At 41.4% G+C, this 144,179-nt stretch overlaps 1 protein-coding gene across 1 annotated transcript; it reads left to right on the top strand.

Moving 5' to 3' along the window:
* The first annotated feature begins 7,472 nt into the window (after nt 1-7,472).
* SH3BGRL2 (SH3 domain binding glutamate rich protein like 2) lies at nt 7,473-79,633 on the top strand. The gene is made up of 4 exons (XM_027550992.1): nt 7,473-7,990; nt 54,382-54,567; nt 72,535-72,615; nt 76,612-79,633. Exons 1-4 carry the CDS (start codon nt 7,946-7,948, stop codon nt 76,621-76,623), a joined length of 324 nt encoding a protein of 107 aa, XP_027406793.1. The 5' UTR covers nt 7,473-7,945; the 3' UTR covers nt 76,624-79,633.
* The last annotated feature ends 64,546 nt before the right edge of the window (nt 79,634-144,179 follow it).

A 144,179-nucleotide genomic window follows, 5' to 3' on the forward strand; every position in this document is an offset into this window, starting at 1 on the left:
TCACAGATATCAAAAACAAACTTACCAAAGGGGAATAAAGGTGGGGGGGGAATAAATCAGGAGCTTGAGATTGACATATACACACTATTATATATAAAATAGATAATAAGGACCTACTGTATATGACAAGGGCCTCTACTCAATATTAATAACCTATATGGAAAAGAAATCTTGAAAAAAATGAATATATGTATATGTATAACTGAATCACTTTGCTGTATACCTGAAACTAACACAACATTGTAAATCAATTATACCCCAATAAAATTTTTTTTAATAAAAAAATAAAAAGCTACATGCTCTGGGAAGTGTAAATTTGGTTCAAGTAAAATCAGGCATTTCTACCACACTGTTCTCAGGGCAAGAAGAATTTAATGGATTTTTCAAATAAGTTTGGCTTATAACCAGAAAGCAATTAACACTACAAAGACTACAGCTTCATTACATTATTAAGTGCTTCATTTTGTCATAAAGTTAGTGATACCTGGACCAGATCACAGCTCCCCAGTACAGTGAGTGCATTCACAGGGAAGTCTAGTTCCCTGACCTCGTTGTTAAATGGAATTCCACTTAATGCAAAAAAATGCCTTCCCTCTCAAAGATGCTATTTAAATCCAACGGCTCTCATTGCAGTGGAGACCAAGGTAGAGTGATGCCTGCAACTTAAATTGCTTCTAAATAAACTAACTTGAGAAGGATGCAAAGAACTGAGGAAAAGAAATGGTAACCTAATAAAGTACTCTATATTTTTTGTTGCTCTTTAATTTTACTTTCAGGAAAGAGTTGCAAAATTTAAAGGTAAAGACCTCATCATTCTTTTTAAAATCATTATGGCTCAAGGTATTTAAAAGTACTATAAACAAATGTTAATCATTTCCATTCAGTAGACCCTTCAGAACCCTAGGGAAAGTAATAATAAAAAATAACAATTGCTACAATACCACTTTATATTTGTTTAAGCTGACTTTTTCATTTTCTCTAATTATAGCTATATATAAACATTTTCTTATACTTGCTCCGTTGCAATTACTCTAAATGGCCTTTATGCCTAGCATAATGAGAAATTATAATGAACTGAAAACTCATTAGCAATGTATTCATAAGGAATCAAAATAATTTCAGAATTCAACAACAACCTACAGGTAAATTTTTGTTTATTACCATATGGTATTCATTTATAAAGTATCGAGCTAATAATCAAAACATTAGTGTATTGGGAGTTCCTCTAATAGTGCTACCTAGAATTACTCAAGCAATATCAACTTGAACCTTTATTTTGTTATGGTGATATTGTCTCCTGATCTGGAATGTAATCTTGAGGGGTGGGGTGGGGTTGGGGTGTGTGTATATCTATCTATCTATCTATATGAAAGTGAAAGTGTTAATCACACAGTGGTATCCGACTCTTTGTGACTCCATGGACTACAGCCCGCCAGACTCCTCTATCCATGGAATTCTCCAGGCAAGAATACTGGAGTGAGTAGCCATTCCCTTCTCCAGGGGATCTTCCCAGCCCAGGAATCTAACCCAAGTCTCCTGCATCGCTGGTAGATTTTTTCCCATCTGAGCCACCAAGGAAGCCATATCATTTTAAAAAGTTGATTAGGAGAGTCTTATAAGATTATAAAACAAAACAACACAATGAAAAGATTCTTTTCATCAAGTACCTAGCACACTCTTGTTCACTTTTCATCTTCCTGTGGTTACCAGCAGACCTAAAACTTCCTTGGTATAGTTTCAACAGTGCTCCAAGATGCTCACTTGTGCCATTCACCTCTCTTCTAACTTTTTTCAGATTCTAGTGGGAATAAGGTATTGGGGAAATGAAAGTGTTTTCTCCTGTTAGAGAGGCTGGGGAACCCTATTGATTTGGTTGAATATTAACTGATTCAAGAATAATTCCTGGTGTGGAGGAAAGGGAATACTCTAATACTGTTGGTGGGAAAGTGAATTAGAATAGCCACCATGAAGAACAGTATGGAGGTTCCTTAAAAAACTAAAACTAGAATTACTATATGACCTAGCACTACAGCTCCTGGGCATATACCTGGAGAAAACTATGATTCAAAAAGATACATGCACCCTAATTTTTATAGCAGCACTACTTATAACAGCCAGGACATGGAAGCAAACTAAATGTCCATTGATAGATGAGTGGATAAAGAAGATACGTTGCACACACGCACACACACACATATATATAAATATAATATATGGGATGGAATATTACTCAGTCATAAAAAAGAATGAAATAATGCCATTTGCAGCAACATGGATGGACCCAGAGATTATCACACTAAGTGAAGTAAGCCAGAAGAGACAGACAAATATCATATGATATCATTTATATGTGGAATCTAAAAAAAAAAAACCAAAACATACAAACTTATTCACAAAACAGAAAGAAACTCATAGACATAGTAAACAAACTTATGGTTACCAAAGGGGAAAGAGGTGGGGGAGGGATAAATTAGGAGTTTGGGATCAACATATACCCACTATTACATATATGTATAAAACAGATAAACCTACAAGGACCTACTGTATAGCACAGGGAACTATACTCAATATTTTGTAATAGCCTCTATCAGAAGAGAATCTGAAAAAGAATATATGTGCATATGTATATATATATAGGTATAAAAGTTATATATATATATAAAAATAACAGAATCACTGTGCTGTACACCTGAAACTAGCACATTGTAAATCAACTGTACTTTAATTAAAAAAAAAAAAAAAGAATATGTCCTAAATGTTGGTTTCAAGCCTAATTCCTTGCTTTGTGATTTACCTCCAGTTCCTAAACATGAGGGCTGAAACTTTCATCCAATTCAGGGATTGCTCAGTATGACTCTGTTAATTAAGATTTTATTTTATTAAGAATAGGCAGAATGGGCCTGATGAAGCCACATAAAAGCACCGGATGAATTCTCTCATGAAATCCAAGCTGCCTGATTTGACTTTATGCCTGCTTCATTTCTCTAATATTCCTTTTATCTTAAGCATGGCCTCTAAACTTCATTAACATCAAAAAGATTTTGTTAAGCACTTTAATGGAACATGGCACTGTACAAAGAGTCTTATAAGAACCAGATTCTTGTTATTTAGCAAGTTCAAATCACAGACTTAAGACAGAAATATTTATAGGACTCACACGCTTTATGCAAATACAGGCCATTCCTTGATTTACTTTGCATGATTCATAACAGCTGAGTCCTAACTATGTCCCAGGCATTGTGTGAAAAGCACTTTCCTTAATCTTCTCCATGAAGTCCCCTAAAAACAATGAAGAAGGGGAGACACTGGCAAGTTACATAAACCTTCCTCAGTTAGTTATTAGTCACTCGGTCATGTCTGACTCTTTGCAACCCTATGGACTGTAGCCCCCAGGCTTCCCTGTCCATGGAATTCTCCAGGCAAGGATCCAACCCAGGTCTCCTGCATTAGGAAGGTCCTTAGGAAGGTCATTTAGCTGTGACACCAATCCAGGTAGGACTCAGAGGCCAGGCCGGTTCTTTAACCACTCTGACCTGCTCCTGCCCTTTGGCTTATAACCTCCTCTTCACAAATCTATTGCCTACTAACAGCCAAATACGCTCACTCAGCATTCACGGCAGCTGCTGCCTGCAGCCGGGGCACAGATTGTGGTAGGCATGGTGTGGTGACCGACATTCCTTGAAAAGTGAAATTCTTGGGTAGCCAGATAGTATTGGATTAAGTGCTGTTAAAAATAGGGCAATCCTCGACTTCCCTGGCGATCCAGTGGTTAAAATTCTGTGCTTCTAATGCAGAGGACGTGGATTTGATCCTTGGTCAGGGAACTAAGATCCCACATGCCTGCCACATGGTGTGCCAAAAAAAAAGAGAAAAGAACAGGGCAGCCCTGACAACACAGAATTATCAATCAGACGCAATTCTACTCTAAAAATAAAATCTGGACAGTTGGGACTCCAGACTGTTTCAAAGAGCTCTTCATTTAATCTGTAAGGAAACCTTAATGAAGAGTGTTTCTGCTCCCTGGCTCCCCTGCAAGCTTCTGTCCTCACTCATCCCCTATTACTCTTCATCCTCCAATTAGGATAGACTAGATCGCTGCCTCTACTGCCTCATTAACCATCAGGGCTCCGGGCTCTGCCATTTGATTTCTGCTTCCACCCTTCTGCTGGAAGTGCTCTCCCAAAGGTCAGCAATGATAACAGACCACCATTATAATAATACCCAGTGGTTCCCGTGGATTTACTGGGCTCCAAACCCCACGGTTGGAGCTTTCTTTACACTGGAAAAACCAGGAGAACCTTAGGGTTGTACTGGATTTGCAGATGGTTTTGGCTTGGTTGGCTCGATTTTTAAAAATCAAGTCAGTATTAAAAGATCAGAATATCTTAGACAAAAGTCTGTATTTTGAGCGGTGCTGCCCAGTTTGCTATGGTCCTCACGGTGAATATATGTACATGTGGATCTATCCGACCTCTCTCATTTATGTCACCTGCCTGACTCCCTACACAAGCAGTATTTACTCTCAGTGCTTTGCATGGATATTCTGGTCGGGACTGTGTAGCTGCCAGGAAAAGAGATATTACACACCTTAAACTTAGAAAATGTTATATGTCAATCATGTCAATAAAACTAAGGAAAAACCCACATTCGCCAGATGGTCTATCATGACTTGTAAAAACCATCAAGTCCTAGACAATGCATGAGCACCTTCTGTGATGTCCAGTGGCCTACTCCATTTTCTGAGCTGCCTTTAAGTTTCAGCCACCTGCTCTATTTGCAGACCTGCCTTGTCAGATCAGCAGTGTATCCTCTCTGTGCTATGATATCCTGGGGCTGATCTTGGACACTTAAATTATATCCCAGATTGCTTTTTACTCTCTCTGTCACTCTCTGGGCCTCAGCTCCATCCTGGCTACTGTGGGTTGCTGGACTGCTGACACTTTGTCCTGCATACAAGCTCTGGAGACAATCTTCTTCACCGAGGGTATTTAAAAACAGAGCGAGCCGGGACCAGAATAATCTTCTCAAAGTATAGTTCTGATCGTATCCTTCTCTGCCTCAGAATGATTGCAAATTAAGTATAAACTTCTCAGTTAAGGCAGCTAGGATTGTAAAAAAAACAGAACCCTACTTGGGGTGACTGAGGTCAGATTTATGACATGGATACAGGAATATTACACAGGCCTCCAGAGCAAAGATCAGGAACAGGCTGAACCATAGAGAGACTGGCAAACTTTCTCTGTAAAGGACTACAGAGTAAACGTACTAGGCTTTGCAAGTTATCTGGTTCCTGGCACTCTGCCAGAGACAATAGGAAAGTAATGTGCTCTAATAAAACTTAATTTACAAAATAGACACCCAGCTGGATTTGACACACAGGCCAGAGTTTTAGGGTCCCTGGGCTTAAGCATTATCAGAGCTCACTGAAACATCTCTGTCATCCTCCACACACCTGCTTTGTTGTTCTCTTCCTGCCAACTACCATCCTTAGCATCTCTGGTGCTCATGTTGGAAAATGGCTTCTGAAAGCACTGACCTTTCAGGTCACAAGCTAAAGTTCAAGTGTTCTCATTCTCTTTCTTAGTCCTCATTTTAAATTCTTCGGGCAGAGATGTGGCCAGGCCTTTCTTGAGTCAGATACTTACCCTGAGACTAATCAGCTGTGGCCAGGAGTTTGGGTCTTGCTTTATGAACCAGGAGGGTGTTGGCACCCCCACCCCCAAAATCTCTTAGATCAAAGCAGAAGAACAGATTCCAGAAAAGGGAAAGGAGTTGGGCAGACAAGTCACTGAGAGTCCCTGTCTGCATTCATTCAAAGCTGTATTTTCAGCATTGTCCCTTATTAGAACCTTGATATTTTTTCTTGAAATAAAACGAACCCCTTGCTGTTCCTATGGACCCTGCATATTCCATCCTGGATATGTGAACTCAGTCGCCTCCTACTCTTTGTGACCCCATAGACTGCAGTTGGCCAGGCTCCCCAGTCCATTGGATTTTCCAAGCAAGAATACTAGAGGGAGTTGCCATTTCCTTCTCCAATATTCCATCCTGTATCCCTTCCATTTGCTAGCAGAAATTCTACTCATCTTTAAAGTCTCTTCTAGAAGGCCATCTTTGCCCTCGCTTTCCTCTTTATATCCACACAACTCTATTGGTACAGTGTGTCTTGTCTCATTGCTATTTCTGTATCAGACTTTTTTGTTTTGCAGTCAATAGATGCTCTGCTGACTGAGGAAAGGACTTACTCAGCATTTCATGCACTCTGGTACCTGTCAGAGCACAGGCTTGGAGTTCTCATTTGTTGAGTTTAACTATATCCTCAAAGCTGAATAATTCCAAATGGAAGAAATTTAGATTTTATAAAATTGCATCACTACAGGAAATATGGTATCGACGTTTAAGAAAATATTTTTCAAGATATAAACATTAATTTCTGCATTTAGGGTAGCCAAATTAAAGTACATGTGGAGAGAGAGATTATTTACAGCCAGCAAAATATATATTTAAAAATGGCTAATAATAAGAAATAAAGTCCCATTAGGATTGTCTTTTCTGTTACCGTAATAAACTAAAAAATGGAATACTACAGACATGATGTCTGATAAATAATAGGGAGGGTTATACACGTGAAGTAATCAAAATCTCTCTAAAAAACAAATGCTCCAAAACCAAAATGCTCCAATGATTATGCAAGATTTTTACCAAAGAGCCAGAGACCTCATCATCTAATCTCTTTCTTCCTAGAACTATTAATTAACATTGTTCCCAGAACTCTGCTAAAACTCCCCTGCTGAAAGGAAGAAAGTAAATACAGTACTGCAGAGAAAACTGGTTCATTCTACAGGAACTGTGAGAGGCTTGCGCTTTTGCGAAACAGAAAACACTTGCTGAAGAACTATTCCTAAACTGTTAGAAACTACCTAAAAGCTTTTTTATTGTAACAGCATCCTCCTGGGAGACTGTGCCGGAATGTGCAGCAGATCTGAAAACAGCACAGATTTGGCTCAAATCTGCAAATATTAGATGCACAGAGCCGAAGCCATTGTGTAGGGAATCGGGGTGGAGCGGGCGGGGTCCTGATTCTCGATGTTGATTAGTAGAATTCTAATTTCGTTTAGGAATTTTTTTTTTTTCCTACAACAATTATTACAGTTTCTCTATAAAAATAAAATATCGGTTGTGCTCTCACCTGGGTTTCTAATTTTCAGCGTCTACCGAAAAAAAAAAAAAAAAAACCTCGTATTTATTCCCCAAGAATCACCCTTCTGCAATCTGCTGAGCCGCTGGGAAAACAGGAGCGCACAGCCCCACCGCGCCCCCCGACCCCGTTCCCACCGCGGCCACCTCCCAGCCGCCCAGCCCACCCCTCGAGTCAACCGGAGACGGTGGGTCTCCGAGGCATCACTGTTGTCTGTTGACGTTTCTGGGTGTGGGGAATGCTTCAAAACAGTAAACCACTACACACAGAATCCCAGCTCGGACACCGAACCAAGCTATCCTCGCCTAGCTTTCTTTTCTCCCCGGCCTCGTCTCGCCAGGATCCTCGCCACCCCGGCATAGCGTCTCCCCGCGGCCTCGGGTGGCCCTCGCGGCACCTGCGCGCGCCCAGGACGCAGTCTCAGGGACGAGGCGGCGGGAAGGAGCCCGGCGGCGGCCACTCCGGGAGCGGCCCGGACTACAACTCCCATCACGCCCCGCAGCCGGCTCCCTCCCCGGCCCGGCCCCGCCTCCCTACCTCGGCCGGCGGTCGGGCAGCGCCGAGCTTTTATCCGCAGACCGGGCGGCCGGGCGGACTCCGGGTCCTTGCCGACTGCCCCCCAGACGCGAGCGCTGTCCCGGGCAGCAGCGGCGGCGGCGGCGACTCCCAGCCGAGTTGTGCCTCCGCGTCCCCGCCAGCCCGGAGCCCGCGGGGGGCGCAGAAGGTCCGTCCCGACCCGGCGAGAGGATGGTCATCCGCGTGTTCCTCGCCTCCTCCTCGGGCTTCGTGGCGGTAAGCAAGCAGGGGACCGGCCGCGGGCCGGGGTCGGGTCCCGCGGGGAAAGGGGGCGCGAGTCCCGCGGGGCGCGGGCGGCGCTCGCCCCTGTGCGTCTCGGCGCGGCGGGCGGCGGGAGCCAGCGCCCGGCAGGTGATCCATCTCCCTCGGACGACAATGAACGGGGCGGGGAGCCAGGGTGTGTGTGTGTTGAGGGGGGGACCCCGCACTCACCCTACATGTCCACCCTGCACGGTCCGAGAGGGAGACCGGAAAATTGATTCGGCGGGAAGCCCCCGGCTCTAGTTGCGAGGCTCGGGGATTTGGAGAGGGGTAGTCAGAGAGCTTCGGTCGGGGGGCGGGGGGTCCCACTTTCCTTGATGAGCTTGACCGATTTGGGACATTCAGCCCGGTTCCATTTGGTACAGGAACTTGTTAAGCTGCTTGGTTTGCTCACCTAGCTCCTGAATGGAACAAGTTTAAGTGGAACTTGTTCTCCACCCTCTGTGCCCCGCCGCCAAGCACGTTACTTCAGTTTTATACCTGCGCAGAGAGATTCGTAAACCAGGTTTGTCCTGTTGTGCTAGGGTTTTTTGTTTTTTTCTTTTTTGCCTAAGGTGCTATAAATATGTTTACATCTATATGTAAATATGGTGTGTTTGGTTCATCTTCCTCTATGTGCTCAATTTCATCTTGGGGGTATGTAAATTGTGGTCTCTTTAATTATTTTAAGCTATTTTGTTTGGTCCGATGTTCTCGAATTTATTTTTTTTTTAGGGAGAAGTTACATAGCTAGATGTCAGACTTTAAGGAAAAATTCAGTAATAATAGCTCACTGAGTAAGACATGTAGCAGTATGTTTTACATGATTATTAAGATTTGGTTACCTTTAGCTGATTTAAACTGTAGATTTCAGGGGCTCTCTAGTGAGATATAGAGTTAAATACATCAAAACCTATGGTATTGATTGTTTCAAATTTAGTCCGGCCAGTTGGTTGCCTGCCCGGAGACTCAACTAGGTTTTCCCCAAATTGGTTTCAGAAGGCAGGTTCGATGGAGAATCGAAGAAATGTCGTTTGCAACATAACTCTGAAGTTTTTTATTTTAAAAAGAATTAACTTGTGGTAGAAAAAAGGCCCCCTTTTGTATTAGTAACAGGAGGTGGGAAACTCCAGTTTATCTTTATATGCAGGGATGTTCCTGGTCCCCAGACTCCTGATAGCTTTAGTGTTGCTTGCTCTCTGGGGCTGCTTAGTCATACCTGCCTTTTATAGATCCCTCCACCGCTCCACCGAAGCTACACTTCATGTGTTTGGGAACCCATAGAGCTTGTGGATAGATTTTTTTCACAGTCACTCCTTCATAAGTTCTACAAAGCTTTTGGTTTCACTGTCAACTTCCATAATTATTGCAATAGTATTTCATTGACTGGGAAGGGATGCTTTATAGTATTGATATTAAGGAACCTATGTTATCTATGTTGGACAAGTCAGAGTCAAAATTCTGAGGTCATCAGGTGGCTTATCCTTCAGTAGGTAGTATATCAAGAGAGTTCTGGAACCCTGCATCTCTGTTTACTTATTTCCATTAACAAATATTATTGCCTGTCTGCTATGTGCCTTTTTAATTTTTAAATTTAATGATGGGTGTTTTGCACATGAAGCTAGACCTGAGAGAACCCAGGCAGGCTCTGATGAGCGGAATGAGCTTGGTTGAAGTACCTCATCTCTGCCTAAGTTTCATTGATAGAATGAAGAGTTGTGATGAAAAAAGTCAGCATTCCACTCTAGCTTTAAAGTACTTTGGCTTAATTAGTTGGATAAATGCAGATAAATCCTCGTAACAGCTTCTTTCACATTGACAATATACATGCTAGTATCAAAGTGAATTTTTTTTCCCTTTGGTGTTTTACTGGGATTCCCTCCCTGCCCCACCCAGTTTGTGTTCTAACAAGATAAGGTTTGAGCTGGAAGACATACTCTGTTATCATGTACCATATGTACAGCCCATGAACACTAATTATCTATTTTAATGTACCTGATCTTTTTGGGTCTCAGACAATCCTCAGTCACTGAATCTCTCCACTTGTAATATCTCCTGTATCCCTGCACAGTTTTTCTGTAATTAATATATCATTGATACTTTTGGTAATGATAAGTTTCTGCTTGTATGCAAGAATAGTGATTTCTAAGAGATAATGAAGTTGTTTAGGTCAGCTACTGAGCAGTAGAGGCTCCCTCTAGCTTATGGCATTATGTTGTATTGAACTGTGAGGGCATAGCAGGGTTTTCCCTCCAGCAGTGTTGTACTGACCATTGGCTCTGTTTTATCCAGTGGCCAACAATGACCAGCAAGTGCAAGGGAGAAAGAATATTCCTAAGTCAGTTTGGTTTTAGCTGAAGTTGGTTAAACCACACGGAAGTAATGTGACTGGAAGTAGACTTGGCTAAGTAAGTCCCAGAAATTTCAAAAAAGATGCTCTGCCCCAATCCACAATAGATTTAAATAAACTGTTTAGGGAAAACCCTCATATCTTGTTCTGATTTCCCTGAACTCTCCAGCTTCAACACCTAACAGTGGTAATTGTAATAATTAACACCAAAAGGTGATTGCCCTTTTCTCTTCCTCAGCTCTATGTAAAATCTGCTTTTATAAGAAATAAAAGCAATGCCACATTATTATGCTGTGGCTACCTGAAAATAAGATTTCTTATCCAGCTGTCATTCATCTCATAGCGAAGGGCATTTTATTTCAGTCCTAAGAAAATACTGTAGTCATAGAAGTGCTGTTTTAAGACGTCTTGATTTATTTTGGTTGTATACCCAGCAGGGGTGATCTTGGTAACTTTATCCAGGAAATGTATTATTAACATGACTTTTTAAAAAACTCTAATTTGTATTGGAGTATAGACAGTTAACAGTGCTGTGATAGTTTCAGGTGGATGGCAAAGGGACTCAGCCATACATATACATGTGTCTTCATTTGAAAAACATTGAAATCAGCCCGTTATTTCATAGTCATTATTTTATTCATTCAGCAAGCATTTTATTCATTCATCTAAGTGTCTGCTGCTTGCCCAGCTCTGTAAGGACAAGAACTGCCTGGGCAAGGCAATTCTTGTGGGAATTGGAGGAGAGCAGAGGGTGTGGTTTCTGTGTCCTCAAAGAATTCAGGTGGGGATCACGCCGGGAGATAAGATAGGAAAGGTGAAACCACCAGTAATAAAGTACAACCCAAGGACACTTGCCTCTTTCGGGAACATTCTTAACAGAGATAGAAATAATATAGGCGGCAGAGGGATGCGTTGCAGGATGTCAGATAAAGAGGAGATGTGCCAGAAGTCATAAAATATGCATGTGGGAGCCTCAGGCAGATGGCGGAGAGAGGGACTGAGTTGGATTTGGAAACGAGGGGAGAGTGCCCAAGCCCACCTTGTTCAGGCTGGAAGGTGGGCGCCTTAGATGGGAGGGGGCAGGCTGCAGGGTTCCCTGTGGACCTCTCTTGAGGACACGGCAGACTCTGAGTCCGTGAAGTGTTAGCTGCTCAATCGTGTCTGACTCTGTGACCGCAAGGACTGTGGCCCACCAGCCTCCTCTGTCCATGGGATTCTCCAGGCAAGAATACTGGAGTGGGTAGCCATTCCTTTCTCCAGGGGGTCTTCCTACCCTGGGATTGAACCTGGGTGCATTGCAGGCAGATTCTTTATGCCTAAGCCACCAGGGAAGCCCATGATGACAACGTCCAGAGTGCTTAGCGTCTCAGAAATGTCTTCAAAATCTGCAGCTGATGTGCTGTCTGGACCTTTGTCCCTAGGGAGGAAGGTGTGGTCTGATGGGGAGGGACCACTGGGATGTGATTTCAGAAGATTCTTTACCTTCCTGCCTGTCTTGACTGAAATTTCTCCAAAAGGAAGGAAAGCTTTTCACTCTTTGTTAAAGTCCTTGGGCTCCAGTGTTGGGGCTGGCAGAATACCGAGAGAGATTTTCTCGTGAAGTCCAACCGCCTCATGTCACAGAGAAGGAAATATGGCTGAGAGAATAAGTGACCTGTTCTGAGGTCATTTATGTCAGTCAGTGCTGAGCTGAGGATTAAATGGAGTCCCGGTCACCTGACTCCTGAATGTGTTCATTCCTGTGTTCATTTGGCCCCGCATGTATTTGTGCCTTGATGGACTCATTCATACATTAATTAATCACCGAAAACCAACTGAGTACCAGGCTCTGTCTGACAAAGGTCTGTATAGTTTTTCCAGTAGTCATGTATGGATGTGAGAGTTGTACCATGCAGAAGGCTGAGTGCTAAAGAATTGATGCTTTCCAACTGTGGTGTTGGAAAAGACTCTTGAGAGTCCCTTGGACTGCAAGGAGATCAAATCAGTCAGTTTTAAAGGAAATCAACCCTGAATAGTCATTGGAAGGACTGATGCTGAAGCTCCAATACTTTGGCCACCTGATGCAAAGAGCCAACTCATTGGAAAAGACCCTGATGCTGGGAAAGATTGAAGGCAGGAGGAGAAGGGGACGACAGAGGATGAGATGGTTGGATGGCATGACCAACTCGATGGACATGAGTTTGAGCAAACTCTGGGAGATGGTGAAGGACAGGAAAGCCTGGCGTGCTGCAGTCCATGGGGTCTCAGAGTCAGACATGACTGAGCGACTGAACAACAACTAGACTCTGTGAGGTGCTATTATGTACTGGGTATATACCATGGTCAGGAGAACAGACACAGACTGCCTTCATGGCATAAATCAGTGCTGAAGCCCCACAGCTCAGACTTGGACTGTAAACCATTTCACCAAAGAGAATACAGAGCTGATGCTGACCTGGGTGACGTTTCCATGGGACAAGGTGAAATGAGCCAGACAGCAGTAGTATATCGCTGGATGTTGGAGGGGACAGTCACTGGGAGGAAAAGATACAGAGAAATGGGAAGCAGAGTTGGAAGACGTGGTCCTTTGCCCACAGCTGCAACGCTGTTTTCAAGTGAGGTTGGGAGTGGAGAGGAAACGGAACTGTGCTCAGAGTTGTCTTGCTCTTTTGAGCTTAGAAAGGCGTTTTATTTTGCCTGATTTATAACTATTTGAAACATGCAGAGATCTGTTCCGTCTCCACAGAATTTATCGTGAAGCTTTATTTGTGTAAGGCAACCTTCTAAAGGAATTCCAATGTAAGTCAGGGTGTGACCATGTAAAACAGACTGAGCATTAATTCTTAAGTGACTCTAATCCCAGAAAAAGCTGGTGAGGGTAAGCCTGGACTTGCTAGGATCTTTAATTCAATCCTGAGCCACATGGCAGGGTTGATTGCCATCTTACAAGTGGAGAGGCTGAAGGTAACTGACCTGATTGAGATCATTTGCAGTTGATGGTGAGACCTTGAGTCAGAGTCTGGCTGGCAGGTGGCTCTAAAGCTTCTGGAGCCGAGTTTCTGCACTGTGGGCACTGTCATGTCCTTGATGGAATGGAAGTGCCAGGGATGCTCGACATCCTGCAGTGTCCTGGACAGTCGCCCAAAAGAGCTGCTCCATGCAAAATGCCAGTGGTACCCAACAAGAAATACTGCTGAAGGCTGTTGGTGGCAGGAAGTGTGGAATGACTTTAGGGAATTGGTGGGAGCATATAAGAATATCAGAAAATAAAAGAATAAGGCTTCCCTCATAGCTCAGATGGTAAAGAATCTACCTGCAGTGCAGGAAACCTGGGTTTGATCCCTGAGTGAGGAAGATCCCCTGGAGAAGGAAATGGTAACCCACTCCAGTATCCTTGCCTGGAAAATCCCATGGACAGAGGAGCCTGGTGGGCTGCAGTCCGTGGGGTTGCAAAGAGTCGGGCGTGACTGAGCGACTAACAGACTAACACGGGGACAAAGTTGAAAGAGAATGTCAGGCTGGGAAGACTTGTGTGTTGTTTTTCTATGGCTGCCATTACCAAAGTACCAAAACTGTGGGGCTTAGGCAACAGACATTTGTCTCAAAGTGCTGGAACCTGAAAGTCAAGATCAGGGTGTTGGTCTGATTGCTTCCTTCCAAGGGCTGTGAAGGAGACTGCGCCATGGTTCTCGCCTACCTTCTGACGGTTTGCTGGAAGTCTTTGGTGTTCTTTGGTGTGTAGATTATCCCTTATATCTGTCTTCATGTCCGCATGGCATTCCCCTTGTGTGTATGTCTTTGTCTACCTTTCCTCTTTTTATATTGAACTTCAGCCTACCCTTTTACCTAATTTTGACTTGATCATTTGCAGAGGTCCTATTTCCAAATAAGGTCACATCACAGGTACTATGGGCTAGGACTTCAGCATCTTTTGGTGGGGGGACACAATCCAGTTCCCATAACAGCATGCAAGTTGAGGGTTGAACTAGAAGTACTAATTGATGGCACTTCCAGCCTTTAATTGGAAAGACTACGGACAAATTTCCTGAATCCTAAAGTCAGCATCAGGGTATGAAATTTTAGTCATTGTATACACTAAGGCCCATCACTAGCGAGGGAGATTCTTCATCATCCCAAGTGAAGACCTGACCTCAGTTTTTCTAGTTCATTCTAATTTTTCCCAAATTTGACATCTTTTTTCCGTTCTGTGATATTTTAAATTTATAAATATAATGCAGGGCATGGACCTCTTTACGAAATTAGGGACTTTTAAAAATCTGTTTGCATTAGGACACTTTAAATAAATATTCCATTTCTATTTGAGGAAACTAAATTTTGACAGCTGTTTATAAAAGTATGAGGTGGTTTCCACATCGAAGGAATGTAAGTCTAGTTGTCTTGCTTTTTTCTGTGTTTTTCAATTTTTTGATCAAAACCAGAGAATAATGAAGAAGGCAGTGACAACCCACTGCAGTACTCTTGCCTGGAAAATCCCATGGATGGAGGAGCCTGGTAGGCTGCAGTCCATGGGGTCACGAAGAGTTGGACACGACTGAGCGACTTCACTTTCACTTTTCACTTTCATTCTTCAGAGAAGGAAATGGCAACCCACTCCAATGTTCTTGCCTGGAGAATCCCAGGGACGGAGGAGCCTGGTGGGCTGCCGTCTATGGGGTCGCAGAGTCAGACATGTCTGAAGAGACTTAGCAGCAGCAGCAGAGAATAACTGTTGTGAAACTAACCCCAACAGTTCTGCAGGAAGCAGTGAGATACTACCACTAAAGAACATTTCTTCCTCAGATTTTTTTTCATGTTTAAAAAGTTGCGAAATGAATTGCATGCTTTTTTTTGTCAGTAAAGTTATAAATGGGTAACAGAGTAGAAAAAATCTAGATTAGCTGTGACAAACCTAGAGAGCATATTAAAAAGCAGAGATGTCACTTTGCCAACAAAGGTCTGTATAGTCAAAGCTATGGTTTTTCCAGCAGTCATATACAGATGTGAGTTGGACCATAAAGAAGGCTGAGTACCGAAGAATTAATGCATTTGAACTGTGGTGCTAGAGAAGGGTCTTGAGAGTCCTTTGAACAGCAAGGAGCTGAAACCACTCAATCCTAAAGGAAATCAACCCTGAATATGTTCATTGGAAGGAGTGATGCTGAAGTATAAGTTCCAGTGTTTTGGCCACTTGATGTAAAAAGCTGTCTCATTGGAAAAGACCCTGATGCTGGGAAAGACTGATGGCAGAAAGAGAAGGGTTTGACAGAGGATGAGATGGTTGGATGGCATCATCAAGTCAATGGACATGAGTGTGAACAAGCTTTGGGAGATAGTGAAGGACAGGGAAGCCTGGCATGCTGCAATCCATGGGGTCGCAAAGAGCCAGACATAACTGAGTGACTGAACAACAAGATTCTTAGTGAATGTGTCATTTTAAGAAAAAAATTATTTTTTGCTGCACTGGGTCTTTGTTGCTTTTGCACAGCTCTCTTTAGTTGCAGTAAGCGGGAGCTACTCTTCATTGAGGTGGGTGGGTTTCTAATTCCTATCCACTGTGCCCCTTTTAACATAAAACTTTATTATGATTTAATGATTATATGTGAAAGTTTGAAACACTTTTTTGAAATGTGGATTTGGAAAAAAATGGGATCAAGAAATTATTAGTTTAGCTGCCAAATGTTAATTTTTTAAAAATTTGTCCCCCAAACTCTAAACTCAGAAGGAGACCCTTTTAGGTTTCATCTGTTTTTCAGTACAGACTGCTTTAATAGGTGTTAGTTTAGCTGCAGCGTTAGCCAGAAACTTAAGTTATCATTTAAATCACATTCCTGTGTTCGTTATTTTTCTGTGGTCAACTTTATATTATTTTGTTTATCCATTTTGCAGGGAAGGAGCTTAGCTTTCCAAATTAGAAATTTATTGAAAATTTATTCTTTCTGTAAAATGGTGAATGCTTGTTAACCTGTGAGGGAAATCCTCTGCTTCTGATGATGTACATTTGGCTTTTGGGGTCCTCTTGTAACAAAGTCATTGAACTCTTCTGTTTGGTGTTTTTAAACCAATAGGGATCAGTTCTTACCATTGCCAAGTTTCTGATTGGTGGTTGGGATGGCTGGGGTGGGGGCAAGGGTTGGGGGAGTCGGAGATTGGAAATTGACACCTGCTGCAGCTAAGAGGCTAGGTTAAAGCACTGGTTTCCCTTCTGTCCTCTTCAGAGGCTTATCTGGGTTTTCCTGCCAGTACAGGCTAGTCCCTCAGGACCGGGATTGTGGCAAATATTTTCTTTTTTTTGGCTATGCAGCACGTGGGATATTAGTTCCCCAACTGGGGGAGGGGTGTCAAACCCACTACCCCTACAGTGGAAACACAGTCTTAACCACTGGACCCTCAGAGAAGTCCCAAGACTATAGCAATTTAAAGTTAGTGCTGTTATTTCTTTTACGTTTGATTTTTTTTTTTTACCCGCAAATGCTAAAAGAGAAATCAACCCAGGAAAAGTACTTCATTGAATGTTTCCGTTCCAGACTCATGACAGCTTTGCTGTAAACTGACAGCTGAACTAGATGCTGGCAGAGGGGGCCCCCCACCTATAACCCCAGGGCCCTTTAGGCTGGTATGGCCCCTGGGAGGTGCTGGAGCAGTTTGATTGGTCTCCTACATCTGATCCCTTGTGTTAGCTTTGACAACTTATTTATTCCTGAGAGGACCTGACTCCTTTGTAACTGGCAAAACCCCAAAGGGAGTTTCCTGGAACTGACCCCTGACAGTGGAAGGATAGGAGTGGTGTACGTCGGGGTGTGTCTGCCTTGTTGTGGGACCTTTGTGGGCTCCATGCCAGCATTACAGCCTGGCTCTTGAAACCGGAAATGGAGCTTGGCTCTGACTATGGGCAGAGAGTTCTACTGCTTCAGGATGCATTTTCCACTTCCTAGTAGTAGTCCAGGGGGTTGCTAGGAGTCGGACACAACTGAGCGACTTCACTTTCACTTTTCACTTTCATGCATTGGAGAAGGACATGGCAACCCACTCCAGCGTTCTTGCCTGGGGAATCCCAGGGACGGGGAGCCTGGAGGGCTGCCGTCTCTGGGGTTGCACAGAGTTGGACATGACTAAAGCGACTTAGCAGCAGCAGCAGCAGCAGTGGTCATGAGTAGCCCATATCTGGAGATGGCTTGTTATCACCTTGGCTCTGGTGCCTTTGGGAGTGGAAGGCTAAGCGTGAGAGGTGACTTGCCTGACAGGTCAGTTCAGTGGTGTTTAGTAAATGGAAATGCATGGAGTTAAAGTCAGTAGCTGTTGCTGCACACCGATCTAGTATTAAAAACACAGCAACCAACAAGGTTGCTTGCATAGCACTGTGTATAGCTTGTATAGCTCCCTTATAGCACAGGGAGCTGTATCAGTGTCTTGTGATAACCTATAAGGGAAGAGAGTCTGAAAAAGAATAGAGATATATGTATGTATGTGTAACTGAATCACTTTGCTTTACATCTGAAACTAACGCAACATTGTAAATCAACTATATTTCAATTAAAAGAGAAAAAAGTAAAGTAAAAAAATACACCACCTGTTGTGCATGTTAAGTTGGGGAACAATTTGTAGCTATATCTGATTTAAATCGGTTTATGAATACCGTCTGATTTCAAATAGAACACGTTCAAATGGAAAACAAGACAACAAAGCAAAACAAAAACCCTCAAAGCAACGCAACCAACATAACTTTTGAGTCAGTTTGTTTTCCTTCTGTGGGTTGCCCGAGGAATGGGAGTATGTCTCCATTCATGACATTCCCAAGTGGATTGATGCTTCCAGCTTCTCTGCTTTAGTAATCATGTTCCTTAGGACAGATCCTTTGCCTAAGAATTGGCCATTTCCATAAGCCTGGATTCCCCCCTTGACAGGAGGTTTGGGTTGCACTATCCCTTTATGACAAAAGAATATGTTTGCCAAAGTAGATCTTTGCATTGAATATCTGCTGATTTATTTAATTTTGGAGTCAGTTTACATTCAACTCAAGAGCCTACTTCTGCCTCGTCTTTGGATTATTTACCCCTGGGTAGATAGCACCAGTGCAAGCACATTGGCTACCTTGGTATAGCCTCATGGTTAAGGCGGGGCTTGGTCCAAATCCTAGTCTGCCATTGGTGAGGGATGTGGCATTGGGCAAGGAGTCTCAGCCTCTTCATTTGTAAAAATGGGACTGGAGTGGTACCTTCTGTATAGGATTGCTGTGAGCATCAAAGATTTCTTCAATGAAGTATTCCATATAGAGTGCCAGGTACACAGAAAGTATTCAATGCCTGTTGTCTATTATTTTCATTGTATCATCATCGTGGAGATAGGAGAGCAGCAGTAGTAATAACAGCAGTAATAAAAACATGAAAAATTATAACCCTGAATCGTACAAGATCTTTAATCATAAAAATATTGTGTTCAGTACATAATACTTCTAAACCAAGGGTACACGCTGGTATAATTTTTAGAGAGCTTTTAGTAAATTTAAGTTCAGTTTTTGACTGAAATTTAAATTAAGAGCATTATTATTTGAGGTCATTCCCCAAGCAAATCACTTAATTAGAGTTCTTCTGTAATGTGTGAGCACCATATAGGGACATAGCAGGCTGTGTGCGAGTCATTAAGCCATGTTTATTCACAGCCTACGAAGTGCTTACTGTGATGCAAATGGGCACTGTCCTTTGCTGTACATGGTATGTGATTTTAGAGTCCTCATCTAATTTAAGGCTTCCTAAACTTGGCAAGTAGGTTTCATCCCAAATGGCAGCCCTATCCGATGGATGGTGGCTGCTTGGAGAGCTGGGAGAGGGGTTTGGGAGCCTTGTCTGGGATGAGCTGGGAACCACACAGTGTGATTGATTGTTGATGTCTGCTCTGGCACCAGTGATTGATTGTTGATGTCTGCTCTGGCACCAGAGAAGGTGGCCCGGGCCGGGGCTGGTCCCCGTACTTGGCAGCCCTGTCTCTGACTCTGTGCACATTTCAGATTCATGTAATTGAATGTAGAATGTTTCCAGTCTGTGAGTAAGAGGGAATAGAAATATTCGACAGTGGATTGAATTGATGGATTGTATCCTTTGCAAACATCTACCCTTAAATAAGGGGGTGGCAGCAGAGAAAGGTCAGGATCTCCGTGTTTCATGAAGATGAGTGATACTTTCCAGAAAAGACCATCATGATTCTTCTGACTGTGAAACTGAACACCGAACCTTGATGTGGTGAAAGGTAGGCAGGGTTCTTTCACATCTGGCAGATGGGTACAGGGACGGTGGTCAAAGGGGCTTTGTGGAGCAAGGTGGTGGAGATAAGAGAGGGAGAAAAGCACTGGAATAGATGAGGATCAGCCTGTGCACCCTGCTGAGTCTTGAGCATTGAAAGATCGGGTGAATGGTGAGTGTTTACTCCTGCCCGGCAGTCTTGGACAATTTTTTTCTGCAGGTAATTCAGTCCTTACAGTCACCCTACAGACTGCAGGCTATTATACCCATTTTGCAGATAAGAATATTGGGGACACAAGAGTGGTTAAGTCACATGCCCAGCATCATTTAGCTCAGTGGAACCCATGTCATCTGGTTTTGTGTCTAGTCCATTTTTTGTTACCCCACATTGCCCACCAGAAAAGCCCCGGATTGGAGGCCAGTGAGAACCTGGCCATGCTGACCCAGAAAACTTGCTAGGATAACAGTGTGTGAGCCCAAGGTAACAAAGCCAGGGCGGGGGTGGGGTGAGGTGGGGCAAGACTCCACAGAGCCATTCTAGGGGCCTCCACTCAGCTGTGGAGCAGGTCATTTTAGGCACAGTGTCCTCAGGGCTTGTTTAAACAATGGCTTTGCTTCTTTAGAGACTGATGAAAGCTATCGGGAATGCTGTAGATTGAGGGACCTCCCTGATGGTCCAGTGGTAAAGAATCTGCCTTCTAATTTAGGAGATGTGGGTTCGATCCCTGGTCAGGGGACTAAGATCCCACATGCCACAGGGCAACACAGCCCTTGCACCACAATGAAGGCCCAGCACAGCCAAAATAAAAATAAGTAAATTTTTAAAATAAAAAAAATGTTTAAAGTATGGTTGACACGGGAAGCTAATCTTTCATAATAATAACTGTCATTCACAGCATGTGCAGGAAGTACTCAGGGCTTTGTGTTTGTTATTTGTATTGCTTAAAGGAACTTGGCCTGGTAGCCATTGGAAGTGGAGAGGATGGATTTTCAGCGCAGAAAGACCTGGGTTCAGATTATGCTTCTGGTTCCCCAACTGGCAGTAGAGTTTAGCAGGATAGTTTGGCAAGTCTTTTTATTCCTCTGGACCTCAGCGTTCCCATTTGTAAAGTTGTTGGGAGTTTCAAGAAATGGCAGCTGTCAATAATATTATGAGTTCATTTAAATTTAACAGTAATTCTTTGGTCTTTGGTAAATTTTCAACTTCAAGTGAAACTATTAAGATTTAACTGAAGAAAAGAAATTGTTCTTATAAACAAACAGTAAGTCCTGTATTCCATGGAACACATTCCTAGGAGGACCTGAATTTGACATTGCTCATTGGGGTTAACATGTGCTACCTCATGGCCTGTTTGCAGAGGCTGGAACCCCCTTTTTAAAAAAATTTTTTAATTGGAGGATAATTGCTTTACTATATTGTGTTGGTTTCTGTCACACATCAACATGAATCAGCCATAAGTATACACATGTCCCCTCCCCCTTAACCTTCCTCCCACCTACCACACCTCTAGGTTGTCACAGAGTACCCGATTTGAGCTCCCTGCATCAAAAAGCAAATTGCCACTGGCTATGTATTTTGAATACGGTAATTTGTAGATGGCTGATGGCTGTGCTACGGTCTCGATTTATCCCACTCTCTGCTTCCCCAGTGTGTCCCCAAGTCTGTCCTCTGTCCACATGTCTGTGTCTTCATCGCTGCCCTGCAAACAGGTCCATCAGTACCGTCTTTATAGATTCCATGTATATACGCGTTAATATACAATATATGCTTTTCATTTTCTGACTTACTTCACTCTATATAACAGGCTCTGAAAACTAGGAATAGAACCACCACGTTGTTGCTGTTGCTTAGTCTCTCAGTCGTGTCTGACTCTTTGTTGACTTCATGGACTGCAGCACGCCAGTCTTCCCTGTCCTTCACCGTCTCCCAGAGCTTGCTCAAACTCATGTCCATTGAGTCAGTGATGCCATCCAACCATCTCATCCTCTGTCGTCCCCTTCTCCTCCCGCCTTCAATCTTTCCCAGCATCAGGATCTTTTCCAGTGAGTCAGCTCTTCGCATCAGGTGGCCAAAGGATTGGAGCCTCAGCTTCACCATTAGTCCTTCTAATGAATATTCAGGATTGATTTCCTTTAGGATTGACTGGTTTAATCTCCTTACAGTCCACGGGGCTCTCAAGAGTCTTCTCCAGTATCACAGTTCAAAAGCATCAGTTCTTCGGCCTTTAGCCTTCTTTATGGTCCAACTCTCACATCTATACGTGACTACTGAAAAAACCATAGCTTTGACTGTGCGGACCTTTGTTGGGAAAGTAATGTCTCTGCTTTTTAATATGCTGTTTAGGTTTGTCCTAACTTTTCTTCCAAGGAGCAAGTGTCTTTTAATTTCATGACTGCAGTCACCATCTGCAGTGGATTTTGGAGCCCAAGAAAATAAAGTCTGTCACTGTTTCCATTGTTTCCCCATCTGGGAAGTGATGGGACTGGATGCCATGATCTTAGTTTTCTGAATGTTGAGTTTTAAACCAACTTTTTCACTCTCCTCTTTCACCTTCAGTTCTTCAATCTTTCACCTTCATCAAGAGGCTCTTTAGTTCCTCTTTGCTTTCTGCCATAAGGGTAGTGTCATCTGCATATCTGAGGCTCTTGATATTTCTCCCAGCAATCTTGATTCCAGCTTGTGCTCATCCAACTGGGCATTTTGCTTATGTACTTAACGTATAAGTTAAATAAGCAGGGTGACAATATACAGCTTTGACGTACTCCTTTCCAAATTTTGAAGCAGTCCTTTGTTCCATGTCCAGTTCTAATTATTGCTTCTCGACCTGCATACCGGTTTCTCAGGAGGCAGGTCAGGTGGTCTGGTATTCCCATATCTTTCAGAATTTTCCACAGTTTGTTGTGATGCACACAGTCAAAAGGCCTTGGCATAGTCAATAAAGCAGAAGTAGATGTTTTTCTGGAACTCTCTTGCTTTTTCCATGATCCAGTGGATGTTGGCAATTTGATCTCTGGTTCCTCTGCCTTTTCGACATCCAGCTTGAACATCTGGAAGTTCTTTGTTTACATACTGTTGAAGCCTGGCTTTGAGAATTTTGAGCATTACTTTGCTAGTGTTTGAAATGAGTGCGATTGTGTGGTAGTCTGAACATTCTTTGGCATTGCCTTTCTTTGGGATTGGAATGAAAACTGACCTTTTCCAGTCCTGTGGCCACTGCTGAGTCTTCCAAACTTGCTGACATACTGAGTGCAGCACTTTCACAGCATCATCTTTTAGGATTTGAGATAGCTCAGATGGCATTCCATTACCTCTACTAGAAGTGAAATACCACATGACTCAACAATCCCACTACTGGACATGTACCCTGAGAAAACCATAATTGAAAGAGATACATGTACCCCAGTATTCATTGCAACACTATTTACAATAGCTAGGACATGGAAGCAACCTAGATATCCATCAATAGATGAATGGATAAAAAGTTGTGGTGTGTATATACAGTAGTATTACTCAGCCATAAAAAGAACCCCTTTGTTTTTATCTTAACAGTTTAAATTTTTTTGAGCAAAGATTTTAAATCCTGGGGGATGTCTTTCTCACCCCGACACATGATCTGGATTTCCCATTCTTGAGACATCAGAAGATTTTTTGGCCTCCACCAAGGCAAAGATCCACTGAAGATGGCTAGTGGTGGCCCCTTCTTCATCAGGGCATATACCCCTGGGGTCTCCAAAGCTCCCCATCATTCCTGCCATCTTTCCAACTCTGAGCCGTTTGTTCTTGAGCTCATGCTGTTCTTTTTTGTATTTATTGTTGTTCAGTCCCCAAGTCATGTCCAACTGTCTGCAAACCCCAAGGACTGCAGCACGCCAGGACTCCCTGTCCCTCAGCATCTCCTGGATTTTGCCCAAGTTCATGTTCATTGAATTGGTGATGCCGTCCAACCATCTCTTTTTCTTACACTAGGACCTATTTCTTGGCATCCATGACTATCAAAGTAGGTAAAGCTGAGAGTCTGTGAGAAGGTTAGATATGTTTCATGAAGAATGGAGCTAGTGAAAGTCTTTTTTGTGGAAGGAAGGACATAATAGTCCTAAATGGTTATTAGGTGTTTGCGGGCAGTGGGTATGTGACGGAGTCTCACTATGGTTTTGATTTGCATGTCCCTTGCGACCAGTACTGTTGCTATTATTTCTTAAGAACTGGTTCAGATCTTTTTTTTTCCCAGAGCTAACTCTAACTTTTTAATTCAGATGTTAAAGAATCTGCCTGCAATGCTGGAGACCCGGGATCAATCCCTGGATTGAAAAGATCCCCTGGGGACGGGAATGGCTACCTACTCCAGTATTGTTGCCTAGAGAATTCTGTGGACAGAGGAGCCTGGCTAGTCTGCCCTCTGTCCATGGGGTTGCAGAGAATCGAACGTGACTAAGCAAGTAACATTTTCACTTTTTTTTTCCTTTTATTCCACACTTAGACCAATATGACAGAATTGAGTCATTAAGGGATCTCTCTCTCTCTCTACTTATATATATTAGGCTTCCTGGTGACGCTAGTGATAAAGAACCCACCTGCCAATGTAGGAGACACCAGAGATGTGCTTCTGATCCATGGGTAAGGAAGGTATAGATTTAAAATTAATTGAGTTAATCCTTTCCCATATGTTCATGAGTACTTTTTGCTGCCAAGTGTTCACCCATGTTCAGGACACATGAATACATGGCATGATCCTTTCCTCCAGATAGCTAGTCATCTGATTGAGCAGAAAAGATGAGCACAGAAAACAGAGTCCTAGGGAATATAATGCTAGAATGATCTGTCCTGTTAGTAAGCCTCCAGGGCAGATAGATATATCTGGATGAGGGCAAAGAAAGCCATATTCTGAACTAGCCAGAAAGATAGCGTCTCTTCAACTGGGAAGATGACTATTTTTAAGATTCTAGAAAGTGTTACTTAAATAAAAAGCTTTAGAGAAAAATTGAGAGACTTTTTTTTTTCCAAAATATTTTGTACGAGCTTGTGAACTGGAACAGATATCACCTTTCCTATTCTCTTTTTGTCAAAGAGATGGATTGGATTGTGTGCCATGCTGCCTGGTGTCTTAGCCTAGACGATTCCTTTTCCACTGGCATGCATTTCTCACTTGTAGAGTGAGAGCATGACACACACATATGCTGTTGTGAGTTCCACAGTAATATTTAAGTGGTGAGCTTGGTTCTAAACGATGATTATGAGAGATGAGATTAGTACTTCACCTTTTTAAATTCCTTTTCCATTAAAAACGGGAAACTAAACATCTTCCTTCTAACAAGATGAAGTCAGTGTTCAGTTCAGAGAATGTAGGAAAATCTCATTGTCTGCTGACACCTGCTCCCTTCAGGGCCTCACTTCTTGGGCTGGCACCTTGGGCCCTCTGATCCAGTCCTGACCTACCTCTGCGGCGTTTTCTCTACTGTATGTATCAGTTCAGTTCAGTTCAGTCGCTAGTCATGTCCGACTCTTTGCAACCCCATGGACTGCAGCACGCCAGGCTTCCCTGTCCATCACCTACTCCCGGAGTTTGCTCAAGCTCATGTCCAGCCAGTCAGCGATGCCATCCAACCATCTCATCCTTTGTCATCTCCTTCTCCTCCTGCCTTCAATCTTTCCCAGCATCAGGGTCTTTTCAAATGAGTCAGTTCTTCGCATCAGGTGGCCAAAATTTTGGAGTTTCAGCTTTAGAATCAGTCCTTCCAATGAATATTCAGGACTAATTTCCTTTAGGATGGACTAGTTGGATCTTGCTGTCCAAGGGACTCTTAAGAGTCTTCTCCAACACCACAGTTCAAAAGCATCAATTCTTCGGCACTCAGCTTTCTTTCGGAGAAGGCAATTGCAACCCACTCCAGTACTCTTGCCTGGAGGATTCCATGGATGGAGGAGCCTGGTGGGCTGCAGTCCATGGGGTTGCTAAGAGTCGGACTCTACTGAGCAACTTCACTTTCACTTTTCACTTTCATACATTGGAGAAGGAAATGGCAACCCACTCCAGCATTCTTGCCTGGAGAATCCCAGGGACAGGGGAGCCTGGTGGGCTGCCGTCTATGGGCTCGCACAGAGTTGGACACGACTGAAGTGACTTAGCAGCAGCAGCAGCTTTCTTTATAGTCCAACTCTCACATTCAGACATGACTACTGGAAAAACCATAACTTTTGACTAGATGGACTTCTGTTGGCATACGTATGTGCTAAGTAGCTTCAGTCATGTCTGACTCTTTGCAACCCTGTAAACTGTAGCCCTAAAGGCTCCTCTGTCCAAGGGATCCTCCAGGCAAGAATACTGGAGTGGATTGCCATATCCTTCTCCAACTATATACACATACCAGGCTTTTCTCTTTATTAGAGGCTACATGGGCTCTTAGTTGTGGCATGTGAGATCTAGTTCCCTGGCCAGGGATCAAACCTAGGCCCCCTGCGTTAGGAATAGGAATCGTAGCCACTGGACCACCGGGAAAGTCCCCACACCAGGCTTTTTTAATCCTTTCCCTCTGGGCCTTTTCTCATGCCGCTTTCTTTCCCTTGATTGTGCTGACCTTGCACTGGGACTAGGCCTCTTCCTTCTTTGAAGCCTGTGCCAGTAACATTTCCCAGTACATCCGCCTCACAACCCAACCTGTCTCCCTCTTTCACCTTTGAAATCAGGAGGACTCTGTTTCCCCAGCCCCGCAAAGTCCAACCTGGGGAACTGCTCTCCTGTGGCCTCAACACGTGTAAGCCTTGTGCGTGTGTGCTCAGTCTTGGCCGACTCTTTGTGACTCCAAGGACTGTGGCCCGCCAGGCTCCTCTGTCCACGGGATTTTCTGGGCACGAATACTAGAGCCAATGCTAGTAGCCATTTCCTACTCCAGGGGATCTTCCCAACCCAGGGATCGAACCCCAGACTCTTGCATCTCCTGTATTGGCAGGCATATCCTTTACTGCTGCGCCACCCGGGAAGCCCATTTCATACTTGGTTACAGTGATCTTGTACCCAGGTGATTTGAACTCTCAAGTTCTAAATTTGCTGAGGTCAGGTTCTGTTCTTTTTTTTTTTTTAAGGAAAATATTTATGTTTTACAAGTGCTTTTATAGCGTTATTTTCTTAAGAGCAATTTTAGATTTGAAGCACAAGTGAATAGGAAGTAGAGATTTCCCATATGTCTCCTTCCTTCTCATATGCAGTTTTCTAGTCATCCTTTTATTCCCCCCACGCTTCCTATCATAGCTTCCCAGGTAGCGCTAGTGGTAAAGAACTCACCTGCCAATGCAGGAGACTTAAGAGACTCAGGTTCAATCCCGGGATCAGGAAGATTCCCTGGAGGAGGGCATGGCTACCCGCGCCAGCATTCTTGTCTTACAGACCATGGGGTCGCAGTGTTGGACGTGACTGAGTGTGCACGCACACGTTTCCTGTCAGAGAACTTGGCATGTTGTATTTATTGAACAACATGGAAAAGAAATATTGTTTCTGTAGCTTCCACATCAGAAAGGAAAGCTAATAAGAGTTTGTGACCTTGCCAGGGGGGGCCTGGCGTGGAGTAGGTAGATTGAAGTTTGGTTGGAAAACAGAAAGGCTGCGAGGGGCGTGATTCATTTCACTGCTTCTTAAACAGATGGCGTGAAGAATCCACGTCATAGGGATAATTTTATTACAGTATTACTTCTCTTATCCTGATACCAGAATTCTAGAATCTTCATTTGGAAGGAAGCAGGGAGACCTCTGAGAGGCAGTTGGCTGGTCTCCATTCAGCCAGTCGGGGGGCTGCCCTCTTCCAGACAACTGGGAATGCAGTGGGGTCCTGCAGTCCTGGCCCCATGGGGTGGGGATCGGGGTCACCAGGGGAAGCTCTGAGAAGGGGAGTCGCCTTCTGAAGGCAGACATGGAGCATTCCAGAAGCACAGCTTTGGTCTGTTTGGTATAAAATAAGCCAGCAGGCTCTGACATGTAAGTGGGCTCTGAGAATATCAGCATACCACATCAAAGGACAAAAATGGGTCAGCAGGATAACGCTCAGTCCAGGAGAGATCAAATCGGAGTTGAGGTATTTTGGCTTGATGTACCCTGCTGAACAAGGCAGGAACACGTGTGGTGCATTTCAGAAAGGTGTCTAAAATAAAAGTGGCTTAAAATAAGATGGTAATAAATTTGTGCTTAAAGAGCCGAGTTTCAGTTATGCAGAAACCCTCAGGCTCCAATCCCAGGAGAAAGTAACTTTGGTTGTTGTTAGTTGCTAAGTCCTGTCTGACTCTTTGCGACCCAATGGACTGTATAGCCTGGCAGGCTCCTCTGTCCATGGTTATTACCAGGTAAGAATCCTGGAGTGGATTGCTATTTCCTTTTCCAGGGGATCTTCCTGCCCAGGAATTGAATTTGCATTTCCTGCATCGTAGATGGATTCTTTACTAGCTTCCCTTGTAGCTCAGATGGTAAAGAATCCGCCTGCAATGCAGGAGACCCAGGATTGATCCCTGGGTCAGGAAGATCCCGTGAAGAAGGAAATGGCTACCCACTCCAGTATTCTTGCCTGGAGAATCCCATGGACAGTGGAGCCTGGAGGGCTATAGTCCATGGGGTCTCAAAGAGTCAGACACTACTGAAGCAACTTAACACTTGCACACTTGGAAAAAGATAGTAATAAATTTGTGCTTAAGGGGCTGAGTTTCACTTATACAGAAAACCTCACTCTCCAATCCCAAAAGAAAGTAACTTGCTTACTCTTAACTCTGTACCCACATGGCACCTGCTCTTCACTTCCCACTTTTCTTTCTGTCTTTCAATATTATAGATGTTGACTCTTTTTCCTTATCATCCTCGGAGCCATGTGTTTTATATTCCTTCTTTCTGTAGCTCTCATGCTGTGCTTCTGTTCCCATGCACACATTAGCTGTAGTGTGATAGTTCATCCCCAGTACCTTCCCCCAGAGAACCTGCCTTTGGGCTGTCCTGAGCCTGTGGGCGCTCCCGTGTTACTGCCAGTTTCGTAAGGAAGTTGCTTGTTGACAAGCCCTGACTGTCCTCTCGCCCTAGTGACTGTGCACCGCCTCAAATTGGAGGCCTTGTTTTGTCGCCTGTGCTCTCCTAGTTCCCATGGCAACATTTCCAACCTTCCACGGTCCGCACGAGGTCTTGTAAAGCCTGTCCAGTGAACCATGGCTCCTTGACCTTTTAAAGAATTTGGTTTTCCTTTGTGCTGCCACCCCCCTCTCACTAAATTTTTTTTTTTTCCAGTTATAATATTTTTTTTTACTTGAGCTTCCCTGATGGCTCAGATGGAAAGAATCTGCCCGTAATGCAGGAGATCTGGATTCGATCCCTGAGTCAGGAAGATCCCCTGGAGAAAGGAATGGCAACCCACCCCAGTGTTCTTGCCTGGGAAATTCCATGGACAGAGGAGACTGGAGGGGTAAAGTCCATGGGGTTGCAAAGAGTTGGACATCACTAAGCGGCTAACACTTTGACTTTTCACTTTCCTAGTTGATTTACAGGGTTGTATTAACTTCTAGTTCTTTGTTAATTTCTTCCACTGACTCTTTGGAGTCAAATGGAATTCAGAAATGATGTGGTTGAAGATAGAAATTTGAGGACATTCTTCAAGAATTTTGAGACATTCTTCCAAACAGACTTTATCTCATCTGGGCTGCAGGAATCAGGGTCATCAGTGGGAAGGGTGAGTGCCTCTGGAGATATGAGTAGACTTTGAAAGCTCCTCATGGTGGTTTTTTTGGGATCTAAACAGAGCAGAGTGTCCAACTGAATGAAGTTGGTGGTGGTTTAATCGCTAAGTCATGTCCAACTCTTTTGACCCCATGGACTGTAGCCTGCCAGGCTCCACTGTCCTTGGGATTCTCCAGGCAAGAATAGTGGAGTGGGTTGTCATTTCCTTCTCCAGAGGATCTTCCCGATCCAGGGATCGAACCCGGGTCTCCTGCATTGCAAGCCAGTTGTTTACTGATTGATCCACCCACCCAGGAAGCCGTGAATGAAGTTTGATAGTTGGAATTTTCAGCAGAGAGGGCGCCTTGGCTTGGCTTTGTAGCCCACCGAGGGAGGAGAGAGCTGATGGGACCTGGCCCATGGGATGTGGGTAAGAATGCCCAGAATGTCTCTGGGGCATCAGTGTGTGCCCACTATGGAAATGTGAACTCATTGTGTGATCTCCCATGAAATGTAATTGTGAGAACAGTCTACTGTCCCCATACTCTTTTGTCAGATGTGAATAGTTATCATTTCTAGATTACCTCTTAGGATCTCTTTGTGCACATCTGAGGATGGACTGGCATAGAAATGGGAAGACTGTGTTGCAAAAACACTGTTGCAGTGTAGCACCCTGGCCATTGATAAAGGCTTGGCTTTTGGCTGCAGTCCTGTCATATTTGGTGGAAAATACCCATCGTCAGCAGGATTTCCTCCTTACTGCAGAGGATTTGGACTATTGTAGCGAGTTCTGCTGGAGCAGCTTTTTCTACAAAGTATCCTCTAATTAACAGGAAACGTGTGTGAGAACAGTAGTATATAATTTTTGTAGATAGTCTTGCAAAATAGTGGCATTCTAAGTTGGTATTTTATACTTGGCTGACTTTTTCCTTTGAGGAAATAAACATGTAATCTTGACAGAGAATGTAAAAACAATAGCATCAAACCACCCACATCTTTCATTCCAGGTTTTTGCTAATGTTTTTTATGGCTTCACATTGCTAAGTAACACAAGTTTGGTTTTTTTTGTTTTTTTTGTTTTTTTGCTAAAGTGCAGAGTAAAAGTAGTTTAATGCATGAGTTGATAGAGAAACTAGTTAGAGCCGTATATATTATGTAAAGCAGGTGGGAAAGGAGACAGATCAGCTAACAGGTATGTGACAAACAGTCCTCAGAGTAACCCTCCCACGTCCTATGGGGACTCAGAGTGATACACACATGGTCGTCATCCTCCAGAGGAATTTACAGTTAAATTGGGGAAAGAGACACACACACACGACTGGTAATAAACAGTGCCAGGCTTTATATCATTAAATTCTAGGTTGCTGGTGACCATGGGTATAATGGGAGTTTGGTTAGGAGACAATCTGGGAGGGCAGTGGTTGGCATAAGTCAGGATTCCTCAGAGTCATCACTGTTGATATTCTGGGGGTCTGTCCTGTACATCAGAGGATGTTTAATAGCACCCCTGGCTTTGCCTCCCAAATGCCAGTTGTATCCCTTAATTGTGACAGTCAAAAACGTCTGCAGATACTGACCACTGCTTCCTAGGGGGAACAAAGTTGCCCCGGCTTTGAACCACTGGGTAGGCATAGTTGAGCGCAGTGTGGGTTTAGGGCTGAATCTTGAAGAATAAGTAGAACTTGGATAGGAAGTGTAGACTATTTGGAGACGATTTAGTTACCAGGCGCCATTATGTAAAGACCCAGTCAAGTTTTTGTTTTGATTTTTTATTTATTTATTTGAGTATAGTGAATTTACAATATTGTGTTAGTTTCAAGTGTACAGCAAAATGATTTGGTTATATATATATATATATTCTTTTTTTTAGATTCTTTTCCATTATAGATTATTACAAGATATTGAGGATAGTTTCTCATGCTGTACAGTAGGTCCTTGTTTAATCTATTTTGTATGTAACACTGTGTATATGTTAATCCCAAACTCCTCCTAATTTATTCTTCCCCCCAACCCCATTTCCCCACCCCCAGACCTAGTCAGTCTTGGAGCAACCTGCCCACAGTAGCATCTGTGGGCTGGACCTTGTTGCTGATATAAGTACTGCAGTCGAGGGTAAACATTTAGCGACTTCTGTGGCAGGTTCCCAACCGGTCCATTCTGAAGGAGATCAGCCCTGGGATTTCTTTGGAGGGAATGATGCTAAAGCTGAAACTCCAGTACTTTGGCCACCTCATGCGAAGAGTTGACTCATTGGAAAAGACTCTGATGCTGGGAGGGATTGGGGGCAGGAGGAGAAGGGGACGACAGAGGATGAGATGGCTGGATGGCATCACCGACTCGATGGATGTGAGTCTGGGTGAAGTCCAGGAGTTGGTGATGGACAGGGAGGCCTGGCAGGCTGCGATTCATGGGGTTGCAAAGAGTTGGACACGACCGAGTGACTGATCTGATCTGATCTGTGGCAGGTTTACAGAATTAACTTTATGGTTTTCTGACTACAATCACGAAAACTTTAGGCTTTGTTTTGTATGTTTTTAATCATTTCATTTTTCTAGAAATTCATTTTCTGACAGTCTCTCAGAACATTAAAGACCACTGGAAGGTTGAAGTATGAGAACAGTAAAACAGTAAGAACAATAGCAGAGTGGTCCTTTACCACTGACGCTCTAGAAGCATTGCGACTCTGGCCAGACTGGACTTAGGACGCACAGTGTGAATTAAGATGGGCTAGGTTTGGCCCGTGTGGACCATGGAGTTGGACTGGATTCTGAGCCCTCACTGGGTGCTTGCCACGTCTTAGACCTGATGACTCAGTATTTTCAGGATGACTGAACGAATGCATGCCTGGAAAGCCTCCACTCCAAGCGCAGTGGATCTTGGTGGGGGGACCCAGTGGATATTTTTGAGACAGGAGTGATGTTTAGGAGGGTGTTTGTCATTTGGTCCGTCTCTGGGTTTAGTCTTCAGTCATCTGATTATTCCCACTTAGAAACCTTTTCTAGTTGCTTGCCCTGGGACCATGATTTTGAAACTTTCATTGATGTATTTTAAACTTGGTGTTCACCTTTTGTGTGTCTTTCCCTCTTGGGATTTGTAAACAATTTAGTATCTTTGGCAGAAAGTAATTTTTGTGATTATTTGCCAGTGCGTAAGGCCATTTCGTAAGGAAGAAAGGAGGATGTGTTTTGTGAATTTGCACTTTCTGTGAGTGGAGAAAGGTCTGTGCCCTTGGCACTTTTTTGTAGTGGCCTTGGTGGGTATGTGCCTCTCTACTTGTAATTTGGATTCCTGTTTGGACGTGTGGATGGTGTGGGTGTGGGGTTGTGAAGGCTGATTGTTTAGCCTAAGGCTGTGGTCCTTTGCTTATGTCTTCCCAAGAAGCTTTGAAGAACTTTGAAAGTGTGCTTTGAAATTCCACCTGCTGCTTGAACTTTTTTTCTTCTTAAGTTTTATTGAAGTATAGTTGATTTACAATGTGTTAATTACTGCTGTACAGCAAAGTGATTGTTTTATATATATATATATATAAATTCTTTTTCATATTCTTTTCCATTATGGTTAATCATAGGATATTCAATATGGTTTGCTGTGCTATACAGTAGTACCTTGTTGTTTATCCAGAGTCTATATATAATATAGTTTGCATTTGCTAATCCAACTCCCAATTCTTCCTTCCCCCAACCCACCCCCTTCTGCCACTTACTTTTAAATTATCCCTCATTTCTTTCTTTGAACATATTGCACTTACTTATATTCCATATCTGATAATTTTAAGATCTAAAGTGTTCATGGGTTTTTTTTCTTCTCTTTATTTTGCGTCCCTGACTCATGGCGCATTGTGTTTCTAGAACGGTTCAATTTTGAATATTAACTGCTTCCTTGCTTGAAACTAGTTGCTTGAAATAATGCATAGAGCTCAAGGCTTTGTATTTTCATTTGGGATAATAGTCTGGGACAAGAATTCTCAGTTTCCCAATTCCTGAACGTAAATTACTTGGCAGGACTTCCCTGGTGGCTCAGCGGTGAAGAATCCACCTGCAGTGTGGGAGACGGGGGTTTGATCTATGGGTTGGGTAGATCCCCTGGAGAAAAAAATGGCAACCCACTCCAGTATTCTTGCCTGGAGAATTCCAGGGACAGAGGAGTCCAGCAGGCTACAGTCCATGGGGCCGCAAAAGAGTCAGACACGACTTGGCAACTACACAGCAAAAATCACTTGGCAGAGTGGAGAAGCGGATGTGGGGCTGCTTATTAGGAGAAGTGGATTCCAGCCCTGTCTACTGGGTAAATTACTTAACTAACTTGTGTTTCTGTTTTATTATTTTGTCAAAAGTGTAGGTTGACGGGTCATTGAATAGATGTAGAATAAATGACTTATTTCAGGATCATAGTCATTTAGGTGTTGGCAATTTCACGTCCATTGTTGCTGCAACTTCATCATTTGCCGAGGCAGCGTGCAAGGTACTTTAAAGTCAAAGAGACATAGCATAAGTTCCCTGCCCTCCAGGATCGCAAGTTCATTGACTCGACAGGACCCGGTAACTCTTAGACATTCAATGAATGTGGATCATGTTCTCTGGAAGTTCAGGGGAAGTAAGTGGAGAATATTCTGGACTGGGGTGGTCCTGTGTGACAGAGGTAGGCTTAAAGTAGAGCTTTGTGGAGGGTAGGAATTCACTGTTGAGGAGGCAAAAGGGCATTCCAGGTGTGGAAAACAAAGGTTATCAGTGTGGTGAGGACTTAAGTGTAGGAAAAAAGAGGTGGTCGACTGCATGGAGAAGTTGGGACCGCGAATGCCAATCCCACACCCCTTACCTACACCTGCCATCCTCCCCACTTCAACCCTGCACAACCACTCATCTGCTTTCTGTCCATAGATTCATCTATTCTCTGGACATTTTATTTAAATGGAATTATACAATAGATGATCCTTTAGGACTAGCTTTTTTTCACTTTAGCGTAATGTTTTCAAGGTTCTTCCATATTGTGGTGAGTATCCATACTTCGTTCATTGATGGATATGAAGTGCAAATTCTTTTCTAAAAAATATTTATTTCTTTGGCTCTACTGGGTCTTAATTGCAGTATGCGGGATCTTAGTTGCAGCATGTGGAATCGAATTCCCTAACCAGGATTTGGAACTCCTGGCTTCCTGCATTGGGAGTACAGAATCTTAGCCACTGGATCATCAGGGAGGTCTTTGAAATGCAAATTATTGAGCCCCACCCAAGTCTTACCAAATCAGAAGCTTTGGAGTCCTTCAGGACAAGCCCTCCAGGGGACTCAAGTGTACTTAGGGGTGGAGAGCCAGGGCTCCCGAGGGGTGGGGGAGCTGGAGAGGTGGGCTTTGTGGGCCTGGGCAGGGATTTCTACCTTCATCTCAAGGATAATGGGAGGTTTCTGGAAGGTTCTTAAACAAAGGTATAAAACCGTTAGGTTTATGCTTTTAAAAAAATTTCATTTTAGAAAGGATGTTTGGCAACATTCTTGTGGAGAATTGCATGGACAGAGAAGCCTGGCAGGTTGTAGTCCATGGAGTTGCAGAGTCGGACACAACTGAGCAACTAACTCTATACACTGTTTGTACAAAATGGGCAATGTAGACAATATTTTGTAATAACTGTTAGTGGAAAGTAACCTGTTAAATTATATAAAAATAAAAATTTTTTTAAATAGATAAAAAAATTTAAAGTCTCATTTTAGCTCCTGTGTAAAAAGTAGCTTTGGGGGAAATCTGGCTAAAAGAAGATATAGGACGACCAGAGATGATAGCTTGGCGTGGACAAGTTGGGGTGAAAATGGAGAAACATGGATGGATTCAAGAAAAAATTTGAAAGCAGAAACTTGATGATTAATTGTATCATTGGGATAGAGTCAATGATAGAATCCACGTTTCTGGGTTGGGCAGATGTGTGGGTGTTGGTACCCTCACTAGATGTTCTGAATTTTCTAGTTTTCTAATATGTGGGTAAATCGTAGTCTCCTTTCCTCTCCCTGGAATCTACTCTTTCAAGCAACCCCTGGGGACAGTGTATCAGATGACATCTGAGTACATACTATGCAGAAAATACTCTCGGAGACACACCTACACATCTAGAACCATAATATTAATACTGTTGTGTACATATAAAAATAAAATCTGAGAAGTTAGAAAATACAGGTGTAACCACGGTGTTTGGGCTCAGGTGTGTGTCTTTGCAAGCACATGAGGTGGATTTCCATAGTTTAGAGAGAAGAGATGGGAGTGTTTGATGAGTGGAGAGAAGAGATCTGAGGTTCTGGTCAATTCTGGAAGGGCCTCCGGGGTGAGGTGAGGTGCTTGGCTGTTAGGGATGTGATCCAGGATTCTGAAGGTGAGATGGAGTCAGGGCCTGGCTGCTGAGAGGCCTGGGAATCTAGGGGCAGGAGACAGTAGAACTGTCTGAAAATTTTTTTCAAAGTCAAGAGCCAGTGAGGAATTGTGAAGGTCTGGAAGGGTAGTAATATGTGCTTGAGAAGAACATTCTCATGGGCTTTTGGAGGGGCGTGGGTAAGATAGTAAAACCCCTGGGGGTAAGGCTGAGAGCAGCATAATTACTGTGGAAATGGGGGGAGATCAACAAGATGAAGGGAGTGGTAGAATTTTCAGCAGCTGTAGGAAAAAGCAAAGGAACAAAGAGAAGAAGGATGTGACTTCATGGTTTCTAGGAAGCTGAATGATCTTATGCTCATCATAACTTGTGATGGAGGACTTAGGAAGGCTGAGACGGACAGTGATTGTCTTTTAACATGAGTGAATGCTCGCATGGAATTAAATAAATTTAAGTGTGGTTTTGAAAAATAAAATCTTTAGAAGTTGAGGTAGCAAATTTTATTGACTCCTTTATCTTTTCCATTATAATTTGGTTTTCATATGGTCCTACTAGCCTATCTTTTAAAATTATACCAAGAATTGGAAGCAAATGTTGTTTGAGTAACCTATGATGTAGAATGTGAAAGGACTTGCCCAAGCTATTATGAAATGCCAACCCACTCCAGTATTCTTGCCTGGGAAATCCCATGGACAGAGGAGCCTGGTGGGCTACAGTCCACGGGGTCACAAAGAGTTGGACACAGCTTAGCAACTAAACAACAACAAAGCTATTCTGAGAATACCAGTTCCCAATCAGAAAATACATAAGTTTCCATTAGTGACAGATTAGATTCAAGTTCATGGGAACAGTCATTTTGCCAGCCTCAAGGCAGCAGGAACCTCTCTTTGAAATATTTCTTTAAACTCAAGAACTGTAGACCATAAACTCCAACACCTGCCAAAGTTTCAGTCAGGGAACTAAATGAAGTGATTGGATTTAATTACATCTTAACTTTTTGATCTTAATCTTCGTTTCTAAAACTGAGTCTGACTCCAGATAAGCATGTGTTTAAATTGATCTTGGTTATCTGTTTAAAAATATGCCAGGATGGACTTTTAGTCTTAGAGGACAGCTCTGGAGACATTTGTTAATTACTCTTTGGTGCCTTAGTTGCTAAGTCGTGTCTGACTCTTGCAACCCCATGGACTGTAGTTTTCCAGGCTCCTCTGTCCATGGGATTCTCCAAGCAAGAATACTGGAGTGGGTTGCCATTTCCTTCTACAAGGGATCTTCTCGACCCAGGGATTGAACCCTGGTCTCCTGCTGCAGGCAGATTCTTTACTAACTGAGCTACAAGGGAAGTCCTTAATTACTCTTTACTTGTCTGATATTTGTGGTTCTCTCAGTTCCACTTTCCAGTTTTTTTGTTTTTGTTTTTTTTTGAAGTCTAGTTAATTTACAGTGTTGTGATAATTTCTGCTATACAGCCAATTGATTCAGTTATACTACTTAAACATTCTTCTTTATATGCTTTTCCATTCATTCCACAGGATATTGAATATGGTTCCCAGTGCTACGTAGTAGGACCTTGTTGTTAATCGACTCTCTATATAATAGTTTGCATCTCCTGACCCCAAATTCCCAATCCTCCCTCTCCTCTCGCCCCCACTTTCTAGTTTTAACTCTAGCATTCTTTTTTCTCAGTCCCTGTATGCAGCAGAGGTAGGGAAGTCTAAAAGGTTATTCCTGTGAACAGACAACGAGGGACAGCACCTGCCTGTTCCTGGGTTTGGTGAGTCTGGCCAGGGCAGTTGAGCTGCATTCTGCTGTGACGAGCTCTGTGCAGGGACACCCAAAGGAGACCCCTTCCTGCCCTCATCACCTTCACGCTGCCCTAGCCTGCTTCCCGGGATAGGAACATGGCAGTGTTAGCATGAGAATGCAGCCTCACAGAATCTATGCTAGTGTGACAGCAGTCACGCTTGCATCTAAAGAGAAACCTATTTTTACCAATGCGTATATTCAGTGCAGGAGACCCAGGTTCGATCCCTGGGTTGGGAAGATCCCCTGGAGAAGGAAATGGCAACCCACGCCAGTACTCTTGCCTGGAAAATCCCACGGACGGAGGAGCCTTGTAGGCTACAGTCCTTGGGGTCGCAAAGAGTCAAACACAACTGAGCGACTTCACTTCACTTCATATTCCCAGGGAGTGGATCCTGTTGACAGAAATAATGAATATAACTGTCAGCTATAAGAATAGAAAGCAGCTTTATTTGAGCCAAACTGAGGACTAGCATAGAAGCCTGCTTCCCAGGCAATTCTGATAAACTGCTCCAGAGAAGCAGGGTTTTGAGCTCAGTTTTATTTCCTGTTAGAACAAAGAACATTAAACAAGTCAGGGATACATTTCTTCAAGGCTTCAAAAAAAGAACAGTCCAACAAGTTCACAGCAAGTCAGCATGGCCTTGGTCCCTGGGAAGGGAGTCTTTTCCTCAAAGGAGGACCAGCATTGGCGTCCCAGGAAGAGAGGCATTTAATCTTTATTTTTAACTTGGGCAGTCTTTACTTTTGGTCAGTGTGTCCTTTTCTCTAATAATTAGAGCAGATGTACAATGTATATTTGATAGACCATAAACAGGCTGTTTCAGTTAGCATGAAATTCAAGTTAACTCGTGAATATGCCACAGTGACTTTCCTGTCTCTCAGACACAAACATTCCTGTCATCAGTCCTTTCTGCATTGTCTAGTTTTATAGTTCAGGCACTGTCGGTGCTCTGACTGGTGACTCCCTGTAACTCCCAGCTTTCTTGGGGGGCGAGCTGAAGGAAGGCAGGTGCGTCCCCCCTAAGCCTAGTACAGTGCCCTGCACCTGCTCAACCCTCAGAATGCCCTTCTGGAAAGAACAGATGAGGAGCTCACTGAATGAATGGTGTTGTGTCCTCAGTGACTAGTGAGAGTGGACACTTACCAAAGAACAGGACAGCTAATGAGGTTTGTGGCCTTGGCCCTAGCAGTTCAGTGATTGAGCCTGCGCTGCCCATGCAGGGAGCACGGGTTCAATCCCTGTCAGGGAGCTAAGACCGCGCCTGCCACAGGGCATGGCCAAAATAAATAGATACAGCAAAATAGCCTTAAAAAAAGAGTAGCAGTAATAGTAACGAAGTGTGCTGAGCTTTTTCAGTGGGTCCCTGCTATGGCTTAACTGTGAGTATGGATTGTGTCAGTTAAAATTTCATTGCCACTGTCTGCCCTACATTTTGATCTGCATTTTACCAATAAGGAAACTGAGGCTTTGATAGAAGAAGTGATTTGCTCGAGGTGACACAGATCCATCCCTTGCTGGTTATCCAGAACTAGAACATAAATCAAAGTTAAGTGGCCCAAGTGAGGATCAGGCCACTGCCCTTGACATCATCATCAAATGTTTTAACCATCAAGGAAAAAGTCACAGATGAACCAGGACCCCTCAGAGGCACTCTTCCAGTACCTTTTCTACACCATTCCTATTCTATTACTGCCACATTGAGCTTGGAGACACTCTTTCCAGAAAGAGAAAAACAAATATTGTGTAATGTCGTTTGTATGTGGAATCTAGAAAAATAGTACATATGAACCTATTTGCAAAACAGAAATGGAGGCATAGATGTTGAGAACAAACTTATGGATACCAAGGGGAGAAGGGGGATGATGGGGTGAATTGGGAGATTGGGTTTGACATACATACACTGCTATGTATTAATGTAAAATAGAAAACTGTTGAGAACCAACTGTGCAGCACAGAGCACTCTGCTCAGTGCGCTATGGTGACCTAAATGGGAAGGAAATCTAAAAACGGGGCTATATGTATATATATAACGGATTCACTTTGCTGCACAGCAGAAAATAACACAATGTTGTAAAGCAACTATATTTCAATAAAAATTAAAAAAGGGGAGAGAGTGTGAGAAAGCGAAGGCTGTCATTTAGGTAGATTGTTAACGTTAAGTGTTGGACTGATAGGCAGGTCTGTGGTCGTGCTGAGTCGTATCCTAAACAGAAAGAGACAAGTTAGGAGGAGGTAGATTGGTAGGTAAATCTTGTGACAACAAGGTTTTATCATTTCTGTTGTTTCGTTTTAGCAGTCAAGTTTGAGATGATGGTGGTACATGTGAGCATACACTTTGAGAAAGGCTTTGGAACTGTGGGTTGGCCATTTGTGAAAGAGGCCGATTTTGAAATGCGGATTTTAGATGTGGTTTCCATAGAGGGGCTAGTTGAAGTTGTGGAAGTGTTTGATGTCTTCAAAATAGTAGTGTGAAGAGCAAGCAGATTATAAAGGACATTGTAAGATGTTGTGATGATTTCAAGCATGTATTGCCTGATTCAGCTATATTAGTATGTGCTTATATTCCTGTCTTTCCTGCCTCTAGATTTATTACCATGTCTCAGTTATGTTAACAGAAAATATATTAGCAGGGTAGTATATTTATATATTTACAGTGAAACTCTGGTTAGTTTTCTGAACTTTCAGAGAATATGTTGGGATTCACCTCCCTCCATTTTTGCTGGTTTTGCAAGATAGGAATTTATAAGCTGACCTTCAAATATAGTCTAAGAAATAATACACTAAAAAATAAGAATAATAGAATTTAATCTTTATCAAATGTCTGAAAAAGAGATTTGCCTTCTGACTTGGAAGCTGTTTAGACATGTTATTTTATATTATAAAAGAAAATAATGTAAAATCCTCTGATTTGCACGCTTACGTTTCTCGTGGTCCCCATGGTTCTCTAGTACAGTGGTCTGCGAAGTTTTCTGATCACATATCCTAATGATAAAAAATTCTTTGAGTGTATTTCCCCAATATGTATATATTTTAAATGAATTTTATGTATACATTACTATACTAATAAAGTGCATGCATTTTTAAATGTCAGTTAAAGCAATGATAGAATAATGGGATACAGTTTAAACTGCATTCTTAATTTTATTTTTAATGATAAAAATCTTTCATCAAAATTTTTTTTCTTAATGAGAACAATGAGAGCTAAAGATCAGTACTACAATTTGAAAGTCTGCTTTTAACATTTGTCATTTTTTTTTTAATTAACTAATTTATTTTTGGCTGAGTCTTCATTCCCGTGCAAGGGCTTTGCTGGTTGTGGTGCACGGGCCTCTCCTTGCAGCGGTTTCTCTTGCTGCGGAACGCAAGCTCTAGAGCGCCAGCTCGGTAGTTGTGGTTCGTGGGCTTAGTCGCCCCGAGACATGTGGAATCTCCCCTAACCAGGGATCAAACTCATGTCCCCTGCATTGGCAAGTGAATTCTTAACCACTGGACCACCAGGGAAGTCCAGCCATTGTAACTCCTAAAAATATGTCAATGCAAATGGAGGATAAGCATCATTAGAACTAAAGGGCAGTGATAATCCTTTTTCTGATCCCATTCATCAATAGTGCAGAAGTGGTAAACATGTTGTCATTAAAATCATACTGTCTTCCCTGATATCTTTTAGTTGTTCCTGAAAACTAATTGAAAGATGTTGTTAGATTTCTACACTTAAAAAAAGGCACTGAAACTTTTCATTTGAAAGACTTAGTAGATTAGAAAATTATGTTTCTAGGTTTTCATAGTGACAGTTTTTATAGATGACGAGCTCTGTTTACAGTAACCGAATAAAAATATCAAACATTTCCTAAAATCCATTTTGTGAGACACTTGACAAAAGTATCATCTTTAGTTTGAAGGAACAAATAAAGAAAGAATAGGGTCTATGTGTACATGTGAGTGACTCTTGTGTTTTAATATCTGTTAGGTGGCTTACTGTTGATATCATTTGTCACCATGAAAAATGTCAGCCCATTTAGAATATTTTTTTTATATAAAAGAAAAATATCTCTAGTATATACTTAAATTTCCAGTGGTAGGATAATGTTCTAAATATTAGAGTAAATAAGAGAATGCATCATATGGTAAGATAACTGTGAAGATTATAAAAGCACAAAATTTTTGTAATACATCTGAAACATTCTATCCCAAGTATATATGTTATTGTGGCAGCATATAAAATCTATTTATGAATGTTGAATCCTTGGAAAGTAACATGAAAAATAATTACTTCAGGATGATACTATGGGTTTTTTTTTTTTTTTTTTTAAAAAGATGACTTAACATTATAAACATGGGGGAAAGAAGCCAATGCAAGGAGACAGGATCCAAAATATTTACTGGTTAAAAAGAAAGTATGTTAATAGTATTTATTCAAGCTCAGTAATGTTTATTTGTTTAATGCAAACATATGGAGTGCCTCCTAAGTACCAGGGAGTTTGCTAATGATACACAGATGAAAAAGCATGATCTTTTCCATCATTGAAAATGTGTTGCTTTAATTTACAACATATAATAGTGATTCTTTCAAACATTGCCCTGTGGTTCACAGTTCCCCTTTCTGACACTCTGATTCCCTGAAACTCAAGTTTCAATCTCTTGCAGGACAGCCTCTCTTGTTATCTCTGGCGTGGTGACCTGGTGTTTGCTTTCTAGTAAGACAGACTGAAATAGACACCGGAGACACAGCCATTTGTGTGTAATCGCATGTGGAGTTAAACAGCGTTTGAATGTTGCCAATGAGTTGATGGCTTGTTGGGGTGTAGTCTGCACCCCTGCCCTGCTCTCCATAAAGGAGACATACCAATGGCTGTTTCAGGAAGGAGTATGTCTCTCTGAAGGTAAAACCTGAGTAACCCAAGCTTAAATGAGCAGGTGTTTTGGTCTCTGTTGGTAAATCTGGAAACTGATTTGTTCAGACCTGTGTTTCTGGGATTCTCTTGACATTTTCCTGACGCCTGTTGCCCAGCAGTGGAAGGGTGGCCCCTGCACTTCCAGCCCTCATGCCGTGGTTTTGAGCAAAAAGAGGAAGGAAGGGCAGCTACAGCAGGGAAGCAGAGCCTTGTTCAGAAGCCCTGCCCCGTGGACTTCAGCCCCTGCTCAGCTGTGGCCTCTGGGTCCTATGGCTGCCCAGCTGTAAGGATGGCTGGGAACTTGGGGCTTTGACTTTCCAGGCTTCACGGGAGAAGTAGAGAATAGCTTTGGGCTAACTAGCATCTGCCATTTGCATCCTCTTTACGAGAATATAAAGCCTAGTGAGTCCCACAGTGTGGTATTAGTTAAAGAATTTGCCACGGAATGATTGGTCTTTGAGGCACCCTACTTAATCCCGGGAAAGTTCCTGGGTCTCTGACCAGGGAAGGGTCATGAGCCCATTCCTACCTTTTTGATTGGAAGGAGGAGTTGGCCTCACGCCCCCTCCGCTTCCTAGTTTAGTCCAGCTCCTTCTCTGTAGGTCTCATCAAGTTATAAGAAAATATGTCTTCTCTGCCCTTGCTCTGCCTTTGACTGTTTCCTTGTGAGAGACATAAAAGGCCCTAACCAGCCTTACATCTGCCTCAAGTCAAAAGAAAGAAATCTGTGTATTTGAAGTGCAGAAGGAGGTGAAATGAAGAACTATGGCATCCAATTCCCAAAGCCTTTGAAAGTTCTCAGAAGTTACTTTGTATTTTTTGCCAAAGGCTGTATCTAGGGTAAAGGAGGAAAAGTTAATATGCTTGAATGAATGAAATAATTGAACAATGCCCCTTACTGTTTGCACGCATGATAAGTTGCTACAGGCCTGTCCCACTCTTTGCGACCCTGTGGACCATCACCCACCAGGCTCCCCTGTCCATGGGATGTCTCAGGCAAAAATACTGTTTAGCTCTTTTCTTCCTTAATCCTCCCAATAAACCTATGAAAAAAGATACTGAGTCTATTTCACAGATATGAAAACTAGGGCTGAAAGAGAAGCTTAATAATATCAGGAAGGCTCCTCAACTGACAGGGGCAGGGTTAAAACCAGGACAGTCTAACTCTAAAATACTTATTTTTCCTCTAGTTTTTCCTTGTCTTCCATCTGTGCTTTGTCTTTTTTTTTTTTAATTTCTTCATTGAAGTAGATTTGATTTACAGTGTTGTGTTAGTTTCAAGTGTACTGCAGCGTGTTTCAGATGTGTACAAATACATATGTTCTTTTCGGATTCCTTTCCCGTATGTGTATATGTATGTTAGTTGCTCAGTTGTGTCCAACTCCTTGTGAGCCCATGGACTGTAGCCCATAGGCTCCTCCGTCCATGGAATTCTCCAGGCAAGGGTACTGGAATGGGTCGACATTCCCTTTTCCGGGGGATCTTCCCGACCCAGGGATCGAACCCAGGTCCTCCTGCATTGCAGGCAGATTCTTTACTGTCTGAGCCACCAGAGAAGCCCCTTTTCCCATATAGATTATTACAAAATATTGAGTATTCCCTGGGCTATAAACTAGGTATTTGTTGTTTATGTATTTTATGTATAGTAGTGTGTCTGTGTTCCTTCCAAATTCCTAGTTTATCTCCCTCCCTCTTCCCCTTTGGTAATCATGTTTGTTTTCTATGCCTGTGACTCTTTCTGTTTTATAAGCGAGCTCATTTGTATTTTTTTTTTTTTTTTTAGATTCTGCATGTAAGTGTTATCATAAGATATTTGTTTCTGTCTGACTTACCTCACTTAGTAGGACACTCTAGATCCATCCATGTTGCTGCAGATGGCATTATTTCATTCTTCTTGTGTTTCTGTGCTTTTTCTGTAAACTTGCTTTCCCACAATTGCTCACATTAAATCTTAGTTAAAAAGCAAAAGCAAAAAAAAAAGCCCTCTCTTGTTCTAAATGATAATATTTTTATTTACTAGTAGACTCCCAAGACCCCAGGATATAGCCTTGGCTGTGTTCAGCCTGGAATTCAAACATGACTAGACACGTCTGGAAGGAATCTGGCAGGGACTGCTTAATTATGTAAGTTAACTGGCAGCCTTCTGGGAGAGAACTAATCCTACACAAAGAGAGAGTGGAGGAGTGCAAGTTTACTTATGAGCCAGTGCCTCAGAATAGGGGTAAGTGTAAGTCAAGTGCAGTGTCATTTATTTAGCCTGGGTTCTTGGAGTCAGGAGGTTGCCAGTGGAAGCTACCAGCATCTTCACTAGGGTATCCACGAGTCATTGAGGGTTCACGCCACATCAGCAGATCGAGCAGCCCCAGCCCAGACACCTTATCACCAAGGGTGGGTGGTGAGGACTTGAGAGCTTGAGATCTGGGTCCTGTGGGGGGGCTCCCCGGAGTTGAAAGGGGAAAAGGTTTCTTGTCTTAGTCCATCCAGGCTGCTAAAAGAAAATGCCACAGACTGTGTGGCTCCTCAGCAACAGAAGTTTCTCACTGTTCTGGAGGCTGGAAGTCTAAGAACAGGGTGTCAGCATGGCTGGGTGCTGGGGAAATCCCAATTCCAGGGAGCAGACTGTCGTCTTGGCTGGGTTCTCACATTTGGCCGGGGGCAGGAGAGCTCCGGGCCTCCTTGATAAGAGCACTCCATCCTCATCACTTGATTATCTCCCGTTAACCTCATCTTCCAATGCTGTCATCTTAGGGGTGAGGTTTCAACATAGGAGTTCGGGGGTGACACCTTCAGGGCACGGCACTTTCCAATGCAGTGGCCAAGAAGGCTGCTTTGAAACATGTGTGAGGAGCTCGCTTCAGAGTTCTGGGAGACGTGTGGGGGAAAGGGGTTGCGGGGGTTAGAGGTGGTGTTGATAGAATTCTGTGGTAGCAGTTGGAAGCAGGGTCAGGGAAATAACCAGCATATTTGCTTAGTTTTCAGTTGCCATCAGTTAGCAGATATATCAACAAACCTTTTAAAAAATGTTCTCCTGAGCTCCAGATATGTTTCTAATGAGCATCATGTTTAAAAACAATTGGACTATATGATGATGTTTTACTTTCATCTAGTTTGTTTCACTTTTTCTATTTGATGTTCAGGGCTCCCATTTCATTTAGTTTATGTTTTCCAATTTCTCCATCTCTTCAGTTTTTTTTTTAATGTTCTTTCTCAAGCCTTTATCAACCATAGTAGAAAAGCTTTTGTATACATATATATAAATAATATGTATAGTATATATATTTTTAAAAACTTAACGAATTTTTGCCTAAGAAATTTATGACATTTTGATTCACTTGTTTGACTTAATATGAATACTGAATTTTTAATTAAAAAAATAGATATGCAACAAGCAGCAAAGGTTTATTGTATAGCACAGGGAACTATAGTCAATGTCTTGTAATAACTGATGATGGAAAATAATTTCAAGAAAAAATATGTGTATTTGTATAACTGAATCACCTAGCTGTGCACCTGAAACATTGTAAGTCAACTATACTTCAATAAAATACATATATATATATGTATATATTAAGAAGAAATGTGTTTATTTTGGGCTGCACTGGGTCTTCGTTGCTGTGCATGGACTTTCTCTAGTTGCGTCAAGCGGGAGCTGCTGTCTCGGTTCAGCGTGCAGGCTTCTCACTGGAGTGTAGGCTGTAGGCGTGCAGGCTTCAGCAGTTGCGGCACGTGGGCTCAGTAGTTGTGGTGCCTGGACTTAGCTGCTCAGCAGCATATGCAGTCTTCCCGGCCCAGGGATCCAACCTGTATCCCCTGCATTGGCAGGTGTATTCTTAACCACTGGACCGGCAGGGAAGAATCTATCAGCAATCTTATTGAAAAAAAAAAACACAAAAAAACCATTTGGGCGAAACAAAATACTATGATACATAATGCACCTGCAGTTTTTAAAATTAACTGACTGTAGCATTTATTTAAACATAGAATCACATACAACTTCCTTCTTCAAGGTCAGTGGCAACATTAGAAGGGATGCCTTTTTCACATTCAGGGTCCAGAGATTCTTCTGAATTATTTAGGCTGTTTCCAGTTCCAAGTAGCATGGTAGACCTTTTTAAAGTCATTCAGCTTTAGCATTCATTGAAAAATATTGGTGTTTGATCTACATTCCTGTTTGGCTAAACTTCCATTCCATTTGTTCCTAAATTAAATTATCAATTCAGTGTGATCTCTTGAATGTCACCTGGAAAGCTTTGATGTTCAGCACTGGGGCGGTAACTCTTTAATCATCAGTTAATATTTTCTGAGCGCCTCCTGTGCTTAAAGAGAGCTGACACTGTGGAGGGAGATGTGAGCATAAAAACAAGTAAACATATAAATAAAACTGTAATAAATGTAACTAATAAAACTTCAGCTGAGGAAGCTAGAGAGGGCTCTCCAAGAAGGGTGGTACCTGAGGTATCTCATCCTCATGATGAATGAATCCGTGAAAGTCCTGGCTGTCCATTAACCACTTACTGAGTGTCTCCTCTGTGCCAGATAACATTCTAGACCCAGGGATACAGCAGTGAACACAACAGCAGACAAAACACCCTGCCCTAGTGGAATTTGCATTTGATGGGAAGAGGTGGACAAACATGTGTAAAACGGACCTATACCTCAGATGCTAAGTGCTATGGTGAAAAATAAAACATTGAAGGAAGAGTGGGGGGTTGTGGGGTTGGTGGGGGCAAGGTGGTGGCTGGGGAAAATACAAAATCACGTGGTCAGGGAAGGCCTCCCCGAGAAAGTGAGCTTTGAACCGGAAATGAGGATCTGTGACCTAGTGCAGAGCTGGCAAACTTTTTCTGAAAAGGGCAGCTGGGAAATACCTTAGGCTTTGGGAACCACGCAGCGCGCCTGCGTGCTCAGCCGTGTCTGACTCTTTGTGACCCTAGTGGACTGTAGCTCACTAGGCGCTTCTGTCCATGGAATTTTCCAGGCAAGAATACTGGAGAGCATTGTTATTTCCTTCTCCACGGGGGATCTTTCTGACCCAGGGATCGAACTCCCATTTCCTGCATTGGCAGTGGTTTCTTTACCACCTAGCCACCTGGGAACCACACAACCTCTGTTTTAATGGTTCAACGATGCTAATTTTTCTCGGGTGGAAGCAGCTGTGGAGAGTATGTAAATAAATGGATATAGTTGTCTTCCGATACAACTTTTTTTTTTGGTCACGCTGCAGGGCGTGTAGGATCTTAGCTCCCAACCAGGGATCAAACCTGTGGCCCCTGATGTGGAAATGTGGAGTTTCAGCCACCGAACCCCCAGGAAGTTGCCTACAACTGTATTTATAGACACTGAAATTGCTATCTCGTAGAATTTTCACATGTCATGAAATACTATTATTCTTTTGGCTTTTTTTCAACCGCTTAAAAGATAAGGACTGTTTTTGTGGGCTAGAATTGGTCTGAGGGCCTCCCTGTGTTAGAGCCTGAGAGATTTAACAGTGTACTTTGCCCTCCTGATGTGAAGAGCCAACTCATTAGAAAAGACCCTGATTCTGGGAAAGATTGAGGCAGGAGGAGAAGGGGACAACAGAGGATAAGATGGTTGGATGGCATTACCAACTAAATGAACATGCGTTTGAGCAGGCTCCAGGAGTTGGTGATGGACAGGGAAGCCTGGTGTACTGCAGTCCATGGGGTCGCAAAGCGTCGGACACGACTGAGTGGCTGAACAAGAACAACAACTTCCCTTTAATTGCTTTGGATGACATGTAATGGTGTTTGGTTAATGATAAGGTGAAATGCAACTTTCATGCTTCTGTAGATACCTTGCTATTTGAGGTCCAACATCTTTATTGTTGCTTCACGAAGAAAAGGAAGATTCATCCGTTCATCTAGTGACAAATACTCATTTCACTTATGTGAAATTTATGCCTTACAGCTGTTATTTCTAGACTCTGCTGTGCAATAGTAACTTTTATTTTCAACCTATCATACCACAGTATTGCTGAAGACGTTTTATGTAGCAATTAAGAGTTTTACTAAATAGCATTGCATTGGGATGCAAGCTGTAGAAAAGTTGTTACAGGGTGGCTTAACTAATTATGGATTTATTTGTCTAATAGGGAAAGGTTAGCTTGGGCTGCGTAAGCCAAGTGTGGCAGCTGTAAAATACCAGGGACTCAGGTTTCTGTTCTTCTGCTTGACCACCACCATTTTTGCATAAGGCATTGGTTTTCACATTTTCCAAATAGTTTGTGTACCTCCAGGCACCACAGGTGCGTTTCTGCAAGAGAGAAAGAATTTGTTGTTGTTCAGTCACTAAATCGTCCAACTCTTTGCCACCCTATGACGGTAGCTCTACAGGCTCCTCTGTCCTCCAGTATCTCCCGGGGCTTGCTCATATTCATGTCCACTGGGTCAGTGATGCTGTGTAACCATCTCATCCTCTGCCATCCCCTCTCCTTTTGCCTTCAGTCTTTCCCAGCATCAGGGTCTTTTCCAGTGAGTTGGTTTGCATCAGGTGGCCAAAGTATTGGAGCTTCTGCTTCAGCAACAGTCCTTCCAATGAATAGGTGGAAAATGGGCTTCGTCTTTGCATTCATTAAGTGGAGGCGGCCGCCTCACATCTCACTGGGCAGCACTGCGTTCTGTGATCGCCCCTAGCTACGGAGGAGTTTGAGTCAACAAGTTTTTGTCGCTGAGCACATTGCTTTCTTAAATAAAATCAGCCTTTGGTTATTAAGAAAGAATGGGAGATTAGCTACTGGGTAAATAACCAGCATCATCTGCCATGGCTTGTAAGTGTTTTTGTTAAGAAAAACAAAAACAGCTGCAAGGCTAAATTGACATGAGGGTGAAGGAAGCGACAGACGCCCCACCTTGTTCTCTTTCACAAGTTTCTCTCCCCGATTTCCTTTAATATTCATTGTAAGGTGTGTTTTGTTCCAGGACAGTTGAAATAAAGAATAAAGCTCTTTGTCAAGGAAGTGATGGTGTGTGTTGTTATCTGAACCCTGGGTTTATGCCAGTATGTGCAGTGCCCTTGATGGCTTCCTCTTGCCTTGTATTACCTGGTACCCCAGCCTCTCTTGGGTCCTGCCTGTCCCTGCCACTCATCCCTGACCTCCCACTGTTCCAACCACATTCACCTGATAAATCTCAAAATCAGCCCTAGTGCCATGACTCATCTTCCTTCCTGAGGCTAATGTTGTAAGCAAACATCCCCTTGAAACTTCCTTCTCTGGGGTAAATCTCACCCTTTTGTTTATTTGGTTGATTTGCTATCATATCAATTTTCTGTGACCTTAGATCTTTTTTTTTTTTTTAATTTTGCTCTCTCTAAATTTCAACAAGAGTAAAGCAAAATAGATTTCGATTCACCTTGTCTCAAAAAAGTGAACTTTTTTAAAACTGATACTGCATTCTAAAAGATTTTTTTTAATGTGCTGTCAAATTGCAAACTCAACAATAATAATTGGAAACATTAGACATTATGTGCCAGGCAGTATTGTAAGCTAGACATAATTTAAATGTAACCCTTACAGTGATCCAATGAGGTAGGTAATACTATTGTTCCCATTTTAAAGATGGAAAAACCGAGGCATAGAGAGGTAACTTGGCTCAAACTCACCCAGTAAATAAATGAAGAAACCAGGATTTAGAGCTCTTTTTTTCCCCCCCCTTTCTCTTATACGTATAGAGAGTTAAGGAGGCCAGCGAGCAGCAAAATGCCCAGAGTCCAGCTTCACACTCTGTTAGGAAGCATGATTTATATAAAATGCCCCAGTTCTCTCTGGACGTGGACTACCATCCCCCTCCAGGTTGTCTTCTATGGGACGTTCTTTCTCTCTCAAATTAATTTCTTGTATTTAATCTTGTGGATATAGATGCATTCACATTTTTCAAAAAAGTGTACAGCCATAGAGTGCTGACTCTTGCTCCCACTGTGTCCCCCTCCTCCATGCCCCGCCCCTGGGCCACCACTTTTGTTAGTTTCTTATATAACCTTCAGCCATTTTTCTAAGAAATTAAAATACAAGTAAATATAGATATGTTCCTATTTTTTTCTATTTTTTAAAAAAAGTGCTTAGTATACAAATTTTTTTTTCACTTATAAACCTTAGGAACCTTTTCATAGCAGTGTCAACAGTACATACAGAATTTCTCCTTTTTTATTTTTTTATTGATTAAAAAAATTGTTTAGAAAGTATCCAGGTGTTTTATTTTATTTTTTGGTGGCACCATATGGCATGCAGGATCTTATTTCCCTAACCAGGGATAGAACGCATGCCCCCTGCATTGAGAGTCTTAACCGCTAGACTGCCAGGGAAGTCCCTCCTTATTTCTTTCTAAGGTGCATAGTATTAAAGTGGTCTCTTTGCACATAAACCTGGTCATGCCTCTTCTGATTTTCTCTTAAAATACAGATAGAACTGCATTTAGCTCCTGGTGCTCCCATCAGCCATTGCCAGTGTGAGTGATGACCTGTCCTTTGCTTCCTGAAAGTTGATAGGGTATAATGATGCATCTGGATTTTCTTCTTAATGACCATTTTTCCATCAGTTTTATTAAGGTATAATTGACATACAATGCTGTATAAGCTTAAGGTGTATAGCATAATGGTTTGATGTATGTATACACTGTGATTTGTTCACCACAATAAGTTTAGTTAACATCCATCACCCCGTGCCATCTGAATTTTAATATTCTACAATACAGCTTGCAGATCCTGGTTTTAAGGAAGAGGGATGTTGAGACATGGACACTCCTAGACATTGCTAATGTAAATTGAGGAATGTAATTTGAGGAATGTAAATTGAGGTGGCCGTGTTGAAAGACATTTTTAGCTTGAGTCCTTCAGGAGTCTGAAAAATGTCTTTGCCCTTTTATCTGGCTTTCATTCATAGGGCTTTGTCCTAAAATAGTATTGAGGTGGCGGTGGCTAAGTTGCTAAGTCGTGTCTGACTCTTGTGATCCCACGGACTATAGCCCACCAGGCTCCTCTCTTTGTCCATGGGATTCTCCAGGTGAGAATACTGGAGTGGGTTGCCATTTCCTTCTCCAGAGGATTTTCCCAACCCAGGAATTGAACCTGGGTCTCCTGCATTGCTGCAGATTCTTTACCGACTGAACTATGAGGGAAGCAAAATAGTATTGAGAGATACCATCAAAGATTTACATGGGCTTCCCTGGTGGTCCAGTGGTTAAGAATCCTTCCAATCCAAGGGATGCAGGTTCAAGCCCTGGTCAGGGAACTAAAATCCCACATGCTGCAGAGCAACCAGGCTTATGAGTCACAACTAGAGAGCTGCAACTAAGTCCTAACACAGCCAAAAATAAATAAATAAAATACTTTTAAAAGATTTATAAAGATGTTCACGTGATATGGTTTCTAGTGGTGAAACTTAGAAGGGTGCTGAGTATTAAACAATAGAGAAATAGTTTTAACTATACATCTACATGATGCAATTGCCAGGAAGATATTAAAATTTGTGCTTTTGAAAAAAGTTTGAAATGACAGGGGGCAGTGCTCATGATATATTTTTGAATAAAATGGGTGGGTGCAGCTATTTTTACTGAGTGTGATCCTGTGAAAGAAATGACCAGGTGGGCTGTAGGGGATATAGTCCAGCATTAAATACTGTGTGTGTGTGTGTGTGTGTGTGTGTCTATGTTTAGGGTCAGGAGGCTGGGGAGTAAAGAAGTTGTGTGTATGTCTCGATATATCCTCATTCTGAAAATGTTTGACCCTTTACCCACATTTTGGGGTAGTGGTGGATGTTATTATATGTCTGTACCTTACACGTGACAAGTGAAAGTGTTAGTCACTCAGTTGTGTCCGACTCTTTCTGTCCATGGAATTCTCCAGGCAATACTCCAGGAGTGAGTAGCCATTCCCTTCTCCAGGGGGACCTTCCCAACCCAGGGATCAAACCCAGGTCTCCTGCATTGCAGGCAGTTTCTTTACCATCTGAGCCACCAGGGAAGCCTGTACCTTATATACGGAAAACCAAGATAAGTTTCATTTTTGATCACACTCATGAGTCATTGAAATGTGCTGGGTACGTAGAGCTCCAAACAGGGACATTAAATCTAGACCCTTCTCTCTGTTTAGATTTTGGCAGTGGCTGTTGGATAGTAGAATTGTAGGTAACTTTTTGTTTGTTCTGCAAAGATCAGTGGGGGCCCACTGAACAAGGATTTTAGGACAATGACATGATTGTCTTGAGAACACCCACTAGGACTTTGATCAAAATAGGTGAACACTTTCAACCTCAGGGATGATGAACTCTACCTGGTAGGGTTGTAAGGGAAAATTAAGTAGGATGGCTGATAACGTTTTGCACATTGGAGTTACAAAATAACATATCTTCTGAAATAGTATGAGTGAGGAGAAAAAGTTAACTTTTTCAGACATGAGAAATGGCTTAATTCAAGAAATTAAGATAATGGCATTTTCAACTTGGATTTACAACCACACAGCAATTCTCTCTTTTTATAATATTGAGCTTAAAGATGTCATATTTGCCAGTGTTTTATTTCTGTCAGTACTATTATGCAATCTCCTTATTCATTCATAGACTTGAACCCAGTGATCTGGGTTTCCGTATATAAGGTATGGGCTTCCCAATGCCTCTGTTCTCCTGGCATTTAACAGACTTCCACCTCAGAGAAATATGTCACCGAAGCTTTGGGGGAGGAGTTGGATTGGGGGGTGGGGCTGGGACGGATTGTTTGGGGCTACTGGTCGGACACGACTGAAGCGACTTAGCAGCAGTAGCAGCAATGGTATGTGAAGGTTGGTTCTTCAGAATTTTATTTTCTGTGTCGGGAGGTCTTTCTAGCTGCTTCATTTCTCAAAATGATTCTTTCCTTTGGCCATTATAACATTAACGTCACCTCTTAAGTTTTTTTGTTTGATTTTTTTTTTAATGGCTGCATGTCGTCTTTGCAGGATCTTCCCTGGTGGCTCAGACGGTAAAACGTCTGCCTACAATGCAGGAGACCCGGGTTTGATCCCTGGTTCGGGAAGATCTCCTGGAGAAGGAAATGGCAACCCACTCCAGTACTCTTGCTTGGGAAATTTCATGGACGGAGGAGCCTGGTAGGCTACAGTCCACAGGGTCACAAAGAGTCAGACACAGCTGAGCGACCTCAATGTCATGTTCAATGTCTGTGTCATTAGTTACCCAACCAGAGATCAAACCTGCATTGTCAGCAGTGAGAACATGGAATCCTAACCACTGGACCACTTGAGAATTCCCTTGTTTGGCTTTTATGCATATTTCCCAGAATCATTTAGAAAAAGTACACCTGTTTACTCATATGTTTTATGTGCTGTGTTGAAGATACTGAATATTGTCACCCCATCTTGGTTTGTTAATACATACCTTAAAAGACAAAGATTTGTAACGGTTGGAAAACCTGCTCAGGTGTTTGCAGCTCTTCAAGAGCACACCTGACCCCTAGTGACTGGAAGGAAATATAAAGATCAGAGAAACAAGAAGGGTTAAGAAAGGGAGTTCAAAGTAAGGTGGTGCTTGTTGTTCACTCTCACCTTAGAAGTGGAGAACATTTTCCTCTTGTGAGTTGATGAAAGGACGCTTTCATGACAGTGGCTGCAGCTGTGGAATATCTGAAAGAGGCTGCTGAGGGGAATAAAAATATGGCCACTCCTAAGAATCAATGAAGTGTCAACATTTCAGATGGGCTATATGTGGTTTTCAAATGGTTGGGGGCACAGGAGGTCTTTGTGACTGTACCTGTCAACTTTGAAGGGTGGGAGGGGGAGTGGTTATGGCTCCCAGAAAGCTAAGTGAATCTCCCACCTCAGACCTAGTCTGTCCCTCCCAGACCATCTGAGATGTGCCCTAGAATTCTGTGCACAAATCACTGTGTCAGGGCTTGCTTAGCCATCCGCTTGATAACCAGGGAGTGGGTGGTGTGTGGGGTCTGCAAAAATCACCTGTTTTGGGGGGGAGGGGTGGCTCAGTGGCCCTTGACAATGAGCAATCAGATCTAGTTCACATGGGAAACTTGTACATACGGTTTCAGAGGAGCATTTCTCCTTTTGTATTTGTCTTCTCTCTGCAGATAAAGAAGAAACAGCAGGATGTGGTTAGATTTCTGGAAGCCAACAAGATAGAGTTTGAGGAGGTGGACATCACAATGTCAGAAGAGCAGAGGCAATGGATGTATAAGAACATCCCCCCGGAGAAGAAGCCTGCTCAGGGAAACCCTCTGCCACCTCAGATATTTAATGATGACCAGTACTGTGGAGTAAGTAGCTAGATTGTTACCACATCATTTCTTTGCCTGGGGTGCAGTTGGGGTTTTTCAGTGCCGACTGTAACCTCCTCACCTAGTACCTAATCAGGTCCACAGATCTAACAGAGAGTGAAGTTATGTGGGCGTGTGTGTCCAAGGTCACAGACTATGTCTTCCTGTTTGCTTTGAGACAAGAGGATGGGAAGAGAAGCTGTGCATATGCATGTTTATTGTGTTCTACATTTTAAAGCATACTTTTTGATTCATACGTTTTGGGGGACAGAATGGAAAGGGTATGTTCTTAAATATTTATTTCTCTAAAACTGCTAATACCTGATTATAAGTCAGCGTTTTGCTTTTTGATGGTCATGAACCAGATGGATCATTGGTGGTGGTGGTTTAATGACTAAGTCATGTCCGACTCTTGCACCCCAAGAGCCTGCCAGGCTCTTCTGGGTCATTATGAACAGCTAAAATATATCAGATGCCTTCTCGCTATTTGTGGCATTGAGAAAACGAAGGCATTTTTGACTAATTATCTATTTTCCTTCTTATTGCTTAGGTTAAAAAAAAAATTGAGAAATTTCTCTAATGAGTAGTTAGGATTTGCTTTCTGCCAGTGCTCTAAGTATATGAGTGTTTACTTTGAGACCTGCATTGCAGTTCTCTAAGGATGGCCTGGAAAGAGGGAGGGGCTACAGTGTGGAGGTACTTAAGGTGAAATAAAGAACTGGGTTGCCGCTAGAATGGAGAACGGGGTAACAGTGCTTTAGGTGGCTCAAAAGGAAACAGGTCTCCGTGAACATGAGAGAGAATGAGATGTTGAGACATAAAGCCGTAAAGATTGTGCCCAGCACCTTTGCACGTCATGAAGAGAAAATTGAACCTGGTCTAGACCCTGATTTGAGTTCCAGTACTGCTTTGCGTTGGCTTGACCCCTTTGGAAAGTCACTTATCTCTTTGTACCTCAATTTTCTCATCTTTACACAAAGGATGATAGTATCTATCTTACTTCCCAGGATATTTGTGACTGTCTCTAAAGTGCTCCTGAAATTCTATACCCAGCCAAATTACCACTTAATTACAAGACCAGAATAAAGGCATTTTCACAGCTGCAGAATCTGAGGAAGAGAATCCAACAAAACCGCTGGATTTTTACGTTTTCTTGCACTGTTTAACTAATAGCTTTCTTTTCTTTTTTAATATTTACTTACTCATTTGGCTGCCCTGGGTCTTAGCTGCCGCATGTGGGATCTTCCATCTTCGTTGTTGTGTGTGGCATGTGGAAACTCTCTTAGCTGTGGCATGTATGTGGGTTCTAGTTCCCTGACCGAGGATCAAACCTGGGCCCCCTGCATCAGAGTATGAGTCTTAGCCACTGCACTACCAGGGAAGTCCCTAGCAGCTTTATTTTGAATTGTACAGTTTACACAAATTTTCAACTATTATCTCATTTTGGCCTGCAGGCATGAAAGTATTGATACATTTTCTAGACTCTGTGATCATGAGTGGGATACACCCTTGGTTACCATATATTTTCCCTGATAAAATATGTGATCATGACTCAAAAAAATCCACAAAAACAGTAACCTTTATTCTTATATAATAATGCAGCTTATTTCTTGTTGATGCTGCCTCTTCAGACACAGAAGTGTGACCATCCTCTGCTCTTGTCTATTTCTCTACCCATTTGCTGCTTATGTGGTTCAGGACCATCGGCATCTCCTAGTTTTATTTTAAAAGTGGGAGTTGTTTTTAATCCTTATTGTTTTATAGCCCTATTAAGAGGCAGGTAGAGACATCTTTGCTTTGTCACCATAACAGCCAAAGTCTTCAGGGCCCTTTTGAGTAGAGGAATGTATTTAAAGAATAAAAAGGAATGTGATGTGGAATAAAGTTAATTCCTTTTTTTAAATTTTCACTTCTTTATGACTTTCTAAATCTCTGTATATCTTTGCCCTATGGAGTCTATGGAATTTTTTTCAGGTAGACTGGCAGCTGGCTAGAGGCTTCCATATTTATCAACTGTGCCAGATAAATGGCATCTTCTCTGCTAGAGCAGAGTCAATCCCACAGTGGTGGTGACGGCAGTGTTGTATATGCATTCTGTTGTTATAGTCTGTTCTGGCAGCAGTTTTGAAGACAGTGTCTGCTTTTATCAAGGTCCAATAAATTCGACTTTGAGAAAAACAGAAGAATTAGAGGGCAGTGAACCATGGCTTCATTCAAACCACCTGCTCCTGTGCACCTTTCTTTGCCCAGTGACAGTTTATGAGTGGGCTTATCTGGTTGGATAACCTGTGGAAACCTGCCGTATTGCAAATGACAGGATCCAGTAAGCACAAAGATTCTCCTGTTTCCTAAATTGGCTGGAAATTTTACTACTTTGTTTTAAACTGGATGAGCTAGGCATGTGAGACACAGTCCATTCTGAAGGAGATCAGCCCTGGGATTTCTTTGGAAGGAATGATGCTAAAGCTGAAACTCCAGTACTTTGGCCACCTCATGCGAAGACTTGGCTTCCCAGACATGGAAATTCCTCTTGTTTTCTAAACTGGATCTCCAGCCCTAATATGGATTCTGTGAGTTCCCCCCATACCTTTATATATTTCTTTCAAGTTTCCAGTGTCTATTTCAGTTTGTGGGCAAGAACACTTATTAACGCGGACTGGTGGTTCTTTCTGTCTGCCTTAAATGTCCTACCATGAGCAAGATTCTTCTCTGGAAATGAAGACCTAAAGGTCAACATCCCAACATGTAGGCTTTCCTCATTTTAGAAAGCTCGGATCCTCACGTTCAAGGAAGGTTTAAACTCTGTTCTCTGTCTGTGGAACTGGCATGTGTGGAATGCACCAGAAATGAAAATGCACACATCTGCACAAAATGAAAACATTTCCTCCCATTTCTTTTCTCTCTCCCTATTTAGAAGGAAGAAAAAAAAAAGATTTGGATTTCTTTATATATTTTTTTTCTTAAAAATATTTATCATTAAATTTACTTTTTTTGTTGTTGCTGTTGCACCACTCAGCATGTGGGATTTTAGTTCCCCTACCAGGGACTGAACCTTTGCCTCCTGCAGTGGATGCACAGTCTTCCCCTCTGGACCATCAGGAAGGCCCCCAAATTTACTGTCTTAACCGCTTTTAAGTGCACAGTTGAGTAATGTTACGTATATTCACAATGCTGTAAAACAGGTTCCTCAGGATTTTTCATCCGGCAGAACTGAGATTCTTATACTTGTTAAATACACCTGTTTGTCCTCTCCCCCAGCCCCTGATAACCATCATTCTACTTTCTATATCTATTGAATTCAACTAGTTTAGAGACCTCCTAGGAGTGAAATCATACAGTCTTTGTCCTTTGTGCTATGTCAGAGGACATAGCACAATGTCCTTAAGGTTAAAGAACATACATAATGTCATCCATCATGTATGTCTTCATCCATTAAGACTGCTGTAACAAAATACAACAGACTGGGTAGCTTACAAACAATAGAAATTTATTTCTCAGAGTTTTGGAGGTTGGAAGATCAGGGTTACACTAGGGCTGGGTTCAACCCACTCCAGTGTTCTTGCCTGGAGAATGCCAGGGACGGGGGAGCCTGGTGGGCTGCCGTCTCTGGGGTCGCACAGTTAGACATGACTGAAGTGACTTAGCAGCAGCAGGGCTGGGTTCTGGTGAAGGCCCTCTTCTGGGGTGCAGATTGCCAACTTACTGTAGTATCCTCTTGTAGTGAAGGGGTTAATGGAGCTGTAATCTCATCCAAGAGGGCTCTGCAGACCTAATTGCCTCCTTTGGGCATTGGCATTGCAATGTATGAATTTTGAGGGGCTTCTATTGTCTGTGTGTGTCACATTTTGTTTTTCTACTCATCCATGATGAACACTGGGTTGCTTCTACCTCTACCTCTTGGCTATTGTGAATAGTGCTGCTATGAACATGGGTTTGCAATATCTCTTCAAGGTACTGTTTTCAGTTCTTTGGGATACATACATAAAAGTGGAATTACTGCATATCATATACCAATTCTGTTTTTAATTTTTTGAGGAACTGCCAAACTGTTTTTCACAGGGGTTGAACCGTTTTATAATCCCATCAATAGTGCACAAAAGTTCTAACTTCTCCGTATCCCCACCAACACTTGCTATTTTCTGTTCTTTGGGGGGTTTTTTGTTGTTGTTGTTGTTTTTGAGAGTACCTATCCTAATGAGATCCAACCAGTCCATTCTGAAGGAGATCAGCCCTGGGATTTCTTTGGAAGGAATGATGCTAAAGCTGAAACTCCAGTACTTTGGCCACCTCATGCGAAGAGTTGACTCATTGGAAAAGACTCTGATGCTGGGAGGGATTGGGGGCAGGAGGAGAAGGGGACGACAGAGGATGAGATGGCTGGATGGCATCGCCGACTCGATGGACGTGAGTCTCAGTGAACTCCGGGAGATGGTGATGGACAGGGAGGCCTGGCGTGCTGCGATTCATGGGGTCGCAAAGAGTTGGACACGACTGAGCGACTGATCTGATCTGATCCTAATGGGTATAAGGGTATTGTGGTTTTGATTTGCATTTCTTTGATGATTAGTGATATTGAACATCTCCTATACTTTGTTTTCTGTTAGTATATTGTCTTTGGAGAAATGTCTGTCCAAGTCCTTTGCCCAGTTTTTAATTGGGTTATTTGACTTTTTGTCACTGTGTAAAAAGTCTTTGTATATTCTGAATATTAACCTCCTATCAGATATGTAATCTGCAAATATTTTCTCCCATTCTTAGGTTGCCTTTCACTTTTCTTGATTGTGTCTTTTGATGAACAAACTTTGTAAGTTTGATATTGACTCCTTTGGCTGTTTTTGTTTTTGTTGCCTGGGCTTTTGGGGTCACACTCAGGAAATCATTACTTGCCAAATGCAGTGTTATGAAGCTTTTTCCCTATGTTGTCTTCTAGAAATTTTGTTGTTTGGGGGTCTTATGTTTAGGTCTGTAATTCATTTTTTTTATGCTGATTTTTTTATATGGTATAAGCGTCCAGCTTCATTCTTTTGCATGTCATTATCTAGTTTTCCTATTACCATTTGTTGATGACACTGTGCTTTTCCCATGGAGTGATCTTGACGCTTTTGTTCAAGATCATTCGACTGTATGTGTGAGGGCTTCTTTATTTATTTATATTTTGGATTCTATTCTGTTTCACTGGTCTATATGCCTGTCTTTATGCAAATACCACACTATTTTGATTACTGTAACTTTGTAATATGTCTTGAAATTGGGAAGTGTGGTTTCTTTAACTTTGTCTTTCTTCAAACTTGTTTTGGCTTGAGATTCTATATGAATTTTAGAATTTTTCCTTATTTCTGCAAAAAAAATGCCATTAGAATTTTAAATGTTGGATCTTTAGATTGCTTTGGGTGGAATTGACATCTTGACAATATTAAGTCTTTCAATCTATGCACATGGGATTCTTTACATTTTACATGTCTCTGTTCATTTCTTTAAGCATTGTTTTGTGGTTTTTAGTGTTCAAGTCTCTTACCTCTTGGTTAGGTTATTTCCTAAGTAGATTTTTTTTCTAGTGCTATTATAAATAGAATTATTTTCTTAACATCCTTTTCCAATTGTTGATTATTAGTGTGTAGAGACACAAGTGAATGTTATATGTTGTTTTCTTTTTGTCCTGCAACTTTGCTAAATAAGTTTATTAATTCTTTCATTTTATTAAAAAGTTTGGAATTTGAAATGGGAATGCAGCCAAATTTTATTTAACCAGTTTGTGGATTTGCCATCTAGAGGAGAAAGACACAATTACCATTCATGTAATTGAGATGAGCAGGTATGTGTTTGGCTAAGGATGCCAATACTTAGAATTGGGTTATGGGTGAAGTGGGGAAGAGAGATGAAGTGACGTGGAATCTGTGGCTAGAACTACTCGTGTAACATCCTGTCTAATGAAGAGAGGGCAGTTCAGCTAAGAGACAAATGGCAGACTTTTATAGAAAAACAACCTTTTAATTAGTTTCCATGAGGCAACCTATAAAATTATCTATTATTTTAAAACTATTGAATTACTTTTTTTGCACTTTTAGATCTTACTTGCAAAATATTAAATTTGTACCTAAGCAATGGGTGTAGTGCTAACCAAATAAGATTACATTAATACTGTTGACTAGTTTTGTTTAAGTAATGATTTGAGGGACAGCTATGACTGCCTTTCCCCATATTACCTTGCTTACTTGGAGTCTGAACGTAGATGACAGATAGGGTAGACTTCAGGAGGCACAGAAATGCTAAATGACCAGCAGTGGTTCTTTGTGGAGTCTCCTCCCCTTTTCTTTGTTAGGTATGAAAGGAAACGAGATATGTCAGCATTTTCTAACTATGGGTAGAGGCTCAGAGGCACACTAGAATACCTAAATGTATGCAGTTGTAGTATTCCCAAGTGCAGTGTTTTATGTAACTTTTGAAAAGATTGTCTCTGGGTGATATATTTTAAGTGTGTTTTAGAACCTTTTCTGAAACTGAAGAACCAACTCCTTTAATTATTAGTTTTACAAATCCCTACCTCATACATGTAATTTTATTTTAAAAAAGATTACACACACATATGTACATATATATAGTCATCCCTGACCAACCTAGACAGCATATTAAAAAGCAGAGGCATTACTTTGCCAACAAAGCTAGACAGCATATTAAAAAACAGAGAATTGACTTTATCAACAAAGGTCCATCTAGTCAAACCTGTGGTTTTTCGAGTAGTCATATATGGATGTGAGAGTTGGACTATAAAGAAAACTGAGTGCAAAAGAATTGATGCTTTTGAACTGTGGTGTTGGAGAAGACTCTTGAGAGTCCCTTGGACTGCAAGGAGATCCAACCAGTCCATCCTAAAGGAAATCAGTCCTGAGTGTTCATTGGAAGGACTGATGTTGAAGCTGAAACTGCAATACTTTGGCCACCTGATGCGAAGAACTGACTCATTTGAAAAGACCCTGATGCTGGGAAAGATTGAGGGCAGGAGGAGAAGGGGATGACAGAGGATGAGATGGTTGGGTGGCATCACTGACTCAATGGACATGAGTTTGGGTAAACTCTAGGAATTGGTGATGGACAGGGAGGCCTGGTGTGCTGCAGTCCAAGGGGTCGCAGAGTTAGACACGACTGAGCGACTGAACTGAACTGAACTGGCATCTGCAGGGGAGTGGTTCCAGGACCGTGAATGAGCATTCTGTATCTACCATTTTGTGCCCTGCTTTGTTTCTCCAACAAAAATAGCTTCCATGTCATTGCAAACTTAATTTTTTAGATGTTGCATATTATTTCCGTGGATGGATTATTAGAGGGCTTCGCTGGTGGCTCAGACGATAAAGAATCTGCCTATAATGCAAGAGACCCAGGTTCGATCCCTGGGTTGGGAAGATTATTAAAAGGGTTATTAGAACTTAGTTAATCATCACCTGTCCTCCCACCTGCCATGGGCCATTGGGTTTGTTTTTGGCCATTTGAAACAATAGTTTGTAACTGGCAAACCATTCTAATCTCCTAGCTCATGGGCCCCTTCATGACCCACTCACATTTCCCTGTGCTTCCTAGAGTTCAGTCGCGGTCTCATTGGAGAAACATAGAATTAGCTCTTCAAGTCTCCTTCAGGAAAATTAAGCATATTGTCTGGCAGAATGGTGTACAACATAGTGATGGAGAGCAGCTTGGCCCCTGTTGAAGTCCAGTTGTCTGCAGTAATTATGAGTTAATAGGATTGTTGTTAGAGTCGGTAAGAAAAATAAAAAGGAAAGTTAAAGTCCAGTTTTCATCATCCACAAGAGATGTGGTCTGTCTCTATAATAAAGTATGAATGCTGTTTATATAGGTTCAGGGCTACAACATCCATGGATGTTATTTATCTAGGTCCTAGGCAAAGCCCTGAAAGTCACCCCACACCCACTTTCCTCATCTGCCTACTCCCTTGATGAACAAGTCCTGTGATTTTTACCTCCTACAAAATTCTGTCCTGTTTCTCTTTCAAAGCTCAGTTCAGATGGGCCTTGTTGTTGACCCTCTCTAATTCACTAGGACGCTGGTTATTCCCCATCCCCCACATCGTGCCCAAAACCTGTCTCATTACTCTCAACGTGACCTTTAGCTCTTAGGATTGTTTTTCATGACTTTGCCTTCAACCAGTCTCTGAGTTGCTTGTGCTCACCCTCAGCAGACTCCGTGGCATATTTATCTTAGTACCTGGTACCTACGAGAACACTAGGAACATAGAACATATTAACAAAATTGCTTCTAGGAATGGGTGAATAGCTCCACAGATGTTTTCACTCAAGCAGCTAGCTAACCCATTCTGTTGGATCTTGCCCTGTCCAGGTCTTGAGCATTTTGCATTCCTGTTTATTAATAAAGCTCAAAGCCAAATATCTCAAAAGCAAGCATATTGAACTATCTTCTAAATTTTACAATGAAATCTATTGGGGAAATCACCTCTGTTAGAAGCTCACCTGCACTGCAGGTAGAATTTTCTTAGGAACCTTTTGATCTGAATTTGAAAATCTGTATTCCAAGGTTTTCTGTCTAAAAGATCAGAGATCTAATCAAGGGGAATCTTCTTCTTCAAATGTTCTATTGTAAATGATCTAATGCAACATCCTCACAGATACTAGAGGGTGGTGGGAAAGGGTGATATCTGTCCCTCTTTATTACTGGATGCCCAGAAGCATAGCATTTTAATTAGATATTCTTTGCAGTTTTCTCTCTTCTGTATAACCCTGTTTTTTATTCTCCTCTCTATAAATGTTTAATCTCCCATTTTCACCTCGCTGAGATGTTTGTCTCAATATTCTGCAGTGACACATCCCTGGGACGTGTCTTTCATGAAAACGATGGCTTGTGCTCTGAATGTTGAACATCTCCATCCACTCAGGGCACCCCAGTTGTATGCTTAGCAGTATATCTTAATAGATATCCAAACTGGCGATTTTCCTTTTGTTAAATTTTTTTCCTCTTTTCTGAGCCTATGCAGTTAAGGAAAAGAAAACAAAACTGAAAAGCACTAAGACCGTGTTAATATCAGTGTTAAGATAATAAAGTCCGTCGACAGGAGGGTCCATAGTGAAAGGTCAGTCTCCCCCAGATTCCCAAGATACAGCCTCTTTTATGAGATATGCTGCTTTGTGATTTGAAGTTATCACCTCTCTGAAAACATAGAGGTATAGAGAAACACGAAGATATGTTTCTCTCATCTGTTTCTCTCTATGTTCTAGGTACCAGAGATACTAGTATCTCTATTCCTTGATTTTAAATTGGACAGTATTTGCTTTTTTCTTTAGAGGATGAGAAATTGGAATTCATGTAGCTTCTCTCATTTCTCCCTCATTTTGACTTACAAACGCATGCACACACATCCTGTGGGTTCACACATATGGCATTGCTAAAGTTTAGAACAGTGACTTGTCTTCTGTACCTGTAATAACTATTCTATACTATGTAAATATGTCACATTTATATTGTTTTAGACATATTATTTTCTACAGAACTGTTTAGTTGTGTGAGCAGTTGTAACGGAGGATATAATCCTATTTTATTAAATTCCTGTGGCTTAAAGGAGAATGACTTTATTAGTGAGAGATTCTCGTAACTGACTTTAGCCTTTGCACTTACTCCTCTGGGTATTTATTAAACTTTTATTGCTGGTTGCCTTTGCTATGTTTAGCACAAAGTTTTTTCCCACCCAGTTTCAATGGGCGCTTGGGTAGATGTGTTTGCTTGCTCTGCCGTCTTGTATCAGAGCAGTCAGAAATGTTAAACATAAGTTAGGAATCTTAAATCTTCAGCTTTGGGCTTAATTCGTATATTTGGTATTTGGCCTAAAAGTTGTTGAATAAAGCTATCTTAGACAATCGCATCTTGCCTGTCCTACCGGGATTGGAGCCATCAACTATTTTTTCCTTCTATATCAAGATTTCACAAAATGGACTATAGCATTAATGGTTCTTAACCACTGAATGAAGACATTCTGCTCAGAGGCTACTCTCAGACTTGAAAGAAATTTCAGGAAGGAGTCTGTGTGCATTTGCAGCAGCAGTAACTCTTGTAGTCTTAGCAAGCATGTTTTAGAAGAGTTTCTCCTTTGGGGTAAACCACATTCTCTTTGGCTCATTTGGAGGTGGTTGCTGCCCTGTTTCCTTACGGGCCACGTGTTGTTTGTGCTCCCTGTGGTCTTCTGTTTGGAAAGGCCCTCGGCGTGTGGAAATAATATGGGTTTGTCACATAATTGTCATCAACTTAGCGTGGGAAGCGATACTGCTTTTCAGAGTGGCTGCTGTGGGTTTTCCTGGCCATTCTCTTAGGGAACGCTTAAAGGGCAAAGAACTTTAAAGCCTTTGTCTCAAATGCTTGTCCAGTCCATAATAGTCTAACCATGGTGAACGGGTAATGTTCTTAAGTAAGCTCTGTGGATGAATGAAACTATTGTGAGCTCTACCTGTTGTAGATTTTATCATGAGCTTATAAATGTCTCTAACATTGGTTTTCACTTGAAAAGCAAACCCAAGTATAGGTAATGGAAGCTTTTTTCCCCCCCTTTTTCTTAACAGCTGTTTAAGCTCTATTCTTCTTAAAATTGCAGCATTTAGATAAATATCCCATTTGTAACAGTGCTCAGTTATGCTGATATCCTTATAGCCCAGAATTTTTTTCTTTTCCTGAGTAAGTTGGCACTAGAAGCAGAGTGAATTTTTCAGCCTTTGTTTTAAATGTACCAGCTTCTGAAACTGAATGTTTTTTTTTTTTTTCTTGTATATGCTTTATGTACGTGTACTTTTCTCCAAAGGTGATATTAACTGATTATTATATTCTGTAGTCACAGGAATTGTCTTACAATGTGCAGTTTGCAGATGTGTATTTACAAACACTTTATAGAGAGTGTTTTTGAGTATAAGAAATTCAGCAAGCCCATTTAGAAACTTTATAGTGAGTTTTAAAAATGCAGTGCTTTTAACTTCTGCAGTATATGCCCTAGTGTGTTTTCTTTTAAATAGAAATGAATTTTGTTAAGAAAGCCAATCTTTCTCTTTTACTGGGGAATGCCTAAGGCCATAATATAAGAACTTCTATCTTAATAGGAGGTGATTTTAAAATTTCTAATACTGTTTGACTCAAATTAGATCATACTGTTTAGTTTATTATCTCTAAAAGAAGGTATTAAGAAGGTCTAGATTTTAAACTATCAATCACTTACTCTTTGTCTCAACATGACAAAGAAAATAACTTCTTACAATTTGAGATTCATCAGAGCACTCAAAAGCTTTTATATGTCAGAAGGTACATTTTTTACATGATGATTTAAAATCTATAAGTAACTTAGAGTAGAAATAGAACTTACTCAAATTACATTACTAGCATGAGATTACCTAAAACATGATCTGTTGGTCATTTATTAACAGACATAGCTCATCACCTTCTTTGCCTGGTGTGTGTCAGGTACTGTTCTCACACTGACTTTTAAAAATAGTTTCCTTTGAATTATTTTGCTTTTAAAGTTAATTGCCAAATTTTGTATTCATCACTCCAGAAGGAATTAATTACCTTAGGTGACAATTTCTAAACTGTTGGCAGCATTCGATTTAATATTCAGGTCAGAAGCCCTCTGGCCAGAGTGTAATATGTTAAAGGTTCATAAACTAAAAGTAATGGTTATAACTTTTATAACAGAAATACAGTTTAAGAGAATTTTTTATATAAATAAGTAATGTTGCCGTTCTGAGATTTCTAAATGTCTGACATTTCTAAATAACTTTGGTTGATGACTATTCTTTGTTGATGACTGATCTAATTTTTAAGAGTAAAATAGTATTAGAAATTTTATTTTTTATTTTTATTTTTTAAAATTTTATTTTATTTTTAAACTTACATAATTGTATTAGTTTTGCCAAATATCAGAATGAAATCACCTCCTATTAAGAATAGTTTTGGTTCAGTGTGGTTAAATGGATCGTTTATAATGTTACATATTTTTCTCTATGTGTACATAGTCTGTCTTGTTTTATATGTATGAAACTTGCTTGTGAGAGTTGACTTTATTTCTAGTTTTGTGATGTGGAGAACTGTTATCATTTTAAGATTAAGGTTTTGAATATAGACACTGAAACCTGCATTAAACATATTAAGTCTTGTTGTAACTTGCCTTTTAATCTTTTGCATGCACTATATTTTCATGTTAGCACTTTGGTCTTTAAAGAAAATTCACACTACATCTGTAGAGATAGAGTGAGGTACTGTTTCTCATTTTTCATTTTTTATATTATTAGTTTTTTTTCCATTCCTCTGTTTTCACACTGACATCAGAGATTATTCATTAGGTAGAAACAGGTAAAAAGGTCTTTCTGAATTCAAGAGCAGGGATAACATTTTGATAACAAAGTCACTAGTCCTCAATTTTTTTTTTTTTCTCTCACTTTTGGCCCTTCCCTTACCTGTTCTATTAAATCTGTTTCCTGTTCAGAGAGGGGTAAACTCTTCAAACAAGTATCTCTAGGAACTGGAATACATGGACTAGACTTTACATCTGGACAACAGCCAACAGCCCTTTTAAGAGCAGCTTCACTGAATGCACCATCATTTTATCGAGTTCTGGAGCTTCAAGGGGCTTTGGTCGTGTCTGATACAGAAGTAAGAAGCCGTCTGAGGAGGCTAAATGAGTTGGTCGTGGTCGTGACTTAGATAGTAGGTTGTTTGATTGTATGTACCACTCAATTTCCCAGAAACGAAGGTGTGACAGACATTGGTTTGGTTCAGTTAGAACCAGAGCCGTTGTAATGAAGACAGGAATGGACAGACTGGAGATATATTTTGGAGGAAGAGTTGATCATGCTCAATTGTGGAACTGATGTAGAAGGTTAGGGAGAGTTAAGAATTAAAACAGCTGTCACACAACTCTCATACAACCCCCTCTTCTCCCCAAGGAGCAATAAGTCTTGAAGGAGAGGACTTGAGTGGAGGGTGATATGATCAAATTTGCATTTGCTTGTTTGTTTGGGGTTTTGCCCTTTTAATCAGGGGTATAGTTGCTTTACAATAGTGTGTTGGTTTCTGTTGTACGATGAAGTGAATCAGCTCTATGTCTACATATATGCCCTCCCTCATGAACCTCCCTCCCACCCCCCACCCCATCACAACCTGCTAGGTTACCACAGAGCCCTGAGCTGAGCTCCGATTTACAGCTTTAAAGGATAAGTACATCCTCACTTGAGAATGACTGGGGGGATGGGTTAGACTGGAAGGTGGTTGGTGTGTTGAGGTGCTATTGCAGATGTCTAGCTTGACTTAGGGCAATGAGACTGATGTAGAAAAATAGAGAGGTTGAAAGGATATGTAAGATAGTTATTGGTTGAGGGAAGAGTGGAGCTCTCTGACGCCTTGGTTTCTGACTAGTAGTAGAGCCTGTTAGATGGCGATGCCACTCTTCTGAGAGGTCTGGCTTGTGGGATAGAAGGAAGAGCATGAATTGTCATTTAGAACTATTACGTTTAAGAGTCTATGAACAGGGCTTCCCTGCTGATCCAGTGGTTAAGAATCTGCCTTGCAATGCAGGGGACACCAGTTTGATCCGTGGTTTGGGAAGACAACACTTGCCACAGTGCAGCTAAGCCCATGAGCCACAACTATTCAAACCTGCGCTTTGGAGGCCAGGCTCTGTAACAAGATAAGCCACTGCAGTGAGAAGCTTACACACTACAACTAGAGCCCACACAACAACAAAGACCCCCAAATAAATACATAATGCTTATTTATTAAAAATAAATGAATAAATTTTATTTAGTTATTAAAAATAAAATGATTTTTATTTATAAAAATAAATGATACCATTTATGTATTAAAATAAATAGTATTTATTAAAACAAACATTTATTAAAACAAACAATATTATTTATTAAAAATAAACACCTAAATTATTTTATAAAGTAAATTATTTATAATAAATAAATAAATTTTGAATTAAAAAAATATATATTTTAAACGAGTCTATGAACAGTTGCTTACTTGGAATCAGAGTTGATAGGAGAATCAGCGCTAGGGATCTGAACTTAATTAGAACCACGGCTTTGAGTGAGATTCCATAAGGGAAAGAATTTAGATCAAGTAGTGGCAGAATATGGTGTGGAGAGAAACAAGTCCACCAGTTTTCACATGGTAGATATCTAAAAGGATGAGATAAGCTGATGTAGCTTAGCACTCGTCCTCCTGTTACCACACTGAATATAAGCGGCAAATGATCAGGTAGAGAAAATATGTGTCAAGGATTATTTCCTGAACCAAGGCCAGTAAAATGCTACTCAGCTATTTAGATCTACCTTTGTTACAAAGAATATCAGTAACAACATTTTCAGTTCATGGAATTTTGCCTAAATTCTACATCAAATTGAGATATAATTTTTATTAAAAGTTTTCCGTGAAGAAAAATTCTATGAAACCTATAATACCTAGAGTCATTTGAAACTTCCAAGTGCTCCACTGACATCTTCTCCACTAAGTGTCTCATACAGTTGCTCAAATTTAACATTTTGAAAGTCAACTTCAACCTTATCCTCAAACCTGCTTTTTTCCTCTGGTCTTTCCCCTTAAGTCACAAAGCTCAGACCTTCTTTAATTTTTTTTTTTTCCAAAAAAATTTTTTTTATTGAGCTATAGTTTTTACAATATTGTATGTTTCAGGCATACAGCAGTGATTCACAATTTTTAAAGGTTCTACTCTGTTTATCAGTTCAGTCAGTTCAGTCGCTCAATCGTATCCAACTCTTCGACCCCATGGACTGTAGCATGCTAGGCCTCCATGTCTATCACCAACTCCTGGAGTTCACCCAAAGTCATGTCCATTGAGTCGGTGATGCCATCCAACCGTCTCATCCTCTGTCGTCCCCTTCTCCTCCCGCCCTCAATCTTTCCCAGCATCAGGGTCTTTTCAAGTGAGTCAGCTCTTTGCATCAGGTGGCCAAAATATTGGAGTTTCAGCTTCAGCATCAGTCTTTCCAGTGAACATTCAGGACTGATTTCTTTTAGGATGGACTGGTTGCAGTCCAAGGGACTCCTTGCAGTCCAAGGGACTCTCAAGAGTCTTCTCCAACACCACAGTTCAAAAGCGTCAATTCTTCGGCACTCAGCTTTCTTTATAGTCCAACTCGCACGTCTGTACATGACTATGGGAAAAACCATAGCCTTGACCAGATGGACCTTTGTTGGTAAAGTATGCTGCTGCTACTGCTGCTAAGTCGCTTCAATCGTGTCCTCTGCTGGTGCTGCTGCTAAGTCACTTCAGTCATGTCCGACTCTGTGCGACCCCATAGACGGCAGCCTACCAGGCTCCCCCGTCCCTGGGATTCTCCAGGCAAGAACACTGGCGTGGGTTGCCATTTCCTTCTCCAATGCATGAAAGTGAAAAGTGAAAGTGAAGTCGCTCAGTAGAGTCTGACTCCTAGCGACCCCATGGACTGCAGCCTACCAGGCTCCTCTGTCCATGGGATTTTCCAGGCAGGAGTACTGGAGTGGGGTGCCATCGTCTTCTCTGGTCGTGTCCCCTACATACAAAGAAGTTCTGTTCTGAGAGCACGATCATAAGTTCAATGTGTTCATGAGTCCAGCGAAGTTAGCCTAGGTACCCTGCTAACACAGTCAGCTTTGTACCGCTGCTTTTATGCTTGCTTCCAGACATCCTGTGCTTGGAATAAAGACACTGTACTTACTGTACTCTATACACAAAAGCACATATAAGTACACAAAAGCACAGCCAATTGTAGAGGATGCATACTCAGGACAGTGTATACCAGACATGTGAACTTTCGTGATTGGACATGGAAGCATACATTCGCATCTTTGAAAGTTCACAACTTGAAGGTTCGTATGTAGGGAGCTCACTATATAGATCATTCTGCTTGCTCCCTTACTCAGAACCCGCACATGATTTCCTTTTGTGCTTAAGGTAAAATTCAAAATCTTTCTCTTGCTTTCTCAAGTCTGGCACATGCTGATCCCAGTCATATCTGCCAGCTTTGCTCTTCCTTGTTGTTATTTCCTGTCCCAAAGGCTCCTATCCCAACCCCTCACTTATCTAATTCTGTTCATTCTAAAAAAATTCAGCTTAAAACTCCCATTTTCCAAGGAAGTATTTGCTGAAGTCTCCTTCTTTAGAGGTGTTTCTCCTTCTTGGCATGGTCAGGGAAGGCCGCTCTTTGGGGTGACTAGCCTCAGGGCTGATCTGAAATGACAGCAGGAGTGATTGCTCCAAGATCTACAGAAGGAGCTGTGCATGCATCCCTGGGGCTGGGATGACTGGGCACAAAAAATCAAGCTGCCTTCAAGCCAGACGAGACTCAACTTACTAAAACACTTGGACGACAGACAGAGTCTCTACGCAAAGGCAAATCATTAAAAGATTTTTCATCCACCGAGGCCTGCTTTGCAAGAAGCAGATCTCCACTCTGAGTCATCGACTCTCATTTAGATTCCTAGACAGGTTTCAAAAGTATTTGTAATGCCACTGACCCAGCTCAGCAGCGGCTTCATTAGGGCTCAGTGACTCATGTACAGGGTGCCCATACCTGGTTTCCTCTTGGGCAAGAAGCATCATAGAATACAAAAAGCATTGATTTCAATACCAATGAAACTTGGGCCCAAATCTCAGTCCTCTTACGCATCAGCTGTCAACCTTGGATACCATAATTATTTGCTCTGAGCCAGTTTCTAACCTGGTGGTGGGTATTAAATAATATGCTGGACTTCCCTGGTGGTCCAGTGGTTAAGAACCCTCCTCGCCAATGTGGGAATGGGGTGGGGGGTGGGGTGGGCTGGGGATGGGACAGGGGAGGTGGGGGGACGAGTTCCCTCTCCATTCCCGGAAGATTCCACATGGCGTGGAGCAGCTAAGCGCATGCGCCACAGCTACTGAAATCCAAGCGACCTAGAGCCTGTGCACTGCAACGAGAGAAGCTGCTGCAATGAGAAAGCTGTGCGCCGCGACGAAGAGGAGCCCTCGCACACTGCTACTAGAGGAAGAAGCCCGTGTACAGCAGTGAAGACCCAGCATAACCAAAAATTAAATTAATAATTTTGCCAAAACTTCTCCCATTAAAAATTATGAAATAACCTTTGAATGATGTTCGGTGTCTGATGATAAGACACCGAACCCAAAGCAAATGCCTACCACTCATGCTGATCATTGTCTGCTTGCAACGTTTATCCTCTGCATAAAGTGACCCAGGGGACTTATGTCAGATTTTAAGACCCACCCCCCCACCCCCAACCTTCACATCAGCTCAGCAACTGTGTAGTATTATACAGGCAGACTTTGGAAAAGAAAACAAGTGATGAAAACATTGGCCAGAACCCCTTCATGGCTTCTCTCTCGAAAGTAGGAAGAGAAAAGTGATTCTGTGTCTGAGGCAAAGATAAATGTTAGAATATTTCCTCCTTGAGGTTTTACTTCTTTTTTTTTTCTTCTCTCCCTGAAGACATAGTCTCAAAGAATGTGGAGAAACTTCAAAAGCAGAATAGAAGCACGCACATTGACACATGGAAACCTTTACAACTTTCTGTTTACACAGTGATTTTTTTTTAAGCCCTACATAACAAAATATCAAGAGTGGAATTGGGAGGCTGCCTTCCAGATTGAAATGCTTAAGTAAAAATCTTGGGTCAGAGTGACTCCACACAAATAAATGTTGGTTTGACACGCGAGTGAGCATGTTCTGACTTCCTTTCTGTTGTTGATGGTTTACATTTTAATTCCTGTCACAGGCTTTGGATTAAAAATGTGTTGCCTTCATCATCACGCTCACATGTTGAGACTCAAACAGAGCAAATCCAGTAGATTTATGTAGCTTTTCCCTAGCCTGGATGGAACAGCGGTACATTTTTTATTGACATAAAGACTTTGTCAAAAGCACCAAGTACAAAGATGGTTGTTTGCTTTTGTTTATTTTCTCCTTCTCCTTTTTCTAGGATTATGACAGTTTCTTTGAATCCAAGGAGAGCAACACAGTCTTTTCATTCTTAGGCCTGAAATCACAGTTGGCGTCAAAGGTAGGTTAGTCTTTTCTTGGTTTAAAACGTGTCTTGAGTTGTTCTCAGGGATTGAGGTAAAAGGAGTGTAGAGCTAGTCTTCCAGGTTTTCAGCTTTCGCTTTCTCAGGTGCACAGTTAGGACTGCCCAGGGTAAAGCCACATAAAGATGCCATTTTTTTTTCTTTCTTTCTCACTTTTAACTGTTGCTGTATATTAGAATTTATCTTTATTTAAAATTCAATTTATTCATAATTTGGACTTCCTTCTTTCAAGAAAAATTTAAGGTAGCAAAAAATCATAGGTGCTTCTTACTTTAAAGTGCAAGCTCACATTACTTTACCTTTTTTGAAAAAGAATCAAAGCCATGCTTTTAAGGTCTTCTCCTATTTAAGTCATTTACATTGGAAGGGGCATGATTTGCAATAACAAATGGTCAGCCTTGAACAAAGAATAATTCCTAAACTAGTCCAAGTGTTTTTGAAGCCACTTTATTGTGTCAGATGTCTTTTAGAAAATGTAAAAGCCTCAACCTTTTCTAATATTTAGAACTATAGATAATATATATTATTGTAACTTTGTAAAGCACATAAATTCATTTTCAAAATAAAAAATACCATTTCTTTGTTAAATAAGGTAATATTTTTAGTGTTATTTCCCCTTCAGAAAATACTTTTTTTTTCTGATTATGAAAATAGCCTAGACTCATTTTTAAAAATTGGGAAAATGCAAAATGTATAAAATAGAAAGTAAAAAGTCACCAGAGAAGACCACATAAACATTTTTGATGTATTTCCTTGCAGTCTTTATGTACATGGCAATGGAGGTTTTGACTGTATTTCAGATTGAGACTGAATTCTAAAGCATCTATTTTTAACACTGAGTTGAAATGAAACAGCATTACTGGGAAACTTTGATGTCTATAAGTAATAGGTCTTTTGAGGCCACCCGGGATCTGTACCATTTCTGGAGCACCTGTGGGAGGAAGGCAGAGACTATCAATAATACAAATTACACTCCAGGACCTGTAGCTCCTCGCCAGTGTGAAATTGTGCTTTGTTATACATCAGTGAGTCCACAGATGGTGGTGGGTGGTTTCTGTGCACATGTTTTAAACAGAGGCAAAACCCACACATAAAATATTTAAAGGCTCTTAAAGCTATTTTTATAAAGATGGAACATTGGAATACTTGGGAAAATGAAAGTATTTTTATAACGTGTTTCATATAAAGATATTAAACAATCCAGATTTATCTTCAAAGAACTGGAAAAAACTGGGATAAGAGCAGTCTAATGGATGCATAAATCCAGTGGACAGTGTCTGTGCAAACATCTTTGAAAAATACTGTGTGCTTGCCATCTTTGTTCTCATTTTCCCCTAAGATGTAGATTCCTTTGAGATTCTGTGGGCTGACTTTTTTTTACTCTTTGAAAATCTTTATATTCTCTTAGAAAGTTTTTAGGAAACCTATGATCTGTAAAATATGCATTCTCCCATAACTTGTGGTCCTGGGATTAAAGTTGGTCTTATGTTTTAAATGTTTTAATGGATTTATAATTTACATACCGTACATTTCCCTTGTTTTTACAATTCAGCGATTTTGGGTATATTTACAGGGCTGTGTAACTATCACCACAGGCATAGAGTTCATTTATTTATTTTTGGCTGCTCCGCATGTGGGATCTCTGTTCCTAACCAGGGATCAAACCCGTGCCGCCTGCACTGGGAGCATGGCGTCTTACCCACCGGACCACTAGGGAAGTCCCAGGGTTGGTTTTGATGCCACTGAGGTTTGCTGGATTTCAGGAGACCATCCCATCAGCAGTGAGGGCTCCGGGCATCCCCACCCATTCCGACCCCCGTTTTCAGACTCCCGAGTGAATCGTAACGTGAGCAGGGCCCATGGAGCCCAGGCGGAGGGCTGTGGTGCAATGTACCTGCTGCTCTCACGAACCATTCAAGGCCTCAAGCGTTAATAGCAGCTCATACGTCAGTCCCATAGAGGAGAAGTGCAAGTATCTTTTAGAGCAAATCAGCATCTCCCCCCTTTCTAGTTATTTATTTTGTGCTCAGTCATGTCCCTCTCTGCCATCCCAAGGACTGTAGCCCTCCAGGCTGCTGCCCTTGGGATTTTTCTGGCAAGAATACTGGAGTGGGTTGCCATTTTCTCCTCCAGGGGATCTTCCCGACCCAGGATCAAACCCATGTCTCCTGCATTGGCAGGCGGATTGTTTACTACTGACCACCTGGGAATCTCTATTTGTTTTGTACCTTGGGAGTAATTAATTATACAGTCTACACTCTTAAGGCCTAGATGGAGCCTTCATGGATGTAATATACTATACGATGGAGCCTCCTTTCCCGTCTTCTTTTCTACGCGCTCTGCAGCACAAGCACATAAAAGACAGAGCTAGCCCACCAGGGGACATAAAGACTGCATTAGCATCTGATTGCTCTGTGCAGCAGTGAGGGGAGAGAAGCTCAATAGGAAAAGAACATTCAGCACCCAGGTGTAGACACTGGCCAGAGTTCAGAGTGGATGGGACACAGGATGGTAGAAGGTCACAGAACGGTGGCCTGCAGGGCCACCATCCCATATAATGTGTGTGTGTGTGTGTGTGTGTGTGTGTGTGTATAATGGGATGATATATAGTCATGCTTCAGAATAAAATTTAATTATATTAAAGAAAAAACGTCCATGCAGGACAGACACATCCAGAGCCAATGTGCCCTGCATAATAATGAATACATTGAACACCAAGTTTGCTTCCAACTTTTTGCATTCTTAGTAGTACCCAGAAACATCCTTGTAGCTACTAACACTCTGCTGCATGTACATTTTTAAAGAATTCAAGTGAGTTGCTGATACTTAAAATACTGATTTCTCACATTTCTCTATTCCTTGAATTGTACAAACCCTGGTTGGGAGTCGGGGAGCAGAGGCACACCCTCCTTTCTGGATGTCTGGAGCTCACTGTGGTACCTACCTACGAGAAAAAGACCTTTTCATGAATAACTGTCAAAGGAAATCATCAGCCTCATTCTCATAATAGACTCAAAACAGAGCCTGAAATGGAAGTTTCTGCTTTCGGATCACCCCATTCAGGGCTGATATTGAAAACGTGTAGCCACCAGTAAACCCTGAGCACTGAACCAATAGGGGGCTCCTCTCAGAGCTCCCAGCCCCCGCCCACACCAGGGGTCAGCCATCCAGCTGTTGGATCATGGTGGCTCTTGAGGGCCCGGAGCCCTCACAGCTTTTTACCAATAGGTGTGGTAGTGTTCCCCTCGGGTTACCCTCTGCGGGGCCCCTGAGTGAGGTAACTGCCCCCACCCCACTCACCCAGGTGCAAGAGGCATTTCATCAGTGTTGGAAACAGGTGGCTTCCTTTCTCCTTTTCTACTTGGCAGGTCAGGTGGGTGTGACTTACATCTGGGCTCTGATCCTGAAACCTAGGATTCGCTCTTACCTATTACATGAAGGGAGAAGGCAATGGCAACCCACTCCAGTGTTCTTGCCTGGAAAATCCCATGGATGGAGGGGCCTGGTGGGCTGCAGTCCATGGGGTCGCTAGGAGTCGGACACGACTGAGCGACTTCACTTTCACCTTTCACTTTCATGCATTGGAGAAGGCAATGGCAACCCACTCCAGTGTTCTTGCCTGGAGAATCCCAGGGACGGGGGAGCCTGGTGGGCTGCCGTCTATGGGGTCACACAGAGTCGGACACGACTGAAGTGACTTAGCAGCAGCAGCAGCATCACATGAGGGTGATTATTGTGATTCCCAACCTCTCTGTTCCCTGATGTTTCAAATATCACTGCCAGGGTCCAGTGGTTAAGACTCCATGCTCCCAGTGCAGGGGGTGGGGGTTCAACCCCTGGTCGGGGAACTAAGATCCCACATGCTGCATGGTGCGGCCAATAAATAAATGAATAAGTAATATAGATCACTTGCCAGGGTGAATTTTCTTGTCCATGTAATGCAATAACTAGCTTTTTTTTTTTTTTTTTAATAGGCAGAATCTTAGCGAAGACAAGTGGAAGAGATGGAGATGCATTTCAGAGTCCCCTCTGGTACTCGGCGCACACCTGCTTACCTAATGCATCACTGTGACAGAAGCCACATGCGTTTTCAGTAACTTTGCTTGCCATGGAAAAGGTGTTTGGGGAAGACTTGGGTCTAATGGGATTGCATGATCGCTTTAAACCAAATCAGGACTGTGGTGGGTTTTTTTCTTATTTTCAAAATTACCTGCAGTTGCCTCACTTTACCCGGAGGAGCTGTCACCTGCTCCAGGTGTGCTTCCTGAATGACTGAGTGATAAGCGGGTGGCACCATCAGAGAGAAAATACTGGGTCTGCCCTGGTTTGTCGTTGATGCCAGGATTGCTCAAACCTGCTTCTCTTCTAACTACCTAGGTGATATCCTTGAAATTAGTCTGCCAGGCTTTTAGAATATTTTGATCAGAAAGAAAAATAGCAATGTTGGTTGACAAAGGGCTGAAGGTCTTTGCTGCAGAATCACAAATATTCCAGTGCTTTGTCATAACTGTAGAAAAAGTTAGGTGCTCTAGCCTCCTTTTGGTGATGGAAATTATTACCCCTATAAATCCTCCAAGATCCTCCTGATGTGTCCAGAAATCATAGTTGATTATAGTATATGATCAGAACCGAGTTATTGGGATGAGAAGAATTGCTATTTTGAAAAATACATGTTTCTTTATCTCTTGCAAGGGGCAAGTCTCACTTAATACATAAGATTGCATAAAAGGTATATTTCAAGAGGTGCACTGATTAGATAGTAAATTTATAGGGGATATTATCTGACTCATATCTGAAAGCATTTCAGCTCTAGCAACTTAGTATGCATAAGTGCACATATATTTTTGAATGCAGCTCCCCTAACTAGTAGCTGCTTATATATTTTGTGAAAGGATTATATTTTTTGAGAAAGGAAGATCTTGGTTAGATGTATTTTGGGAACCCTTGATGAGGCATATTAAAAAAATAACTAATATTGCTATACATTTTAATTTTTTTTTTCCTGTGTTACTTTTCATTGGTCCTCTCACTCTGCCAACTCATATTTCTGGCCAGTGCACAGTCCCAGATTTTCAGAGTAATGTAGATACATGTTCTTATTCCATGTATGAGCACTAGTGATTTTTCAGAACAAAGTACGTACAAGAAAGAGGCTGTCAGAGATTCACTCTGGATAGTACATGGCATGTGAAGTCTCTGTTCCCTTTGAAGTGGATGCAGATAAATACTGAACCTGTCTACTTCATTAAGGCAGAGGCTCCTTTTACTGCATCCTTGTCCCTGCTCACATTTCTTAAGAGTTTTTAGTTGCCAAACCTGGGAATAGTCTTGCATAGGATAAACTCTTAGAGGACTGTGTAAGATATTCTGCTATTCTCAGCATCCTGATGGTGGACTTGCCCTTTGGATTCTGAGCAGGAAGTTTGTATGAAAGGAAAAGAACAAAAGAATTGAGTTCCTGTCACCTGTGTTTTCTCTCCCTCCAACTTGCTAAATGTGGACTCTTCTAAAGAACTTGTTGAATGCTAAAGCTGACATCCCCAGCCTGAGGTTTGCAGTCCAGGGCTATAACCAGAAGGAAAGCATTCAACTGATTCCTACTTGACTGGAACAGACACTTAATCCACAGTTTTCTCTCCAAGGAAAGTTGCTGTGAAATCATGAGTATGACTGCTTAGTTGGCATTAGGTACAATCCAGGTCACATTCCACTTGATAAATCCCAGGGACTATCCAGGAAATTGTTTTTGAACTGGGTATTGTGTTAAAGTCTGATAAGACTTAGTATTTCTTTTTAAGATACGATAGTTTAAAACATTAATGTTACTGTGATCTAACTTACGTTTTGTCTGCTCTTGCCAGTGAATACCAAGAAGCAACTTGGTAAGATTGAATCTTTGGGAGTTAAATTCTGGGGTCATAGGATCAATACAATACTTGCCAATACCAAGAAAGCTACTCAGACTTGTTTGTCTCAAAACTTTTGAATTACTCTGATTGTAGTAGATTCTCCTAAGCAGACTAGATGAATAGGAGAGCTAAATTATTATTATTACAGTTACACACCATCTACCTTCACTTGTACTTTTTTTTTTTGATCAGCAAAGAAATAGGAGAGACCAGCTTGAGCTGGTATTGTGCTTGTAATGAGTGAGCTTAGAAGTGCATTGGGTGGTATTTCCCATGGTATCCAGGCTCCGCGAAGTCCAGAGGGTATTGCTGTCTGGGCTTACCTGAGCCACACTGTGTTCAGATAATATCATGCCCTTACTTGTGTTGTTTTACCAGCTAAATTCCAAACACGTAATGATTTTCTTCATCCCTTCTTTAACTAGCTGCCTTTAGATCTGGATAATCACCTAGGAAAGAAGTGGATGGGAATTGTAGACATAGATATTATATCAGGAGCATTTCAAGACAGACTTTTTCTTTCCTATAGCAGGCTTGTTGGAACAAAGGATATGTGCTGCTAAAAAATCAGATTATGCCTTTTTAAAATTAGACACAATACAGAGTGCCATCCTGCTAGGTATATGCAGACCAGAAGAAAATTTATTTGGGGAAGTACTTGTTTTTCCAGATTCTGGCATTCTGTTAAAATCAAAGAGGAGAAAAGGAAGATTTTTTTTTTCCTCTCAGGCTCTAATATATTTTAGATTTGTTTCTGTTTTATAGATTTATCCAGTACTCCCACGTAGATGTTTTTATATTACATGAATTTAATAATGAACTAAACTTATTTGTCCTCTGTTGTTGAAGGGTACCAAAGCCTCTTGCTGTTTTGTTTTTTTTTTTAATTTGATTCTGCTATATAGGGTTTTGCTTTTTCTACAGATGCTTTTCATTTAATATCTTTTCTAAAGTGTCAAGACCCACTTTGATCTGCAAAATTATTGTTTTTAGATTTCAATTTGTATGCATTTGTTTCTAAAGGCATTGGTGAAATGTCAGATTTTATATTCAGCATTAAAGAGGAATAAATTCCCGAAAACCCACAGTCTGGAAGTGGAGTGTTTGTTCCCTACCATGTCTTAGACCTTTCCTGATTTTACTTTTGTGTTTGTTTGAATCTTCCTACTTAATTGGGCTGCTCAACTCCATACCTGAAAGCTATAGATTAGTTGTAAAAATGCATATGGCTCATTGAGCACTCAAAGAGACAGTTACACATGTGTGTGTGTGTGTATTGGAGGTGACTGCAGAATCATCTGTGTGTGTATTGGAGGTGACTACAGAATCATCTCAGTGTGTGCGTGTGTAATTGGAGGTGACTACAGAGTCATCTGTGTGTGTGTGTGTATTGGAGGTGACTGCAGAATCATCTCAGTGTGTGTGTGTGTGTGTAATTGGAGGTGACTGCAGAATCATCTGTGTGTGTGTGTGTGTGTTGGAGGTGACTGCAGAATCATCTCAGTGACCAGGACCAAGAATGGCGTTAAATCACTCATCCCTTGCTTGGTTCAAATGCCTGACAGTGGTTTCCTGAGTACACTGAAGCGCTGGGCTGTGGATTCTCTTCCCTTGGTTGGTTTAGTCACTAAGTCATGTCTGACTCTTGCAACCCTATGGACTGTAGCCCGCCAGGCTCCTCTGTCCAGGGATTTTCTAGGCAAGAACACTGGAGTGGGTTGCCATTCCTTCTCCATCGCTTCCCTAATTCTGTGCAAAAAAAAAAAAGAAAAAGCAGTGTAGCCGCAACCTGTAGTAGCAGGGCTCCGTTTGCTGCAGCCACTTCTGAAGGCAGAAGATATTTCTGAAGGCAGTGTCTGAAGTTAAGCACATCCCTGAACTGTTTCTAACCTTAGACACCAAGACGAGGGAGGCGAAGGAGGAGATAAAGAGTACAGGCTGTCAGTTTCCAGAAAAGTGCTAAATTGTGAAACCAGGGAAGCCAAGTAAATCCCCGCCTACTTGTAACCCAGATTTTCCAACTTGGTAGTTTTCTGGCAGTGCGGGCCAGGTTAGTTTGGTCACCCAGTTAATCAGTATGTGTTGCGCCCCTAGAACATGAGGGGGACTGTCTGAGCAGGACGATAGTCTCAGGCCTCCAGGAAGAGAGAAACAGAGAAGCAGTCACAGCAAGGACAGCGGGTGGTGATTTGAGAGACAGGTAAGTTCAGTGTTCTGGGTGATGGTTCATCTGAAACGTGGTATATAATCTTTTTCTTTGTATGTTTGAACCATTCTGGTTTTTTAAATTGTCTCATACCTGCAGTGGAATCAGCATGCACGTGCACAGACACACACGTATGTGATACATACGCTGCCACATAAAGAAAAATATACACACCCAGTAGTGTCTGCCAGCAGCTTCCTGCCGTCCCTTTGTGGCACCACGTGGCCTTCCCTGACCCTACCCTGTCCCCATTTAATAGTGGGAGACCATCCTGAACGCTGTGTTGATCGTAACCTTTCTGTCCTTTATTGTTTTACCATTGTGTAGATACCTAAACGGAGAAGGCAATGGCACCCCACTCCAGTACTCTTGCCTGGAGAATCCCATGGACGGAGGAGCCTGGTGGGCTGCAGTCCATGAGGTCGCTAGGAGTCGGACATGACTGAGGGACTTCACTTTCACTTTTCACTTTCATGCATTGGAGGAGGAGGTGGCAGCCCACTCCAGTGTTCTTGCCTGGAGAATCCCGGGGACGGGGGAGCCTGGTGGGCTGCCATCTATGGGGTCGCACAGAGTCAGACACGACTGAAGTGACTTAGCAGATACCTAAATGTACATATCTTGAATGAATGGAATTAAACTGTATTCTTCTGTCGCCTTCGTTTTTATGTTCACTGCTTTTGGGCATAATCATCTTGAAGCAAGTACCCTAGCTTGTTTATTTTCACTGCTAAGTATTAGTTCACTGTATAAATATATCACAGTTTTTCCCTTCTCCATATGGAAACACACCTTTCTTTGAAATAGAAAAAGGAAATGTTGCTATGAACATTCTTCTGGTGATTTCTGGGGCACATACACAAGTAGATGTAAACCTTGAATGGAATTGCTATATCACACGTGCTATAAGGCACATCGTTAACCTAAATAGACAAGGCTAAGTTGTTTTCCAAAGTAATGGTACCTACTGACAATCCTACTGGGATTCTAGAATTTCTGGTGCTCTCGATCTCACCAGGGTTTACGATCATCAGACTCAACATTTTGCCAAGCTGAGGAGTGTAAAATGGTATCTTGTGGTTTCATTTATTTGATTACTAACACGACAAATATGTTTTACTATGAGAATTCCTATTTCTTCTTCCTGGAAATCCCTCTTAGGTCTTCTACCATTTTTTCTATTGTGTGTTTTTTTTTTAATTAAATTTTGAAAGTTCTTTCTAGTTTTATTGGTAAATGTTTAATAAAGTAGAAACCATATTTAGAGTTAAAATTCTTCTGAAATTATTTCCAAAATTATGAAAAAAGCATGTGAAACTTTATTCTATTTGAGGGAAATAAATGTGTAAATTATGTGTTATGTGCTAATTTTCACCTCCTCAGCATCTCAGCCTAGAGAAGATGTACTTTGGAAACCTCTGTACGTCCTGGAGGAGGAAATGGTTACCCACTCCTGCATTCTTGCCTAGAAAATCCCATGGACAGAGGACCCCGACGGGCTACAGTCTAATGGGTCGCAAAGAGTTGGACACTACTTAACAAGTGAGCACACAGACACACACACAAACTATGCTCTCAAAGTGTTCTTTCTTTGAGGTAATTTTAAGGCTCATCAATTCCAGTTATTTGGTAGGAAATTAATGTGATTTATTTTCCTGCTGCAGAATAAAACCAAAAGGAAATCTTTATGTAGACTGCATGTTTGTTTATGCACAATTCCTTTGTATGTCACTATAGAATAGGCTTACAGCAATAGGCCAAAATGATGTTATACTTAAAAGGATATTTAAAAAATAATTTTTTTGTAGGGCACACAGTTTTGAGGGCATTAGCCTGTTAAGACCCCCTTTGCCCGGCAAAGGAATAAAGCTATTCTTTTCTCCTTCACCCGTTCTCCACCAGAATAATTTTTTTGAGTTGAAGGAGATTGTATTGAACCTATTCTCATAAATAATTCTTAAACTGAATGGAATATCACCATCATGTGAAGAAACCCAGTATGTTGTGACTGTTGTTGTTCAGTCACTAAGTCATGTCCAAGTCTGTGACTCCATGGACTGCAGCAAGCCTGGTTTCCCTGTCCTTCACTGTCTCCCGGAGTTCGCTCATTTGTCCATTGTGTCAATGATGCCATCCAACCATCTCATTCTCTGTCGTCCCCTGCTCCGCTGCTCAATCTTAACCCAGCATAGGGGTCTTCTCCAGTGAATCAGCTCTTCACATCAGGTGGCCAAAGTTACGGAACTTCAGCATCAATCCTTCCAATGAATATTCAGGGTCAATTTCCTTTAGGATTGACTGGTTGGATTTCTTTGCAGTCCAAAGGACTCTCAAGAGTCTTCCCCAGTACAATTCAAAAGTATCAATTCTTTTGTACTCAGCCTTCTTTATGGTCCAACTCTCACATCTATACATGACTACTGGAAAAACCATGGCTTTGACTGTATAGACCTTTGTCAGCAAAGTGATGTGAATGTTTTCATATCTGGTTGGCAGGTATAAGAACAAGAAACTACAGTGTAGTCTTCTGCTGTTGCTGCTAAGTCGCTTCTGTCGTGTCCAACTCTGTATGACTCCACAGACAGCAGCCCACCAGGCTCCCCGAAAGGCAAGAACACCGGAGTGGGTTGCCATTTCCTTCTCCAGTGCATGAAAGGGAAGTCGCTCAGTCGCGTCCGACTCTTAGCGACCCCATGGACTGCAGCCTACCAGGCTTCTCCGTCCATGGGATTTTCCAGGCAAAAGTACTAGAGTGGGGTACCATTGCCTTCTGAGGTTCCTGCTAATCAGGGGGCAGTTTTTCATGGGCCAAGGACTCTGGCATTTGAAAGCATAGTAACTGAAAACTTGGTACTGTTTACAATGAATGGCACAAAGATTTAGACCTTTTTTTTTTTTTTTTATTAAAACAGCAGTCCACACTCTTGTAATATACATCCTTTGGGTTCTATAATCATAAACTTCACTGTCAGCAGACTTTTCACTGAAAAAGCTCTAGTGCAAATATCTATCATCATTAATGTAATGGAAACGAAAGCTCAATAGTAAGAACAGCTGCTCAGTGTGGTTCCAGCAAGCCACATAGAATTATTGGGCACTTGAAATGTACTTGGCTGACTTTGTTATGTGCTGTGAATTTAAAATATGGTTCATACTTTGAAGACTTATGAAAAAATAAAATATCTTAATTTTTATATTGATTACATTTTAAATGATAATATTTTGGACATATTGGTTTAAATGTTAAAAACTTATTTCACCTTTTTTTAATGTGGCCACTAGAAAATTTTCAATTACATATATGGCTTATTTTATAGTTCTCTTGGACACTACTGTTCTTTACCTGAATTTATAAGAAAGACCTTAAATGGGTTTTTGAGTTTTGGCAGAATATCTCCTTTCTTTATTTATAATATGAAAGGAAGTGTGAACATCTTCTGGAATATAATTTTCTAATATGCTGCCAAGATAAATGCTTTTCTCATTTGGTTTTTCTGTCCCTCTAGCTTGAACCACTCAAGGCAGAGGTTCTTTTTTTTTCTGGAACTAAAGAGTAATGTGTGTGTCTTGTAACATGGGACATCTCTCTGTGTCCAGCCTGTCCCTTTACTATCATATCATGTTGGTGTCCCCTGTTGAATCAGTTCACGCCTGTGAACTAAGTCATGGTGGCATTTGTGTGTTTTTTTTTAAAAAGGAGGGAATTTAATGAATCACAGATCCCATCTATAATCTGCAGAACAGGGATGAATATTAATAGGATTTTCGTCCTAGATTTCCTAAAATGTTCTCTGTATCTGTAAAACTTGAGCTCAGAAGAATGTATGGATCATCTGCTTTTTAAAAGTTTCATTCTGATCTCACTGCCAAAGATTAAAACAAATGTGAGTATTAAGGGAGAATAGCTTCCTTTTCATGCCCAGAATTTTTAGCCTTTTCCATCGTTGTTATTACTGTCTTAGCAAAATAGTTTGGGAGAAAACATGTATTATTTTTGTCGTGAAAATAATCGATGGTAACAGTACTTACTAAGTGCAAGAATGTTTCTCCAGATTATTTCGTTTAGGACCCTTCTCTGAAATAAGAGAGAGACTGTAATATAGCCCTTGCCAGCCCAGAGATGCCAGCCATCTGTGTTGCTGCTCTGGGGCTCTTGGTTTCTCAGTCTAATGAGCTACCACACTTCGACAGGATTTAGTCTCTGGGCTCCCCTGGTGGTGAAGTTTTAAAGAACCCACCCGGCAATGCAGGAGTTGCAAGAGACGCAGGATCGATCCCTGGGTCGGGAAGATCCCCTGGAGGAGGAAATGGCAACCCACTCCAGTGTTCTTACCTGGGAAGAGCAGTGGAGCCTGGTGGGCTGCAGTCCGTGGGGTCACAAAGAGTCGCACACGACTGAGGCACTGAGCACTAATGGGTGGAACAACTTGTCTGAGATAAATGATAGACACATTTTTCATGCTGATTTTATTTAGCTTATTGGTACTATTGTCCCATCTGTTCAGTTGAGATCATATTTTTCTCTTAATTTTCTCCCTGTCAATCCATTTCATGTTGTATGTTAATAGTACCACGAGGTTGAAATAAAGATCCTGGGCTCCAGGACAGCCCACAGTTAGGCTCAGAGAGCACTCTGAGCTCAACAGCTGGGGCAGGAAGACCAGCATTTCGGCACTGACCCTCTTCCCCTTGCCCAGACTTGTCTTTTTCTCTCTCCCTGCCTGTCTTCATGGTAAACCACTCAAACCATCCGCTCCTAGCCACATCCTAAACAACAAGTACAGGAACAGAAGTGATGACAACAGCAATATTTTTACTCCCCAGATTGGCAACCAGAAGGAGGGACTCAGACAGCTGCTTCCTTTCCTGTACTGTTTTACATGCCTAAGAAATATTTATTCTACTATGTCCCAGTTGTAAATGAGAAATCAGATATGACAGGATCTCCATCCTAGTCGAAAAATAACTGGGCACAGACAATGTTATCGGTTACGTATTCACCAGGTAAAATGACTGTAGCATTCAGACTGGTGGGTAGTTTCTGAATAATGACTGCAAGCAACCTCTTTCCTGTGCATGCATGCTCAGTCATGTCCGACTCTTTGCAACCCCATAGGCTGTACCCCGCCAGGCTCCTCTGTCCGTGGGATTTCTCTAGCCAAGAATACTGGAGTGGGTTGCCATGCCCTCCAGTGGGTGTTCCTGACCCAGAGATCAAACCCGCATCTCCTGCGTCTCCTGCATTGCAGAAAGATTCTTTACCACTGAGCTACCAGGGAAGCCCAACCTTTTCCCTATCATGGACTCATTCAGTGAGCAGGTTGCCTCTTAGTAAGACCATTTCAGAGTGACCCAGTTCTCTAGAGACAGCTTTACTCAAGTCACAAAGTGTAAACAGTTACATCTGCAGTGAGGATAAGCAGCTATTGCTGCAGTCAGGGTAGTGCAGGCAGAATAATAAATGAATGAGGGGAATTTCAGTGGTACCAGTGTCTGTCTTCCTAAATACAGGTCATTTCAACAGAGAACGGATTTTGTTTTCTCCAGTGTTCCTGAAAATCGTGTATTAGTCATTCTCATTGCAAATAGCCCTTTGCATGCGTGCTAAGTTGCTTCAGTCGTGTCTGACTCTTTGTGACCCTATGGACTGTAGCCTGCCGGGCTCCTCTGTTTCTTTTTCCTGGTAAACATCTGAGAAAGGACAGAATATGCCCTATCCTATTTCAGAAGTGGCATAATCACCAGTCAAACTCAAACATGATGTTATTAAACCAGATCCATATCATTTATATTATCATGTGGAGTTTGTTGATACCTACATTGGTACCTGTACAGATATTTACATTTATATGATATAGTGCTCTTTGTACCCGCTTCCCTGGTGGCTCAGCAGTAAAGAATGTGCCTGCAGTGCAGGAGATGTGGGTTTGATCCATGGGTTGGGAAGATACCCTGGAAGAGAAAGTGGCAACCCACTCCTATATTCTTGCCTGGAAAACCCTTGGACTGAGGAGCCTGGTGGGCTATGGTCCATAGGGTCACAGAGAATCGGACACGATTGAGCACAGCACAGCACAGTGCTCTTTGTACCTTATCTGGGAGCATAAATGTATACTTTTTAGTATCTCAAAAGCTTTTTTTCATTTTTTTTTATCTTATATTATTTGGCATGGGTCAGCTTTGTATTAAGAGAGTGGACTTACATATATATCCTCTTTTTTACTTGTATACAGTAAATTTGTTATGTAATAGTTTACAGTGAAATACATGGCTTATTAGCATGTGTTAATGGTGTATTGGATAATTAAATGTATGACCAGGTACTGAAAAGTTGAATTGTTTTCTTACTGTGTCACTAGTAGCTTTGATGCCTTGTGTCTTTTCTGCTGACAATTACTGGTTGTGAAGTGGGAAATGTGTTGTATCAGACTGTGACCAATCAGAAGATACACACCACTCGGTGATTAAACAAGGGAAGTTAAATGTCGAGAATTATTACACTTTGATGAAAGGGTGACTCTCAGATATGAGAAAACTGCATTTTACCCTGTGGCTGAGGGAGAGCGTCTAAGGAAGGACAAACTTGGGGGGAAGGGAGGTTGGGCTTCAGAGTTTGTTGGAAAAGTTGTATTTACAGTCGGCAGGTTGGCGGAGAAGTTAACAGGTTTCCCTGGGCAGGACTGGCCTACGGTTGCTTGGCAACAGGAAGCAAACACCTCCTCCTGCATGGGGCTGGGGCGGGTGGTGGGAGCACAAAGTGAGCATGGCCAGGCCAGAGCTGCAAGTTCCCCGAGACACCGCATGTTCTAGGACCCGGAGCTAAAGCAGCGCCATCAGAACCCACCCACTGACCCACCGTGTTGCAGCCTCACAGGAGCACCTCCTTCCTCCTACATCGTCCCTCCGGCACCTTCTGTCTGAACAAGTGGAACAGCGTGCTCACTGTGATGGGAAGATGCTCACAGGAGTTCTGTCCATCCTTACAGAACATGTGTTGGCAGGTGAATTTGGAGCTAAGACACAATACGGTGATAGCTGGCACATATCATAAAAGGATTCTCTTTGTCATAACTTCTCATCTGGAATTACACATGTTCATTAAGAACAAAGGATGATCCGTGTTTTGTGAAGTAACCTGGTAATTTAAGTGAAAATCTGCATCCCAAGCAGTACTTGAGGCCTGGCTGTCAAATTTGGAAAGCTGGCCACTCAGTTGCTAACTAAGCTGGTGAGCATCTTGTCAAAAGCACAAATGTTACAGGAGGATGTGAAGCTCAGGATGTAAACCTGATTTCCAGTCATCCTTACTTTGTGGTTCTCAGTTTTATAAAGCTGTTTAAATTTAATTTAAAGGAAAAAAAAAAAACATGATGCTGAGAAATATATTTAAAGTTTCTAGAAGTGACTCCTCAAGTAATCAGTTCTTTAGAGGATATACGTCAACCTATTTTTAGAGCATTGATCTTGGCCTAGCACTAGAATTTCTCTTGAATTCCCTAACAATAAATACCAAGAACCTAATACTTGCATAAAGGACATAGCTTAGGGCTGTTTCTCTTTTTGTTTTTAATTTACTCCTGTGGTAAGCAGAAAATTGAAAAGACTCTTTGTAAAGTCTGACCTATTTACTCACCCTAAAAGATCTACCTCTAATGGAAGACAAGGCAGAAAAAGTTATTAGGAAACAGTAGGTGCCAGGTCCAATTAAATCCAATGATTAGGTGCTTTCCCAGACTTGCAGTCCATGGTGGCTAGTGATTAAGCGGATGGGTAAAGGAGAGATAGATTATCCTGCCAGATAGCCTTCCTTTATTAACTTTTAAGTGGGCCTGAAGTGAAAGAAAAATTAATTTTACTGAGAAAGTAATTGGCTTCACGAGATGACCTGTCCAGGATTCTATGCTCCTTCCCAATGCCTTTCTCAGCTGGCTGCTGGAATGCTTGTCTTTGGATTCAGTTGCTCAACAGTACTGGAGGGGTTTGTGTGCCATCAAGCCATATTTACTAAATCAAGAGTAACAGATATTCATAGTACCAGCACCGTTCTGGACTTTGTTGGGAGTAGAAAAGTAACTTCCGGTGTGGCTCTGTCGTTCAGGAGCTTACCGCTTTGAAGTCACTGTCGGTGGTAGAAAGCCCACCTGTAGAAAAGATTTCTGGGGTGCTGAGGAGCTGCCCTGGGCATCCTCTGCACTCTTTTAATTCTTAGATTGTATGGTGTAGATTTCATAGGTGTCAGTAAATCAGTGGTAACATTGGTGTTAGTTCCGGGAATTAATTTCCTTTACCCACATGCCCAGACTTGTCAGCTGTTATTAGGTATGCCAGGGAGGTTTGAGACCTTATTACTTTACAAAAGTATTAGTTAAGTAAACATTCTGATTTCCCCAGTAGTCAAGTAGAAGAGTCACTGTTGACTTACAATGGAAGCAGACCCAAATTTGGTACTTTCATTGTGTAATTATTCACTTTCTCAATTTTAAAAAATGTTTATTTTATTGAAGTTTAGCTGATTTACAGTGTTGTGTTAATTTCTGCTGTATAGCAAAGTGATTTGGTTATAGACATGTATACATTCTTTTTTCATTTTCTTTTCTGCTATGGTTTATCACGGGATACTGAACTCCCTGTGTTATACAATGGGACTTTGTTGTTCATCCATTCTATATGTAGTAGTTTGCCCCACCTTTTCAATTTGGTTGCTATTCTTTTATATACACACTTTAAAACAACAAGACTTCATGAGCACAGCCAATTCATTCACTAACATAGCCTTTGGGTTGTTTCTCTGTTCAAGGAAAAACCCTGGCCTTCCTGGGCTCCTTATTAATTTTAGCTCCAAAGTCAGAAATCAATGTGAATTGCTTTTAGAAGCCTGACAGAAATCTGCCAGTTGAGCAGTAACTAGACATAGGCCTTAATATGAGCTCACTGCTGTTCAGTATTTTTCTTAGGTAGAACAAGGGGGTGGATGATAAAAACAGCATGTTCTCTTGTCTTACAATAACCTTGATTACAGTCAAAGTTCTTTGCCTAACAATAGCTTTGGTTATATTCAAAGTTCTCAGAAAATGGCTGTCTGAATCTGAAATGTAAGATGTGGATTTATTTATGTCTGTGTGCATGCACACGCGTGTATGTGTGTGTGTGTGCGTGTGCACGTGTATACACATACACACATACAGGTCTTGATGGAGATTTGTCTCAGTTTCTAGTTCTACCAAACCTTCATTTTTAAAAAAAGGAGAGGCAAGAAATATCTTTAAACACAATGTTCTTTCTAATTATTTGTCTTGGCCTAGCCTATGAAATGTGACCTACATCAGCTATTAGAAATAAAATGCAATAATTACAGAGTCAGGAGCAAGAGAAATCCTAGGGTGAGAGTGACCAGCAAAACCACAGAAGCCGTAGCCCTGCCATGGTGTAAATAAAGACTGGGGAACAAAGGAGGCAAGTTTCAGCGTAAAGAGGAAAAGTAGAACAACTGAACTGCTCATTTTTGTAGAAGTTTGTCATATGTTTTCAAATTGAAGTGGCTACTTAGAGAAAACCTTCTTAAGATCACAGAGGAGCGGAATTGGAAGGCAGACTTGCAACTCTTCTGAACCCTTCTGAATTCACCCACCCAGCATTCTTATTTCAGATTCCACATACCATATACGTACAAATAGGTAAGCTTAAAACTTCAGAATGGGAAAGAACTGAACATTAATGGCGAAGGCAATGGCACCCCACTGCAGTACTCTTGCCTGGAAAATCCCATGGATGGAGGAGCCTGGTAGGCTGCAGTCCATGCTAAGGGTCAGTCACAACTGAGCGACTTCACTTTCATTTTTCACTTTCATGCATTGGAGAAGGAAATGGCAACCCACTCCAGTGTTCTTGCCTGGAGAATCCCAGGGACAGGGGAGCCTGGTGGGCTGCCGTCTATGGGATCACACAGAGTAGGACACGACTGAAGCGACGAAGCAGCAGCAGCAGCAAAAGTGACATTTTGGAGTATTTTTAGAACTCTAAGTGCCTCCATTCTTTCCTGTTTGCTGCTTTGCACTTGCTTTGAAAACCAACTCACAGTAGTCTCCAAAAACAGATGAGACTCCAGAGGACGGGAAAACACTGACCGTGCTATATGAAATGAACAATTTTTTGTATGTATCTATAGAACTGGGTGCATCTTTAATGAATATTTTGATAGTCAAAATCCAGGATGTTCCAGTGCTAATGTGGAAAACAGAACAAAAGAATAAAATTTCAAAGTAGCCAGGTACATCATTTACTTTCTTGTATGTGTATGTGCTCAGACATGTCCAACTCTTTGTGACCCCATGGACTGCGGCCCGCCAGGCTCCTCTGTCCATGATATTCTCCAAGCAAGAATACTGGAGCAGGTCGCCATTTTCTCCTCCAGGAGATCTTCCTGACCCAGGAATCGAACCTGTGTCTCTTGAGTCTCCTGCATTGGCAGGTGGATTCTTTACCACTGTACCACTTTTACTCTCTTATTTGAATTTTGCTCAGAAAACTAGAGCTGGAATGGAGTGGAGGAAAATGCCAATGTTCTTTATATGTATATAAGATCTAGGCCAAAAAATTTGTTATATGTGTAATATAGACGCAAATATATACACTGTATATTGGAAGTGTTAGTTGCTCAGTTATGTCAGACTCTTTGTGGCTCCATGGACTGTAGCCTGTCAGGCTTCTCTGGAATCCAGGCAAGAATACTGGAGTGGGTGCCATTTCCATCTCCAGGGGATCTTCCCAACCCAGGGGTCTTACCCAGGTCTCCCATGTTGCAGGCAGATTCTTTACCATCTGAGCCACTAGGGAAACCCATACATTGTATGTATAATATATATAATGTATACTTTACGCATTTTTTTTTCCTGAATAATCTTGAAACAATACTGAACACTGAGTTCCTCTGTGCAGGGCCAGCGCCCTCTGATAACAGGACTTGGGTGGTGGCGACACCTAGAGGCCTGATGACTGAATGCAAGTTACAGAGTGGACTTCGTCTCTTGCATTTTAACCATCACCATTGCAATTAAAAGATTTATGCAGACAGCTGTGAAAAGGAAAGCTACCTTTCAAAAAAAGGTCTTTTTCATGCCTTACATTGGAAATAAAGGCCTAAGGAGGGGTAATTTTTGCAGTATTTCAGAAGATTAACCTAAGAGAGTCAAGAAACCTAGGTTCTCCAGGGAGGTAAGCCGTCCTGCTTTCCTGGGGGAGAAGAGGAGCATGGAGAGACCCGGTGGAGGGTGGGGGATCAACAGCAGTAGTATGCTTGGATTTACCTTGTTGCAGTTTCAAAGAGTGCTAGAGAATCTTAAACTAGAAACCAAATAAAGATTTCCTACAGCACCAACCACGGGGCCTGTACCACTAGGTGACAGGAAATATTTGATGAAGCAGGACTTTGCATTTTAGTGGAGTGACAGTGTATTACATAAGCCCTTCATTATTCCCCTCCCAGCCCTGCCCCAGCTGGATCAACAGAACACAGTGGGGGCGGGGTGGGTCTGGGAATAGTGGTAGGGGTGTGCAGTAAACCTCTGCGTGTGAAAGGTATCTTGCTGAGGTCCTGGAGCCATCATCTGCACCTTCGCCTGCAGCTCAGGGAGAAAGAGGAGACAGACAGAGCACAAAATTGAGGAGCGGAACCCAGAGGCACTTTTCTATTCCTGCGTTCTGTGAAAGAACATCGATTGAGCACTGTATTAGTTTCCTTTTGCTGCTGTAGCAAATCACCCAAATGTAGTGGCTTAAAATAACACAAATACTTTTTTTTTTGGCAGCACGATGCTGGCATACGGGAGCAGCATGTAGGATCTTAGTTCCCTAATAAGGAATTGAACCTGTGCCCCTTGCATTGCATTGGAAGCTCAGAGTCTTAACCATTGGGCTGCCCGGACAGTCTGATGACTGAATCAGACCCTTAGCTGAGCTAGCTTCTTAGTGAGTTACCTATGAGGACTTTCCACCATTTGTAATGTTGAAAATCTGATTTTCAAAGAGGTTGTGCATGTGTGCTAAGAACCTTCAGTCACGTCTGACTCTGCAATCTGGACTGTAGCCCACCAGGCTCCTCTGTTCATGGATTCTCTAGGCAAGAATACTGGAGTGGGTTGCCATGCCCTCCTCTAGAGGACCTTCCCAACCCAGGGATCAAACCCATGTCTCATGAGTCTCCTGCATTGGCAGGCAGGTCTTTAGCACAAACTGGGAAACCCATCTTAGAGTTCAGGAGGTCAGAAATCCAAAATGGGTCTCACCCACCAAAATCTAGGTGTTGGCATTCCTTTCTGTTGACTTTTGGAGATTTTTTTTTTTTGCCTTTTTCAGCTTGCACAGGCCTTAGCTCCAGGCTGTATCACTCAACCTCATGTCTCTTTCTCTGACTCTGACACATCTTTCCTCTTAGAAGGATCCTTGTGGCTACATTGGATCCACCCAGACAATAATCTCGGAAAAACTCCATTTTAAGATCATGAGTTCCATTTGCAAAGTCCCTTTAACCAATGGAAAGCTGGTGCAAGAGACAAAGATATGAATATCTTTGAGAGGAGAGGGCATTCTTCTCTCTACCACAAGCACCATGTGATTCAACACTGCCAGCAGGTGCGGGACATACGAGGTCTCTGCCTCTTAACGGAGTGGGGACTGGGATCATGCAGACAAATCAGATTTTCCACATTTCAAATGGTGGTCCTCATAGGTAACTCGGTAAGAAGCTAGCTCAGCTAAGGCCAGCCCCTCAGGCTTCCTGATCCAGGTGATGTTTGACCTAGTTCTGAAAGATCAGGATGAGTTAGCTACAGAAGTGGGAAAGGGAATTTTAACCAATCAAGTAGCATATGCAAAAGTACAGATGAGTGTAAAGACAGCTCAGCAGTTTTCACGACTAATATAAAGTGTTGGGTTGTGCTGCTAGACTTGGGAAGAGATGAGGCTGAACCTAACGGCTCAACTAGGTGATGCGAGATTTTTTTCTATAGTAGGTTCTGTTCTGGGCTCAAGGAACAAGGAAGTTAATTTTTTGTCACATAAATTAAGAGGTTGGGATTAACACATATACACTACTTTATATATAATAGGTAACTAATAAGGACATACTGTAATACACAGGGAACTACGCTCAGTATCTTATAATAACTTATAATGAAAAAGAATCTGAAAAAGAAGGTATGTGTGTATAAGCTTCCCAGGTGGCGCTAGTGGTAAAGAACCTATCTGCCAATTCAGGAGCCGCAAGGTTCAATCCCTGGGTCGGGAAGAGCCCCTGGAGGAGGGCATGGCAACCCACTCCAGTATTCTTGTCTGGAGAATCCCATGGACAGAGGAGCCTGGCAGGCTACAGTTCGTAGGGTTGCGCAGAGTGCAGCACAACTGAAGTGACTTAGCACTCACATGCACAAGTGCATATATATGTGTATATATATATATATGTATATATAACTGAAAAAGGTTTGCTGTACACTTGAAACTAACACAACATTGTAAGTCAACTATACTCCAACAAAAAATTTAAAAAACTCATTGCTTCCCAACATTCATGGTGTTAGGAAAGTATGTTCAACTCTGGTCAAGCAGCCGAATGTATTTTAATCTACCTTTTTTTAGATACTTTTAATAATAAAAGCAAAAGAAACTATAAAGCTAGAATGAAGATAAGCAATTGATCATCTCATGAAAATATTAAAACAATATCTAGAAGAAGATGTATAATGTATTTTTTATAAGATTCAATATAGTTCTGTTCTCTTACCACTAGCCTCATGAAAATTTTAGTGAGATTTTCATTAAGAAAAAAAAAGATTACTGTGGTAAAGACCCAAAGGTGAATTGCTAAGAAGTTTGAAACAAATGTGATATTATTGAACCATTTCACACTAAAGAGCTTGTAAAACATGTATTGCCCTGCTATTATGGAAATTTTATCTGATTTTTATCTTTTGAATATGGACTAATCCCCAGCTGGTGCTTATTTCACTGGCAGACAAAAGAAATGGGAAATGTATCTAGAAACTCTGAGGGTCCCTGGATCGAGGTAGAATGAAGGTTTGAAGTGACTAAGGTTTGACACGTAATTCCTGGGCAAGGTCAGGGGTCACAGATGTCATGTCAAGCAGGAACCAGACTGTAGGGGCTGTGGGATTTGGACATGAACTTGGAACTCTTTCTACTCAAAGTGTAATCCAAGGAGCTATAGCAGCGCAGGGAGCCGGCTATGTCCCCACCCCATCAAAGTCACATTTTAACAAACTCCTGGGTGATTGAGTCATACTGATGTTTGAGAAGCTCTGCTGTAGAGATCTGAAGACATTGAAGGGTTGAAAGCAAGAATGTCAGAGAATCATATTTACATTTTCAGAAAATCATAGAGTTGGCAGTGAGGGGAGAAGATGGAGTGAAGGGAAAGGTGATGTTGGAAAGACTAGAGACTGGGAGAAAGGTAACTTGGGATGATGAGGGCTTGGGCAAGGGTCATGGCCATGCAGAAGTCTTATTAGCTGTTGGGGAGAGAGATGGTGATACCCACATTTTCTGACTTGATGGGTGGAGGCAGTTAAAACAGGGAGATAATGATGCTGGCTTTGGCCACTGTGAATTTGAGAAGGAGGTGAAACACCCAGGTGCTTAAATTCAACATCAGACAACACAGTGGCTGTGATGTTCAGCAAGTCCTGGAGAACGGAAAACGAAGACTCACCCAGGGAAGTAGGAAAGCCAGGAGAAAGGATTCAATATTATGTGGAAAGCTGTCTCAAAGAAAAGTCAGATCAGACAAACACTCAAGTATATCCTTTGGATTTGACATTTTGGAAATTTCGGTGAGCTTCTTAATTATTTATATGCCCCCAAAAATGTGGGAATGAATTGCTGAAATTAGGAGAAAGTGAAGAGAAATGAAATAGGATGCATACAGGGAAGTCACTAAAAATATCTAATTTAGGGCAAGTGGACTTGTAGCAGGTGTGATTTTAAGGACTCTTGTGGAAACAGACAAGCCACTTGAAAAGGAGGGTGCCTCAGCAAAATTCTTGTAAGAGCCAACTGAAGCATGGGGAGCCCAGAAATGAGAAGAATAATGGAGAAAATGGAGATCAGAGGTATTAGATGCTCTATGACGATTTTTACAGAAAGAAAGCAGAGAAGAATGCTGGAAATAAGCGATCAAGATGGGTGACTCTTAAACTGTGATCATTATGACTTTCTTCAATTTTGTGCTATTTTATTAACAGCACAATGTTGCGGAAATAGACCTGCCACTGTCTTAATGAATAGCTTCCCCGTGGGCTGCTTATGCTACACAATGTGTTCCTTTCTTTCTATCTTTGTGTGTCTATTGTAAGTTTTTGATATGTGTTTCCCATGGAATTCATATATGTTGATTTATAACTATACCCACTTGTTTTAAACTGGTAGTCATTTAAGTTCAGACACATTCTAAAAGAGCTACATTTTTACTCCCTCCCCCACATTTTGTGTTTTTGATGTTGTATGTTACATCTTCATATCTATCCCTTGTTTATTGTAGTTGCTTTTACAGTTTTTTGTCTTTTAAGCTTCATATTGGCTTATTAAGTGGCTGATTCTCAGTCCTTATTATATTTTTGTCTTTTCTATTGGGATTTTCCCTTTATATAAATTCTTACTTCTTTTCCACTTAGAGAAGATCTTTAACATTTCTTTTAGGGTTGGTTTAGTATAGATGAACTCTTTTAGCTTTTGCTTATCTGCAAAATTCTTTATTTCTTCTGTTCTAAATGATAATCATGCTGGATACAGTATCCTAGATTGTAGGTTTTTCTGTAGAGAAATCAGCTGATAGACTTATGGGGGTTCCATTGTATAAGCCTCTTTGTTTCTGTCTTGCTTCCTTTAGAATTTTCTCTTTTTCTTTAACTTGTGCTATTTTAATTATGATATGTCTTGGTGTGGCTCTATTTGGGTTCATCTTGTTTGGGACTCTGTGCTTCCTGTACCCGAGTGTCCATTTCCTTCTTCGGGTTTGGGAAACCACAGTTTGCTCAAATACATTTTCAATCCTCTCCTCTCTCTCCTCCTTCTGGGACCCTATACTGTGGGTGTTGATGTGTCTGTGTGTGCTCAGTCGTGACTGTCTCTTTGTGACCCCATGGGTGAATGTTGATACACTTAGTATTATTCCAGAGATCTCTTAATAAACTACTTTCATTTTTTAACATTTGCTTTTCTTTTTGGTGTTCTGATTTGATGAATTCCATTACTGTGTCTTCTAGGTCAGTTAAGCATTTTTCTGTATCACTCATTCTGCTAGCCATTCCTTCTAGTGATTTTTGATAGCATCTATTGAATTCTTCACTTACGATTTGGTCTCTTTTATATGTTCTAGTTCCTTATTACAATTTTCATCATGTACATCTATTCTTTTCCCCAGTTCAGTTAGTATTTTTACTACCAATGCTTTGAATTCTTGATCTGGCGGATTGTTTATTTCTAGATTATTATTTTTTTTTCAGGGATTTTTCTCTTGCTCTTTTAATTCAGAGTAGTTCCCCTGCCTTTTGATTTTGCTTAACTTTCTCTGCCTCTAGGCATTTAGGTGAAACAGTTACTTATTACAGTCAGGAGGGAGTGTTCTTATGTGGGAACATCCTTATACAGACCGCACATGCCCAGTGCTATGGGGGGAGGGGAGCTGAATCTGACACGAATGCCAAAGCGTGTCTTTTTGTCTGGGGGCTTCTGGCAGCCATCACCTTGGTGGGGGGATGAGCTTGGAGATGGAGGTGCTTGAGCTGGAGCTGGATATGAGGTGGGACATTCCATCTGCTCAGTTGCTGTCACTGCCTCATGAAAGGCAGGAGCTGTTCCCACGCTACTGGAGCAGAAGCCCTGAAGGTCAGGCCCAAGCTGGCTTTATTCCCTTTTAAGTTTGTGCTTTCTCCTCTGCCCACACTGGGACCCCCACCCCAGAGCGCTGAAGCAGGGCTGAGCTAGCTCTTGGCTCATGTCAGCCACAGACAAAGGTCCAGGCTGTCTCTGGTGAGCTGCCTGTGCAGACACCTGCAGTTGTGTCCCTCGCTTTGCTCAGACACAGCTTGAGTTCAAGTCCCCTTTATCCCTCACAGCACCCACGTTCCCCTGCCTCTCCAGCCCTATTGTGAAGCCTCAAGCTACGACAGGTGGGGCCCGCATAGACTTCCGGCCTGTTTGAGGAGATGAGCTGTGGTAGAGCAGCCACTGTCAGAGATCTGGGTTCCTGAGGAGCTGCTTGACTAAGGGTCAACAGCAGCCACCACCGCCCCACGCAGCTCTGCCCTGGGACCAAGTTGCTTCTGCATCTGAGTTTGAGTTTTCTCCTGGTCATGGCCGTCCCAGCATGGGGGCAACACTGTGCCATGGGGTGAGCGGGGCTGGAGCATTTGCTTGGCTTGGGCTGGGGGTACTTGCCGAGGTGGTCACAGGAGACACAGCACCCCTAGAGCAGACCTCTCTTTGCCCTGCCTGGAGGCAGGCCAGCACACCGGTGCTCCTCGCTAGCAGTCTCCAGGCTCCCCACATTCCTCCTATTAGTCCCTGTGGTCCTCCAACCACCCAGGAGGGCTCTTCTGCCTTGCACAGAACCCAGGACTGGGGTGTCCAATCTATCCTCTCACCACTCACTCCTCAGAGCCATATTACACAGTATTTACTCTTTAAGTCAGCTTCTCAGGTGACTCAGTGGTAAAGAATCTACCTGCAGTTCAGGAGAAACAGGTTCAATCCCTGATCAGGAAGATTCCCCTGGAGGAGAAAATGGAAACCCACTCCAGTATTCTTGCTTGGGAAATCCTGTGGATAGAGGAGCCTGGTGGGCTACAGTCCATGGGGTCAGCAAGAGTTGGACACGACTTAGTGACTAAACAACAACAACACATTCAATATACAGAGGTTCCCTGAGATTTTCCATGCGATCTATTGCATATTCCTAAAGTTCTCTGTATTTGTTTTCTGGGGCTGCCATAACACAGTATCATAAACTGCATGACTTGAACAGTGGAAATGTGTTTTCTCACAGTGCTAAACTCTAAAGTCCGAGATCAGGGTGTCAGCAGGGTTGGCTTCTTCTGAGGCCTCTCCCCTTGGCTAATAGGCAGCTGTCTTTTCCTGTATCCTCACATGTTCTTTTCTCTGTATGTGTCTGTATTCAAATGCCCTCTTCTTATAAAGACATCAGTCGTATTGGACTGGGACCCACCAGAATGGCCTCATGTTAGCTTAATTCCCTCTTTAAAGACCTATCTCCAAATACAGTCACATTCTGCAGTCCTAGGGGTTAGGACCCCAGCATATATTTTTGGAGGACACAATTCATCCCATCTATAACATTTCAGCCTTGATTTTTTTTTTTTTTTTTTAACTTAAGATCATTTTGTTCCATCCTGACAAGTAACCAGTTCAGGGATGGTCTCTCTGAATGACTGGGTCATAAAACTCTTAAGTGTGACATTTTACATTTTCATCCTTTAGCATAAGCACAAGCTGGAATCAAGATTGCTGGGAGAAATATCAATAACCTCAGATATGCAGATGACACCACCCTTGTGGCAGAAAGTGAAGAGGAACTAAAAAGCCTCCTGATGAAAGTGAAAGAGGAGAGTGAAAAAGTTGGCTTAAAGCTCAACATTCAGAAAACGAAGATCATGGCATCTGGTCCCATCACTTCATGGGAAATAGATGGGGAAACAGTGGAAACAGTGTCAGACTTTGTTTTTTTTGGGCTCCAAAATTACTGCAGATGGTAATTGCAGCCATGAAATTAAAAGACGCTTACTCCTTGGAAAGAAAGTTATGACCAACCTAGATAGCATATTCAAAAGCAGAGACATGACTTTGTCAACAAAGGTCTTTCTAGTCAAGGCTATGGTTTTTGCAGTAGTCATGTACGGATGTGAGAGTTGGACTGTGAAGAAAGCTGAGTGCTGAAGAATTGATGCTTTTGAACTGTGGTGTTGGAGAAGATTCTTGAGAGTCCCTTGGACTGCAAGGAGATCCAACCAGTCCATTCTAAAGGAGATCAGTCCTGGGTATTCTTTGGAAGGACTGATGCTAAAGCTGAAACTTCAGTACTTTGGCAACCTCACGCGAAGAGTTGACTCATTGGAAAAGACTGTGATGCTGGGAGGGATTGGGGGCAGGAGGAGAAGGGGGCGACAGAGGATGAGATGGCTGGATGGCATCACTGACTCGATGAATGTGAGTCTGAGTGAACTCCGGGAGTTGGTGATGGACAGGGAGGCCTGGTGTGCTGCGATTCATGGGGTCGCAGAGTCGGACATGACTGAGTGACTTGACTGACTGATCATCACCATCATTGCTTCATCTAGATATGTTAGCATCAACAGAAGTTGGGAAATTAAAATGGAGCATGAATGGGATGCTACTTTGTAACAAAGAATTGTATTCATCTCAGTCTCAACACATTGCAATTAAAAAAAAAAAAACAGAAAACTACTTAGCTATTAGATTTAAACTAAAATATTCAAAGCATAGCACTAGTCTATTGCATTCAGCCCTGATATCTACTCAGTAACTTAATTTCAGCCCATTATTGGCTTGTGACATCCAGTTCCTAAACTGTTCAAGGAGAAACAGAGGGCTCCTTCTGTCAAATAATTGTCCAGCTCAGGGCTTGGTGTGCTTTTTCTGTAAAGGACCACAGAAAGTGTATCTTAAGCTTTGCTGGTCACATGTGGTCTCTTTTGTATTTTTTTCTCTGTTTTTGTTTATAACATTTCATTCTTAGCTCAAAGTTCATACACAAATGGGCCACAGGTTGGATTTAACCTGTGGAGATCTAGGCAATTGCCCACTTGGCACGTACTTCCTTCAAGCCTTATAGAAGCAAATACCATAGTAAGATAATCTAATTCCTCCATTCTGATTTCAGTACTCTTTTTACAACCTCTGAAAAGAATTTATATTTTCAAGTAGATTGTCCAACTTCTAAAGAAAATTGTCCTGATCACAAAACACAATATTCTAAATTACTTAGCAGCTATTTTCTAATGTCAAATTAATAAATTGGCAATCTGAGTTTTGTGACCTGTGTGTGTGTGTTTTTGTGTGATGTGTTTGAAAAACTTTAGTTTGGAACTAGACCTTGGAACATGGTTCCAATGGTTACTCCATGCTGGGTGGTCCATCCAGGAAAGCAAGCAGCATACCTTTTCTATGCACTATCCATTTTCGGTAGGGACAGGTGATTGATAGATCAAATGACCGAATGGCTGAAATCTGACAGTGGCATTGCATTCTTGGTACCAAAAATATAGGTTCCATTCCATCCTACTGTTTGGTCCTTTTAGAAATCATTTTACTTCTCTACCCATCTCTTTGCACATAGGCTGTCTACAAAGATGGCTGCTAACACATTTTCTGCTCTTGTACCTGCAGACTACTTGCCCCACCAAGAGGCAGAGCCCGTTCTCCCAGCCTTGGAATCTAGCCAGGCTCAGTGACTTGCTTAGACCAGCGCAACGTGGTGGGAGTGATGCTGCACTAATCCCAGGCTTTACAAAGTCTGCTTTTGCTCTCATGGGGTCTAGCTCCTGTGTAAAGAAGCTTACTCTGTTGTTGTTTGGTCACTAAGTGATGTCTGACTTTGCAACCCCATGGACTCTAGCCCACCGGGCTCCTCTGTCCATGGGATTTCCCAGCCAAGAATACTAGAGTGGGTGGCCATTTCCCTCTCCGGGGGATCTTCCCAACCTAGGGTCAAACTAGTGTCTCCTGCATCGGCAGGCAGGTTCTTTACCACTGAGACACCTGGGAAGCTGCAAGCTTAGTCTACGCTACTGAATAATGGCAGACCATGTGGTGAGAACCAGCCTGCTCCACCTGAGGTCTAGACATGAGTGAAGACATCCTGGGTGTTCCAGTCTGAGCTAAGGGCCTGGTTAAATGTATCTTACTCATATAATCACTATGCGGGCAGCCAAGCCAATCCATCTCACACCATCACAGGAAATAAGAGGTTACTATTTTAATCCGCTAAGCTTTAGTGTGGCCTGTTTCAGTGCAGTAGACAGCTGAAATGCACCAAGTCTTCTATCTTTCTCTCCAGCAGAAGGCCTCACACTCTACCCCTCCCAGCATCAGAGGACAGCAGAACGGAGGAGGAGGTCGCTTGGAAACCTCCCCAGGGGATCCTAATACTCCCCTCTCTCAGTTAAGGATAGTTTGGGCTGCAACCAATAGACAAAGCCCTGGTTACAGTGGCTTAAATGACCTGGAAGTTTCTCTCTCATTTGAAAGCTAGATGCACTTGCGAAATAACTGCTCAGAAACAGTGCAGAATGTCACAACATTTTCCTTCTTTTTTTTTTTAATTAAGTATACTAATATCTTTTTAAATTTGAATTAATTTATTTTATCTATGGTTGCACTAGGTCTTCGTTGCTATGCATGTGCTTTCTTTCTCTAGTTGCGGTGAGTGGGGGCTCCTCTCTAGTTGTGAGGCGTGGGCTTCTCATTGTGGTGGCTTCTTTTGTTGCCAAGCACAGGCTCTAGAGCTCAGGCTCAGTAGTTGTGGCTCCCAGGCTTAGCTGCTTCAAGGCATTGGGATCTTCCCGGACCAGGGATCGAGCCTGTGTCCCCTGCATTGGCAGGTGAATTCCTAACCACTGGACCACCAGGGAAGTCCTACAATGTTGTCTGCTTTGGTCAAGAATATGCCTTTTCCAACTTAGTAATTCTATAGCTTTGTCTGTTCCCTAATTGACACTTTTTATTTCAAATAGTATTTAAGATCATTCACTGTATTAAAAAAAAATGGAAATGCCCTGAAATCTTACAATACATACATGAAAGAAATTTCCTAAAAATATACAATCCATTAACAATAATGAGATGTGAAGTTCCAATAAACTTTCCTACACTATCAACAATTTCTTAAAAGTTCAATGAAGTCTTTCAGAGGAAAGAATGAATGGTTTTTAGCTCCAGAAAACTGGATATAAAAATAATTTTAATTGAAGTGATCGAGGAATATACAGTAAAATAATGCTTGATGTATTAGGGACTTAATTATAAGAGACATACTTCTTTTTGCATTTGGGAATGTTGGTACTTGTCAGTCTTTTTTATTTCATAATTTTAGGTGTTATCTTTCCTCACTCTGCATGCCTGCACGCCAAGTCATTTCAGTCTGATTCTGAGTGATGCTATGGACTGTAGCCCACCAGGCTCCTCTTGTCCATGGGATTCTCCAGGCAAAACTAATACAATATTGTAAAGTTTAAAAATAAAATTAAAAAAAAAAAAAAAAAAAGAATACTGGAGTCGGTGGCCATGCCCTCCTCCAGGGGATCTTCCCAACCCAGGAATTGAACCTGTGTCTTTTACATCTCCTGCATTGGCAGACAAGTTCTTTACTTCTAGTGTTACCTGGGAAGCCCCTTTCCTCACCCTAACCAATATTTATTTTCATACCTAATTTTATAAAAACTCCATAAAATTTAGATGCACCTCTGAACACTAAAAGAAACTCCCTATCAGTTCAGCCAGATAAGACTAGCCTGTTGTTCCAGGAGAACAACAGCTTCCTGTTATGCTATATTGCTGTGAGGCTGAGGGGCCAGGATGACACTCCGGACCTGCAGACACTTGTTTACAAGAGCGGTAGCTGTAGAAAGCAGGGCTCCCAGGCTGTGTGGACCATCTATTATATTATCTGGGGATGGCCTATCTACTGGAAAGCATTATTTTGTTACTATTCTGGGATTGTTCAAGTCTCTGATAGGGACAGTTCTAGTCTGCTGAATTCTGCATTCTGTCATAGCAACTGGAACCTCCCTGACATAGGTTCACAGTCAGCTGTCTCAGTAGCTACCCCTGCTCTGCGCTGAGGTAGGTTGTGTCAACCACTTGTGCCAAATGCCCTGGTTTCTATCTCCTTAATTTGGGTTCCAAACACTAGTTACTTGAACACAAAGATGGGACATCCTGATTCTTTTTTTTTTCCTAGCAAAAAAGTGAGTCTTAGATAAATTGTTTGTTTTACATTTAAATTTCATCTATAAGTACATCTTTGCCCCACAAACAGTGAACTTGGTTGTATTTATCTTCATTTTCCTTATTTACTCTTTAAAATAAACATTTCTTACAATGAAAATGTATAACTGCATCGTTCGCTATACATCTGAAACTAACACAATATTGTACATCAACTACACTGTGACTGCAGCCATGAAACTAAAAGACACTTGCTCCTTGGAAGGAAAGATATGACAAACCTAGATGGTGTATTAAAAAGCAGAGACATCACTTTGCAGACAGAAGTCTGTGTAGTCAAGGCTACGGTTTTTCCAGTAGTCGTGTATGGATGTGAGATTTAGACCATAGGGAAGTCTGAGCTTCCAAGAATTAATGCTTTTGAATTAATGGTGCTGGAGAAGACTCTTGAGAGTCCCTTGGACTGTGAGGAGATCAAATCAGTCCATCTTAAAGGAAATCAACCCTGAATACTTACTGGAAGGACTGATGCTAAAGCTGAAGCTGAAGCTCCAAACCTTTGACCACCTGATGTGAAGAGCCAACTCATTGGAAAAGTTGCTGGGAAAGATTGAGGGCAAGGGGTGAAGGTGATGACAGAGGATGAGATGGTTGGATGGCTTCACTGACTCGATGGACATGAGTTTGAGCACACTCCATGAGATAGTGAAGGACTGAGAGCCTGGTCTGCTGCAGCCCATGGGGTCACAAAGAGTTGAACAAGACTTAGTGACTGAACAACAACAAAGTACTCCAATATAAAATAAAAACTGAAAAAACATATAAATTTCTCTCAAAACAATTCAATTTTAAGCAGAGAAGAAAAAGACATGTAATAATCAAGAGTAATCATTACACAAAATAAGCTCTCCCTTTATTTGAGCGTATGTTCCCTGGACAGTATCTCGACTCCAACTATGTTAGCAAAATGTTTTATGCATCACCCTCTAATTAGGGTTCAGGAGGTGGTTCTCCCAGCAGATGAAAAAAATATTCTTTTATTTTGACATTGCACCATTGTTAAATTTATGGCATGGGAGAAAGCATCTGAAATAAGTTTTCACTATTCATTAGTATTCATGACAGGAACTGACCTGAACTTCAAGAATTTTTAAAATAACCTTTAAAGAAACCAGACGTTGAAATGTGCTTTATTTTCATTTGAAAGGTACACAAATGATTTTTTTCTGAGCTGCCAATTTGTCTTTTGAAGTTTTGTTTTTCCTTTCCTTTTGGAAGCATTTCCTCGAGCTTTAAAATCTAATTCTAATTGCCTAAAGATTCACATTACAATGTAAAAGGAGGAATTTAATCCAGAAGTTATTTTTTAAATGGAAAAATGTAAAAGCTTTCACAGTAAACCAGTTACATTTCATTTTCAGGTTTAACTCTTTATTTTCCTTCTCTGTTGGTAGACATAAATCATGCAAAATTAGATCATGATACCCTTTTATTCTTAATAGAATTTAGTTCATTTCACAATATAATCACCCTATTTTACAGAAATTAGTCTAGCTAGAAACATGTTTCAATATCAACACTGTCCATTCCAATAATTCCTGTCCATTCTAGTTACTCATATAGTTGTAAATTAATTAGCAGATGATTTAGATGTTTTGGACACCTTTTTAAATATAAAACTGGATAGTCTATGTTTTCTCACTATCACATTAAATCTACTTTTACGTAGAAATAATTAATTCTGTTCATCAAAAAATAGTGGTCTAAAGTTTTAATTTTTTTTCTAAGCCAGTTTCCTCAAGTATACAAGATCAATCTGATAACTGATTATCTTCCATTTCATATCTACAAGGAGCCATCTTAATCATGGAATAAATAATTTTTATTTATGATATTTTTTTCCTAGTCTCATGCAAACTCTTTGCCTTCGTTCTCATGCAAGCAATAAGTGCATTTATGGCCAGTGTTGGCAAAAACCTCCATGTCAGATGAACATGACTTTTGGGTCATTCATCCCAAGCCTGTCTGATCTGCTCAAATCAGGGCTCACTGATGGAGTCACCAAAGTCATCTTTTTTAAAAAAAAATATTGATTTATTTATTTGGCTGCGTCAGTTCTTAGTGCCATAGATGGGCTCTTTGTTGGGGTGCAAGCACTCTGTAGTTGTGGTGCTTGGCCTCCAGAGTGCAGGGGCTCAGTAGTTGTGGCGTGTGGGCTTGGTTGCTCTGTGGTGTGTGGGATCTTAGTTTCCCAACCAGGGATCAAACTAGCGTGCCCCGCATTGCAAGGCAGATTCTTAATCCCTGGACAACCAGGGAAGTCCCTATTCATGGACTCCTGTTATATTTTGTCTTCAGAAGCTCTAAATGTTGTGTCCATTAGTACTCTTTCCCAGCTTGTAAAGCCTGAGACACACAGTCTTGCTTACTGCTCATCTCTCTTCTACTAGATATTCTAGAATATCTACTAGAATATCTAGTCTACTAGACTTGTCTGTTTTCTTTACGTAACTCTTCTCTGTGCTATAGCTTTGAAGAATACTAGTTTCTTTTTCTTCCTTTTTACTTAGACAAACTAGGTTTCTCCATGATCAATCTGGGAAACCCTTCATCCTGGCTTTCGAAAACTTTCCCAAACTCCAGTCCCTGCCCTACTCCTCTATCTCCGGCTTCTCCCCATCAGACTGATCTGTTACAGCCTGGTTGATCTCCCCATTTTGGGAAGGGTGCCTTTCTCCCCACAGTACTGAGCCATCGCTTGTCAATTTCCCCATCCAGACTTTGTTCCCCTCCCCTCTGCCCAACCAGCCTTCAAGCTCCAACCTAGTTCCTTCCTTCCTTCTTTAGAAGGGCTTTTTCTTTTTTCATCTATTTATTTATTTGGCTGCCTTGGGTCTTAGTTTCTTAGTTGCATCATGAGGGATCTTTCTATGTGACGCACAGGCTCTCTAGATGTGGTGCTCGGGGCTGGTTGCTCCATGGCTTGTGAGATCTTAGTACCCTATCCAGGGGTCAAACCCTCATCTCCTGCTTTGCAAAATAGATTCCTTATCACCAGACCCTCAGGGAATTCCCTAGGAGGACTTTCTTGACTACTTCTGCTGATTTGTAGCTCATTCCTTTCCAGCATTTGTTTCCAAAATTTCTCATTTTTCACTTGATTATCAGCAATAATCCAATATATTTTCTTATCTCCCCAAGGAGATTACATATTTTTTGGAGAACAGGGGCCAACGTTCAGGCTTCCCATCCTTCCTTCCTGTTCTTTAGCACAGGGCCTTCCCATTGGAGGCACTAAAGAGGCACCTCTTGGCCAAATGAGTGGCAGCCTCTGGTGCTGGACTCTACTGTCTCATAGATGGTTATTTGCCTGGTGTTGAACTCAGAAAGGCTAGCTGACTCATTGGTCAGCTGTTTATGGGTCTAGTTTCCTGCTATCCTTATCAATAAAAATCTAGCAGTTTACGTTTGATGGAGAGGTTTTTTCTAGTTCAGTAACTCTCTACACCTCTCACCATCTCTAATCTTTTAAAAACTTCTCTTTCATTCCGGTTCCCCATGACACAGCCGTGTTTTAGTGGCACCCATTCCTGGCCTTCATGTTTTGCGATGTCTGGTAGATCCCTTTTCTCACTATTGATCATACAGGACGAGGTTGACTAACTTTTTCTATAAAGAGCCAGGGCATAAGTATTTTAAGCTTTGCATGCCCTGTGGTCTCTGTTGAGACCACTCAACTCTGCCATTGGAGCATGAAATAAGCAATAGACAATATATATGTAAACAAATGACATGGCTGTGCTTCAACAAAACTTTTTATCAACTTGGGAATTTGAATTACATACTATTCTCATATGTGATAAAATATCCTTTTTTTGTTTATAATCGTTAAAAGTGTTTAAAAAAGATTCTTAGCTGGTGGGCTTTACAGATACAGATGGTGGGTCAGACTGGGCTTGCCAGCCCTGATATAGTATATCAAAGTGCAGCTTAGACATCAGCCAGGGTAATTTAATTAGAGGCAAGATTGGCTTGAATCCAGTTTCGGCTTGTGGAACTTCAAAGCTGTCCCTAAGATTCCCGTCTATTCTTGGTGAATACAAGACTTCCGCAAACCTCTAGGCTCCTCCTTCCTCATTTCAGGCTTCTACTCTACACCCTGCTGACCCTCCTGTAAAATAGAGGCCCTTTACTGAGCAACTCAAAAAAGTCCCCACCCACAGAGGCCTTCTTGAACAAAACAGACTTTACTGAAGATTTCAGAGGAGAAATTTGCCACAAGCCTAAGCTATATTTAATGGGATCATGACACTATACTTTTCAAAAAAATTTTTTTTGGCTATGTGGCATCTTAGTTACCCAACCAGGGATCCAACCTGCATCCCTTGCATTGGAAGCACAGAGCCATACCCATTGGACCCCCAGGGAAGCCCCAGTTATGCTCTTTAGAGGTTGTCCTATCACTTCACCACTGAGTTCTATTCCCACCCCCACCCCCAATAAATATGTCTTCTTTAAGAAGACTGGGAGCTTCTCAGGTGGCACTAGTGGTAAAGAATCCACCTTTCAATGCAAGAAAGGCAATACACACAGTTCCGATCCCTGGGTTGCGAAGATCCCTTAGAGGAGGGCATGGCAACCACTCCTGTATTCTTGCCGGGAGAATTCCACGGGCAGAGGAGCCTGGCGGGCGACATCCATGGGGCTGCAAAGAGTCAGATATGACTGAACACACGGCTCTTAAGAGGACTGGCTCAACTTTTTACCAAAGTGGTACCTTTTTTCCCCTCTTGAACTTTGGGCATTCATTTGTTCATTCAATTTGTGTATCAAACTTAATTTATTTCTTGAATATCTAATACAGTTCGGTCTAAAGAAACTTTCCACCATGAGGAAAATGTTCACCGCTCAACATAGTAGCCACCTGTGACTACTGAGCACTTGAAAGTGTCTAGAAAGACCAAGGAACTGAATGTTAAACTCTATTTCGTTTAAATTAATTTAAATGTAAACAGCCACACGTGGCTACTGCTATCAACCTGAACAGCACACACCTACTATGAGCAGGCCACTAAGGTTCCCTTCGAGGCTCTATTAATACTCAGTTGCTAAAACTTAGCACAAATCTGGGACTGGGCTTTCACTGCCGGTGAGCAAGATTTAATTAAACTCCATGGTTCATCATGGCTGCCTTGGAATCAATAATGTTTAAAGCTTTCACTCTTTGCTTCTGTCATGTAACTGAAGAAAGTCCCTGGCTTTCAAGGTTCTCTTCTATTTTCCACTTCAGTTGCACACAAAGGCAAAGGCTTTTTTCTCCCCAAGGGCGTATTCCTCACACAGAACACATCTTCAGCCATGTGGCCAAATGCTATATTGATTCCAGCTGTTTCTTTACCAAGTTCATAGACACAACAGCTGGTCTTTGTTTTTAACACCTCTCTGTTTAAGCAAAATATTTAATTTTAAATACAGCCTTAATATGTTAATGTGGGGATGATCCATATGGAAACTATCCTATGGAAATATCGACAGTTTGTACACAGGAGGATTGATCTACCTGGATAGGAAGGTTTTGAAATAGTGCTAGGACATTTCTCAAAAATGTCGAGGAATACTTTTTAATCACTGTAGATAAACACAGTCCCTTTGGAAGTGAAGCCAAACTTTTGGCACCATCCCAAGGATATAATGAACCTGTGTTCTGTAGCAAAGCTGGAATCTATGTTACCACATCACCTGGAACATTCTGCAGGAGAGGGGAGTATTCAGATCCATATGGATCTAGGAGAAGCTTGGGTCTATAACCCTGGAGACTAAATTAGTGTAGGAATGCATTCCAAAATTATGAATCAAAACAAGATGGTACCTAAGAGGGCCAGCGTTTTCCGGAGACCAATTATCTCTAGTCTTTCCTGGATGTTTGAGTCACTTAGCAAGTGGTAGGAGTGTAGGGTTCAAGATGTGAGATATTGATAGCTACTTTCCAGATTAAAAGACAGATTAAACATAGGCAACCAATTTGGGGTGGTCCAGTGGTTAAGACAGGGCTTCCTAGGTGGCTCAGTGGTAAAGAATCCACCTGCAATGCAAGAGCCACAGGAGACATGGGTTCAATCCCTGGGTCAGGAAGATCCCCTGGAGGAGGGCATGGCAACCCACTCCAGTATTCTTGCCTGGAGAATCCCATGGACAGAGGAGCCAGGTGGGCCACAGTCCATGAGGTTGCAAAGACTAAGCACAGCATGCATGCAGGCAGTGTTAAGACTTCACCTTCCAACACAGAGGGTGTGGGTTTAATCCCTGGTCTGGAAGCTAAGATCTCATAACCAAAGCCCAAATACCAGAACATAAAAGACAACAATAGCAATATTGTAAGAAATGCAATAAAGACTTTTAAAATGGCCCACAGAAACAACAAAAAAAGCTTTAAATAAAAAACTACCCAATTTGAACCTTGTCATACAATAACTGAACTGAACTGATACAATAATCACCTAACAAATGTTAATTCCCTTTTCCTCGGTTTTACTCCCTGGCCTTTGAGATTTCAGTCACTGCGGAGGTGCCCCATTGAAAGTTCTCTTTCCCAGGACTGCTGTGACCAGACAACCTTCATGGAGCCGAGGTGCCCTGGAGGGACTGTGAGCCAGTCCGGAGGTGAGCATTAGCTCTGACCAGCGGCTCCAAACAAGGTTACAATAGTGGGAGATGGTATTGTTCTCTACTGTAAGAGCTGCAAACCCAACACACAAAAATCTTTACAGAAGACGTTCCAGGAAACACGAGTTCATTAAAAACCTCTTAAATGCAAGAGGAAATAAGCGACCATAACCAAGATTTAGCCGAAACAGCAAACTGCAGAAGTAGAGGTTTGGTATTGGAGATATTTGATACCAGAATATAAAATAAAGTTTTACTGTGCTTAAAGTAAAATGAAAAGTATTGAGAATATGAGTGGGGCAAAGAGACTTACAAAATGACTGCGTAGGGTAAAAAAAAGGATAAAACTTTTGGAAAATAAATATATAATTATTGAAATGAGAAACTCCACAGATAAAGGAGACTTGTGAACTGGAAGCTAAATAGATCTGAAGAAACTACTCAATTAAATTAGAGATAAACAAGATTAAAAGATATAAAAGGAAGGTCTCTAGTAAGAAGTTTTAACTATATTCAATCCAGAGTTTTAGAAAAGGAGAATAGCATAAAGGAAAGGAAATATCCAAAAAGATACTCAAAATTTCCAAAATTGTAGAAAGACTCAAATTCTCAGATGTAGGAAACCCCAAAAAAATTCCAAACCAGATAGTCTGAATGGAACTTTGGGGAGAAACCCAGACAGGGTGGACTTCAAATGGATTAAGCCTAAACATGAGACAGAAAGCTTGAAAGGACAATGAATGAACAGATGCACTCAATTATGAAGAAAATGTTACTTTATTTCACGGTCAAATAATAGATGAAAAGTCTCTTAGCAAAAAAACCAACGAAATTCCAACTGCATATCCGCATGATTCTCACGTAAGTAACCATCAATGGGCCTTTCATGAGAAAGTCCTAAAAAAATTTTAAGTTAATGACAGGTTGACAAATTTGTAGAAATACAACTGGAGAAATCTGCCTTCCTAAAATCTAGATTTTCAATGCTTATAGATCAAGAGAATAAAAGTTGTGAAATTATCTGTGAAGAATACTAAAAAATGAGCATTCCTACAGGACAATGAGAATCATGTAAGAGAAGGTCAGCAGGTGAGGAAATATCAGGACTGAGGTAAATCAGATAGAAGGCTAAACACCTCCTCTAGCCATGCCCCTAAGGGTTCTAGGAATTCGCCATGAGACCAGGCTGGAAGTTATTATAAATACCACTGTGCACAGTGCTTACAGTTTGTAGTGAAGAATCATGCCCAGGCTAATTCAGAGTAATGTGTTTATACTTCTTATACCATATGGTCTTCATTAAGTTGTCCTCAATCTCTCCTTTTGTGATCTCTATGCAGGGTTGCGTTAATGAGGGTCTTTAGTTCCAAAGTCTACATCTGATTGATCTCATTTGGTGTATTAACCAGACCTTTGCTTTCCTGAGGCTTTGACATCTTGAGAGCTTGCTGACCCTGGTGGGACTGCCCAGAGACAGCAAACAACTCACCTGTGAATGCACCTTTCCTAAGGAAACCAGCCAATCCAGAGCCCATGCCCCTCAAGCACCTCCTTTATCAGGGTCTCACACTCTGGGCCACTATCCACCTGCCTTAATCACTCCAGGGTCAGATGCCAGACAACCAGAAACTGCCCCTATACCCCCAGGGCCTGCTGATATTATCTCAGCTAGTGAATCCTAAGCCAGTTCAGCTTGCCTCACCAGTTTCTTCTCACAGGAACTAAAATAAAGCCTCATGCCCACATTTTCCCCTGGCGCCCTCTGTCTCCTGATTTAACCTGGTACATTCCCGTGTGACCCCCTTAACATGGCATGTCCTCTCCTCTTAGAGTCTATGAGTTTAACAAACTCTCTCTTCCATGGCACTTGTCTCAGTCTGTTGACCTTGCCATATCTGAATGATAATAAAACCTGTATTCTATAAATGAGTGATAATTACCCTTCAGATTCTGGTACCCTAGGTGGGAAGACTAGGTCAGAAGCTCTCTTGACTAAGTGTCACGCTGGCCAGTTATGCCCTTCTCTGGATGTGTGATACACATTTCTAAAGACCTCGACAGTGTTCTTTCCACCCTGCCCATAGAAGAAAAACACGTAATCTGGCAAATGCGGTTATTCTGGCCACTCAGTAAAGAATTCCTGTGGGTGGGTGAAGTGGATGAAATATAATTGTATTCAAGCTTCTTCTGTAGCCAGGGGAGGAAGCAAAGAAGATGGGTGCTCTGGGGCACAACCCCACTCAGGACTGGCCAGTGAGTGGACGCATAAGAATGCACCAGAGGGGAGGAAGGAACGAATGCAGTCAACAAACCGAAGTCAGAAGTTATACACAAACTGAGGGTAAAAATACTTAAATAAAAGAAATATAAGGGTTTTCTTTTCTCTGCATCTTCTACAGCATTTATTGTTTGTAGATTTTCTGGTGATGGCCATTCTGGCTGGTGTGAGGTGATACCTCATTATAGTTTTGATTTGCATTTCTTTATTTATGTGGGATGTTGAGCATCTTTTCATGTGTTTATTGGTCCTCGGGATGTCTTCTCTTCTTTGGAGAAATATCTGTTTAGGTCTTCTGTCCATTTTTTGATTGGGTTGTTTGTTTTTCTAATATTGCTGCTTGTATATCTTGGAGATTAATCCCTTGCTTTGGGAAACCTCTCGCACTGTTGGTGGGAATGTAAATTGGTATAGCAACTATGGAGAACACTATGGAGATTCTTTTAAAAAAAAAACTAGGAATAAAACTACCATATGACCCAGCAATCCCACTACTGGGCATAAACCCTGAGAAAAGCGTAATTCAAAGACACATGTGCCCAGTGTTCATTGAAGCACTATTTAAAACAGCAAGGACAAGGGAGCAACTTATATGTCCATCAACAGATGAGTGAATAAACAAGTTGTGGTATATATATATGTGGTGTGTATATATATATATGTAACAGAATATTACTCAGCCATGAGTAACATTAGTAATAATCTGAGTGGAATGAATTCAAGTCAGTTGAACTGAGATTGTTGAATCTACATCCTGTTATACACAGTGAAGTAAGTCAGAAAGAGAAAAACAGATGTCACGTATTAATGCATATACTTTGGAATTTAGAAAAATGGTACTGATAAACCTATTTCCAGGGTGGAAATAGAGACACAGACATAGAGAACAAACAGACTTGTGGACTCAGTCGGGGAAGGAGAGGGTTGGATGAACTGAGAGACCAACAATAAAACATATACATTACCATATGTAAAATAGCTAATGGGAAGTTGCTGTATAACATAAGGAGCTCAACCCAGTGCTCTGTGACGGCTTGTAAGGGAGGGATAGGGGAGCAGACAGAGGTTCAAGAGGGAGGGGGTGTATGTATACTTAGGGCTGATTCATATTTTTGTACGGCAAAAACCGATACAACATTGTAAAGCAGAAAAAAAGTGTTAGTTGTCGCTCAGTCGTGTCCAACTCTTTGCAACTCTGTGGACTGTAACCCACCAGGCTCCTCTGTCCTTGGAATTTCCCAGGGAAGAATCCTGGAGTGGGTAGCCATTCTCTCTCCAGGGGATCTTCCAGACCCAGGGATCGAAACTGGGTGTCCTGAATTGCAAGTAGATTCTTTACCGTCCGAGCCACCAGGGAAGCCCCTATAAAGCAATTATCCTCCAATTAAAAAAAGAGAGAGAAATATGAACCATTCTCATGGGCAACATGGAGACTTGAAGGGTGGGACAGAAAAAAAAAATTGTATGTCTTGGTGTGATGAATGTTTGATTTTCGATATTTTAGGAGACAAGGAGCCCAAGCTAGATTGGAAGATCCCACTGCCCCCCGCCTCCCTTGGCATCACAAAACTAGTATTCCTGCTTCCCTTCTAGACCCCAGGGGCCCCCAGGAGTCAAGGGATCAGAGGGAACAGAGAGCAGTTTACCCCCTTCTCCTCTGGGAGCCAGGAGGAACCTGCAGAGGTAGCAAGCCCTTCTCCATGCAATGGGACAGTTCTAAAAGCTGTCACAGTGGGGCTGGCCTGTCGCTGTTCTGCAGGGAGCAGCAGGGCCTTGGTTTCCTCATCAGTCACCTCTGAGGCTTGTTGTTGGTTGAGAGAAGTCTGCAGAGTGGTGGGCACACAGCCAGATCCAGAGTGCTCACTAAAAGTTATTAATATCGATCACTACTATCCATGGAACATTTCAGAGATGGAACTGCAGCTTTAAGAGAAGCTGCCTAGCTATCTATTTTATATGTGGTGGTGTATATATGTCAATTCTAATCTCCCAGTTCATCCCACTCTTTCTTCTCCCTCTGTGGCCACATGTTCATTCTCTATGTCTATGTCATTATTCCTGCCCTGGAAATAGGTTCATTTGTACCGTTTTTCTAGATTCCACATATATGTGTTAATATACAGTATTTGTTTTTTTCTTTCTGACTTACTTCACTCTATATGAAGACAGACTCTAGGCCCATCCATGTCTCTACAAATGACCCAATTTTTTTTCCTTTTTATGGCTAAGTAATAGCATATTGAAAAGCAGAGACATTACTTTGCCAGCAAAGCTCTGTCTACTCAAGGCTATGGTTTTTCCAGTAGTCATGTATGGATGTGAGAGTTGGACTGTGAAGAAAGCTGAGCGCCGAAGAATTGATGCTTTTGAACTGTGGTGTTGGAGAAGACTCTTGAGAGTCCCTTGGACTGCAAGGAGATCCAACCAGTTCATTCTAAAGGAGATCAGTCCCGGGTGTTCTTTGGAAGGAATGATGCTGAAGCTGAAATTCCAGTACTTTGGCCACCTCATGCGAAGAGTTGATTCATTGGAAAAGACTCTGATGCTGGGAGGGATTGGGGGCAGGAGGAGAAGGGGACAATAGAGGCTGAGATGGCTGGATGGCATCAATAGATGTGCGTTTGAGTAAACACCAGGAGTTGGTGATGGACAGGGAGGCCTGGTGTGCTGCAATTCACGGGGAGTTCAGACTCAATTCACAAAGAGTCAGACACGACTGAGTGACTGAACTGAACTGAACTGGATATTCCATTGTATGACTATATCAGAACTGATGCTGAAGCTGAAGCTCTGATACTTTGGCCACCTGATGCGAAGAACTGACTCATTGGAAAAGACCCTGATGCTGGGAAAGATAGAAGGCAGGAGGAGAAGGGGACAAAAGAGGATGAGATGGTTGGACGGCATCACTGACTCTATGGACATGAGTTTGAGCAAGCTCCAGGAGTTGCTGGATGGACAGGGAAGCCTGGCGTGCTGCAGTCCATGGGGGTCACAGAGTTGGACACAACTGAGAGGCTGAACTGAACTGAAGAATATATCACATCTTTATTCATTCATCTGTTGATGGACATTTACATTGCTTCCTTGTCTTGGCTATTGTATTAATATATGCTATAAAGCACAAAGCTCAGCTTATTGCTCTGTGGTGACTTAGATGGGAGGGACAGAGGTCCAGAGGGCAGGAATATATGTATATGTACAGCTGATTCAGTTCATTGTACAGCAGAAACTAACACAATGTTAGAAAGCAATTATATTCCACTTAAGAATAAATATAGTAGAATAATAAAGCAGCTGTCTAACTCTCTGGGGGCGATTGTTGGTAAATGGCTAGGTTGAGCCAAAACCCAGATCTGACTCCCCAATCCATCCACCCATCACTATGGCACTTCCTCCCGAGCAGCATAGACCATTTCCTTTGTGAGGCTGTGCTGAGACCTGAGGGACTCAGCCTTCTGACTCCCACCTTCCTTTGTTCCAGTCCTATGCTCACCAAGTAGCCTTCTGATCCTCCCCAGATCCTGGTGGCAAACGGGGTACTCCTGTGGCAGAAATGTAGGACCAGGGATTGTCCTGATCATGGATCTCTAGACTAATAAATTGACATTGTCACATAAAACGACTTGCTTGGCTTTTTGTTTTTCATATCACTCGAGCCTGATGCTTCTGAGAGGGTTGGAAAAATTCAGTTCCTGACCCCAGGGAGCTGGTACATAGATGCTGGCCATGGTGACCATAATAAGGACACGTCACACTACATCCATACTGTCCTCTGGCCTGGTCAGTCTTTCTACCTCGTCCCTCTCAATCTGTCTCAGGCAGCATGGAATTCTTCTGACAAGGTCCCAATTTATTTTGCTTTCTATGTCATTCTATGACCTTAATGTCGATCAGTGTTAATATTCTTCTCAACACTGAAATAATTTTCCATCTCAGCAGCTGTTCTTTTCACTCTGAAGAGAAGTTTTTAATGTGACCATTATTCCTGGCTTTTCACAATGTATAAACTTTCTCAATATTATTCATAGGAAATGAAGGTTACACTTCTGAGTGAGGGCAAAAGGAAGGGAAGGCCGCTGGGGGACTCCTCCAACTCTTGAGAAGAAACATGGATATTGAGTTAAATAATGTGATTTATTTGTTTGCTTTTTTCCAAGTTTGTGAGAATATTGGAAATTATGGTCTGTCATTGGAGGCCGCATAGTAACTAGGTTTTCTTGTGCATATACACTCTGAGGAAACCAGAAGGGAAAGAGACACATGTACCCCAATGTTCATCACAGCACTGTTTATAATAGCCAGGACATGGAAGCAACCTAGATGCCCATCAGCAGATGAATGGATAAGAAAGCTGTGGTACATATACACAATGGAGTATTACTCAGCCATTAAAAAGAATACATTTGAATCCGTTCTAATGAGATGGATGAAACTGGAACCTATTTACAGAGTGAAGTAAGCCAGAAAGGAAAACACCAATATAGTATACTAACGCATATGTATGGAATTTAGAAAGATGGTAACAATAACCCTGTGTACGAAACAGCAAAAGAGACACTGATGTATAGATCAGTCTTATGGACTCTGTGGGAGAGGGAGAGAGTGGGGAGATTCGGGAGAATGGCATTGAAACATGTATAATATCATGTATGAAACGAGTCGCCAGTCCAGGTTCGATGCACGATACTGGATGCTTGGGGCTGGTGCACTGGGACGACCCAGAGGGAGGGTGTGGGGAGGGAGGAGGGAGGAGGGTTCAGGATGGGGAACACAGGTATACCTGTGGCGGATTCATTTTGATATTTGGCAAAACTAATACAATATTGTAAAGTTTAAAAATAAAATAAAATAAAAAAAAATAAAATAAGAAGTAGCAGACCTGCTCAGTCTTCTTTCAGAGAAGGTTTTCTTTCTTTTTTTTTTTTTAGAGGAGAGAGGCATCCTTTACAGTTAGCTCTAGCACTCCACGTGGCAATGGTAGGCACTATATCATTGTATTCAGAAATCAAAAAGAAAAATCCTCCTGTGGGTAAATGGAAAAAAAAAAAAAAAAAAAAAACATGTTCACCTACCCTATCATAAGAGTGATAATATACACCTGTGCCCCTATCTGAATGAATTTAAAAATCCAGGGGCTCCCCTGGTGGTCCAGTGTTTAGGGCTCCAAGCCTTCGAGGTAAGGGTTGAGGGTTTGATCCCTGGTTAGGGAACTAAGATCCCACATGCTGTGTGGCATGGGCAAAAAAATAAAATAAAATAAAATAATACAATAAAAATCCAATCTTTTTGCAGATACATTGTGTGTGTGGGGGGGTCATTATTTTTACTTTACAAAGTTAATTCTTCCCTGGATTCTTCCCAGATTCCTTTAAAGACTGGACGTTGGTTTATCTGAAATAACACAGAAAAAATACACTTAAGCATAACTTTTGATACACTTTCTTTCCTGTGTCCTGTACACATTCCATCTGAGTGACATAGTTTCTTGTTCCTAAATCTGGTTCATGCCTCTGGGCCTTTGCACAGGCTGATCCCTTCACCTGGAATGCCCTCCCCGACATTCTACCAATACTTTGGCCACCTGATTCAAAGAGCTGACTCATTGAAAAAGACCCTGATGCTGGGAAAGATGGAGGGCAGGAGGAGAAGGGGGGCCATAGAGGATGAGATGGTTGGATGGCATCGTTGACTCAATGGACATGATCTTGAGGAAATTCCAGGAGACAGTGAAGGACAGGGAAGTCTGGCGTGCTGCAGCCCATGGGGTCCCAAAGAGTCAAATACAACTGAGCAACTGAGCAACAACAACACTCTACCTGTTGGAATTCTGTTAGACTTTCCAGGCCTTTTCAAACTTTCATACCTACATGGCACTTATATTGATCTTTCCCTCATGTCTTTTCACAGTTTCTGTTTGTGTTCACTGTGAATATATTTTCTGCCTCCTAATGATAAGCTCCATGAGTGAAAGGAAAATGACTCTTTGCACTTCTCAGGGCTACGGGACTCATTCCTTGTCTTGCGTAGAACATTCTCACATTTCCCTCCAGGTATTACTCAGAGCAAAGGAGTATGTGCCTCCATATTGCTTTAGGATAAAATTTCTTTGAAGCTGTGCTTTATCTTAAAAATTCAAGTAAATTTTACATTCAAATCTATCGTATAATATTAGTAATTTTCATGAAAAAATGTTTAAACTGACTCCTGTGTAAAATTTAGACTCTAGAAACTGCCTCCCAGTTTTTGCTTTTTAGCTAGTTAGACTTTCCAGCATGCGGCCCTTGGGATACACATTTCTCAGATAAAAAGGGTACAAGTAGAAGTTTAAAATGTTTACTGAATTGAATTAAACAAGTGTAACATAAGGGAAAGTGAGGTATTTGTTCAAAATGCCAAATAATTGAAAAAATACAGTCAAGACTGATAAAGGCCACTTGTCATTAGAAAGCCTAGAATAATTTTTCAGAGAATTATTTAAAATAGCAAAAGAGGGACTTCCTTGGCAGTCCAGTGATTAAGACATATCCATTGCAGGGGGACAGATTCAATCCCTGATCAGGGAACTAAGATCCCACACGCCACGTGACACAGCCAAAAATAAACCTAAAAAATAAATAAAATAGAAAAAGACCCCCAAAATGGTTTGTATTCACATTTGCTGATGTTTTCTCCTTCAGGTCAACTTGTGAAGTGATTAACATGCAGTTCTTCTTAAAACCTACAAACAGAGACCATCCTGAAATTTCTCTTTTTCAGTTATTTTAGCCTATGAGCTTCTGAATTCATGTTCGTTTTAAGATTATATTAGAATAAAAGCTGACAAGACTGTAAAAGTAACTGACAGGCATGCACACTAAGTCACTTTAGGCATGTCCAATCCTTTGTGACCCCATGGGCTATAGACCGTCAGACTCTTCTGTCCCTGGGGTTCTCCAGACAAGAATACTGGAGTGGGTAGCCATTCCCTTCTCCAGGGGATCTTCTTGACCTAGGGATTGAATTTGCATCTCTTATGTCTCCTGCATTGGTAGGAGTGCCATTTGGTAAACCCAAGTTACTGACAGTTAAACTTGACACTTTATCTAGCCGCTGAGGAAGTAAGATTCAGTTTTAACGGGCATGCCTCATAGAAATTTCTAAAACGACCTGGGAAAATACCATATTAACAAAAAGCCTTAGGATAGAAATAAATTGCTGAATTTGAGCATATAAATAAATAAAACACCCCTAACTCTTACCCTTTCCTGAAATGGATCCTAATGCTCAGGCACTTGAAGAAACCACTCCCCAGACAACATTCTGATGGCTCCAAAACAGCTCCCAAAGTAAATGTCTCTAAGATGACATAATAACAATGGGATCTAGCGTAATAAAGAATTCACTGGACTCTGGGAAAGTGTGTTCATGCAAGAACAAGATGTTCTTCATTGTAACCTCCAACTACAATCACATCCATAATGGTAAAGGGCATTGTCAACCAAGCAAGGCCACCTGAGCACAGACATGACCTGTTGCCTTTGCATTTTCTGTATTCCCTAACAAGATCCTTACTAATATCTGTTGGATGAAAAGTGAAGTCGACCCGCACAGACCACATCATGATGGAATTATCTTTCCCTGTAGCCATGCCTCCCTCTCTAGGTCTTAAACTCCTCTTCTAATCTAGCATAGTGGACTTGGGCTATCTGTGAAAAGAGTGCTTTTCTAGTTTTCTCTCCTTGAATATTTGCTTATCTTTCTCCTTCCTAGTCTGCTTACAAACCCAGCAAAGACAAGATTTTTCTCTAGTCTGGCTTTGACAATGGAATGAAATGCCAGGCATCCATTGCTCCTTTCTTAATGCTTATCAAGCTGCCCTGTTCCTGGGGTCTCTGAAACAGCCAATCTGTCATTTATGGCTTGGCTGTCTTTCCAGCGCTGCCCTTATTTTGAGCATCTTCCGTTGCACTTGCCTGAAATCGTATATAAGCAGTAAAATCCCTGAACTGTGGAGGATCTGCTGCCTGCTGCTCCCTCAAGGCAAACAGCCTCTGCAGGGCCAACTCATCATGGATACGACGATATTTCAGTCACGCTGTGACTGCGCATGCAGGTTTAATCAACTTCGATGCAGACGTAATCACAGTGGATCCCTTTTGTTTCACTTATCATCAGAATGAATACATACAGGAAGCTCATCTAGCCCCCAACATTCGTCATCGGCTGCCATATTAAACATTGATTTTATAGTCCCAGGTCAGAAATGATGAAATCAATATCTAACATGGCAAATTGTATTTGCTCATGCCTTTTTGTTCAGATTCCCTGACAAACTTTAAACATTTGACGTTGCATTCATTTTACAGATTAAATGTGTGAGCTTATAGATTTACATGTCAGTAAAGGTTAAGAGTTAATTGCACAAAAAACTATGTTAAATTTTAAAGTGAGAGTTATTATTAAATACACAATGAGATATTGCATTATTTTATCACTATGATCCAGTAATTTATTCATCAGTTAATTTGCTGATTATTCTTTTAACATATATGAATGTAATCTTTGGTATTTTTTCAGAGAGCTTGAAAATAAAAGGTTAGGTATTTTACATATGAAAGGATTCTCAAACTGTGAAACTATCATGTCTGGAATTACTTTTTGTATTTCAATTAATTTATTCATCTGCAAAATGTTAGGCACTCTTTGTGCCGTGCTGAGAAATGTGGATTCACAGACAACTAAGAACTAGCTCCCACTCTCTAGCAACTCATAGTTTAGAGGGAGAGATGCAGGCACAGCAAAGAAGAAATTGGTAAAGAAGTCACAGAAAGGTGATGTCATCCATGACTATCTCGTCTCATAGGTGGTCTCCTGCTCCATGGCTCCACAAAGGGGCAGAGGATGCAGAAATCAGAGAGAAGAGAAATATCAACCCTGAAGCAGTTTGAGATGTTCAGGAATGCTGAAAAGTTATGGAACAGGGGTAATAAGCAGGGAGACCAGAAAAATGTGAGGAGGAGCCAAGCTGTGGAATGCTATGGGGCTTAGATTTTGTCCTTCAGTCATGGGAAACTGCTGGGTAATATTTCTGTTAAATAATTGTATGTCACATCAAAAGTTTTTACCCTATACCATAGTTAATTGTATTACTGAATGTGGTTTATTTTATGGTGAAGTTGATAATAGTAATGACAAGTTAAGGGTGGTACGATAGACCCCACTGATTTCCACAGGACTTCCTTTGGTCTTGTACCTTACTACACACACCGCCATTTCTTTGTGTATATATTTATATTGCACTGGATCTTTGTTGCTGCACGTGGGCTTTATCCAGTTGTGGAGAGCAGGGGCTACTCTTCATTGCAGTGGTCAGTTTTCTCCCGGTGGTGGCTTCTCCTGTTGCAGAGCACAGGCTCTAGGTACATGGACTTCTTGCGGCACATGGGCTTAGCTGCTCCAAGGTGTGAGGAATCTTCTCGGACCAGGGACTGAGCCCATGGCCCCTGCATTGGCAGGCAGATTCTTATCCACTGCACCACCAGGGAAATCGACACATCACTATTTCTTTGAGAGTGTTGTGAGTGCTGTTTTAGACTCAGAAGACTTGAGTCCAGTCATCATTCAAAGCTTTGTAACCTTGTGAGCTTGTGTAAGCCACTTGGTTTCACTAAGATCTGGTTTCCTTATTTAATAAATGGGAGTGATGATACCATATTCCCAAACTATCCCAATCTCACAGGATTGCAATGAGAATCAGGTTAAATAATGGACGTGAATCATTTTTAAGCTGGTGGAACGTGACACATGAGAAAGGTTTTATCACTAACGTTATAATCATCATTATTGGCAGACTACTGTCCATGGGGTGGCAAAGAGTTGGACACTACTGAATGACTGAGCATACACACACACTTATTGTTTTATTATTGCTATTTAACATCTGAGACAGTTCTGAATGACTTAGCAATTTGTCATCAAAAACAGTCTTCTTTTCTGGAGCACCAAGTATGTAGGTAGTTGCTATTTTACAGACATGTCGTAGAAATTCCTGAATTAAGCACCAGTTCTTTGAGAACTGACAAAGCAGTCTCTATGCTAATTGGCTGAAATGAGTTAAAAGTTAAAGGCTCGTAACCTCTGCTGTGAATGGTGCCCCTGGAATTGTGCAGTGCACTCCCTGCTCAACCTTTATCAATACAGAAACTTGATAAGAGAACGAAAAGAGAATAATGGAAAAACGTGTTTGAAGAGATTTGAATGGAGAATTTTCCAGCATTGGAGGACACGATTTATTAACCCCACAGCACATTCAGAGTACTGAGCGTGAGAAAGATCAATACACTGTTCCAGCTCTGCCACCATCTGACTGTGGACACTGATCAAGATGCTTTAACTCTAGGTGTGCTGGTTTCCTCATCTATAACACAAAGATATTAACAATGCTTACCTCAGAGGGTTGCTGTGAAGTGTAAGTTCCTATCTGTGCTTAGCACACTGGTACAGAGCAGGCAGTTAAAGAGTGTTAGCCATTGTGACAAAGAAATCATGATTGCACTGAGAGCATATGTGTTACAGGCAGCAAAGAATGACAGAGGGCAATACACTAATATCTTCCAAGTGCGAAAGGGACAGTAACTATCAACCTAGAATTTTGTTAAACTTAGGTAAATTATTATTCAAGAATGAGATTCAAAAATAGGCATTTTCAGACCAAAGCTAAATATTTTTTTAACCCATAACCCCACTAAAGGAATCTTAAAGAATGCACTATTCAAAAAGAAATGAATTCCTAAGTCTTGAATTACAAGAAACAAAATTCATCGCAAAAATAGATTAAAGTAAGTCTTAAATTAGCTACTGAAAATACAGCTTCTACTATTTTTTTGTGTCAAAAAATTAAAAGATAAAAATAACAGGAAGGAAGGAGTTTTTCACTGAACAGCTAAAGCATGTTGTGGCTTGTATCCTATTCAAGAAAATAATTGAAATACTGAAAAACTCTAAGTACTGTTTGAAAAATATATAGTTAAATATTTATATTTAAAAATTAAAGGTAATTTGTCATGCATAAAATACAAGCCACAGCTTCCAAACTGGAAGAGGAAAAACTAAAGAAAATAAAAATAAACAAAAAAATATGAAATAAGATGATCGAAACAAGACATTATTGTTGGCAATAGCATCAGTCAGGAAACAGCATTACCAAGAGGACAATGGATAAATAAATGCTTTTTTATCAGTCACTGCTCAATGGCTAACAATAGAGTTGGTCACACTGAAACAGCAGGTATCAATCTCAGGCTAAACTGAAGGGAAAAGCAAGTTGCTAACCATATATCAAGTATGAAAACATTTACCTAAATTTCTAAAGTATAAAAACTTGGGAGGGAAAGAAGAGAGGAGAACCAAAATTGACTAACAATTTTGTCTACAGTTAACATTTCTATGTGCTAGTAATTTTTGTCACAATTTTTCAGGCTTTTATTTTTATGAAAGCTTAGATAGTGTTGTAACATCTCATGTGCCTGTTTGACAGTAAGAAGATATTTTAATAATCCCCAAATATTCGGAAATTTAATACACAATTCTAAATAATGATACATGGGACAAAGGAGAAACCTCAAAGTTCCACAACGTTTTGAACTGAATGGAGATCAAAATTTTCAACTGTAACTAAAGCAGAATGTTGTTTAGTTTCTAAATAGTATGCCACTCTTTGAGACCCCATGGACTTTAGCCCACCAGGCTCCTCTGTCCATGGGATTTCCTAGGCAAAAATTTGGAGTGGGTTGCCATTTCAAATGACAAGTTTCATTTCAAAGATACAAGGTTCATACAGAAAAATCAATTGTATTTTTATGTACTAGTAATATTAAGAAATTATCCTTTCAAAAAAAATCCAAATACTTAAGTATAAATTCAACAAAACATATGCTGTTTCTCCATACTGAAAATTATAAAATCCTGATGAATAAAATCAAAGAAGGACTAGATAGTTAGAGACATATGCCATATTAATGGAAAGCTTAATATCATTAAGAAGTCAATTCTTGCCAAATCTATAGATACAAGAAAATCCAAATAGAAACTCTGAAAGAATATTCTTTAGTTAGCAAAAATTTGATTCTAAAATTTATATAGAAAGGCAAAGAAACTGGAATAGCCAAAATAAGTCTGTCAAAGCAGAACAGAGTTGGAGAATGAATGATACCTGATTTCAAAATTTTTTTCCTATAAAGCTACGGTAATTAAGATAGTATGATAGACGTGTAGTTCCATGAAACAGAAAGTCCAGAAATAAACTCACTCAAATATAGTCAACTGGCTTTTAACAATAATGCAAAGGCAATTACACAGAGAAAGAATAGTTGTCCAGCCATAAACAAAGACATGGACACCAAATAGGTTATGATTCTAAATATAAAAAATGAAACTGTAAAATATTCAGAAGAAAAGATAGGCGAAAAGCTCTGTGACCTTGAATTGAAGAAAGACATCTTATATATGACTCCAAAAGTGTGACTGCAACAAAATGATCAGCCTGCATCAAAATTTTGCAACTTGCTCTGTGAAAGACACTTTCAAGAGACTGAAAAGAAACAGAGAGAAAACATTTACAAATCACATAGGAGGAAGAACTTGTATTCAGAATATAAGAAAAAATATAAAAACTCAACAATAACAAGAAAGCAAAAAACCCAATTTAAAAATAGGCAGAAGATTTGGATAAACTCTCTACCAAAGAAGATAGATGAGTAGCACCTAAAAAGATACTCAACATCATTACTCAACAGGGAAATTCAAGTTAAAAGCATAAGATACTATTACACTCAGATATTAGCATGGCAAAAAAAAACAGCTAGCAGTATCAAGTGTTAGGGAAGACAAGGAGCAGATAGAATCATCGTGTATTGTGGGAGGGTGTGCAAAATAGAATATCCTCTCTAGAAAATGGTTTGGAAGTTTTTAAATAAAAGTTAAACATACAAAAACCAAACCACCTTGCAGTCTCACACCTGGATGTTGTACCCCAGAGAAACTAAACAAATTCATACAAAAACATGTATGCTATGCAAAAGTTGATAGTAGTTTTATTCATAATCACCAAAAACTGGAAACCATCCAGGTGTCTTTTGATTTTTGAATGGATACACTATGGTACATTCACACAATGGAATATTACTCAGCAATCAAAATGAATAAACAGGTAACATGATGGAGGAATCTTGAAAGCAATATGTTAAGTTAAGTTAACCAATTCTTGTGGTTTAGTCACTAAGTCGTGTCCAACCCTTGGATCCCATAAACTGTAGTTCTCCAGGCTTCTCTGTCCATGGGATTTTCCAGGCATGAATACTGGAGTGGGTCTCCATTCCCTTCTCCAGGGGATCTTTCCAACCCAGGGATCGAACCTGGGTCTCCTGCATTGCAGGTGGATTCTATACTGAGTGAGCCACCAGGGAAGCCCTATGCTAAGTTAGGAGTCAGCAAACAATTTGGTCTGCCAACTCCAGCCACACCTAGTCATTTATGTATTGTCTGTGGCTGCTTGCATGCTACTATATCAGAGTTAAATAGTTGCAATAGAGACCATATGGCTCACAAAACTATTTCCTACCTGGCCTTTTACAGAACAAGGTTGCCAATTCCTGTGCTAAGTGAAGGAAACCAGACACAAAAGACTACATATTCTATGCTTCCATTTATATAACATTCTGGAAAAGGCAAAATGATTGGAATGCAGAACAGATTGCTGATTCCTAGGGGCTGGGCTTGGGTACCGGGAGTGACCATTTGGATGAGCCTAAGGACATTTTGGAGCCTGATGGAATTGTTCTGTGTTATGTTACAGTGGTTGTTACATGACCCTAGGCATGTGCCAAAGCTAACTCAAGTGAAATAACTGCATATCCAAAAAAAAAAGTGAGTTTTCCTGTATGTGAACTAAAACCTAAATTTAAAAAATAGGGCAAAAATGAATGCTGTAAAAATGGCTCATGTGTGAGTCTGGATTTGGGGTTGCAAGTCGCAAAAACAAATGATTCTATTTTTATTTTTTAAATGTTTTGGCTGAGTTGCACAGCACGTAGGATCATAGTTTGCCCACCAGGGATGGAACTTATGCCTATCTGCATGGAAGCACGCACTGAACCACTTAACCACTGAACAGCCAGGGACGTCCAGAAGCAAATGATTTTTAAGCAAAACAAAAAAAAGAGAGAGCCGATGGACTGCTCAGGTAGCCCGGATGAGCTCCTGTGGTAGATGACAGACCTAGCGGCAGGGCTTCAGGAACCAGAGCTAAGAGACGGACCTGGAGGTCACTGGGGCCATACTTTCTCTGCATCTGGCTTTTGGGTCTTCTACTCACGGTCGTCCTTTCCTACTGATCTCCTGTGGCAGGGGAACCTGTCCCCTAGCAGTCCTAATTTAGCAGAGAGAAAGAACTTTTTTCCTCTGTGTGTTTATTAATTAATTTATTAAAAAAGTATTTATTATTTATTTAGCTTTGTTGTGGCTGTGCTGGGTCTTCGTTGTTGTGCGGGCTTTTCTCTGGTTGCAGCGAGCAGGGGCTACTCTTCTTTGAGGTGCGAGGGCTTCTCATTGCACTGGCTTCTCTTATTGTGGAGCACAGGCCCTAGGGCATGTGCACTTCAGTAGTTACGGCTCCCAGGCTCTAGAGCACAGGCTCAGTAGTTGAGGTGCACGGGCTTAGTTGCTTCGTGGCATGTAGGCTCTTTCTGGACGAGGGATAGAACCCACGCCTCCTGTATTGGCAGGTGGATTCTTTACCACTGAGCCATTAGCCACCTCCTCTGTGTGTTTCTTTATCAACTCCGAGGAAAGAGTTGTCCTGCATAGACAAGGACATATTTTGATCAATATAGTTGCCAATGTAGAAAACCATGAGGATTAATTAGCTCATCCTAGCCCTGTGTTTTGAGAAGAATGGGATTGGCAAGTTTGTTGAGAAGACAAAATCCAGTCGCGGGCTCAGTCAACTTCATTAACCATACATTAGTAAGACTCACACAACCAGTATTTTTTTTCTGCTGCTGCTGCTGCTACTAAGTCACGACAGTTGTGTCCGACTCTGTGCGACCCCATAGATGGCAGCCCACCAGGCTCCCCTGTCCCTGGGATTTTCCAGGCAAGAATACTGGAGTGGGCTGCCATTTCCTTCTCCAATGCATTCATGCATGCTAAGTTGCTTCAGTCGTGTCCGACTCTGTGCGACCCCATGGACAGCAGCCCACCAGGCTCCTCGTCCACAGGAATTCTCTTTTTTTTTTTTTTAATTTTATTTTATTTTTAAACTTTACATAATTGTATTAGTTTTGCCAAATATCAGTTTCACAGCTGTTTTTCTTACAATGGGCATACACTACAGGCATTTCAAAAAGGTTTTTAGGCACCCGACCCAAGTGGTCTGGGACTTACAGGACAGGAAGCCAAACTTAATTACTTGGGAAAATATTTATTTCAGGTCCCAGTGTATTTTATTGAAGTATTGCCATTTCAAAGAATGATAAAAAGGAAATTTCCTAATGCTGGTAGTGTGGCCCAATTAAGTAACCTTATTTTATAGATGGAGACCATACTGTGACCATTATGATTAAGCTTTTTTCCTTTGAAGTCTCAGTCTTTAAACATTTTTGGACTTTAAAAAAAATCAGATCTAGATAGCCTCTCCTTAAAAGATAAAAGATGTATGATTTTAAAACTTTTCTCAGGAAGCCATCAATTATGTTGACTGAATTCATTTTAGCAACTTTCCTGCTGCTGTGTCAGTGAACCAGAACCAATATTCTCAGTAAATGGAGAACAGAGGTTCAAAAACCTTTGTCCTTACGTGCAGTGTATATTGTAGAGAAGTCACTAAACAAAGTATAAACACCCTTTCAAAGTGAGAGACACACAAGCTTCATGATCTTGTTTTTCTCTTTCCCTTTCTGCAATGTTACTCCAAGGGCTGTACCTGAAGGGCTTTGTTACACAGAGAAAGGTCAAATACACACTGATCTCAAGATCCTAAATCGCCAACCGGTAACAGGAAGAAAAACAAACAAAAGCCGTCTTCCGTTTGCCCAGCCTTCTGGCTCATCCTCCAAGGAACACAGCCTCACTGCTCATGTTCGGTCAGTCCTGCACTGATGACTTCTCCCCAGGAGGGAACCACACAGATAAGTTGCCCTCAAACTCTCTTTCTTGTAGCCTGGAGGAGAAGCCAAGGCAAATAAGAAACCAGATGACTTGCCTGATAGCAGCTCTGAACAATTGCAGAGAGGATTTTTGTAACATAGTCTCAAAATTTTAAACTTAACCTAATAAGTACACATCTTTGCAAAATAACTGACTATGCTATCAGAACCATTTTTGTCTTTCTCAACTGGGAATAAAAACAAAGTATCCATTACCGAAAGATCCTGTCAGTATTGCAGCAGCTGCAAAGAACGGAATTCTGATTTTTTCTCCTGTGCATTAAAGGAGTATGATCACATATTTTAAATGTTTCTACTGTTCTATTTTGTGAAAAATATTTGTGGAAAACTCTTAAAGAGATGGGAATACCAGACCACCTGACCTGCCTCCTGAGAAATGTGTATTCAGGTCAAGAAGCAACAGTTAGAACTGGACATCGAACAGCAGCCTGGTTCCAAATTGGGAAAGGAGACCATCAAGGCTGTATATTGTCACCCTTGTGGTGACCCAAGGACGAATGAGCAGATAAAACCAAGGAGGGTCTTGGAGTGCAGAAATGGAAAAACCGGACCCTTATCATCCTTCCCTCCCCCATGTTGTAACTATTAATGGATTTCAGGTCCTCCTGAACAGTATAACCTGTCTCCCCTCCTACCCTATAGGGAGAAGGTATTTGCCTTACTCTCCACGCCCACCCACCCAGTATATGTGCCTCATTCAATCAGCAAATGACTTGCAAGACCTCTATCCCACTCCTTGTACCCTGGGTATAATAGTGGACTAGAGTACTCTGCTCAACGTCAGTTCTCCCTTGAGCTGGGCCGCTGTTCTAACAGCATCTCCCACTCTAATAAACTTTATTTCCCTCTCATTCTGTCTCATGTCTAGAAATTCTTTTCCAACCTGTGCCCGGACCACGACAACCCTGCTTATTTAATTTATATGCAGAGTACATCATGTGAAATGCCAGGCTGGATGAAGCACAAGCTGGAATCAAGATTGCCGGGAGAAACATCAATAACCTCAGATATGCAGATGATACCACCCTTATGGCAGAAACTGAAGAACTTAAGAGCCTCTTGATGAAAGTGAAAGAGGAGAGTGAAAATGTTGGCTTAAAACTCAACATTCAGAAAACTAAGATCAAGGCATCTTGTCCCATCACTTCACAGCAAATAGATGGGGAAACAGTAGAAACAGTGAAAACAGTTACAGACTTTATTTTGGGGGACTCCAAAATCACTGCAGATGATGACTGCAGCCTTGAAATTAAAAGACGCTTGCTCCTTGGAAGAAAAACTATGACCAACCTGGATGGCATATTAAAAAGCAGACATTACTTTGCCAACAAAGGTCTGTCTAGTCAAAGCTATAGTTTTTCCAGTAGTCATGTATGGATGTGAGAGTTGGAGTATAAAGAAAGCTGAGTGCTAAAGAATTGATGCTTTTGAACTGTGGTGTTGGAGAAGACTCTTGAGAGTCTCTTGGACTGCAAGGAGGTCCAACCAGTCTATCCTAAAGGAAATCAGTCCTGAATATTCATTGGAAGGACTGATGCTGAAGATGAAACTCCAATACTCTGAACACCTGATGCGAACAACTGACTCACTAGAAAAGACTCTGATGCTGGGAAAGATTAAAGGTGAGAGGAGAAGGGGACAACAGTGGATGAGATGGTTGGATGACATCACTGACTCAATGGACATGAGTTTGAGTAAGTTCTGGGAGTTGGTGATGGACAGGGAGGCCTGGTGTGCTGCAGTCCATGGGGTCACAACAAGTCGGACACAACTGAGCGACTGAACTGAACAAGTCTAAGTGACAGATACTTAAAGGTGAGAATTTAAGAAAAAGATTATTAAGGAAAGTCTCAAAGTTATCCCATTAAACTAAAATTACTTTATATTCATATTAAATAATGCCAATCTGGTACAATCAAGTTCAGTAGAAGAAATTGATTCAAGAACTGATCTCCTACTTGTTTTAAAATGTGTGGTAGGTAGTGTGAGGGCTGATAAAAATCTTTCCTGTTTTCCAAAATTGAAAAGAACAGCAATTCTGAGAATAAATGGTACTAAGTACCCGACATTCTAGCTCAAAGAATGATTAGGCATGTTGGAGGTGGGGTTGTGGTTTGCTGATTGTCCTTAATGGCACAAAGCCTGCATTTCAACCTCAGCCTCTCCTCTATGATGGAGATGAGATGGCCCAGAGGGAGAAGGAGAGGCTGGGTGGGAGGCAAGTTTGTGGGGGGAAACTGAGGAGGGGGCTCAAGCAGTGGTACATCTAGAGGTCCCCTAAGGTATTTGAGAGTATCTTCATACCCTCCATCATAAAATTATTTCAGCAATTATCACAGGCTGAAACAACTACATAAAAATGGACAGAAAAGAAATGCAAACAGTGAAAAGTGTGTTGTTAATTTCTGTAACTACGATCATGCCAGAAAAATAAAATAAAACAAAAAATTAACAAAATATTGCAGAAAAAGGTAAAAAATAATAGCTTAATATATTTTAATTATATTAATACATTTCCTGAAAAAAGGAAAAATATATTCCTTCATATTGGCCTAGCACAGTAATGAATAATATTACAATTTCTATTTTCAAGCCTTAATGTTTTCAAAATGGATCTTCTTCACATATTCATATTTTGCTGCCTTTGTCCATCTATCTTCCCTCATGGTCGGTTGAAAAACTACTTTCTATTCATTTTAATTTCAAAAGATTTTTTCGCATGATGCATTACATATACAAATAACAGTGAAAAGTCTTAAGCAAAGGGTAAGTTTGGCAGAGATTTATAAAATTTGCATTTCAAAATAAATTCCAAAAATTGCAGTACTGAGCATGTCATTGTTTCTTTGGACTCAATTCTGGCAGCTTTCAAATGTCTCTGTTAGGTAGCTACAATAGGAAAAAGGAGTCCAAAATAGCAGTGGCTAAAAGACAAAGAAAGGAAAAAGCCCACAAAAATAGAACAAAGGAAAGTCCAAGGACCAGAGGGGAACCTCAGGTGAGCCCCCAGTTTACATAGGGTAAGCTCAGGGTGAGGAGAAAAAACACATAAAAAGAAGAGCCAAAAATTGAGCCCCTCTGTCTCTCTTCTCTTCTTCTGTGTCAGCCCACCCTCATGCCTCAAGGATGTATTTTCCTTTGCGTTCCAAATAAAGTTAAGCTATAATACCGAGCTGTAGCACTGGTCCATCCATCACTTCAAATTTTTTGCTGCGGTGAGACAGAACTGAGGAAATCGCATACTCCCCAGACGTCTCCATCAAAAACCTTTTCATTAAAATATCTTCAGTTAGTAAATTCAACATATATTGTTATCTTTTTTCATACAAACTTGCAGATTTTTCTTTCTTCTGAAAAAATCAGAGAGGCTATTTGATCCCTCACTTTAGAACAAAAGTCCAGTTCTTGGTAGACAATGAGGTGGTTCAATCCTTTGTTGTTATCCAGTTGCTCAGTCATGTCCAACTCTTAGCGACCCCATGGACTGCAGCAAACTAGGCTTCCCTGTCCTTCACCATCTCCTGGAGTTTGTTCAAATTAGTGTCCATTGAGTCGGTGATGCCATCCAACCTCATCCTCTGTCAAACCCTGCTCCTCCTGCCCTCAGTTTTCCCCAGCATTAGGGTCTTTTCCAATGAGTCGGCTCTTTGTGCCAGGTGGCCAAAGTATTGGAGCTTCAGCTTCAGCATCAGTCCTTCCAATGAATATTCACGGTTGATTTCTGTTAGGATTGACTGGTTGATCTTATTGCTGTCCAAGGGACTCTCAAAAGAGTCTTCTTCAGCCCCATAATTTGAAAGCATCAGTTCTCTGGCACTCAACCTTCTTTATGGTCTGACTCTCACATCTGTACATTACTACTGGAAAAACCATAGCTTTGACTAGACGGACCTTTTCTAGCTGTTTTTAATATATTCTAGTAATGTGAGACTAGCATCTCTTGCTATTCCTCTTGGCATTCTTCTTTAAATTTTAATTTTTTTTCTATGTAAACATCCATTTTCTTGTATCTTATTGGGAAGGAAAACTTTTTCTCTACCACCTTAGAACTGTATGGTCAGGGGCCTGCGAATTAATTGGCAATTTAACAGGACAAAATTTAACAGACATATTAACAGGACAAAAATGTATTACACATGTGTGAGTACTTTACAGAGACACGTGGGGATAAAGGTTTCTATACCAGCTTACCCCGTATAGGAAGGGGTGCTGAGTTAGAGCATCGAAGGATGGAAAAAGATTCTGATGAGGCTTGTTTACCCATTTTAAAAAAAAATATTCCAGTGCCTAAGGACAGTTGCCTCTATGATAGCTGATTTTTGTAATTCAGGTATGATTTCTTTCTGTTTCTGCTCTAGTTCAGATGTTTTCACTTTGATAACATGTTGGTTGACTTTTGTTCCTTTCCATGTAATGTGGTATAATTACAGCCTTCGTCAGAATTTTTGGGTGTTGATCTTCCAGCAATCATTTTAAAACTTGCTGTTTCACTATATTGTACTCAAGGTTGATTTGAGCTGTTTGCAAATATTTTGAGGTCTGCTTAACTTCATCTAACACTTTACATTAGAAAAAAAGGTAACTCAGAAAAAAACACTGCATGAAACAGAGAGGAAATGTAAGCTAATTCTCTTGTGTCCACATTTTCTTTTGGATTGTATTGTACTTTGAAGATTGAAATCAATTTTTCAAACTTGTTTTGACTGTATAGATCCATAATGGGTGTGACATTAATCTGGGAAGGTCTTTTCACTGTTCAACACATACTCTGCAGTGTTTTCCACCAGTGAGGGGGAAACTGAATGAATGAATAAATATTTTCCAAAGTTCAAGAAGAACCATGACACTTTCAAAAGAAGAGAACTCTGCAAAAGTTCAGAGTGCTTTACATAAGACACACAGGATTGGGAGGAGTTTTTTGATTGACGCCTGACACCACTGTATTTGTCATAGTTTCAGCCTTGTCACCATTCAGTTGTTTCAACATCTCTTCTGTGGGTTCAATAATGAGTTTTCCAGAAGTAGCAGATGAACCCAAAAGTGACTCTTTTATTTCAACTTTTCCATCTTCAATATGGATCTATCTGACCACTTTGCAAGTTTGATTAGTGTATGAAACATGGAGAGTAGTAGCAGAAATGATTCCTAAGCATTGTGCTTTTAAAATATCTGCCTCTATTAAGTGGTACTGATCTCAGCGAGGCAGCAGTGAGCTGAGACATGAAGTGAGGTGACATGAAGTGAGGTGACAGTGAGGTGACATGAAGTGAGATTTTAATTCTCTGACCAGAAATTAAACCTGGGTAGCCTGGATGAGAACCAGGAATCCTAGCCACTGGACCAGCAAGGGCTAGAGGCTGGAAGCTATTTTTTCCTGGATCTTTGCCTCCAGTGAAAAATGCATTTATCATGGAGACAGAAATTGTAAATGTAGGTACAGAGTTTATTATTAGAGACACAGCACAAGAAGTGGAAGAGCACATAGAGAAATAGTTTGTCTAGTTAAGACAGAAGCAAGGCAAAGATGCACACCTGGAGAGAAAGGCTGCGGGTGGCCCCCTCATGAGGAGGAGCACAGTAAAGAGGCAGTTAAATCACTTGTATAGGTCAGCTCTTCTGGGTCTTTTTCTTCCATCAGGCCAATTATCTTGTTTCTTTTTATACACCTGACCTACCCTGGGACCCTCCCCTGGGTGTGCCCACATCCCTCAGCCAAGATGGATCTCAAAGTGAAGGCTTCTGGGAGGAGCAAGACTCGCTATGGCCTGGAGTTACTCCTTGACTTTTGACCCAAAAGGAGTCTTTTCTGCCCATGTGTAGTGTCTCCCTTGTCCTAAAAAAAGGGGGAGTGGAGATCCCTTAACTCTTAACTCAAACAAGGTTTTGCCCCTCTTTGTCCTTCCCAAGAATATTACCTTAACTATTGCCATGATGATTACTGAAGGTATTTATAAGAGACATACACTGGCTATGTAACCTGCTTCTATTGTTACTTCCATTTCAGAGGGCAAGCAGGAGGCTGATTGTAAATGCTTTAACAGGAGCCCAACTATCTCTTGTCTCAGAAAATGCTAACAGTTGTAGGCATCCAGCCTGAAGCCCACTTCCTCATGCCCCATGAAATACAAACCGGAGACCAGTTATTTGTATTTATATGTAACCTGGAGCCCATCTATCTCCTACATCAGTACCATTGATTTAATGTTTTATTTTCTTGATTCATTCCTTAGTTAGCAATTTTAAAAGACTATATTTCAACTCTTTAAAGATAGCAATCAAATTCAGTAAAATATTACCTGTACAAACTGAAATTTACACAAACCAACCAGACTTATTATACCTCAGTTTGCAGTTCTACTCTTATACATTTCAAACAAAATAAAAACTCTAAGTGGCTGCATAAAGTAACAGAATTGAAGTTCTTTAGTTCTGTTTCTTTCTCTTCACATTTGCTATGCTATCATTATTTGTTTCTTTAAAATTAGAGAATTAAAATTTCTTTCTTCTTTTTGCTTCTTTAAAATTGAAGTTTAGTTGATTTACAATGTTGTGTTAGTTTCAGGTGTACAAAAAAGTGATTCAGTTATATATACATCTATATCTTCTTTTCAGATTCTTTTCTCTTATTATTATTACTACAAATTACAAATTTTATTACAAATATTGAGTATAGTTCCCTGTGTTATACAGTAGATCCTTGTTCATTATTTACCTTATATATGGTAGTGTGTATATATTAACCCCAAACTGCTATTATTTAACTTTGAGTCACTGAAAGAAGGATTCAGCTGGAAAGAAGGAATATGGAGAAACATAGTGGTTATGACCAAACTGAACCTTAAAAAACATTGAACTTACTCTTGGAAGGAATGCAAGTAATAGCATTCTTGTGTGTTGAGAGCCAGCTGATTAATGGAGAGTTCCTCAAATTAACTTCCACATAGAATAAATATTTATTAAGAGATAAACAATAGAGACTTCTTTGGTAGTCCACTAGTTAAGAATCTGCACTTCCACAGCAGAGGGCACAGGTTTGAGGGCACGAATTTAATTAAGTTTTAATTAAACTTAAAAGCCTTTGCACAGGAAAAGAAACCATAAACAAAATGAAAAGACAACCCTCAGAATAGGAGAAAATATTTGCAAATAAAGCAACTAACAAGAGATTAATCTCCAAAATATACAAAAAGCTCATGTAGCTCAATAAAAAAACAGACAAACAACCCAATCAAAAAGTGAGTGGAAGATCTAAATATTTATCCAAAGAAGACATACAGTGGCTAAAAAAGACATGAAAATACGCTCAACATCACTAATTGTTAGAAAAATGCAAATAAAAATTATAATATGGTATCACCTCATACTGGTCAGAATGGCCATCATTAAAAAGCCTACATATAATAAATGCTGGAGAGGATGTGGAAAAAGGGAAGCCCTGTTACGGTGTTGGTGGGGATGTAAATTGGTACAGCCACTATGGAAACAGTATGGAGGTTCCTTCAAAAACTAAGAAGAGTTATCATATGGTCCAGCAATTCCACTTCTGAGCATTTATCTGGAGAAAACCATAATTGGAAAAGATACATACACCCCAAAGCTCATTGCTGCACTATTTACAGTAGCCAAGACGTTGCTGTTGTTCAGACAGTAAGTCATGTCTGACTCTTTGCGATCCCACAGACTGCAGCACCAGGACTCCCTGTCCTTCACTATCTCCTGGAGTTTCCTCAAACTCATTTCCATTGTCACTGATGCCATCCAACCATCTCATCCTCTGTTGCCCACTTCTGCCCTCGCTCTTTTCCAGCATCAGTGTCTTTTCCAGTGAGTCAGCTCTTTGCATCAGGTGGCCAAAATACTGGAGCTTCAGCATCAGCATCAGTCCTTCCAATGAATACTCAGGACTGATTTCCTTTAGGATTGACTGGTTTGATCTTATTGCTGTCCAAGGGATTCTAAAGTCTTCTCCAGCACCACAATTTGAAAGCATCAATTCTTTGGCACTCAGCTTTCTTAATGGTCCAACGCTCATCTATACATGACTACTGGAGTAAATCAGAGCTTTAACTATGTGGACTTTTGTTGGCAAAGTGATGACTCTGCTTTTTAATATGCTGTCTAGGTTTGCTCCTTCCAAGGAGCAAATGTCTTTTAATTTCATGGCTGCAGTCACCATCTGAAGTAATTTTGGATCCCAAAAGATAACATATGTCACTGAACCAAGACATGAAACAATCTAAACATGCATCAACAGAGGAATGGGTAAAGAAGGCGTAGTATTTCTATAGAATGGAATATTACTCAACCATGAAAAAGAACGAAATTATGCCATTTGCAGCCACACGGATAGACCTAGAGATTGTCTTACTGAGTGTGGTAAGTCAGACAAAGAAAAACAAATACATATGATATCATTATATGTGGAATCTAAAAGAGAGGTACAAGTGAACTTATCTACAAAACAGAAATAGAGTTATAGGTATAGAAAACAAACATACGGTTCACTGAGAGGAAAGAGTAGGAGGGATAAATTGGAAGTTTGGGATTGACATCTACAACCCAGTATATATAAAATAGATAACTGATAAGGACCTAAAGCCTTTGACTGTGTGGATCACAAGAAACTGTGGAAAATTCTGAAAGAGATGGGAATACCAGACCACCTGATCTGCCTCTTGAGAAATTTGTATGCAGGTCAGGAAGCAACAGTTAGAACTGGACATGGAACAACAGACTGGTTCCAAATAGGAAAAGGAGTTCGTCAAGGCTGTATATTGTCACCCTGTTTATTTAACTTATATGCAGAGTACATCATGAGAAACGCTGGGCTGGAAGAACCGCAAGTTGGAATCAAGATTGCCGGGAGAAATCTCAATAACCTCAGATATGCAGATGACACCACCCTTATGGCAGAAAGTGAAGAGGAACTCAAAAGCCTCTTGATGAAAGTGAAAGTGGAGAGTGAAAAAGTTGGCTTAAGGTTCAACATTCAGAAAACGAAGATCATGGCATCCAGTCCCATCACTTCATGGGAAATAGATGGGGAAACAGTGGAAACAGTGTCAGACTTTATTTTGAGGGGGCTCCAAAATCACTGCAGATGGTGATTACAGCCATGAAATTAAAAGACGCTTACTCCTTGGAAAGAAAGTTATGACCAACCTAGATAGCATATTCAAAAGCAGAGACATTACTTTGCCAACAAAGGTCCGTCTAGTCAAGGCTATGGTTTTTCCAGTGGTCATGTATGGATGTGAGAGTTGGACTGTGAAGAAAGCTGAGTGCCGAAAAATTGATGCTTTTGAAGTGTGGTGTTGGAGAAGACTCTTGAGAGTCCCTTGGACTGCAAGGAGACCCAACCAGTCCATCCTAAAGGAGATCAGTCCTGGGTGTTCTTTGGAAGGACTGATGCTAAAGCTGAAACTTCAGTACTTTGGCCACCTCATGCGAAGAGTTGACTCATTGGAAAAGACTCTGATGCTGGGAGGGATTGGGGGCAGGAGGAGAAAGGGACAACAGAGGATGAGATGGCTGGATGGCATCACCGACTCGATGGATGTGAGTTTGAGTGAACTCCGGGAGTTGGTGATGGCAGGGAGGCCTGGCGTGATGCAATTCATGGGGTCGCAAAGAGTCGGACACGACTGAGTGACTGAACTGAACTGAACTGATTATCAACTCTTCTATGTCATAATCATTTCTGAGGTATATGTGAAGAATATTGCTACTTATTGTAATTATGATACTGATATTTTTGAGTAGACAAATCAGTATGGGTTCAAGATTAACCTTTAAAATAACACTTTCAGTCGCTTACATTCTCATGTAAACTCTTATATTGTGAAGAAGGAAATAATGATAGCTGGCAGCTTGTAATTGTAAATCAGTCACAGGAATGTATCCTATATGTGTCATCAATCATGTATCTCAGCAGAAAAGTAAATATTTAAGACGAGATGTTCTGTAGTAAGATCCTTGCACATAAGGATAATTTTCACTTATTTGTGAATCCTTAGTGCTTAGCGGATAGTAGTTGTTCAATTATTTTTTGAACAGATGGATAAAAATACAAATAAGTGGGGTGAAAAAAATACCATGCTTCCCCTACAGAGGGAATGGGTTCAATCCTTGTTTGGGGAACTGAGATCTCATATGCCAGGGGTGGAAAAAAGAAAAGCAATAAAAATATATTCGTTTGAGGGACACAAACACCAATAATTGTTTAGAACTTAGACCAACAAAAGATACTTACACAGAGAAATATTTTGTCACTAATGTTGTTTAGAATTGGTGATATATGGTGATGATCAAAATCATTGCGACTGATAGTTTATTGCTGTTTTTTAAATTTTTAAAATTTAATTTTTGTTTTATATTGGAGTACAGTGTATTTACAGCATTGTGTTAGTTTCAGGGGTACAGCTAAGTGATTCATTTATACACATACATATATCCTTCTTTTTCAGATTCTTCAGATTCAGTTTACTATTGTTTGTAAATTCTCCACAGGTAATGTACTGCCTCACCGTATGCACTGGGGGGGATACGGCACCTGTCTTTTTACAACACAAGTCTCTAATGATTCTCCAGCCTAGAGAATGACTTTTAAGATCTGCAGTCTTATTTTTAAAAGGGAAACTGGCTGCTTGTTTCCTGAATGAGTGTTTGCTTGGCCATTGGGCTTGATGGCATGCACTAACCAAGTTGTTGCTAAATGAGAGACAGAGAGGTCACACAGTGAGTGGTACAGCATGATGGAGGGGGGACAAGGCTGTCCCCAAAGTTACAAGCCTGTGCCTGTAACTGAGGCCCCAGAGCTGAATTATGACACCTGGGAAGTTGTTTAGAGTTCATTTCAGTTCAGTTGCTCAGTCGTGTCCAACTCTTTGTGACCCCATGAACTGCAGCACACCAGGCTTCCCTGTCCATCACCAACTTCCCTGTCCAACACCAATCTTGCTCAAACTCATGTCCATCGAGTCAGTGATGCCATCCAACCATATCACCTTCAGTCATCGCCTTCTCCTCCCACCTTCAATCTTTCCCAGCATCAGAGTCTTTTCTAGTGAGTCAGTTCTTCACATCAGGTGGCCAAAGTATTGGAGATTTAGCTTCAGTATCAGTCCTTCCAATGAATATTCAGGACTGATTTCCTTTAGGATGGACTGGTTGGATCTCCGTGCAGTCCAAGGGACTCTCAAGAGTCCTCTCTAACACCCACAGTTCAAAAGCATCAATTCTTCGGTGCTCAGCTTTCTTTATAGTCCAACTCTCACATCCATACACAACTACTGGAAAAACCATAGCTTTGACTAGACAGAACTTTGTTGGCAAAGTAATGTTTCTGTTCTTTAATATGCTGTCTAGGTTGGTCATAGCTTTTCTTCCAAAGAGCAAGCATCTTTTAATTTCATGGCTGTAGTCACCATCTGCAGTGATTTTGGAGCCCCCCAAAATAAAGTCTTTCACTCTTTCCACTGTTTACCCATCTATTTGCCTTGAAGTTATGGGTCTGGATGCCATGATCTTAGTTTTCTGAATGTTGAGTTTTAAACCAACTTTTTCACTCTCCTCTTTCACTTTCATAAAGAGGCTCTTTACTTCTTCTTCACTTTCTTTCATAAGGGTGGTGTCATCTGCGTATCTGAGGTTATTGATATTTCTCCCAACAATCTGGACTCCAGCTTGTGCTTCATCTACTCCAGCATTTCTCATGATGCACTCTACATATAAGTTAAATAAGCAGGGTGACAATATACAGCCTTGATGTACTCCTTTCCTGATTTGGAACCTATCTGTTCCACATCCAGTTCTAACTGTTGCTTCCTGACCTGCATACAGATTTCTCAGGAGGCAGGTCAGGTGGTCTGGTATTCCCATCTCTTTCAGAATTTTCCACAATTTGTTCTGATCCACACAGTCAAAGGCTTTGGCATAGTCAATAAAGCAGAAGTAGATGTTTTTCTGGAACTCTCTTGCTTTTTCGATGATCCAGCGGATGTTGGCAATTTGATCTCTGGTTCCTCTGCCTTTTCTAAATCCAGATAGTTCATGTACTGTTGAAGCCTGGCTTGGAGAATTTTGAGCATTACTTTACTAGTGTGTGAGATGAGTGCAATTGTGCGGTACAGTGAGCATTCTTTGGTATTGCCTTTCTTTGGGATTGGATTGAAAACTGACCTATTCCAGTAATGTGGTTACTGCTGAGTTCCAAATTTACTGGCATTTTGAGTACAGCACTTTCATAGCATCACCTTTTAGGATTTGAAATAGCTCAACCAGAATTCCATCATCTCCACTAGCTTTGTTCGTAGTAATGCTTCCTAAGGGCCACTTAACTTTGCATTCCAGGATGTCTGGCTCTAGGTGAGTGATCACACCATTGTGGTTATCTGGATAATGAAGATCTTTTTCGTATAGTTCTTCTGTGTGTTCTTGGCACCTCTTTTTAATATCTTCTGCTGCTGTTAGGTCCATACCATTTCTGTCCTTTATTGTGCCCATCTTTGCATGAAATGTTCCCTTGGTATCTCTAATTTTCTTGAAGAGATCTCTAGTATTTCCCATTCTACTGTTTTCCTCTATTTCTTTGCACTGATCACTGAAGAAGGCTTTCTTATTTCTCCTTGCTATTCTTTGGAACTCTGCATTCAAATGGGTATATCTTTCCTTTTCTCCTTTGCCTTTTTCTTCTCTTCTTTTCACAGCTATTTGTAAGGCCTTTTCAGACAATCATTTTGCCTTCTTGCATTTTGTTTTCTTGGGGATGGTCTTGATCCCTGCCTCCTATACAGTGTCACGAACCTCCATCCATAGTTCTTCAGGCACTCTGTCTATCAGATCTAATCCCTTGAATCTATTTCTCACTTCCACTGTATAATCATAAGGGATTTGATTTAGGTCATACCTGAATGGTCTAGTGGTTTTCCCTACTTTATTCTATTTAAGTCTGAATTTGGCAATAAGGGGTTTATGATCTGAGCCACAGTCAGCTCCTCATCTTGTTTTTGCTGACTGTATAGAGCTTCTCCATCTTTGGCTGCAAAGAATACAATCAATCTGATTTCAGTATTGACCATCTGGTGATGTCCATGTGTAGAGTCTTCTCTTGTGTTGTTGGAAGAGGGTGTTTGCTATGACCAGTGAGTTCTCTTGGCTAAACTCTATTAGCTTTTGTCCTGCTTCATTTTGTATTCCAAGGCCAAATTTGAATGTTACTCCAGGTGTTTCTTGACTTCCTACTTTTGCATTCCAGTCCCCTAACATGAAAAGGACATATTTTTTGGACGTTAGTTCTAGAAGGTCTTGTAGGTCTTCATAGAACTGTTCAACTTCAGCTTCTTTAGTATTACTGGTCAGGGCATAGACTTGGATTACTATGATATTGAATGGTTTGCCTTGGAAACGAACAGAGATCATTCTGTCGTTTTTGATATTGCATCCAAGTACTGCATTTTGGACTCTGTTGACTATGATAGCTACTCCATTTCTTCTAAGGGATTCTTGCCCACAGTAGTAGATATAATGGTCATCTGAGATAAATTCACCCATTCCAGTCCGTTTTAGTTCACCGCTTCCTAAAATGTTGATGTTCACACTTGCCATCTCCTGTTTGACCACTTCCAATTTGCCTTGATTCATGGACCTAACATTTCAGGTTCCTGTGCAATATTGCTCTTTACAGCATCAGACTTTACTTCCATCACCAGTCACACCCACAACTGGGTGTTGTTGTTGCTTTGGCTCCATCTCTTCATTGTTTCTGGAGTTATTTCTCCACTGATCTCCAGTAGCATATAGGGCACATACCGACCTGGGGGGTGTCTTATCTTTTTGCCTTTTCATACTGTTCATGGGGTTATCAAGGCAAGAATACTGAAGTGGTTTGCCATTCCCTTCTCCAGTGGACCACGTTTTTATCAGAACTCTCCACCATGACCTGTCTGTCTTGGGTGGCCCTACATGGCATGGCTCACAGTTTTATTGAGTTAGATAAGGCTGTGGCCCATGTGATCAGATTGGTTAGTTTTCTGTGATTGTGGTTTTCCTTCTGTTACTGTCTGATGGAGAAGGTTAAGAGGCTTATGGAAGCTTCTTGATGGGAGAGACTGACTGACTGGGTCTTGTTCTGATGGGTGGGGCCATTCTCAGTAAATCTTTAATACAATTTTCTGTTGATGAGTGGGGCTGTGTTCCCTCCCTCTTATTTACCTGGGGCCAGACTATGGTGGAGGTAATGAAGATAATGGTGACCTCCTTCAAAAGATCCCATGCATGTACTGCTACACTCAGTGCTCCCAACCCTGCAGCAGTCCATGGCCGACCCACATCCCTGCTGGAGACTCCTGGACACCACAGACAAGTCTGGGTAGTCTCTTGTGGGGTCACTGCTCCTTTCTCCTGGGTCCTAGTGTGCACAGGGTTCTGTTTATGCCCTCAAAGAGTCTGTTTCCCCAGTCCTGTGGAAGTTCTGGTGGTTCAATGGTGGGGTTAATGGAGACCTCCTCCAAGAGGGCTTATGCCGTACCCAGGTCTGCTGCACCCAGAGCCCCTGTCCCTGTGGCAGTCCACTGCTGACTTGTTCCTCCACAGGAGACACTCAGACATGGTTCTGTCTCAGTCTGTGTGGGGTCTCTCGGTCCTGGTGTGCACAAGGTTTGTTTGAGCCCTCTGAGTGTCTCTGGCAGGTATGGGGTTTGATTCTAAATGTGATTTCACCCCTCCTACCATCTTGCTGGGGCTTCTCCTTTGCCCTTTGATGTGGGGTATCTCCTCAAAGCTGCTCTGGCACTGCTCAGCCGTAGCTCCAGCACCTCCCATCTTGCTGGGGCTTCTCTGCCTTTGGATGTAGGGTATCTCCTCACAGCCACGCCAGCACCAGAATCCTGGAGTGGATAGCCTTTCCCTTCTCTAGGGGATCTTCCTGACCCAGGAATCGAACCAGGGTCTCCTGCATTCAGGCAGATTCTTTACCAACTGAGCTATCAGGGAAGCCCAATACTGAGAATTGGCCTCAAAGAAATGGAAACAAGCTGACCCTGTAACTGAAGGTTAACTGTACCTAAAACAATCAAGGTGTCGCTGGTCAGACCACTGATGACCAATTTCAAGATGACTGTCAGAGCTGATTGTGCTGTTTCTGCATGTAGACCCCTCCCTCAGCCTATAAAAGCTCTTGCCCACTGATTGTCGGGGCAGGAGTCGGGGGAAGGTGGGGAGTCAGCTTTTGGACAAGGGTCTGCCCTTCCCTCACCCCAGTTGCTGGCACCCAAAGTAAAGCAAACTTCCCTTT

This window comes from Bos indicus x Bos taurus, chromosome 9, assembly GCF_003369695.1.
Source record: "Bos indicus x Bos taurus breed Angus x Brahman F1 hybrid chromosome 9, Bos_hybrid_MaternalHap_v2.0, whole genome shotgun sequence".
Taxonomy (NCBI): domain Eukaryota; kingdom Metazoa; phylum Chordata; class Mammalia; order Artiodactyla; family Bovidae; genus Bos; species Bos indicus x Bos taurus.

Coding starts and splice junctions, on each gene's coding strand:
- SH3BGRL2 (XM_027550992.1), top strand. CDS start 7,946: ATGGTCATCCGCGTGTTCCTCGCCTCCTCCTCGGGCTTCGTGGCG. Junction 7,991..54,381: donor CCTCCTCGGGCTTCGTGGCG/GTAAGCAAGCAG, acceptor TTCTCTCTGCAG/ATAAAGAAGAAACAGCAGGA. Junction 54,568..72,534: donor ATGATGACCAGTACTGTGGA/GTAAGTAGCTAG, acceptor TCCTTTTTCTAG/GATTATGACAGTTTCTTTGA.